General features: G+C 34.0%; 3 protein-coding genes across 6 annotated transcripts; 2 read left to right on the top strand and 1 right to left on the bottom strand.

Moving 5' to 3' along the window:
• Positions 1–30,636: 30,636 nt before the first annotated feature.
• On the top strand, positions 30,637–33,281 carry LOC134714297 (cytochrome P450 26A1-like). Its single transcript, XM_063575533.1, has 4 exons — positions 30,637–30,856; positions 31,076–31,570; positions 32,034–32,453; positions 32,826–33,281. Exons 1-4 carry the CDS (start codon positions 30,689–30,691, stop codon positions 33,162–33,164), a joined length of 1,422 nt encoding a protein of 473 aa, XP_063431603.1. The 5' UTR covers positions 30,637–30,688; the 3' UTR covers positions 33,165–33,281.
• A 6,514-nt stretch (positions 33,282–39,795) lies between these two features.
• Positions 39,796–55,583, top strand: LOC134716269 (SH3 domain-binding protein 2-like). Of its 2 annotated transcripts, XM_063579152.1 has the most exons (14): positions 39,796–39,960; positions 42,606–42,659; positions 42,698–42,722; positions 43,535–43,660; positions 43,975–44,077; positions 44,982–45,102; positions 45,735–45,799; positions 47,063–47,295; positions 47,482–47,550; positions 47,893–47,984; positions 48,613–48,674; positions 51,481–51,544; positions 52,621–52,674; positions 54,089–55,583. In XM_063579152.1, exons 2-14 carry the CDS (start codon positions 42,636–42,638, stop codon positions 54,233–54,235), a joined length of 1,185 nt encoding a protein of 394 aa, XP_063435222.1. In that variant the 5' UTR covers positions 39,796–39,960; positions 42,606–42,635; the 3' UTR covers positions 54,236–55,583. The 2 variants fall into 2 exon arrangements, with proteins under 2 accessions (XP_063435222.1, XP_063435221.1); XM_063579151.1 differs by lacking the exon at positions 42,698–42,722 and having other exon boundaries at positions 39,798–39,960; positions 42,606–42,684.
• Positions 55,584–61,260: 5,677 nt separating this feature from the next.
• On the bottom strand, positions 61,261–73,213 carry LOC134716268 (polyadenylate-binding protein-interacting protein 2-like). 3 transcript variants are annotated; one of them, XM_063579147.1, is made up of 4 exons: positions 73,191–73,213; positions 65,948–66,122; positions 65,187–65,285; positions 61,261–64,684 (listed from the first exon to the last, which is right to left on the bottom strand). In XM_063579147.1, exons 1-4 carry the CDS (start codon positions 73,196–73,198, stop codon positions 64,625–64,627), a joined length of 342 nt encoding a protein of 113 aa, XP_063435217.1. In that variant the 5' UTR covers positions 73,199–73,213; the 3' UTR covers positions 61,261–64,624. The 3 variants fall into 3 exon arrangements, with proteins under 3 accessions (XP_063435217.1, XP_063435218.1, XP_063435219.1); XM_063579148.1 differs by lacking the exon at positions 73,191–73,213 and adding an exon at positions 67,294–67,431; XM_063579149.1 differs by lacking the exon at positions 73,191–73,213 and adding an exon at positions 67,294–67,415 and having other exon boundaries at positions 65,948–66,092.
• Positions 73,214–136,568: the final 63,355 nt, after the last annotated feature.

Raw genomic sequence — 136,568 nt, 5'->3', positions numbered from 1 at the left:
AGTGCTATAGTACCGACCATGGTTCCAGAATACCGTCAACAAAGGACCTAGTGCTATAGTACCGACCATGGTTCCAGAATACCGTCAACCCAGTGCCTAGTGCTGTAGTACCGACCATGGTTCCAGAATACCGTCAACCCAGGACCTAGTGCTATAGTACCGACCATGGTTCCAGAATACCGTCAACCCAGTACCTAGTGTTATAGTACCGACCATGGTTCCAGAATACCGTCAACACAGGACCTAGTGCTATAGTACCGACCATGGTTCCAGAATACCATCAACCCAGGACCTAGTGCTATAGTACCGACCATGGTTCCAGAATACCGTCAACCTAGGACCTAGTGCTACAGTACCGACCATGGTTCCAGAATACCACCAACCCAGGACCTAGTGCTATAGTACCGACCATGGTTCCAGAATACCGTCAACCTAGGACCTAGTGCTATAGTACAGACCATGGTTCCAGAATACCGTCAACCCAGGACCTAGTGCTATAGTACCGACCATGGTTCCAGAATATCGTCAACCCAGTACCTAGTGCTATTGTACCGACCATGGTTCCAGAATACCATCAACCCAGGACCTAGTGCTATAGTACCGACCATGGTTCCAGAATACCGTCAACCCAGGACCTAGTGCTATAGTACCGACCATGGTTCCAGAATACCATCAACCCGGGACCTAGTGCTATAGTACCGACCATGGTTCCAGAATACCGTCAACCCAGGACCTAGTGCTATAGTACCGACCACGGTTCAAGAATACCGTCAACCCAGGACCTAGTGCTATAGTACCGACCATGGTTCCAGAATACCATCAACCCAGGACCTAGTGCTATAGTACCGACCATGGTTCCAGAATACCGTCAACCCAGGACCTAGTGCTATAGTACCGACCATGAGTCCAGAATACCACCAACCCAGGACCTAGTGCTATAGTACCGACCATGGTTCCAGAATACCGTCAACCTAGGACCTAGTGCTATAGTACCGACCATGGTTCCAGAATACCGTCAACCCAGTACCTAGTGCTATAGTACCGACCATGGTTCTAGAATACCATCAACCCAGGACCTAGTGCTATAGTACCGACCATGGTTCCAGAATACCGTCAACCCAGGACCTAGTGCTATAGTACCGACCATGGTTCCAGAATACCATCAACCCAGGACCTAGTGCTATAGTACCGACCATGGTTCCAGAATACCGTCAACCCAGGACCTAGTGCTATAGCACCGACCATGGTTCCAGAATACCATCAACCCAGGACCTAGTGCTATAGTACCGACCATGGTTCCAGAATACCGTCAACAAAGGACCTAGTGCTATGGGTGCTATAAACAGTTTCGTATAAAAAAACTAGGTGTTATTCCCTGACTAAAAATAACCATGGAGGGAAACCCCTGTTTATTAACTCAATTGGTACAAAAGTATCATGTTTTTTGTGTTTGATTGTAAAAAATAGTTAATTAGCTTTTACTTAAAACAGGTTGAATGATTGAAATATTTTTAAAAATTAAATTAACTTTACATGTTTTGAGGGGAGACAACTTTGTAAACATCCTGTTTTTTTGGCAGTGAAAATTGAAAACTTATTTGCAGCCACTGTAGCTCTTTTCGGAGCAGGAAACCGTACCCTGAAACAAGATTTTTTTGAAAGGCCAGGTAAAAACCTACAAATTTCATACAGTTTTGATTATGAAAAATGTGCATGGATCATGTCTTCATGTCTGTGCACATGACCTGGTTTCAAGTTTTTTCTGTCAAAATTAGAGCTTTTTTCCCCCATGTTCATTGGATGGAATGTTTTTAATATATTAAAAGTACACATTTTTTTTATTTCATTATAAACTAGAGAACATTCTGATTCCAGTGATATCAAGTTTTATACAAGTATCTTTATTAATCAGTCCACCACTAAGGGTCACTTATGCATGGTCCCTAAAAATGTGACGTCATAGAAAAAAACTGTTGATTGCACCCTATAGTACCGACCATGGTTCCAGAATACCACCAACCCAGGACCAAGTGCTATAGTACCGACCATGGTTCCAGAATACCGTCAACAAAGGACCTAGTGCTATAGTACCGACCATGGTTCCAGAATACCGTCAACCCAGGACCTAGTGCTATAGTACCAACCATGGTTCCAGAATACCATCAACCCAGTACCTAGTGCTATAGTACCGACCATGGTTCACGAATACCATCAACCCAGTACCTAGTGCTATAGTACCGACCATGGTTCCAGAATACCGTCAACCCAGTACCTAGTGCTGTAGTACCGACCATGGTTCCAGATACCGTCAACCCAGGACCTAGTGCTATAGTACCGACCATGGTTCCAGAATACCGTCAACCCAGTACCTAGTGCTATAGTACCGACCATGGTTCCAGAATACCGTCAACACAGGACCTAGTGCTATAGTACCGACCATGGTTCCAGAATACCGTCAACCAAGGACCTAGTGCTATAGTACCGACCATGGTTCCAGAATACCGTCAACCCAGGACCTAGTGCTATAGTACCGACCATGGTTCCAGAATACCACCAACCCAGTACCTAGTGCTATAGTACCGACCATGGTTCCAGAATACCGTCAACCCAGGACCTAGTGCTATAGTACCGACCATGGTTCCAGAATAACGTCAACCCAGGACCTAGTGCTATAGTACCGACCATGGTTCCAGAATACCATCAACCCAGGACCTAGTGCTATAGTAACGACCATGGTTCCAGAATACCGTCAACCCAGGACCTAGTGCTATAGTACCGACCATGGTTCAAGAATACCGTCAACCCAGGACCTAGTGCTATAGTACCGACCATGGTTCCAGAATACCATCAACCCAGTACCTAGTGCTATAGTACCGACCATGGTTCCAGAATACCGTCAACCCAGTACCTAGTGCTGTAGTACCGACCATGGTTCCAGAATACCGTCAACCCAGGACCTAGTGCTATAGTTCCGACCATGGTTCCAGAATACCGTCAACCCAGTACCTAGTGTTATAGTACCGACCATGGTTCCAGAATACCGTCAACAAAGGACCTAGTGCTATAGTACCGACCATGGTTCCAGAATACCATCAACCCAGTACCTAGTGCTATAGTACCGACCATGGTTCCAGAATACCGTCAACCCAGGACCTAGTGCTATAGTACCGACCATGGTTCCAGAATACCACCAACCCAGTACCTAGTGCTATAGTACCGACCATGGTTCCAGAATACCGTCAACCCAGGACCTAGTGCTATAGTACCGACCATGGTTCCAGAATACCGTCAACCCAGGACCTAGTGCTATAGTACCGACCATGGTTCCAGAATACCGTCAACCCAGGACCTAGTGCTATAGTACCGACCATGGTTCCAGAATACCATCAACCCAGGACCTAGTGCTATAGTAACGACCATGGTTCCAGAATACCGTCAACCCAGGACCTAGTGCTATAGTACCGACCACGGTTCAAGAATACCGTCAACCCAGGACCTAGTGCTATAGTACCGACCATGGTTCCAGAATACCATCAACCCAGTACCTAGTGCTATAGTACCGACCATGGTTCCAGAATACCATCAACCCAGTACCTAGTGCTGTAGTACCGACCATGGTTCCAGAATACCGTCAACCCAGGACCTAGTGCTATAATACCGACCATGGTACCAGAATACCGTCAACCCAGTACCTAGTGCTATAGTACCGACCATGGTTCCAGAATACCGTCAACCCAGGACCTAGTGCTATAGTACCGACCATGGTTCCAGAATACCATCAACCCAGGACCTAGTGCTAAAGTACCGACCATGGTTCCAGAATACCGTCAACCCAGGACCTAGTGCTATAGTACCGACCATGGTTCCAGAATACCACCAACCCAGTACCTAGTGCTATAGTACCGACCATGGTTCCAGAATACCGTCAACCAAGGACCTAGTGCTATAGTACCGACCATGGTTCCAGAATACCGTCAACCCAGTACCTAGTGCTATAGTACCGACCATGGTTCCAGAATACCGTCAACCCAGGACCTAGTGCTATAGTACCGACCATGGTTCCAGAATACCACCAACCCAGGACATAGTGCTATAGTACCGACCATGGTTCCAGAATACCGTCAACCCAGGACCTAGTGCTATAGTACCGACCATGGTTCCAGAATACCGTCAACCCAGGACCTAGTGCTATAGTACCGACCATGGTTCCAGAATACCGTCAACCCAGGACCTAGTGCTATAGTACCGACCATGGTTCCAGAATACCGTTAACCCAGGACATAGTGCTATAGTACCGACCATGGTTCCAGAATACCGTCAACCCAGGACCTAGTGCTATAGTACCGACCATGGTTCCAGAATACCGTCAACCCAGGACCTAGTGCTATAGTACCGACCATGGTTCAAGAATACCGTCAACCCAGGACCTAGTGCTATAGTACCGACCATGGTTCCAGAATACCGTCAACCCGAGACCTAGTGCTATAGTACCGACCATGGTTCCAGAATACCATCAACCCAGTACCTAGTGCTATAGTACCGACCATGGTTCCAGAATACCATCAACCCAGTACCTAGTGCTATAGTACCGACCATGGTTCCAGAATACCGTCAACCCAGGACCTTGTGCTATGGTAGCAATACACAGTTAGGAGTTTAGTTTCGCATTATGGCCCCTGTGGATTTTTCAAATAGGAAAGTTATTGTGTAATAAAATTCATTTTTAGACAGATGAGTGCTAATTTAGCCTTCAAAGGTGGTTTATAAGAGCATCAAGATTATTTTTTACATGTTTTATGGGCTGTTTTCTGTTTGACAGTCCGTATTTTCATAGCTAGACCGGCCATCGGTCCAGAAATTAATGTACTGTTTACAAACACTCTTTTTCTACACGAAGTTTTTGACGCAATTTTACAAAAAAATGAGATGAAAGACACATGATTTTCATTGGATTTGCTGAATGATATATGTACACAGTTTCAGAAAAGGTATTACTTCAAGCAAATGAAATTCTACTTTTAGTCAAATTTTGGGGAAATATGTGACATCTTTCCCCCCCTTTTTGCAATATTTTATAACAAATAAATGCAGATTGTTGCCATGGTTACACCAAAAAGAAATTATATTTTACCATTTTATATACTGGAAATAAAATCTATGGAAGATTCTGATTACATACATATGCCCATATATGACACAAACAGTAAGCTTGATATTGCAAGAAAGCAATGAAAAGGGAATGGTAAAATTCATAAGGGCAAATTTTTGTATTTTTTCCTAACTGTTTATTGCTACCTTATGGCATACTTACCAAGCTCAGAATTGTATAATTTAAGACTTTCCATGCAATAAATCTATTGATATTTAGATTCAAAATCAACTTCTGAGTAAATTAAGTGTTTAACAATGACATTATGAGTCAATTTTATTGTTTACAGTCCTTAGCAACCAAAATTAGACATTTTGACACTAGGCTTATATTTGTACTCTATCGGCTTAACGCTTGCTTCTGATGGATTGGGCTGCATGTAGTAGCCCAAGTATTGAACGCGTCGGTTTTTTTCTTGCGAATATATCATATTATTGTTTTTATCAAGATTTCATGTTACATTTTGGCATATATTAGATGTATAGTTAAATCAGATGTAAGAAATTGATTCCCTTTCACCAAGTTTTTTAATCAAGTCTTTGGTATGCAATAAGCATAAAGATTAACATTTGTATGCTTAAAATTGCTCAATTTTGTACAATGGTGCATCATCAGAGATCTTATTATGATATTCAACATTAAAAAACTGACAAAAGAGGTACAGTTTTTAAGATTTGGCTAAAACTTGAGGTAGAGACAAGATTTTACACTTTGACTTGGCACCTTTCTTAAAATCAGTTTTTGTCGCGTTTCAGTGTCAACTGCTAACCTTCATAAAATATTCATTACTCAACCAATTTAAAAAAATAAAAAGCCATTTTACTCGTTTTAGCTAGCAGAACTCAGAAAATAAGTTAAAAGGGAGAATTTGAAAAAAATATTTACTATTAAGGTAGCAATACACAGTTAGGAGTTTAGTTTCGCATTATGGCCCCTGTGGATTTTTCAAATAGGAAAGTTATTGTGTAATAAAATTCATTTTTAGACAGATGAGTGCTAATTTAGCCTTCAAAGGTGGTTTATAAGAGCATCAAGATTATTTTTTACATGTTTTATGGGCTGTTTTCTGTTTGACAGTCCGTATTTTCATAGCTAGACCGGCCATCGGTCCAGAAATTAATGTACTGTTTACAAACACTCTTTTTCTACACGAAGTTTTTGACGCAATTTTACAAAAAAATGAGATGAAAGACACATGATTTTCATTGGATTTGCTGAATGATATATGTACACAGTTTCAGAAAAGGTATTACTTCAAGCAAATGAAATTCTACTTTTAGTCAAATTTTGGGGAAATATGTGACATCTTTCCCCCCCTTTTTGCAATATTTTATAACAAATAAATGCAGATTGTTGCCATGGTTACACCAAAAAGAAATTATATTTTACCATTTTATATACTGGAAATAAAATCTATGGAAGATTCTGATTACATACATATGCCCATATATGACACAAACAGTAAGCTTGATATTGCAAGAAAGCAATGAAAAGGGAATGGTAAAATTCATAAGGGCAAATTTTTGTATTTTTTCCTAACTGTTTATTGCTACCTTATGGCATACTTACCAAGCTCAGAATTGTATAATTTAAGACTTTCCATGCAATAAATCTATTGATATTTAGATTCAAAATCAACTTCTGAGTAAATTAAGTGTTTAACAATGACATTATGAGTCAATTTTATTGTTTACAGTCCTTAGCAACCAAAATTAGACATTTTGACACTAGGCTTATATTTGTACTCTATCGGCTTAACGCTTGCTTCTGATGGATTGGGCTGCATGTAGTAGCCCAAGTATTGAACGCGTCGGTTTTTTTCTTGCGAATATATCATATTATTGTTTTTATCAAGATTTCATGTTACATTTTGGCATATATTAGATGTATAGTTAAATCAGATGTAAGAAATTGATTCCCTTTCACCAAGTTTTTTAATCAAGTCTTTGGTATGCAATAAGCATAAAGATTAACATTTGTATGCTTAAAATTGCTCAATTTTGTACAATGGTGCATCATCAGAGATCTTATTATGATATTCAACATTAAAAAACTGACAAAAGAGGTACAGTTTTTAAGATTTGGCTAAAACTTGAGGTAGAGACAAGATTTTACACTTTGACTTGGCACCTTTCTTAAAATCAGTTTTTGTCGCGTTTCAGTGTCAACTGCTAACCTTCATAAAATATTCATTACTCAACCAATTTAAAAAAATAAAAAGCCATTTTACTCGTTTTAGCTAGCAGAACTCAGAAAATAAGTTAAAAGGGAGAATTTGAAAAAAATATTTACTATTAAGGTAGCAATACACAGTTAGGAGTTTAGTTTCGCATTATGGCCCCTGTGGATTTTTCAAATAGGAAAGTTATTGTGTAATAAAATTCATTTTTAGACAGATGAGTGCTAATTTAGCCTTCAAAGGTGGTTTATAAGAGCATCAAGATTATTTTTTACATGTTTTATGGGCTGTTTTCTGTTTGACAGTCCGTATTTTCATAGCTAGACCGGCCATCGGTCCAGAAATTAATGTACTGTTTACAAACACTCTTTTTCTACACGAAGTTTTTGACGCAATTTTACAAAAAAATGAGATGAAAGACACATGATTTTCATTGGATTTGCTGAATGATATATGTACACAGTTTCAGAAAAGGTATTACTTCAAGCAAATGAAATTCTACTTTTAGTCAAATTTTGGGGAAATATGTGACATCTTTCCCCCCCTTTTTGCAATATTTTATAACAAATAAATGCAGATTGTTGCCATGGTTACACCAAAAAGAAATTATATTTTACCATTTTATATACTGGAAATAAAATCTATGGAAGATTCTGATTACATACATATGCCCATATATGACACAAACAGTAAGCTTGATATTGCAAGAAAGCAATGAAAAGGGAATGGTAAAATTCATAAGGGCAAATTTTTGTATTTTTTCCTAACTGTTTATTGCTACCTTATGGCATACTTACCAAGCTCAGAATTGTATAATTTAAGACTTTCCATGCAATAAATCTATTGATATTTAGATTCAAAATCAACTTCTGAGTAAATTAAGTGTTTAACAATGACATTATGAGTCAATTTTATTGTTTACAGTCCTTAGCAACCAAAATTAGACATTTTGACACTAGGCTTATATTTGTACTCTATCGGCTTAACGCTTGCTTCTGATGGATTGGGCTGCATGTAGTAGCCCAAGTATTGAACGCGTCGGTTTTTTTCTTGCGAATATATCATATTATTGTTTTTATCAAGATTTCATGTTACATTTTGGCATATATTAGATGTATAGTTAAATCAGATGTAAGAAATTGATTCCCTTTCACCAAGTTTTTTAATCAAGTCTTTGGTATGCAATAAGCATAAAGATTAACATTTGTATGCTTAAAATTGCTCAATTTTGTACAATGGTGCATCATCAGAGATCTTATTATGATATTCAACATTAAAAAACTGACAAAAGAGGTACAGTTTTTAAGATTTGGCTAAAACTTGAGGTAGAGACAAGATTTTACACTTTGACTTGGCACCTTTCTTAAAATCAGTTTTTGTCGCGTTTCAGTGTCAACTGCTAACCTTCATAAAATATTCATTACTCAACCAATTTAAAAAAATAAAAAGCCATTTTACTCGTTTTAGCTAGCAGAACTCAGAAAATAAGTTAAAAGGGAGAATTTGAAAAAAATATTTACTATTAAGGTAGCAATACACAGTTAGGAGTTTAGTTTCGCATTATGGCCCCTGTGGATTTTTCAAATAGGAAAGTTATTGTGTAATAAAATTCATTTTTAGACAGATGAGTGCTAATTTAGCCTTCAAAGGTGGTTTATAAGAGCATCAAGATTATTTTTTACATGTTTTATGGGCTGTTTTCTGTTTGACAGTCCGTATTTTCATAGCTAGACCGGCCATCGGTCCAGAAATTAATGTACTGTTTACAAACACTCTTTTTCTACACGAAGTTTTTGACGCAATTTTACAAAAAAATGAGATGAAAGACACATGATTTTCATTGGATTTGCTGAATGATATATGTACACAGTTTCAGAAAAGGTATTACTTCAAGCAAATGAAATTCTACTTTTAGTCAAATTTTGGGGAAATATGTGACATCTTTCCCCCCCTTTTTGCAATATTTTATAACAAATAAATGCAGATTGTTGCCATGGTTACACCAAAAAGAAATTATATTTTACCATTTTATATACTGGAAATAAAATCTATGGAAGATTCTGATTACATACATATGCCCATATATGACACAAACAGTAAGCTTGATATTGCAAGAAAGCAATGAAAAGGGAATGGTAAAATTCATAAGGGCAAATTTTTGTATTTTTTCCTAACTGTTTATTGCTACCTTATGGCATACTTACCAAGCTCAGAATTGTATAATTTAAGACTTTCCATGCAATAAATCTATTGATATTTAGATTCAAAATCAACTTCTGAGTAAATTAAGTGTTTAACAATGACATTATGAGTCAATTTTATTGTTTACAGTCCTTAGCAACCAAAATTAGACATTTTGACACTAGGCTTATATTTGTACTCTATCGGCTTAACGCTTGCTTCTGATGGATTGGGCTGCATGTAGTAGCCCAAGTATTGAACGCGTCGGTTTTTTTCTTGCGAATATATCATATTATTGTTTTTATCAAGATTTCATGTTACATTTTGGCATATATTAGATGTATAGTTAAATCAGATGTAAGAAATTGATTCCCTTTCACCAAGTTTTTTAATCAAGTCTTTGGTATGCAATAAGCATAAAGATTAACATTTGTATGCTTAAAATTGCTCAATTTTGTACAATGGTGCATCATCAGAGATCTTATTATGATATTCAACATTAAAAAACTGACAAAAGAGGTACAGTTTTTAAGATTTGGCTAAAACTTGAGGTAGAGACAAGATTTTACACTTTGACTTGGCACCTTTCTTAAAATCAGTTTTTGTCGCGTTTCAGTGTCAACTGCTAACCTTCATAAAATATTCATTACTCAACCAATTTAAAAAAATAAAAAGCCATTTTACTCGTTTTAGCTAGCAGAACTCAGAAAATAAGTTAAAAGGGAGAATTTGAAAAAAATATTTACTATTAAGGTAGCAATACACAGTTAGGAGTTTAGTTTCGCATTATGGCCCCTGTGGATTTTTCAAATAGGAAAGTTATTGTGTAATAAAATTCATTTTTAGACAGATGAGTGCTAATTTAGCCTTCAAAGGTGGTTTATAAGAGCATCAAGATTATTTTTTACATGTTTTATGGGCTGTTTTCTGTTTGACAGTCCGTATTTTCATAGCTAGACCGGCCATCGGTCCAGAAATTAATGTACTGTTTACAAACACTCTTTTTCTACACGAAGTTTTTGACGCAATTTTACAAAAAAATGAGATGAAAGACACATGATTTTCATTGGATTTGCTGAATGATATATGTACACAGTTTCAGAAAAGGTATTACTTCAAGCAAATGAAATTCTACTTTTAGTCAAATTTTGGGGAAATATGTGACATCTTTCCCCCCCTTTTTGCAATATTTTATAACAAATAAATGCAGATTGTTGCCATGGTTACACCAAAAAGAAATTATATTTTACCATTTTATATACTGGAAATAAAATCTATGGAAGATTCTGATTACATACATATGCCCATATATGACACAAACAGTAAGCTTGATATTGCAAGAAAGCAATGAAAAGGGAATGGTAAAATTCATAAGGGCAAATTTTTGTATTTTTTCCTAACTGTTTATTGCTACCTTATGGCATACTTACCAAGCTCAGAATTGTATAATTTAAGACTTTCCATGCAATAAATCTATTGATATTTAGATTCAAAATCAACTTCTGAGTAAATTAAGTGTTTAACAATGACATTATGAGTCAATTTTATTGTTTACAGTCCTTAGCAACCAAAATTAGACATTTTGACACTAGGCTTATATTTGTACTCTATCGGCTTAACGCTTGCTTCTGATGGATTGGGCTGCATGTAGTAGCCCAAGTATTGAACGCGTCGGTTTTTTTCTTGCGAATATATCATATTATTGTTTTTATCAAGATTTCATGTTACATTTTGGCATATATTAGATGTATAGTTAAATCAGATGTAAGAAATTGATTCCCTTTCACCAAGTTTTTTAATCAAGTCTTTGGTATGCAATAAGCATAAAGATTAACATTTGTATGCTTAAAATTGCTCAATTTTGTACAATGGTGCATCATCAGAGATCTTATTATGATATTCAACATTAAAAAACTGACAAAAGAGGTACAGTTTTTAAGATTTGGCTAAAACTTGAGGTAGAGACAAGATTTTACACTTTGACTTGGCACCTTTCTTAAAATCAGTTTTTGTCGCGTTTCAGTGTCAACTGCTAACCTTCATAAAATATTCATTACTCAACCAATTTAAAAAAATAAAAAGCCATTTTACTCGTTTTAGCTAGCAGAACTCAGAAAATAAGTTAAAAGGGAGAATTTGAAAAAAATATTTACTATTAAGGTAGCAATACACAGTTAGGAGTTTAGTTTCGCATTATGGCCCCTGTGGATTTTTCAAATAGGAAAGTTATTGTGTAATAAAATTCATTTTTAGACAGATGAGTGCTAATTTAGCCTTCAAAGGTGGTTTATAAGAGCATCAAGATTATTTTTTACATGTTTTATGGGCTGTTTTCTGTTTGACAGTCCGTATTTTCATAGCTAGACCGGCCATCGGTCCAGAAATTAATGTACTGTTTACAAACACTCTTTTTCTACACGAAGTTTTTGACGCAATTTTACAAAAAAATGAGATGAAAGACACATGATTTTCATTGGATTTGCTGAATGATATATGTACACAGTTTCAGAAAAGGTATTACTTCAAGCAAATGAAATTCTACTTTTAGTCAAATTTTGGGGAAATATGTGACATCTTTCCCCCCCTTTTTGCAATATTTTATAACAAATAAATGCAGATTGTTGCCATGGTTACACCAAAAAGAAATTATATTTTACCATTTTATATACTGGAAATAAAATCTATGGAAGATTCTGATTACATACATATGCCCATATATGACACAAACAGTAAGCTTGATATTGCAAGAAAGCAATGAAAAGGGAATGGTAAAATTCATAAGGGCAAATTTTTGTATTTTTTCCTAACTGTTTATTGCTACCTTATGGCATACTTACCAAGCTCAGAATTGTATAATTTAAGACTTTCCATGCAATAAATCTATTGATATTTAGATTCAAAATCAACTTCTGAGTAAATTAAGTGTTTAACAATGACATTATGAGTCAATTTTATTGTTTACAGTCCTTAGCAACCAAAATTAGACATTTTGACACTAGGCTTATATTTGTACTCTATCGGCTTAACGCTTGCTTCTGATGGATTGGGCTGCATGTAGTAGCCCAAGTATTGAACGCGTCGGTTTTTTTCTTGCGAATATATCATATTATTGTTTTTATCAAGATTTCATGTTACATTTTGGCATATATTAGATGTATAGTTAAATCAGATGTAAGAAATTGATTCCCTTTCACCAAGTTTTTTAATCAAGTCTTTGGTATGCAATAAGCATAAAGATTAACATTTGTATGCTTAAAATTGCTCAATTTTGTACAATGGTGCATCATCAGAGATCTTATTATGATATTCAACATTAAAAAACTGACAAAAGAGGTACAGTTTTTAAGATTTGGCTAAAACTTGAGGTAGAGACAAGATTTTACACTTTGACTTGGCACCTTTCTTAAAATCAGTTTTTGTCGCGTTTCAGTGTCAACTGCTAACCTTCATAAAATATTCATTACTCAACCAATTTAAAAAAATAAAAAGCCATTTTACTCGTTTTAGCTAGCAGAACTCAGAAAATAAGTTAAAAGGGAGAATTTGAAAAAAATATTTACTATTAAGGTAGCAATACACAGTTAGGAGTTCAGTTTCGCATTATGGCCCCTGTGGATTTTTCAAATAGGAAAGTTATTGTGTAATAAAATTCATTTTTAGACAGATGAGTGCTAATTTAGCCTTCAAAGGTGGTTTATAAGAGCATCAAGATTATTTTTTACATGTTTTATGGGCTGTTTTCTGTTTGACAGTCCGTATTTTCATAGCTAGACCGGCCATCGGTCCAGAAATTAATGTACTGTTTACAAACACTCTTTTTCTACACGAAGTTTTTGACGCAATTTTACAAAAAAATGAGATGAAAGACACATGATTTTCATTGGATTTGCTGAATGATATATGTACACAGTTTCAGAAAAGGTATTACTTCAAGCAAATGAAATTCTACTTTTAGTCAAATTTTGGGGAAATATGTGACATCTTTCCCCCCCTTTTTGCAATATTTTATAACAAATAAATGCAGATTGTTGCCATGGTTACACCAAAAAGAAATTATATTTTACCATTTTATATACTGGAAATAAAATCTATGGAAGATTCTGATTACATACATATGCCCATATATGACACAAACAGTAAGCTTGATATTGCAAGAAAGCAATGAAAAGGGAATGGTAAAATTCATAAGGGCAAATTTTTGTATTTTTTCCTAACTGTTTATTGCTACCTATAGTACCGACCATGGTTCCAGAATACCGTCAACAAAGGACCTAGTGCTATAGTACCGACCATGGTTCCAGAATACCATCAACCCAGGACCTAGTGCTATAGTACCGACCATGGTTCCAGAATACCGTCAACCCAGGACCTAGTGCTATAAGTACCGACCATGGTTCCAGAATACCGTCAACCCAGTACCTAGTGCTATAGTACCGACCATGGTTCCAGAATACCATCAACCCAGTACCTAGTGCTATAGTACCGACCATGGTTCCAGAATACAACCAACCCAGGACCTAGTGCTATAGTACCGACCATGGTTCCAGAATACCGTCAACCCAGGACCTAGTGCTATAGTACCGACCATGGTTCCAGAATACCGTCAACCCAGGACCTAGTGATATAGTACCGACCATGGTTCCAGAATACCGTCAACCCAGGACCTAGTTCTATAGTACCGACCATGGTTCCAGAATACCATCAACCCAGGACCTAGTGCTATAGTACCGACCATGGTTCCAGAATACCGTCAACCCAGGACCTAGTGCTATAGTACCGACCATGGTTCCAGAATACCGTCAACCCAGGACCTAGTGCTATAGTACCGACCATGGTTCCAGAATACCTTCAACCCAGGACCTAGTGCTATAGTACCGACCATGGTTCCAGAATACCGTCAACCCGGGACCTAGTGCTATAGTACCGACCATGGTTCCAGAATACCATCAACCCAGTACCTAGTGCTATAGTACCGACCATGGTTCCAGAATACCATCAACCCAGTACCTAGTGCTATAGTACCGACCATGGTTCCAGAATACCGTCAACCCAGGACGTAGTGCTATAGTACCGACCATGGTTCCAGAATACCGTCAACCCAGGACCTAGTGCTATAGTACCGACCATGGTTCCAGAATACCATCAACCCAGGACCTAGTGCTATAGTACCGACCATGGTTCCAGAATACCGTCAACCCAGGACCTAGTGCTATAAGTACCGACCATGGTTCCAGAATACCGTCAACCCAGTACCTAGTGCTATAGTACCGACCATGGTTCCAGAATACCACCAACCCAGGACCTAGTGCTATAGTACCGACCATGGTTCCAGAATACCGTCAACCCAGGACCTAGTGCTATAGTACCGACCATGGTTCCAGAATACCGTCAACCCAGGACCTAGTGCTATAGTACCGACCATGGTTCCAGAATACCGTCAACCCAGGACCTAGTGCTATAGTACCGACCATGGTTCCAGAATACCTTCAACCCAGGACCTAGTGCTATAGTACCGACCATGGTTCCAGAATACCGTCAACCCGGGACCTAGTGCTATAGTACAGACCATGGTTCCAGAATACCATCAACCCAGTACCTAGTGCTATAGTACCGACCATGGTACCAGAATACCATCAACCCAGTACCTAGTGCTATAGTACCGACCATGGTTCCAGAATACCGTCAACCCAGGACCTAGTGCTATAAGTACCGACCATGGTTCCAGAATACCGTCAACCCAGTACCTAGTGCTATAGTACCGACCATGGTTCCAGAATACCATCAACCCAGTACCTAGTGCTATAGTACCGACCATGGTTCTAGAATACCGTCAACCCAGGACCTAGTGCTATAGTACCGACCATGGTTCTAGAATACCGTCAACCCAGGACCTAGTGCTATAGTACCGACCATGGTTCCAGAATACCGTTAACCCAGGACCTAGTGCTATAGTACCGACCATGGTTCCAGAATACCACCAACCCAGTACCTAGTGCTGTAGTACCGACCATGGTTCCAGAATACCATCAACCCAGTACCTAGTGCTATAGTACCGACCATGGTTCCAGAATACCGTCAACCCAGTACCTAGTGCTATAGTACCGACCATGGTTCCAGAGTACCGTCAACCTAGGACCTAGTGCTATAGTACCGACCATGGTTCCAGAATACCGTCAACCCAGTACCTAGTGCTATAGTACCGACCATGGTTCCAGAATACCGTCAACCCAGGACCTAGTGCTATAGTACCGACCATGGTTCCAGAATACCATCAACCCAGGACCTAGTGCTATAGTACCGACCATGGTTCCAGAATACCGTCAACCCAGTACCTAGTGTTATAGTACCGACCATGGTTCTAGAATACCGTCAACCCAGGACCTAGTGCTATAGTACCGACCATGGTTCCAGAATACCGTTAACCCAGGACCTAGAGCTATAGTACCGACCATGGTTCCAGAATACCGTCAACCCAGGACCTAGTGCTATAGTACCGACCATGGTTCAAGAATACCGTCAACCCAAGACCTAGTGCTATAGTACCGACCATGGTTCCAGAATACCGTCAACCCAGTACCTAGTGCTATAGTACCGACCATGGTTCCAGAATACCGTCAACCTAGGACCTAGTGCTATAGTACCGACCATGGTTCTAGAATACCGTCAACCCAGGACCTAGTGCTATAGTACCGACCATGGTTCCAGAATACCGTTAACCCAGGACCTAGAGCTATAGTACCGACCATGGTTCCAGAATACCGTCAACCCAGGACCTAGTGCTATAGTACCGACCATGGTTCAAAAATACCGTCAACCCAGTACCTAGTGCTATAGTACCGACCTAGAGAATACCGTCAACCCAGGACCTAGTGCTATAAGTACCGACCATGGTTCCAGAATACCGTCAACCCAGTACCTAGTGCTATAGTACCGACCATGGTTCCAGAATACCATCAACCCAGTACCTAGTGCTATAGTACCGACCATGGTTCTAGAATACCGTCAACCCAGGACCTAGTGCTATAGTACCGACCATGGTTCTAGAATACCGTCAACCCAGGACCTAGTGCTATAGTACCGACCATGGTTCCAGAATACCGTTAACCCAGGACCTAATGCTATAGTACCGACCATGGTTCCAGAATACCACCAACCCAGTACCTAGTGCTGTAGTACCGACCATGGTTCCAGAATACCATCAACCCAGTACCTAGTGCTATAGTACCGACCATGGTTCCAGAATACCGTCAACCCAGTACCTAGTGCTATAGTACCGACCATGGTTCCAGAATACCGTCAACCCAGGACCTAGTGCTATAAGTACCGACCATGGTTCCAGAATACCGTCAACCCAGTACCTAGTGCTATAGTACCGACCATGGTTCCAGAATACCATCAACCCAGTACCTAGTGCTATAGTACCGACCATGGTTCTAGAATACCGTCAACCCAGGACCTAGTGCTATAGTACCGACCATGGTTCTAGAATACCGTCAACCCAGGACCTAGTGCTATAGTACCGACCATGGTTCCAGAATACCGTCAACCCAGTACCTAGTGTTATAGTACCGACCATGGTTCCAGAATACCGTCAACCCAGTACCTAGTGCTATAGTACCGACCATGGTTCTAGAATACCGTCAACCCAGGACCTAGTGCTATAGTACCGACCATGGTTCCAGAATACCGTTAACCCAGGACCTAGAGCTATAGTACCGACCATGGTTCCAGAATACCGTCAACCCAGGACCTAGTGCTATAGTACCGACCATGGTTCAAGAATACCGTCAACCCAGGACCTAGTGCTATAGTACCGACCATGGTTCCAGAATACCACCAACCCAGTACCTAGTGCTGTAGTACCGACCATGGTTTCAGAATACCGTCAACCCAGGACCTAGTGCTATAGTACCGACCATGGTTCCAGAATACCATCAACCCAGGACCTAGTGCTATAGTACCGACCATGGTTCCAGAATACCGTCAACCCAGGACCTAGTGCTATAAGTACCGACCATGGTTCCAGAATACCGTCAACCCAGTACCTAGTGCTATAGTACCGACCATGGTTCCAGAATACCATCAACCCAGTACCTAGTGCTATAGTACCGACCATGGTTCCAGAATACAACCAACCCAGGACCTAGTGCTATAGTACCGACCATGGTTCCAGAATACCGTCAACCCAGGACCTAGTGCTATAGTACCGACCATGGTTCCAGAATACCGTCAACCCAGGACCTAGTGATATAGTACCGACCATGGTTCCAGAATACCGTCAACCCAGGACCTAGTGCTATAGTACCGACCATGGTTCCAGAATACCATCAACAAAGGACCTAGTGCTATAGTACCGACCATGGTTCCAGAATACCGTCAACCCAGGACCTAGTGCTATAGTACCGACCATGGTTCCAGAATACCGTCAACCCAGGACCTAGTGCTATAGTACCGACCATGGTTCCAGAATACCTTCAACCCAGGACCTAGTGCTATAGTACCGACCATGGTTCCAGAATACCGTCAACCCGGGACCTAGTGCTATAGTACCGACCATGGTTCCAGAATACCATCAACCCAGTACCTAGTGCTATAGTACCGACCATGGTTCCAGAATACCATCAACCCAGTACCTAGTGCTATAGTACCGACCATGGTTCCAGAATACCGTCAACCCAGGACGTAGTGCTATAGTACCGACCATGGTTCCAGAATACCGTCAACCCAGGACCTAGTGCTATAGTACCGACCATGGTTCAAGAATACCATCAACCCAGGACCTAGTGCTATAGTACCGACCATGGTTCCAGAATACCGTCAACCCAGGACCTAGTGCTATAAGTACCGACCATGGTTCCAGAATACCGTCAACCCAGTACCTAGTGCTATAGTACCGACCATGGTTCCAGAATACCACCAACCCAGGACCTAGTGCTATAGTACCGACCATGGTTCCAGAATACCGTCAACCCAGGACCTAGTGCTATAGTACCGACCATGGTTCCAGAATACCGTCAACCCAGGACCTAGTGCTATAGTACCGACCATGGTTCCAGAATACCGTCAACCCAGGACCTAGTGCTATAGTACCGACCATGGTTCAAGAATACCTTCAACCCAGGACCTAGTGCTATAGTACCGACCATGGTTCCAGAATACCACCAACCCAGTACCTAGTGCTGCAGTACCGACCATGGTTCCAGAATACCATCAACCCAGTACCTAGTGCTATAGTACCGACCATGGTTCCACAATACCGTCAACCCAGTACCTAGTGCTATAGTACCGACCATGGTTCCAGAATACCGTCAACCTAGGACCTAGTGCTATAGTACCGACCATGGTTCTAGAATACCGTCAACCCAGGACCTAGTGCTATAGTACCGACCATGGTTCCAGAATACCGTTAACCCAGGACCTAGAGCTATAGTACCGACCATGGTTCCAGAATACCGTCAACCCAGTACCTAGTGCTATAGTACCGACCATGGTTCCAGAATACCATCAACCCAGTACCTAGTGCTATAGTACCGACCATGGTTCCAGAATACCGTCAACCCAGGACCTAGTGCTATAGTACCGACCATGGTTCCAGAATACCGTCAACCCAGGACCTAGTGCTATAGTACCGACCATGGTTCCAGAATACCATCAACCCAGGACCTAGTGCTATAGTACCGACCATGGTTCCAGAATACCGTCAACCCAGGACCTAGTGCTATAAGTACCGACCATGGTTCCAGAATACCGTCAACCCAGTACCTAGTGCTATAGTACCGACCATGGTTCCAGAATACCATCAACCCAGTACCTAGTGCTATAGTACCGACCATGGTTCCAGAATACAACCAACCCAGGACCTAGTGCTATAGTACCGACCATGGTTCCAGAATACCGTCAACCCAGGACCTAGTGCTATAGTACCGACCATGGTTCCAGAATACCGTCAACCCAGGACCTAGTGATATAGTACCGACCATGGTTCCAGAATACCGTCAACCCAGGACCTAGTGCTATAGTACCGACCATGGTTCCAGAATACCATCAACCCAGGACCTAGTGCTATAGTACCGACCATGGTTCCAGAATACCGTCAACCCAGGACCTAGTGCTATAGTACCGACCATGGTTCCAGAATACCGTCAACCCAGGACCTAGTGCTATAGTACCGACCATGGTTCCAGAATACCTTCAACCCAGGACCTAGTGCTATAGTACCGACCATGGTTCCAGAATACCGTCAACCCGGGACCTAGTGCTATAGTACCGACCATGGTTCCAGAATACCATCAACCCAGTACCTAGTGCTATAGTACCGACCATGGTTCCAGAATACCATCAACCCAGTACCTAGTGCTATAGTACCGACCATGGTTCCAGAATACCGTCAACCCAGGACGTAGTGCTATAGTACCGACCATGGTTCCAGAATACCGTCAACCCAGGACCTAGTGCTATAGTACCGACCATGGTTCAAGAATACCATCAACCCAGGACCTAGTGCTATAGTACCGACCATGGTTCCAGAATACCGTCAACCCAGGACCTAGTGCTATAAGTACCGACCATGGTTCCAGAATACCGTCAACCCAGTACCTAGTGCTATAGTACCGACCATGGTTCCAGAATACCACCAACCCAGGACCTAGTGCTATAGTACCGACCATGGTTCCAGAATACCGTCAACCCAGGACCTAGTGCTATAGTACCGACCATGGTTCCAGAATACCGTCAACCCAGGACCTAGTGCTATAGTACCGACCATGGTTCCAGAATACCTTCAACCCAGGACCTAGTGCTATAGTACCGACCATGGTTCCAGAATACCGTCAACCCGGGACCTAGTGCTATAGTACAGACCATGGTTCCAGAATACCATCAACCCAGTACCTAGTGCTATAGTACCGACCATGGTTCCAGAATACCATCAACCCAGTACCTAGTGCTATAGTACCGACCATGGTTCCAGAATACCGTCAACCCAGGACCTAGTGCTATAAGTACCGACCATGGTTCCAGAATACCGTCAACCCAGTACCTAGTGCTATAGTACCGACCATGGTTCCAGAATACCGTCAACCTAGGACCTAGTGCTATAGTACCGACCATGGTTCTAGAATACCGTCAACCTAGTACCTAGTGCTATAGTACCGACCATGGTTCCAGAATACCGTCAACCCAGTACCTAGTGCTATAGTGCCGACCATGGTTCCAGAATACCGTCAACCTAGGACCTAGTGCTATAGTACCGACCATGGTTCTAGAATACCGTCAACCCAGGACCTAGTGCTATAGTACCGACCATGGTTCCAGAATACCGTTAACCCAGGACCTAGAGCTATAGTACCGACCATGGTTCCAGAATACCGTCAACCCAGGACCTAGTGCTATAGTACCGACCATGGTTCCAGAATACCATCAACCCAGTACCTAGTGCTATAGTACCGACCATGGTTCCAGAATACCGTCAACCCAGGACCTAGTGCTATAGTACCGACCATGGTTCCAGAATACCACCAACCCAGGACCTAGTGCTATAGTACCGACCATGGTTCCAGAATACCGTCAACCCAGGACCTAGTGCTATAGTACCGACCATGGTTCCAGAATACCGTCAACCCAGGACCTAGTGCTATAGTACCGACCATGGTTCCAGAATACCGTCAACCCAGGACCTAGTGCTATAGTACCGACCATGGTTCCAGAATACCTTCAACCCAGGACCTAGTGCTATAGTACCGACCATGGTTCCAGAATACCGTCAACCCGGGACCTAGTGCTATAGTACAGACCATGGTTCCAGAATACCATCAACCCAGTACCTAGTGCTATAGTACCGACCATGGTTCCAGAATACCATCAACCCAGTACCTAGTGCTATAGTACCGACCATGGTTCCAGAATACCGTCAACCCAGGACCTAGTGCTATAAGTACCGACCATGGTTCCAGAATACCGTCAACCCAGTACCTAGTGCTATAGTACCGACCATGGTTCCAGAATACCGTCAACCTAGGACCTAGTGCTATAGTACCGACCATGGTTCTAGAATACCGTCAACCCAGTACCTAGTGCTATAGTACCGACCATGGTTCCAGAATACCGTCAACCCAGTACCTAGTGCTATAGTACCGACCATGGTTCCAGAATACCGTCAACCTAGGACCTAGTGCTATAGTACCGACCATGGTTCTAAAATACCGTCAACCCAGGACCTAGTGCTATAGTACCGACCATGGTTCCAGAATACCGTTAACCCAGGACCTAGAGCTATAGTACCGACCATGGTTCCAGAATACCGTCAACCCAGGACCTAGTGCTATAGTACCGACCATGGTTCCAGAATACCATCAACCCAGTACCTAGTGCTATAGTACCGACCATGGTTCCAGAATACCGTCAACCCAGGACCTAGTGCTATAGTACCGACCATGGTTCCAGAATACCACCAACCCAGGACCTAGTGCTATAGTACCGACCATGGTTCCAGAATACCGTCAACCCAGGACCTAGTGCTATAGTACCGACCATGGTTCCAGAATACCGTCAACCCAGGACCTAGTGCTATAGTACCGACCATGGTTCCAGAATACCTTCAACCCAGGACCTAGTGCTATAGTACCGACCATGGTTCCAGAATACCGTTAACCCAGGACCTAGAGCTATAGTACCGACCATGGTTCCAGAATACCGTCAACTCAGGACCTAGTGCTATAGTACCGACCATGGTTCCAGAATACCTTCAACCCAGGACCTAGTATTATAGTACCGACCATGGTTCCAGAATACCGTTAACCCAGGACCTAGAGCTATAGTACCGACCATGGTTCCAGAATACCTTCAACCCAGGACCTAGTGCTATAGTACCGACCATGGTTCCAGAATACCGTTAACCCAGGACCTAGAGCTATAGTACCGACCATGGTTCCAGAATACCGTCAACCCAGGACCTAGTGCTATAGTACCGACCATGGTTCCAGAATACCGTCAACCCAGGACCTAGTGCTATAGTACCGACCATGGTTCCAGAATACCGTCAACCCAGGACCTAGTGCTATAGTACCGACCATGGTTCCAGAATACCTTCAACCCAGGACCTAGTGCTATAGTACCGACCATGGTTCCAGAATACCGTTAACCCAGGACCTAGAGCTATAGTACCGACCATGGTTCCAGAATACCGTCAACCCAGGACCTAGTGCTATAGTACCGACCATGGTTCAAGAATACCGTCAACCCAGGACCTAGTGCTATAGTACCGACCATGGTTCCAGAATACCTTCAACCCAGGACCTAGTGCTATAGTACCGACCATGGTTCCAGAATACCGTTAACCCAGGACCTAGAGCTATAGTACCGACCATGGTTCCAGAATACCGTCAACCCAGGACCTAGTGCTATAGTACCGACCATGGTTCAAGAATACCGTCAACCCAGGACCTAGTGCTATAGTACCGACCATGGTTCCAGAATACCACCAACCCAGTACCTAGTGCTGTAGTACCGACCATGGTTCCAGAATACCATCAACCCAGTACCTAGTGCTATAGTACCGACCATGGTTCCAGAATACCGTCAACCCAGTACCTAGTGCTATAGTACCGACCATGGTTCCAGAATACCGTCAACCTAGGACCTAGTGCTATAGTACCGACCATGGTTCTAGAATACCGTCAACCCAGGACCTAGTGCTATAGTACCGACCATGGTTCCAGAATACTGTTAACCCAGGACCTAGAGCTATAGTACCGACCATGGTTCCAGAATACCGTCAACCCAGGACCTAGTGCTATAGTACCGACCATGGTTCAAGAATACCGTCAACCCAGGACCTAGTGCTATAGTACCGACCATGGTTCCAGAATACCACCAACCCAGTACCTAGTGCTGTAGTACCGACCATGGTTCCAGAATACCATCAACCCAGTACCTAGTGCTATAGTACCGACCATGTTTCCAGAATACCGTCAACCCAGTACCTAGTGCTATAGTACCGACCATGGTTCCAGAATACCGTCAACTTAGGACCTAGTGCTATAGTACCGACCATGGTTCCAGAATACCATCAACCCAGGACCTAGTGCTATAGTACCGACCATGGTTCCAGAATACCGTCAACCCAGGACCTAGTGCTATAGTACCGACCATGGTTCCAGAATACCGAGACAAGTGCCTATATTAAGGGATATAGTTAAAACAAAAATCTGAGACAAGTGCCTGTGAATTTTCCACAGAAAAAAACCGCTAATCGCCAATTTGTAGTGACCATAATTATGTTCTTTAAATAATTGGAACCCAAACATTGCCGAATAGTTAAACATTGAAAAATTTTGAGTCAATAAGGGAGCAACCATTTAACTTTTTAAAAAAAGGGGGGTATATTTTTTTGTCCGCGTCAGCATTTTTTTCGCGTACATTTAATATTTGTTTTTCGACGCTTTTAATTTGTTCAATATTATCACTAAAAGGTGTAGGAATTTTTTTGATTCAGAACATCATTTTTTCGCCATTTGCTTCACCACAATATTTGTTTTCATGAAATTGGGGATCAGAATATTTTTATCGTTTTTAAAATTGCCCTCACCCCACCCCTTTTTTGAAGTTAAAGGGTCGTACCCTAGCGTGATTTCTGAGATACAGATAATGAAAGCAAAATTTGTGAATAATGACGATGCTTTTGCTCGACAATATTGAACAGTCTGATCCTGTTTTTTTTGTCTATACCTTTAAATACAATTTTAAAACTTTTATTTTATTGGTCTTTGGAAGGGTAAAATGGTAAGAAGGGGGATTTCTGGTTACATATTGCATGTTTTCACCGAATGAAACATGTGAGTCTACTTGTAAGAAAAAGTTGTTATCGTCAGCTGATGGAAAAATGTGTTTTCTAAGTAGAACTTTATAATACTACTAACCTATTTTCCTATAAAGTACAGACATTCGAAACAAACCTCAGTAATATAATTTTTAAAAACATTATGTCAATCAAATAAGTCCCTGGATTTAAATGCACATTAACCTAGTTAACACAGACAACACAAACTCGTTTGTTGTTAATGGTGTCGGATATATTAGTATTTATTATAATCAATTTTACACATTTAAACTTCTAATGAATTTGTTTCAGTATTAATATTTCGATAAATGTAGAGGTATTGGGGTTGGGTTTACTTTGACGATGGAATTTATGAAAAGGAAAATATCAATAGGAACTTATCTGGTGATATGGGGTAACAGTCAATACCAAACATATATTACTAATACTGGTAAAGCATTGTTACTAGAACGGGCAATTGTCAGTTATCAAACAAAAAACCAGAGGCCAAAGAAAGCCTTTGAATTTTCGGATATGATATAAGGCGAGTCCAGCCAAACCATTAAACCAAAAAGTTACTATTTTCTTCACCTATTTCTCCATTCAAAATTTATACAATTGTTTTTCAGTTCAATTCTAACAACTCTGCAATATACCAATATATAATACAAATTTGAGTATGTGTATGCATAGCATATATAGTGTCAATATAAGTGGTCCTCAGCATAAATGTGTCTGTAAGAATAATAATTCTCTGCGAAAGATGTTTGTCAATGGAGCCACCGAACAAGAGATAAAGGATACAACATATACAGTTATGTCTGCCTCATATCCTGACTTACATCTTGAAATTGACAACGAGGGTCGGTTGAATATAAAACTTTACGACAACAGATGTGATTTCCGCTTCCCAATTGTGAACTTTCCATTTCTATGTAGCAAAAAGGAAAATCGCAAAAATACTGAACTCTGAGGAAAATTCAAAACGGAAAGTCCCTAATCAAATGGCAAAATCAAATGATAAAACACATCAAACGAATGGACAACAACTGTCATATTCCTGACTTAGTACAGTCATTTTCAAATGTAGAAAATGGTGGGTTGAACCTGGTTTTATAGCGCTAAACCTCTCGCTTGTATGACAGTCGCATCAAATTCCGATATTTTTACAATGATGCGTGAACAAATTAAAACAGACATAATCGGAAAATTGTAAAAATATAATAACAGCAGTCATCACTGTGTTACAATCTCAAAACAAACAAACATTTACAAAAAAGCACAAAAAGCATGTTTCAAATTAAAAAACACATTCATTGTTTGGCGTTAGAAAATGTAAACGTCACATAGGTCGGAAGAAGTTTTTTCGTTCAATGTATATTCAAAACAATTCCAGCAGCGCCTGCATACGGAGTATATATCTCCCAATTGATACGATATTCCCGGGGAAGCTATTAATTCAAGAATTCTAAATGGGAAAGTTGAAATCATTCCATCGTAATTTTTACGGACGCCACCACGAGCTGGTTGACAATTATGTAATAACCGTTTCATAGATGATATCGGATATGTTCCTTACGTCGTAACAAATATACCCTTCCCTTTTCACGAATGTGTCCTACTGAATTAGACTATTTACCGGATTTGTAATAACATAAGCAATACGACGGGTGCCAGGAGCAGAATCTGCTAACCCTTCCGGAGCACCTGAGATTACTCCCGGTTTTTTGTGGGGTTCGTGTTGCTTAGTCTTTAGTTTTCTATTTTATGTCTTGTGTACTAGTATTTGTCTGTATGTCTTTCTATTTGTTAGCCATGGCGTAGTAAGTTTATTTTGAATCTGTGAGTTTGACTATCCCTCTTGTATCTTTCTCCCTTCTTTTAGTTAGATACATACAAGCTGTTTTGCTTTTGGAATAAAGAATATATGCTTCAGTCTTTCAAGGCAAAAATTGAAAGACCCCCTTTTAAATGGTTGGATCCGCCCCGGAGTCCCCTCAAGTTATAGAAGGACATCATGATGGTGTTCATAAAACGATTGAAGAGTGACTTCAACGTTACCACTCAAATGCTTCATTGTAAGCTCTGTAATTGCATCTCAATTGGGAGGGATATATAAGCGCTGCTGGAATAAGACTACGTAAAAGGGGAATGTCGCTATAGAAAAACTGTAATCATTTTTTTTAACGTAAAGTTTAGATCTCAAGCAATCATCATTGTCAGCATCTAGATGTAAGTTAAGATATGAGTCACATTTAACGTTGGTATCCTTTATTCAAAGTGCGATTGGGTAAATGCGTTCAAACGTAGTCACCTCGTTTTGATTGATTTAGTGTAAGGACAGAAAGAGAAAGAGGTTAGTCTGGTATAATATTCTTAAGATAAATGCATACATTGATCACATTTATATTGCAGTTACAACTGCATGTCTCAAGGTTTATCGATCAGATACTAGTAAGAGTTCGCCGACTGAAAATATCACTCTTTTAAACTGTGACAAAAAACTGCTGATTCTAAAGAATCATATAATACCATCGATACACTATTTAAAAAAAACTTGAAATGGAAACCTTACATGTTTAACCCCGCCGTATTTTTGCGCCTGTCCCAAGTCAGGAGCCTCTGACCTTTGTTAGTCTTGTATTATTTCAATTGTAGTTTCTTGTGTACAATTTCGAAATAAGTATGGCGTTCATTATCACTGAACTAGTATATATTTGTTGAGGGGCCAGCTGAAGGACGCCTCCGGGTGCGGGAATTTCTCGTTACATTGAAGACCTGTTGGTGACCTTCTGCTGTTGTTTTTGCTATGGTCGGGTTGTTGTCTCTTTGACACATTCCCCATTTTTATTCTCAATTTTATCTTTCTTGAAAATGTAAATATTATCAAAGCATATTAAACTTGGACTGATGTCATTAGGGGCATTCAAGCACGCTTCTGTAGTGGGTTGACTAAGTGATTGTTACGACCGTCTGTTCCTCTATCGTATCTGTCTGTGATTGTTACGGTCGTCTGTTCCTTTATCATATCCGTCTATGATTGTTACGGCCGTCAGTTCCTCTATCATATCCGTCTGTGATTGTTACGGCCGTCTGTTCCTCTATCATAGCCGTCTGTGATTGTTACGACCGTCTGTTCCTCTATCATATCCGTCTGTGATTGTTACGACCGTCTGTTCCTCTATCATATCCGTCTGTGATTGTTACGGCCGTCTGTTCCTCTATCATATCCGTCTGTGATTGTTACGGCCGTCTGTTCATCTATCATATCCGTCTGTGATTGTTACGGCCGTCTGTTCCTCTATCATATCCGTCTGTGATTGTTACGGCCGTCTGTTCCTCTATCATATCCGTCTGTGATTGTTACGGTCGTCTGTTCCTCTATCCTATCCGTCTCACTTGGAAATCGCAACTGCTATTGAACGTCATGATGAGATTATTTTTTAACGTTCACACAAATTTTTCACCTAAATGATATCTGGAGGAGTCTCTTATGAACATTTATAGAAATTTTCTCATTTAATACCGTAATAAATATATAATTCAATTGTGTTTTTCTGAATATTTAAGAGGTTTTTATGAGCTAAATAGTTTCTTACAAAACACCTATTCGTTTACTTACTGAGTTTTGATTTTAATTAATTATGCAATAACAGTAACTGTATAACCGGAGCAGATTGGTTGGTCATAGAAATTCCTATCGCCTTACAATTATTGTCTTCAGTGGATGTAAATGTTAGGTTGAAAGCCAACTTAATCAATTATAACATCTAAGCTGCAGTATTGATAATATCTGGCGGATTACCGTTTTCTTAAGAAAAAAGATACAAGGTTACACCACATATATTTCAACCTTATATAGACGTACGACGTTTATATATATTAATTGAATTATGAAGGCTTATTGATACTATAGACGGCATTAAAAAGTCAACAAAAAGTATGTAATGATGTCGAGGCCACTACATGAGGTCAATAGTAGTCAGAGAAGGAAAAAATATAGCAAAATTGCTTGGATCATGAAAACGTATAAACATTATATGCCATCGAGCATCCTTGTTAGTAACTTTCGGTAACAGATAGTCGATAGGTTCACGTTTGATCAATTGGGTTACAAATTTACAACAGTTATGGAAGTTTCATTTAGTTAGCCATCTCCTAATCAATGGGGACAGCAATCAATACATTGAGTTAACAAGAGCAGGGCTATTTATTTTGTATAAATTTAACTAAAATTGATATAACCTAAAAAAAAATTTAACGAAAATGATTAGTATCTGAAGGCAAACGATCAAGTAAATAAGTTGAACTGTTCAGCCAATCATATCGTCATAGGTGTGACGTACACCATTGCGTGTTTAGTGGCGATTAAATCATTGACCGAATGGTCAATAGCGTCATTTAGTTCGTCTGTAATTTTTCTTGTTTAAAAAAGAGTCAGTTGTTATGCATGCTTAAGTTTTTCAAATATTATACATTCTGATTTAATAAATTGAATGATTTTACTAAAAGTAAGGTTGAAAATTTGTTCTATAATATAAACCAACTTTCTAAATGATTATTGTATTAAAGGTCTCCAAAATTTGAAATATAGTTGTAATAAGAAGGATAAATTAAAAAAGAGGTATAACAGATATCGGTTTGCAAATTGCAGAAAGTCTAATGTTTAAAAAGTCCTAAATTTTAGTTTCTTGTGTATAATTCGGAGTTTAGTATGACGTACTAGTATACATATTTTTAGGGACCAGCTGAATGACACCTACGGGTGCGGGAATTCTCGCTACATTGAAGACCCATTGTTGGCCTTCGGCTGTTGTCTGATCTATGGTCGGTTTGTTGTTGCTTTGACAAATTCACCATTTCCTATCTCAATCTTAATGTTATCTTTCATAATGGTGGATTTAAAAAAAAATGATATCACGTGGTATAGACAGAAATCTATCATTCTATCATTTTATGTTCTCTTTTCAGACAAACAAAATATATACCCCAGCTCCACAATGACAATAGTTTTTCAGTAAAATACCTTTCACTCGTATTAGAATAATTGAATGTCTCAATAAAGGTAAACAGTTGAGCATCTGTATATAAAAAAAAGAATAACAATGACCGCATAATTTTAAGTCAAAGATTAATTAGTAATATTTAGCTATATGCATAATAAACGGAGAACGTGTCCCATGGGACACAGAACACCCCTTCCCTTTTGTATGAATATACCATTATAAGGGGACATAACTCAAGGATAATAAAAGTGACGCTACCCAAATTCGTACTTGATCCGAGTTTTGTGGTAATAAAGTATTGCGTATAAGTTTCATAACACTTGGTTGAGTCAAAAGTAAAGAAGAGAAGGGAAACGAAAATTGAGCAATTTATCATTTGTAAAGGGGCCTGACTCTTGAACGGTAAATCAACAGAATTCACACATTATCTGTGTTTTGTGTGGGTAATAAGCATTTTGCATTAGTTTCGTAAGATTTGGTTGAGGCAAACTTAAGTTAAAGAACAGAAACCTTATGTACATCATACATTACTGACCCAAGGTTCATTTATTTGTCAAGTCTGGTGGTTTGGATGGCACCATAACAAAATTGTTTTTTTTTTCAATGAACAGGATTTATTTTCAATTAAGTTGATGCTCAGCCTATTTGACAGTTACGATACCAGCAGGACATAAATTGTGAGAATAATTTGATCCGTCCTTGAATCTACATTGACGTTAGTATTTTTCACTAAATATGCTGTTTTTATAAAGATCAAGCGAAAAGGACAGTAAACTGCACAGAGTTCACCAAATCAATACAAACGCATGTTCTGGCCTTGAATCTGATTTGACTCTTATTGTTTTGACTACAAATTCCCGTCTCATCATTCTTATATTTTTTCTCTTCCTAAACCCTAGCAAAAAGGACAGTAACCCGAGATGTTGTCAATAAAATCAAGATTTAAATGTACAAACAGTAAACTATTCACCTTATACAGGTTTACGTTTGTATAATGTACTACAGTTGAAACTATGGTCATTGATCGGAGATGAGAAATTATCTATATTACCGATTTTTTTTCCATTCATAGTTTATCACCAAGGTCATCGTGCCGGTGCACGTACAGTTCTTTGGGTCAGTAAAGTTCACTAAGCCAGTTCTTTGGGTTAATGAGATTCAGTAAACGTAAACTATTGTATTTTATTTGACTAATGCGAAGGTGAATGACACATGTTGACGGATTGACGTATTTTCTGCTGGTCGGTCGTTACTATATAAAGTGAAACTTTGCAGCACGATGTATCAATATTATTACATACCGTTGAACGCATTACTGAGAATTTTCTGTTGGGATATTTTAATAACATTAAGACGAAATGCTAGACTTAATTTCAATTATCATCATCGTGGTATTACTTATAGTAGACTACTACAAGAAGGATAAGAAAACAGAGCACACATGGCAATGTCTAGAAAACAACATACCACCCGGAGAAAATGGTTTACCCGTCATTGGAGAAACTTTTCAATTTCTTCTTAAAAAGGTAAGCATTATTTTCATTTTATTTTTTAATATTGAAAAATGAAATTAATGTCGTGATTGAACATTTTTATAATAAAGGATTAACATTATTTTATCTGATATTTTCATACTCATAAAAAGACAAAAATAAATTCTTTTATATTGTAAAAAGAACACAGATATGCCTGATTGTCTAAAAAAATCAAGAAAGAAAATTTAGTTTTATTCCTATATTTTCCAGGGACAGTTCTTTAAAGAAAAGGCAGCAATATATGGCCAGATTTATAGAACACATTTGTTTGGAAAACCAACAGTTCGTGTAACTGGAAAAGAAAATGTGAGGAAAATTCTGTATGGAGAAAATAAAATTGTAAGATCGTCATACCCAACCTCTGTCAAAAAACTAGTAGGCTGCAATGGTCTGACCTTTTCCTCTGGTCTGGTACACGATAACAGGAAGAAACATCTGATGCAGTTTCTAAGGACAGACTTTGTTAACCAACATGTATCAGGATTGTCTGAATTTGTTAGGGGAAGACTTCAACACTGGTGCAACCATTCATCAATTAATTTATTTGTGGAAACTAAAACTTTGATTACCGAAATAGCAGCTAAATTTCTCATCAGTTCTGATATTGACAAGTCTATGACGGAGAGATTGGTTCCGTTATATGAAGACTTTACAAGCAATTTGTTTACTATTCCTATCAACATTCCTGGGTTCGGTTTTCATAAGGTAAGTTTGTTATGTTATAAATTTTGTTATGATGTTTATTTTTACTTATTGTGGTAGTTTTTGTGATTATTTGTACTTTATAATAATGTACTTATCCATTTAAAATATGTAAACAACACTTTAAAACTTCGTCCGAAGCACTCTCTTAAATTTACTTTCACTGGGACACCTTAAATCCAAAGAATATACACAAAGATGTAAAATACTATATGGTCAATGGCACATAAAAAGAATAGTAAATGTGTATGTCAAGAAATCTGAAAAAGGAAAATAAAGTGTAATCTTATGAAGGAATGTTTTTTTTCATTAAACAAACACATTACAAAAGGAAATAGACAAAACTGCATTGCCTAAAGAAGTTTGAATAGACATTTTCTAAATCATATGATTTGGCATATTATAAGTTAGTATGAAGATGTTTTAAAACAATTCATGTAATCAATTATAAATTTCTATATTTCAGGCTCTCAAATCAAAGGAAAAACTAAAAGTCTTATTCAAGGAAGCATTACTGTCAAATAAAGATCGTTCTTTGGGAAGATTTCCTGCCGTACTTGAAGCTTATGGGGCATCCTTAGACAAGGACACTTTCGATGAAGATGCTTTTCTCGATGGCGTACTAGAACTTTTGTGGAATGCTAGCGAAACAACGAGCAGTAGTGTCTTCTGTTTGGTATATCTGCTCACCAAACACCCGGATGTTGTCAGTAAAATCAAAGCAGAGTTAATTGAGAACGAAATTACAAGTGGTTCCACAGAATCACTCAATCACAAGCAGCTACAATCTTTAAAATATGTGGACACAGTTGTGAAAGAACTACTGAGAGTGTTGCCTCCAATAGGAGGAGCATACAGAGAAGTTATAGAGGAATTTTCTGTTGGAGTGAGTATTCAAAATTATTTCTATCAGATGAACAGTTGTTTATTTGCTATTTTTTTGTTCACGAAAACTGTTCCATTTAAAATCTTTGCTTTGGCTTAAATTCTTCGAAAAAAAAGTTTAATATCTTGCACCCTCGTTAAGATTAAGACATCAAAAATGCATGATATAAACTTGGCAACCAAGATACAATATATTATTAAAGCTTATGAATTCTATAATTCTATCAAAAAGGGAATCTATAGTGGAATTCTATCTAAATGTCAGTCCAATTGAATTATATTAATCTAGTCAATTATTTTGACCACATTCTAAACATCATATTTGCAACCGTACTTAACAACTCTTACATTGTATTCATAATTTGTATTGTAGGGATACACTATTCCAAAAGATTGGACTGTTATTTGTGGAATCAGAGAGACCCAAGAAAATGACAATTCTTCGGACGATCCACTTTGCTTTAATCCAGAACGATGGAATGAAAAGAACAGTTCCAACATACCATTCTACACATTTGGTGGTGGAAAACGATTATGTCCAGGACAAGCGTTTGCAAAACAAGTGTTAAAACTATTTATTGTAGAACTAGTCAGAAGTGTAGAATGGACAATATCTAATGAAGATTGTGAACTTATATATTTTCCTACTCCTCAACCTAAACATATCATGAATGCAAGTTTTCATAGACTGAGAACATTCGACCAGTTATAAAACATTGAAAACGTACTTCTAATTGTGTCATACATAAAACAGCTGTGCCATTATTGAATAATCCCGGTCAAACTTTTATACTTTTTGCATTTTTTTTTATGTTGTTATTTATTTCTATATACAATAAATATTGTTTTATAACGTTTGTTTAATTTTGTTGAAGTGTGTAAAAATGCTTGTAGTTTTACTCTAAGACGACAGATGTAAAATGTTGATCAAGGAAAACAAATGATAAATCATGACTTAAATATATATTATAAATAATCCAGGAAATAGATATATACTTTCTATTGTTTTTTACGTAAGCTGTTTGCATGTCTCGTATCGATCAGTTGTGTTTAGCCAAGTGCAACTAATTTTACCGATGTTTCTTCTGTTGTTATGTTGTTAAACCACTGTCCGATCTTAGGAGTTGGTTGAGTGCTTACTAACATGCTAAACTTCTGAAAAGAAAATCCGGTGCACAAAACCTTATATTTAAAGTTATATTTTGTGTGTCATTCAGCCCATATGATAACTGACACTGAAATATAAATACACATAGACAGTGATATATGAGGGTCGTTAAACATTTATATGATAAAAAAAAATATAGACGTATTTGGTATACATGCACTTAAACATTTTTTATCACAATTTGAAAAAAAAACATTTTCAAACGAATTGCAGTGGTTGGTATTTTATCTTGAAGTATTTCCTGGTTTTTATCAATCAATGAATACAAGGTGCAAATCCTGATAGTTCATTTACACAGTTACGCGGGTATCACTATTGAAGAAACAAGGATGATGGGGGGATGCATTTGTTAATTTATTAATAATTTGAATGAATGTTTTAACACAATTTCTTTAGAAGATGACATTTCAATAACTATAAGTATAATATAGATTATTTTAAGTCTACATTATTGTGTGAAAGTTGTAAGCGAAGTAAGTACAAAGTGTTGCTCAAGGGTACATGTGTTGCTCTCGGATATGAGTTTTGATTTAGGATTTGATCATGGCTCTAGGGGATACATATAAATGCTCTAGGATAAGTGTGTTGTTAATGGATATGCATGTTCCTCTAGGGACTGCCTGTTTTCCCAGGGTATGTGTGTTGCAGTAGGGTACATGAGTTGCTCTAATGAAAATATGTTGCTCATTGATATGCGTTTCGCTCTGCTCGAAGTATGCATGTTATTTATAGAGATGCGTGTTTCTAAGAATACGAGTGTTGCTCTAATGAATACGTGTTGTTCATGGCTTTGTGAGTTGATATAAGGAATGCAAATTGCTTCATGGTATGCGAGTTGCTCATGAATATGTGTGTTGCTCTAGGGAACTACATTCATTGTGGATATTTTGCAATGGCATCTTACAGGCTTAAATAAAATTGAGAATGGAAATGGGGAATGTGTCAAAGAGACAACAACCCGACCAAATAAAAAAACAACAGCAGAAGGTCACCAACAGGTCTTCAATGTAGCGAGAAATTCCCGCACCCGGAGGCGTCCTTCAGCTGGCCCCTAAAAAAATATATACTAGTTCAGTGATAATGAACGCCATACTAATTTCCAAATTGTACACAAGAAACTAAAATTTAAATAATACAAGACTAACAAAGGCCAGACCCTCCTGACTTGGGACAGGCGCAAAAATGCGGCGGGGTTAAACATGTTTGTGAGATCTCAACCCCCCTATACCTCTAACCAATGTAGAAAAGTAAAAGCATAACAATACGCACATTAAAATTCTGTTCAAGAGAAGTCCGAGTCTGATGTCAGAAGATGTAACCAAAGAAAATAAACAAAATGACAATAATACATAAATAACAACAGACTACTAGCAGTTAACTGACATGCCAGCTCCAGACTTCAATTAAACTGACTGAAAGATTATGATTTCATCATATGAACATCAGGCACAATCCTTCCCGTTAGGGGTTTAGTATCATACGATCATAACATATATGAGAAGAACATAACCCGTGTCATGCCAACAACTGTTTTTAGAATAAATGTGTTTAGTTCCGACGCAAAGACCTTATCAGTGACTCAATATTAACGCCAAAATATGCAATCTTTAATGACTTGACAACAGTATCGCAATTATATCCCTTCTTAATAAGTCTAGTCAAAGGTTTTGTAAGTTTATGAGGTGAATACTGACACCTTTGTGCTTTATAAAGAATATTTCCATAAAAAATTGGATGTGAAATACCTGAACGTATAAGAAGCCTGCATGTTGAGCTTTATTTACGAATGATATCTTTATACCGATGATAAAATTTAGTAAATGTTTTGACTAGTTTGTGATATCGAAAACCCTGGTGTAATAATTTTTCAATAATACATAAATTTCTCTCGTTAAAATCTAAAACATTGTTACATACACGAGCGAATCGTACAAGTTGAGATATATAAACACCGTAAGATGGTGACAAGGGAACGTCACCATCTAAAAACGGATAATTAACGATAGGAAATGAAAAATCATCCCTTTTATCATAAATTTTAGTATTCAGCTTTCCGTTAGTGATATAGATATCAAGATCGAGGAAAGGGCAGTGGTCATTGTTAGTATTAGCTTTATTTAAAGTAAGTTCACCAGGATAAATTTCATTAATATACATACTGAAGTCGTCATTATTGAGAGCCAAAATATCATCCAAATATGTATGATGTACAAATTGACAGCCACTGAAGCTATTTGTGCTTGATGTAGAGAGAAGTAAAATGCAACCACCACTTTTTTCTTGGAGAGTTCGCATCAATTAGCTTAAGTTTTTAATATCAGGTTTTCATTGTGTTGAATTTGGTCTTGGTTTCGTATATATTGTCAACTAGAATGGTAGTTTTTTCTTTCTTTAAGTATAGCTATTTTAGACTTAGATTGAGTTTGCACACTCACAAACGAATTGATTAATGGTTGTACTGTTCGAGTTTTCGATGGGGTTTCGAGCGGTCGGGTGTTTGGTGAAACAGAAAACAAAAATATATCTTAATCCAGGATTGAAAAATACACCACTTTTGTTTAATTTTTCGTTTCATGCATGTTGTTTCCTTTGGACTAACAAGATTATATAAATATGGGTGGACACAGATTGTGTCCATGGTTATATCAATGAACTAAGATATTGTCAAGGGGAAACTCATATTGAATGTTTTGACGAGCTGCGCATGAATAAAAACCGATAACAAATTATTGTTAAAACGTTAGCTTATATGTACATACCCCTCATCATGCTTTCAAATTACTTTGGAAAATAAGCCGAAAATATCAACCAGATATAGCAAAGTTTGTTGCATGTATGATTGGTTTGTTCAAAGATCGGTATCATTGTAATGAAATTTGATGCGACTGTCATACACGTGAGATGTTTAGCTAACTTTAAAAAGCAAGTACACTCCACCATTTTCTACACAAAAAAATGTCTGTCCAAAGTTAGAAATATGACAGTTAATATCCATTCGTTTGATGTGTTTGAGCTTTTGATTTTGCCATTTGATTAAGGACTTTCTTTTTGAATTTCCTTAGAGTTCAGTATTTTTGTGATCACTCTTTAATATACTAAAGTTTTTTTATTCGGTTCACATGTAACAGTACAGGCACACTCTATTGGAACTTTTTATCAATGAAATATTTATAAGTACATAAATTTAAACCAGAGAGCATGCAGATAAGATGTATAAGCAGCATATATTACAATATATAAGCAGCATATATTACAATAATTACATTATCATCAAACGGGAGGTTTAGTAAGCCAGTACACCAGTTTCAACCCATCATTTTTTTTCTCTAAAAATGTCCTGTACTAAGTCAGGATTATGACAGTTATCAAATATTTCGTTTCTATATATGTTAGCAGTGTTTTTTTTTTTACTTCAGTGTTCCTTTTCAATCGTTTGTTTTCCTCTTAAAGTTGATGTGTTTCCCTCTGGTTTTAGTTTGTAACCCAAATTTGTTGTCTCTAAATTGATCTATGACATCTGAACACCGGTATACTACTGTTGCTTTTTATAGATACAGTAAAGGCATATTGAAATACATTCAAAGCACTACTTATAGTTCTCAAATGTACCAGACTTATAATTCAATACGACAGACACGCGTTTCGTCTACATAAGACTCCTCAGTGACGCTCAGTTCAAAATAATTGGAAAGCCAAACAAAGTTAAAGAGTATTTATGACCGAAATTCCCCCCCCCCCCCAAATAAAAATAAAAAATAAAAAAATGTGCCAAATGCGGCTAGGGTAATGTTTGACTTTGATAACAAAATCCTGAGTATTTCGAATAATTCATACTTTTGCAAACAGTAAATTTATAAAAATGACCATATAATTGATATTCATGTTAACACCGAAGTGCTGACTACTGAGCTGGCGATAACCTCGGGAAAGAAACCAGTGGTGTAAATAGTTATCAAACTAAAAATACACATCTTAACATGCTAAAACTGTAGTAAGATAATATTATACAAATCCTTGTAAAAATAGGCAAGACTGATTAGGAGAACTAAAATATTAAATAAAACATCTACATTTAAAGGCATAATGCAAAATTAAGGATAGCAATTTAAATGTAAAGTTATAACCAGAACATGATTTATGCAGATCAACGAAATTGGGATTCATACAGGACCGAGAAAGGCTTTTGAATTGAGAAAAAAAAACAGTTTCAATCTTGAAATGGTCCGGAAGGCTATTCCACAGACTAGCAGCTGTAAAAATAAAACTTATCTTACTAAACTGTGTCTATATTTTATGGGAAATATCCAGTATATTACTACATCTGAAAGAACATATACAATCTTTTACATTTGAATTAGCAAATTATTGCTAATTTGTTAACTTTATCAAAAGTTTCAAATGCCATCGATCATGTTCTATTTAAAAGTAGTGAAAGGGGGGAAAAGAGGGACGAAAGATACCAGAGGGATGGTCAAACTCATAGATTAAAAAGAAACTGACAACGCCATGGCTAAAAATAAAAAGACGAACAGACAAATAATAGTACAGGAGACTCAACATAGAAAACTAAAGACTAAGCAACACGAACCTCACAAAAAACTGGGGGTGATCTCATGTGCTCAGGAAGGGTAAGCAGATTCTGAAGACATCTCCGCCTTTTTAACAACTGCTAGTAAAAAAATTATGGTCTCCACACACTAACCTTTTTTAAGGTCCTTGTTCCACTTTTCTTACAAATTTTCTAAATTGTTTGAATTTTTCTCAGTACAGAAATGCCAGGCAAGTGGGCAGACATTGAAATTGCACAAAATAAATGTATGGATGTTGATATTTGTATTACAACTGGTGATTGACAATAACCAAGCAATCATTGAATTTGACAAAGTGAACTCTCTATACTACATGGCATGGGAAAACTTGGCACAAATGAAGTTGAAACATAAATTTAGAATAGCAAAAGACAACGTAGTTTTCCCGTGTCTTGGGGAAAGAGGTTCATATCCTCCATTCACAATCACAAATTCGTGAACTTAATGTGGTATCAAACACCTTGACTAAAATTAATTTAGCTCGTTAAATTTTCATAATTTTTTTTCAAAATATTTTCTTTGGCCCTTTGACAAAAATATAAAAATTTCAAAAAACTTGAACCACACACTTTCACGGCAAAATTTCATTGGATATATAGCTGTTTGACCAATACTAAATTTGATCATTGCGAAGATTAATTTTTCCTTAACAATACAACCTGATTAAAACGCTAATTTTACAGAGTTATCTCCCTGTAGTGTAAGGTAGCATCTTAACAAAAGAATATATGGGATTCGCATTACTTTGATATCAAACAAATAACAAAAAATAAATAAATAGTAAAACAGAAAACTAGACTTAAATTCAAAAGGGGGACGAACGATACCAAAGGGACAGTCAAAGGTTATCATACAGTCTTTATACTAAACGAATCTTTAACAAAAGTTGGCAAAATAAGTTCAAAGATCTACCATTACTAACCAATTTCCTAAAACATAGTAGTATAGTGAAAACAACCAATGACAAAGATCTTGACTTAGGAGATAAGTTTAAAGGTATCTACGGGAGAGGGGCAAAAAAGGGGGGATAAGCTTGTGTTTGAGCACTTAATGACACTTTCGTGTTATGTTCAAATGAATGTGATTGGAATGGCCAAAGATAAGAGGACACCAAATAATAATCTGGCAAGATAAAGCTCTCTTTTCGAATATACAGATAATTTAGACTAGAAAAAGAGCCCTGTACAAGTAATGTTTAACATTTTGTAAAAAATATCGTTGCATTGATTGTTCGCAGATACTTAAAAAATATATAAAACTTGAGACACGATATAAATATTTTGACCTCTCTAAATACGACGAGTTTAATACAATATATATCTCCCTGGAAGATCATCTCCGTTCTTACAAACCAGAACCTGTATCATCTCGAGATTTAAACCAAAACGTGTACGTTTCTTTTGTGTGTTTAATGTGAATGAGTCATCCCCTACCCCCTTGTATCCTAAGCGGACAGCAATATTTTTTTTTATCATTTATACATTTGTACTTGTTGCACATCAATGGGACTAACTTGAAACTGAAATTTAAAAGTTTTAAAGTAAAGGTATATATACCTCTACCCGATATGGTATGTGACGTAATCTAATAATGTCACCTGTCCTGTTGACATTTTACGTATTTTATATATTTAAATAGTTCTGTTGAATAGATCTATATAAATAGTTTTAATCAGGAAGTGGATTTAATATAATGTACACTACCGAAAATTAACCCAACGCCGACGGTTCCTGAATCTAGTCAGTTTTGTAGTAAGTATCATGACTATCTGTTGCTAACATTTCTCTTTCATATACATCACTATATACTTCCCTAGACATTTCACAGATAATATCTCGGCGATTGTAAATTGTCAGGTCCAGACATATGATAGCTTCCTTGTTTGGATTTATTACCCTCCAAAATATGATACCTTCCTTGATTCAATATTGATATTAGTTATCAATAATCATTGTCGAGAACTATTATTTTAAATCGGTACATGAAATAAACCTCGGTATCTTGTAAGTCTGTATAGTTCAAACAATGACTAATAAGCATACACGATTACTGTGTTTATCGATATTGGGCATTTTAAGAGACACCGTAACAACTCTTCACGAGAGTTCAGAAAGGAATCTGTTATTACACAAAATATTTCGTCTGATATGTACTTTCTACCTTTTGAGAATGTAAACCTCTAGCAATTAAGGCGCTTTTTGTTCTGACACTACCATATTTTCTGTCCATATACTTTGGATTTATCGTAATCCAAAGATTGTACTCCGTACATTTAAATTGGTAAGTTACAGATTTGTGACTTTTACTTTGTTTGTACGCTATGGATAATCTTTCATCAACCGAGAGCATTGACCAGATTTTAGTTGTAGTATAAAACAAAATAACAAAAATACCGAACTCCAAGAAAATTCAAAACGGAAATTCCTTGATTTAATGACAAAATCAAAGGTTCAAACACATTCCTTTATTTGTCTTTCAAAATTATTAACCATTACCGTTGAGTCTATTTTTGATAATATTCTTTTGGTGTGGCTAGGTATCAATGCATCCCTCCAATGTGTTGTTGTGATGTGGCCATTATTTGTATTCTTGTCTTTCATGTTTGCTTATATGCACTTTGTCCATATGCCATTTTGTCATTCTCTGTTGACACAATTGTTGTTTTTTTTTTATTAAGATTATAACACAACATTGACTGCTGTATCCCTACTTTTTACGTATTATGTTTGTTTGTTTTGTTACGCATTGTTGTCAATTTATAATTAATCAGCTACATTTAAAACAAAGTTTAATCCATAATTTTCTACATAACGAAATCCATGAATTAAGTTAGGAATAGGCTCCGTATTTTTCCATTCATTTGATGTAATTGAGCTTTTGATTTTGCCATTTGATAATGATTTTCAGATTTGAATTTTCCTTAGAGCTCGGTATTTTTGTGATTTTATTTTTTTCTGTGACAATCGGATATAAGTCAATTACATTGATTAAAATGTTTGAGCAAATCAAACCAGACAATTACTAGGTAAAAAACACAAGTTTTGGTAAAGCAGTCAATATTGTGTTATAGCCTTATTCACTATCAAACAAATAATTGTTTCAATAAAGAGAAACAAAATGGCACGTAGACATTTTATAGACAAATCGTATAAGCAGAAATGAAAAGACAAGAAACTAATTACCATAGCAGAATAGCACAATGGTGGGATGTATAAATACCGAGTCATATCAAAAATATACTTTCAGAAAATAACTAAACGGTAAAACGGTAAAGGTTAAAAATATACCAAGACAAATAAAAAGAACACTACTCCGTTCTAAACAACGTCAAATCATAGAATCTGTTAGCTTCCACTCAATGATTTAAACGTATATTTTTTTATGATTATATTACACCCATTGTTTTTGAAAGAGATTGGATGTTTTGTCTAGGCTTTTGGTTTATATGCTTTTAAAGTTAGTATTTTGGATCCTAAATGCTCTTCAACTTTGTACTTGTTTGGCTTTATGAATATTTTGATATGAACGTCACTGATGAGTCTTATATAGACCAAACGCGCGTCTGGCGTACTCAATTATAATCCTGGTACATTTGATAACTATATGGTTTGAGTTTCCAAACTTTTGATTGAAGAGAAAAAGTTCCGGATATTGGTCAAATGTTTCAGAGAATATATATTTTTCCCCAATAGAATTTATCATAAAAATACCACTATTGGTTCTGAAGGACTTTTTCCCAAATACATGTTGTCAGTAATACCTCGAGTAACCTGCTATGTAATTGACATATGTCGAAAAGATATCCAAATGGTGGTGAATTAAGGATGTTTTCTTCTGATATTTTAGCCCCATTGAAATCTCGTTCCAGAATGATTTCCAAAACATGTGATAAAAGTGGAAAATATTAATGAAATTAAAAAGTCGTTTCATCAAGCGTAAAGCTGTGAAAAATTGTGCACTTACAATGGGTAGTTTCTAGTTATTTTTTTTTATAACCAACCCGTGTCATCTGCAAAATCTTGAGAAAATGGCTAACGGTAAAAAGAAACGATTTTACCAAAATTATGTACATTGCATATTATAATTTTCTTTTCAAAATGCTTAGATATGTAATTTGTCAATGCATTATAACAAAGAAGTTGAAAAAAGTTCCTTCATGTTTAAAAATTGATAAAAAAAAATGAAGGAGGAAATTATTTAAAATGCGGTACTTTCAAAATAACCGGAGCATAAAACGAAGAGTACCATCATACGTTTTTTTTCTACATCAGTTAATTTCTTACGGTCATTTAAACCTACAAATCAGGTTAAGTAAAAAAAATATTCTAGAAAAGTTTGGCTCCTCAGAGGTGAACAAGTTACATCCTTTTATGTGAGCCTTTTTTCCCAATTATAGATACAATTCAGCAAAAATAAATGATGGAATATGGAAGAGGAGGAAGAAGATAGAATACCAGAGCCACGTTTTACTATAGGTATGAAATTAGAGTGACAGAGCCTCGTTTTACTATAGGTATGAAATTAGAGTGACCGAACCTCGTTTTACAATAGATATAGAATGTTCCTCAATCTGATACGCGTTATTCATTGTTCGATATTACATGGTAAATATGATAAATATAGGCATTTCTTCATATTTATGATTTCAAAGATGTCAATGATAACCTCTTTCCATAGAAAGTCCAATGCAAAATATTTACAAAAATTGAAGTATTTAAAGGGAAAACAATTCAAGAGCATTGTAAACATAGATATATAAAAGCACCAATAAAATACCTCTGTTCAAGTCATAAAACGATTGAGAAAAAACAAATCCGGGTAAAAAAAAACACAAGGAAGAAACACATCAACTATAAAGGGAAAGCAAAAGAGCCACAGGAACACTGAAGTGCAAAAAAACCCAAACAAAAACGCCAACATACATAGAACAGAACTATTTGATAACAACTGCCAAATACAGAGTTTAATACAACAGTAATTCTTCTGTTACATTCTTTTGAACGATAATTGCATTCCTTTCCATTGCATGTCTATGTTTGTTCAACTGATCATTTTGAGCAATTGTCCGAACGACTACACATTTAATTAATAACGCATAATACATCACACTTTTCCCTGCAATAAGAGCTGAGCCTACAGAATATATTGTATGAATAACAAGTTATTAAAACGCTGCTTGCATAACGTATAAAGCAACATTACTTAAAGAACCGTTTATTAAAGACCGCATGGGACATATTTGTAATACTTCTGTATTAAACATTAGCTGTGCTCTTTGCATGTCTCGCGTGCACGCATTAACAACCGATTTTTTTTTACCTAAAGGTGCACAAGATATATCAACTCTTAACACTACCAATCATCATGGGTTTCTACGTTATGAGGGAGGTTTAGAAAAATTCGTCAGAAGGACTGTTATTTTCAAACCATTTTTCAGAGAAGCAGTGAAATGCAAGTACAAGATTTTTTACTAAGTCTTTTTCCAGGTTTTCATTTGGGTAGAATTGTTTTTAAGCTTTTTTATACTTTGCTTTTCATCTGTTGCTTCAACTATATTTGTGAAATTTAAAGAAATCTTGCATTTACTAACGAAGAAATGATAAACAAAAAGAGAAGACAGAGATAATTATCTCAAGTACAATGTATAAAACAAATATATTCATTTTCGTTGATTTTGTACTACACACCTTGTTGCACAACAGAGTAGATCTAAGAGAATTTGAAAATCATCAAAGGCTGTAAATATTCCCGTTATTTGTTTTCAGGGAGACAGCGTTTTGTTGTTTTATGTGAAGGATGCATGTATTTATACAAAGATGAATATGCCACATCACCTCTTAAAGCCTTCTCTTTAGCCGACTTTACAAGGTACTATTTATACGAATTTTTAAACAATTTGTAATTAAGAATAGATGGATGTATCATTTAGTCCCCCCCTTCACAAACATTTAAAGCAAAATCGATTTGCAGTTATCCTACCTACATGTGTTGATATAAAAGATTAGATAAACTCATCATAGATACCAGGATTAAATTTTGTATTTATTAACACCAGACGGGCGTTTTTTCTCTATCAAAGACTCATCAGTGACGCTCGAATCCAACAAAATTTAAGAGACCAAATAAAGTACGAGGTTGAAAAGCATTGAGGACACAAATTCCTAAAAGTTTGTCAAATACAGTTAAGGTTATCTTTTCCTAAAGTAGAAAAGCCGAAGTATTTAAAAAATTCAAACGTTTTGTAAACAGTTGATTTATAAATATGACCATATAAATGATAATTCATGTCAGCATGTCGGCTTAGAAGTGCTGACTTCCAGGCTGGTGATACCCTCGGATATTAGAACTCCACCAGCAGTGGCGTCGACCCAGTGGTTGTAATTAAACTCATCATAGATACCAAGATTAAATTTTGTCTTAACGCCAGACTCGCGTTTTCTCTATTAATGACTCATCAGTGACGCCCGAATCCAAAAAAAGTTAAAAAGGCCAAATAAAGTACGAGGTTGAAGAGCATTGATGACCAACATTCCTAAACGTTTTGCCAAATATAGCTAAGGTTATCTATTCCTGAGGAAGAAAAGCCTTAGTATTTCGAAAATTCAAAAGTTTTGTAAACAGTTAATTTATAAATATGACCATATCAATGATAATTCATGTCAGCATGTTAAATAGATAGAACAAGATGGAATCAATCAATGCAGTGGAAGAGGGAAATCGCAATATGAATAAATACAAATTTAAAAATGTTTTAAATGTGTTTGATTAAAAGGATCCAAAGATTTCAAGACAACGACAGAAGAACAAGAATGAAGTTTCAACTCGTACCATTGAACGAGGACTCACCTCAGAAGTTCTTAACATTTTGCTCCTCGACTGATGAAGAAAGAAAGGTATGCTAATGGTCTTTCTCATTCGTGTAAATGTGGTTTACAGGGCATGCGTTTGTGATGTGTGTCGATCGGATAAGTGAATTTCTTTTCAACTGATATTTACAGTTTGTTCTTGCTAATACATCATTATCACAGGTTTGGGAAGAGCTTAACGCTACAGATCCGACCCAATACAAAATAAAAGCCCACGAAACGACACACTCAGTTACACTGAAAACTAGTGAAATCAAATTTTAAATAGTTAAATAACTCACATACTTATTGTATAACAGTAGGTATAATGCCGATTCAAATACTGTAAACCAACTTCTTTTCGCGGATACTTTATTTTGCGTTTAGCACTTTCTAGTCGATATCGCGAAAAGATTTTCTTATTTACTTTAAATTTTGTCGGTTGAATAAGGAGAGATCCAAATTTTCGCAAAGATTCATATTTACGTTACTTTTCTACTCGCGTAGGTCGCGATAATAAATCGCTCGCGAAATTTAGTTGGTTTATGGCAGATAAAAGAAAAATGTATGAATATTGCTGCTATTGACTTGAACATCTTGTTTTAAGTGGAGTGTTAATAAGTCATATAATGTTCGGCATCAAACAATGAATATACAGCATACACATGATCTTTTTGAAGGTTTGGTTCCAAAAGATAAGAAAGGAAATGGACGAAGCAGTACACGGATCTTCTCATTTACAAAGGTAATTTAACATGGCAATTATCTAAAAGGTAAATTAAAAATGGCAATTCTCTCAATGGTAAATTAACTTTATACAAAATGAATCATGCTTCCATCTTTCCTGCTGAAGGTGAATTAAATAGTTCCTTTCTTATAAGAGGACCCGATTTACTGATGCATTAAATTATAATTTGCAAAATAGCTTTGATATAGTACACCAATGACTTAGGGTAGTATTACATCTTATCAACTCAATGCTTGAACTGTATCTATTACTTCTGGTTTTAGTAGATGTGTCAAGAGTTTCGTCATAATGTACAAGTAAATTATAGTCCGTCACTATTTCTGATCATTTCTATCTTTCATCGCTGGGTATCTTACTTAAGATTATTATTAAGTAATGGAATCAGATATTTTATGATTTTACCAATAAGAAACTACCCAATAATACAAATGATAATGCTGTGTAGAACTATACGTCTCTGTTGGGTACTTCATACTAAAAAAGAAAACACAATCCATATAGTTAGACATAAAAGAAGAAAAATGTACCAGAACTTAATAGAAAATATAGTGCTCATGAACAGTTTTTACAAGTATGGACCTTACATTCAAACATATTGTAATAAAATTTTCGACACAACACAGGTTTCTGGACGCTGGACAGTCCTTAGATTCAGGATACCAGATAACATCAAGAATGGAATTTTCATGAAATCAAACAAAAGTTTAATTTTGAACCCTGTGGTACCAATCTGATGACGGGACACACGATTTGAAATCTAACTACACGGTTAGATTCAGCATATCTTAGTACCACGTATTTTCAATGTTTGTTGAAATAAAATATACGTTCATTTTTTCCGATGTGGACAACTTTAAAAAGTGGCTCAAAAGCGTCTATCTTGATACCTAGCTGTGGGAAGATGTGGTATGAGTGCCAATGCGTCAACTCTCCATCCAAGTGGCAATTAGTAAAAGAAAAACAGTATAGGTCAAAGTACGGTTTTCAATACGGAGCCTTGAGGGTCCCAAAACTGACTAGTGTAAAACCATTCAAACTAGAAAATCATATTCAGATTCAGCACATCAAAGAATCACAAGAATTGTCATTTTGTTAAAATCAAAAAAACTATAACGTTTTGGCCCTGTTAACCTTAATGTGTACCAATTTCAAAATCGGGCCAAGAATCAAATATCTAAATACTTTGTAAGATTTGACATATTAAACCATATGGATCTTCATATTGACCAATTTCATTAAAGATTTTTTTTTTATTTCTAGTGATTTTGACCAAGACGAATATGTTTCTTTAGAGACACCAGTACAGGTACAACCAGCTCATACGTACCGGGAACCAGACAAAAAGCTGGTGAAAAAGTCGAAAAATAATGAAAAGAAGAAAAAGGAAAAAGATAATAAACCAAATGAAAAGGACAATAAACCAAATGAAAAAGACAAAAATGAAAACACAGCTACAGCAGGCAGGCGTCTTCCTCCATCGCCTCCGGAAGACGGTAACACATTTAATATTGTCAATGAGAATAAAGCAAACTACTATTGTGACACACTCATACTGTACGTTGCCTATTTTGATTTTAATTAATGAAATTCGTGTAATTATTGTATAATCTGTCAGCCCTCGTAAGGAGTTTAATAATGCGAAGATAAAAATATAACTGTATGCAATCTTTTTTTTACAGACGACGAGGACGACTTAAGTGACTATGATACGATAGCAGAAGATGCTTTTGTCAGTCGAGCTTTGCCAGGTTTGTCTAACAATATTGGACACGAAAAAGCAAAATTATTGCCAATTTTTGTCTCACGCTTATGAAATTTTTAATTTTTTAACAGGGAAGCATTTTTATTTACATCATAAAAAACTTAATTACTTTTTTAAAACCCCTATGCTCTGATGTCTTAGGTTTGTTATTTCTGTGTCATTTGAAAGAAATCGTCTTAACTTTGAAATTTTTACTTTTAAGGGTTAAATGGATATCACCCAAACAAACATGTGTATTTATCTTTTATTCTGTATATATTCAAGTTCAGAAGAAAAGATCTGTACCATAATATACATTCAATAATGAATCATTTAATAATGTTTGCAGCTGTTCCACCCAGTGTACCAAAAGAAAGAACACCTCGTCTTATTGAACCAATCAAACCAAAGGTGCCACAGAAACCACAGTCAAATATTAAGGTACCCTAAAAACAATCAATACATTATACAAAAATGACTTATAACTTAATAAGTGGTGATCATTTCCGCATACTTTATTTTCAAGTAGCAACTATATATTCATATGAATTAAAACAAGAGTGGAAAGTAAACTTCTGATTTTATTAGAAGACTGCAAATGGCACTTTGATGATAGTTAATTTAACACTTTCTTCTATGAAAATTATATCAACTCTTTTGCGTTTCAAGAGAACTGCATTTGTTTGCACCTGTCCTAAATCAACTAACATGATTAACACCGCTACATTTTGTATGTATGTACCTGTTCCAAGTCAGGTGCCTGTATTTCAGTGGTTGTCGTTTGTTCTTGTGTTACGTATTTGTTTTTGTTCATTTTTTTGTAAATAGATCAGGCCGTTAGTTTTTCTCGTGTGAATTGTTTACATTTGTCATTTTGGAACCTTTTATAGCTGACTAAGTGGTATGGGAAATCATACCAAATCTTCTTTTTTATATTTGTCCTATTACGGTTTACTTTTACAAATTGTGACTAATAGGGAGAGTTAACTCATTGGCACTCATACAACATCTTCTTATATCTAATTCATCGAAAAACTAAACTACTCTATGATGTTATGTTTGTTTGCAGAAATTAAGATATTCCAGATCTGAGTTTGAATTCAATAGCAGTGACAGAACTCAAGTTGAAGGGTATGTATTCATAACTTTGACCAAGCTTTACGGTCAGAAGTAATCAACTAATGTTAATATTCATTTTTTAATAATAAGATTTTTTGACGTACCAAAATTAATTTATTGTCAGTTTCTGAACTAGTTATGAAAAGAATGCATTTTTGTTTATTGTTTCATATTATTCTCAAATCACTTAAAGAGAAAACAAAGTAAAACTAGAGGCTCTAAAGAGCCTGTGTCGCTCACCTTGGTATGTGTGAATTAAAAAAAGGAAGCAGACAGTTCATGACAAAATTGTGTTTAGGTGATTGTGATGTGTTTGTACATCTTACTTTACTGAACATTCTTGGTGCTTACAATTATCTCTATCTATAATGAACTTGTCCGTGTAGTTTCAGTGGAAAATGTTAGTAAAAATTTTGTTTTTTTATAAAAATTGTTAAAAATTGATTATAAAGGACAATAACTTCTTAGGGGGTCAGTTGACCATTTTGGTCATTTGACTTTTTTTTTAGTCTTAAATTGCTGTACATTATTGCTGTTTACAGTTTATCTCTATCTATAATAATATTCAAGATAAAAACCGAAAACAGCAAAATTTACTTCATATTACCAATTTAGGGGCAGCAACCTAACAACGAGTTGTCCGATTCATCTACAAATTTCAGGGCAAATAGATCTTCACCAGATAAACAATTTTACCCTTGTGAGATTTGCTCTAAATGCTTTGGTTTTTGAGTTATAAGCAAAAAACTGCATTTTACCCTTATGTTCTATTTTTAGCCGTAGCGGCCATCTTGGTTGGTTTGCCCGGTCATAAAACACAATTTTTAAACAAGATAGCCTAAAAATAATTTTGGCTATGTTTGGTAAAATTTGGCCGAGTAGTTTCAGAGAAGAAGATTTTTGTAAAAGTTAACTAAGATTTACGAAAAATGGTTAAAAATTGACTATAAAGGGCAATAACTCCTAAAGGGGTCAACTGACCATTTTGATCCTGTTGATTTATTTGCAAATCTTACTTTGCTGAACATTTTTGCTGTTTACAGTTTATCTCTATCCATAATTATATCCAAGATAATATCCAAAAACAGCAAAATTTCCTTAAAATTACCAATTCAGGGGCAGCAACCCACCAACGGATTGTCCCATTCATCTTAAAATTTCAGGGCAGATAGATCTTGACCAGATAAACAATTTTACACCCTGTCAGATTTGCTCTAAATGCTTTGGTTTTTGAGTAATAACCAAAAACTGCATTTAACCTCAATGTTCTATTTTTAGCCGTGGCGGCCATCTTGGTTGGTTGGCCGTGTAAAAAAACACAAGTTTTAAACAAGATACATCAATGATGATTGTGACCAAGTTTGAATTAATTTGGCCTGGTAGTTTCAGAGGAGAAGATTTTTGTAAAAGATCATGGAGAATTACGAAAAATGGTTCAAAATTGACTAATAAGGGTAATAACTCCTAAAGTGGTCAACTGACCATTTTGGTCATGTTGACTTATTTGTAAATCTTACTTTGCTGAACATTATTGCTGTTTACAGTTTATCTCCATCTATAATAAAATTCAAGATAATAACCAAAAACAGTAAAATTTCCTTAAAATTACCAATTTAGGGGCAGCAACCCAACAATGGGTTGTCTGATTCATCTAAAAATTTCAGGGCAGATAGATCTTGACCTGATAAACAATTTTACCCCTTGTCAGATTTGCTCTAAATGCTTTGGTTTTAGAGTTATAAGCCAAAAACTGCATTTTACCCCTATGTTCTATTTTTAGCCATGGCGGCCATTTTGGTTGGTTGGCCGGGTCAAAAAACAATTTAGTAAAATCAATGATGATTGTGGCCAAGTTTGGTTTAATTTGGCCCAGTAGTTTCAGAGAAGAAGGTTTTTGTAAAAGTAAACGACGACAGACGACGGACGACGGACGCCGGACGCCGGACGCCAAGTGATGAGAAAAGCTCACTTGGCCTTTTAGCTAAAAAAAAAAACGGACAGAAATCATAATGAAAAACAAATGGAAAGGAAAAAAGACACGAGTCAATAAATCAGCACACCGAAAAATGGCAATGGATCAATACGAACTTCTGTGAAAACTTGAATGACATCAGGAGGTCTGCAAGGATATTGACTCCCTGTTTCACTATTTGCACCCTTTGACTTTGTAAGCTGTACAGCTAAGTGACCAAAATATATTTAGCGTCAAAACTATTTTTCAATATGTAAATGCATAAATTGATGTAAACGATCACTAATTTTCGATAAACCTAGCATTACCCTAAGCATAACCATATCGTATGGTGGAAAAGTAGGAAATTATCTTTTTGCTTTTACATTTGTATGTTTTGCTCCATTCTTTCTATCAAGTTTCCTTACAAACAGTGGAATAACTAGAACTTAATATTCAAATTAGTTTTACCGTTAAAATACAAAAATGGGGTATATAACCCTGACTCTAGACAGGCGCAATAATGCGAAGGGGTTAAGCATGTTTTGTGAGATCCCAACCCTCTCCTATACCTCTAGCGAATTTAGAATAAATAAACACACATCAATACACACATTTTAAGAAGAGTCCAAGTTCGATGTCAGATCAGATAACAAAAGAAAATAAGCAAAATTATTATTGATCAACATAAATGAACTAGGGACAACCAGCAGTGACTGACATGCCAGATCCAGAACGATTATGTCTTCATAATATGAATATCAAGCACAATCTTTCCTGTTAGGGATTTAGTATCATACCATCATGAAATATATATGAGAGGAACATAGCCCGTATCATATCAATATCATATATTTATTTTTGTAGAATATTGGATGAAATGTCAGTTGGAACTTTTCTTGTTCGGAAATCACGACAAGACAATCAAGAGGTAATATCAACACTTATTTTTCATTCGAGCCTTTTTGAAGATGAATCGTGCGCCTGACGTACAAAAAAAATAACTCTTGTATCTATGATGAATTATTGTATAATAAGTATTGTTTTAAATTTAATATATACGGTTTTGAAATGAATAAGATATTATTAACCCTAACCTTGAGCTAACTAATTCCAATGATAACTAATTGAACAATTAAGTTTTATGATTCCTAGACAAACTTGCCAGGTCTGCAGAGAGTGAAAAAAACATGAGACCTTTTAAATCTAAATTGGACAAAAGTAATAATCCTGCTCTAGAAGTGAAGGCAATATCGCTATCAACTTTCTATATATTTTTGTTCATATGACAGACACACACATATGTATAGTAAAAATTCCTATGGTTTTGCTTCATGTATTTAAAAAAAAGTATCTAAAGACCAAGAACAGATTCAGTCTAATGTATTATACCCCGCTTTAAAAAAAAAGGGGGGTATACTGTTTTACCTCTGTCTGTCCATCCATCCATCCGTCAGTACGTCAGTCCGTCAGTCTTTTGTCCCATGAATATATTTCGTCGCATTTTTCTCAGGAACTGCAGTTCAAAGATTTTTGAAATTTGGTTTCAGGGTTTATATAAGTCAGCCTTACTGTGTGATTTGTTTTCAGATACATCACTCGTCAATTTCATGTGAACCGAACACTTGTATGATTTTACACATGAAAGCCAAGTTGGGAATTTTGTCACATTTTTCTCAGGAACTGCAGTACAAGGATTTCTGAAATTTGGTTTCAGGGTTTATAAAAGTCAGCTATACCGTGTGATGCGTTTTCAGATGATTCATCACTCAACAACTTCCTGTTTACCGAACACTTTTATGATTTAACACATGATAGCCAAGTTGCAATTTTTTGTCACATGTTCCTCAGGAACTACAATACAAGGATTTTCTGCATCACTCAACAACTTTCTGTTTACCGAACATTTGCATATTTGTATACCATTAATATTATCCACTTGCGGTGGGGTATCATCAGTGAGCAGTAGCTCGCTCATACTTTCACTTGTTACATCTATTTTTGAAGGTGCTGTCTGTAAAAACAGATGATGGAATAAAAGAATACAAAATATACAATAAGGTAACATATTTTATATTATTTTGAAATAATGACTACATATTGTATTTGGAAATCCTATACGTAGGATACATAATTCAGCGTACATGACATAGTTTTCGAAATAATTCTTGTCTGAACCAGTATACATTAAACATCAAACGTAACCTCAGGATGGATATAATGAATAACATCCCATTCTCCTTAAATCAACTTCCATAAGGGTTGTTGCGATTCTAGCACATAAATAAAAGGCTTAAAATTTGAAATAAAATCGTGTTATTATTCAATCAAGTATGCATTACTTATACTTGGTGAATGGTAGTCTCACGGTATAACGGACCAAATGCTTTTTTTTATAAAAAACCTTTTCAAGTGTTATTACAGCTTTTTAAGAGCTTAATTATCATGATTATTGATTTGAAGTCTTATCCATTTTATTTTTTTCTCTGATCTATCTGATTGTTTGATTGATTCATGTTTAAACGCCACTTTTAGGCGCCACCTTTGGGCTTATTCGTGGCGGCCAGTCTTTATTGGTGGAGGAAGTCGGAGTGCCGAAGAAAACAGTTAACTGACCTTCCACGGGGAAACTGACAATCCTAGGCAATTGATAAAGGCAACAGTAGTATACCGTTGTTCGAAACTCATAAATCGATAGAAAAAAACCAAATCCGCGTTACAAACTAAAACTGAGGGAAACGCATTAAATATCAGCGGAGAACAACGACAAAACATTAAAATGTAACACACACAGAAACGAACTGTGCAGTAGACAATATCCGATTAGAATAACAAATATAACACCAAAACTAAATAAAAGAATTTGGGATAGAAAAGTGTTATAGTAATGTGCATTCACACACAAGTATAAGAGGAAACACAACGTTAAAATGTAACACACATAGAAATAAACTATAATTTAACAATAGCCATATTCCTGACTCGGTACAGGACATTTTTTAAAGAAATAAATGGTGGGTTGAATCTAGTTTTGTGAGATGCAAAACATTCCGCTTAAATGGCAAAAAGGAAACTCAACTGTACTATTATGGTTGCATTTGCATTTGCATTAAGATTGAAGTTGAGTGCACCTGCAAGAGCGGGATTCGAACTCACAACATCATTGTTGACTGAATAACCCTGACAGATGTGGAAATCCAAGTTTCAAATTTTAGTACCTCCCCCCCCCCCCCCCCACCACCACCACCCACCTGAATCGGCAGTAGATATAGATATATCTATCGGCAGAATCCTTATTTCTAATTGTATATGTTATATGATTAATCGAGATCTTAAGTCACATCCAATGTGCATATTCATATTAAGGATGCCATCTATATGAGCATTCTTCACCAACACCTCATTGTTATGATTAGAGTCTTAATTTGTTACAAATTCATTAACACTATGATTATCAACTATGTTATTTTTTTAGAACCGTGGACTTAGCATTGACAACAAAGAACAGTGGTTCAGTACTACAGAGGAATTACTTGACCATTATTCACAACAAGATATTCCTAACAGGGTTATGACTTTGTCGAGAGCATATAGTACAACAGAAGACAACAATCATTTATAATAATTGTAGTTATCTATATGTATTCTGTATTTTTATCTACCATATTTTTATAGATATATTTTTAGTTATCAAACACACCAGACTTTCATTACTTGCGTCATTATTTATCTCGAACAAAAAGTTTTGTATGCAAAAAAGGAAACTCAACGTTTATGGTTATATTTTGATTTTCGACTATTATGTGCATTTATCAGTTTTTGTTAATACGTTTTGTTTATTGTATAGTTTTATTTGTATTGTTGATTTGTGTATTTATCTATCCTGAATGTTTTTTTCTTCATTTATTTGTATTGTAGTCCTGTCATTTTAGTGTTATATTTCACATTGCCATGAAAGCGAGAAACCAGTTCAACCCACCATTTTTTTCTTAACATGTCCTGTTCAAAGTCAGGAAAATGACAATTGTCCACTTATAGTTCGTTTTTTTGTGTGTTGCATTGTCTTTTGTTTTTTTGTTGCACTTTAGTACTTCTGTTGTTTCGTTGTTTTCCTTTTTTTACTTGATGTGTTTCCCTCAGTTTTGCTTTGTAATTCGGATATGTTTTCTCTTAAATTTTTTATGACTTTCGAACAGCGATTTACTACTGTTGGCCTTATTTGTCAATATATTTTTTTTAACATTGAATGTAGTAATATAAGAATTAACCCAATCATCATTATGTAGAAGATCAATTACCTTCCAATTCTGTACTTTTAGAATCAATGCTAAATTTTTGGAGGACATTTAAAAAATCAGATAAATAAGTTTCTATCACAAATGTTTAAAATAGTTCCTAAAATTCCATAACATGTTGATAAATTAATTACGAATACCAGTATTTGAGGACCAAAAAATACATTATGCAGCATATCAGACGTTCTGGCCTATTACAAATCTGTTGATGTGATTGTAAAGTATATTAAAGATTAAAAAATACATATCTCTTCCGTAATGAGGTTTGAAAGAAGAGAACTTTTGATTTAGTCAATGTGTGCTACACATATAGACCAGCGTGATTGTTTTGTTAGATTTGTGTTTCATCGATATACAAACTTCCTTCACAATTATTAATGTTAGTCAACCAATGTTCTTCACTGGACATACATATTTATATTGCAAACAAGTACTCACTGGAATTCATTTTGTTATAGTATCATATTTGTTAAGGCATGAACAATATCAAAACAAACAGTACTTTAAAATGGTCCAAAAATTACATTTGTTAAGTTTTTGATGGAACGAATAGGGCTTTATAATATACTTCCATTCTTACCCAAGTGCATGTGTTCAAAAATGATTTAAATGTAGATGTTTAAACGCGTCTTTAATGACAAATATACCATTGTTAGTAATAAACATTATATAATATGATTAAGACAAAAAAATTGGTAAATATGTTCCTTGCCAAGTAATGTGATAAATTACAGTAAAACGGTGGGAATTAATTAATTTAAACATATTTATTTATAGTGGATTGGGAAACAAGTTTTGCAACTTATATTAATCCCTTTCCACTTTGCGGGTGCGAGTGCTGCCTTGTAGCGGCATTATCCTACTCTTTTTCGAAATCTACAAGGGTGTCTTTAACGTGCAAGAGATGTGGCTCTCTCTTAAAACGGTGGGAAGGACTGTATGGTGTACTTTTAGTCCTCAGGCGTGTATTAAAATAGCTGTGGTTACCTTTCTTGATAAATTAATAGATTGGTTTCTATTTTTTCATTTAGTTTGTGACTTCTAACATTAAAATATAGTTTATAAACACATGTTCGTTCCTTTCTGCATCTTAAGAAGAGGGACGAAAGATACCAAAGGGACGAGCATCACTGAAGAGACATGTATTGTCGAAATGCGCATCTGGTGCAAGAAAATTGGTACCGTTAATTTTATTAATACATCTTTCTGTATTTATTTTCATTTCCTATTTCATGATGTTATTCAACTAAACGATAAGATAATACTAATAAAAAGAGATGCGCATTTAAACGATAAGATAATACTAATAAAAAGAGATGCGCATTAATGGTGAGTCCATTCAAATTAATATTTTTTTCTCAAAGCAACATTTTCCTTTTTACTGCATAGGTGTTATTGTAATTATACGACAATTTGACCAAGCGTTATCAGTTGTTGTTAAATGGTAAAAGTAAATTAAAAAAGAAGCTCTGAAAAAGTCAGTCCATGATCAAATGAAAAAAAATCGAAATTTCACAACACATCAAACGAATGGACAAAAGTGAAATAATAAAGCTACATAACTACGAGGAAAATTCTATCCGAAAATTCCTAATCCAATGTATAAATAAAAAGCTCAAACACATCAAACGAATGAATAATAACTGTCATATTCCTGAATTGGAAAAGGCATTTTCTTATTTAAAAAACGAAGGATTACACCTTGTTTCATGGCTAGTTAAACCTCTCACTCTTCTGACAGTCGCATAAAATTTCAACAATAACAACTGTCATATTCCTGTAGCAATATACACTATGGCAGCTTCATATGGGAACATTAATGTAAATAAACTCATCATAGATATCAGGACTAAATTTAGTACATACGCCAGACGAGCGTTTCGTCTTCAAAAGACTTATCAGTGACGCTCGAATCCAAAAAAGTTAAAAAGGTTAAATAGAGTACGAAGTTGAAGAGCATTGAGGACCAGAATTCCTACATGTTTTGCCAAATACAGCTAAGGTAATATATGCCTGAGGTAGACAAGCCTTAGTATTTAAAAAAATTCAGAAATTTGTAAACAGTAAATTTATAAATATAACAAAGTTATCTCAAACATCATTCCAAGTTTTTATCCAAACAATTATTAACGATAAAGAAAACATCAAACATAAACAAAAAATAATGAAAAGTAAGATTATATACTCTGTTTCGGGTACAAAACGGATTTTCCTTCTTGTAAATTATAACAGGACATTCGAAATTTGCCATATTGTATGTAATTGTGATCGACTAGCTAAAAACATAAGTACTCAGTCAAATTTTGATTTTATGAATCAGATATCTTCGAGTATTAAAGTGAAAATAAATTCATGGGAATTGTTCCTTTCTTTCTAGAAAACTGTTTAACTTGTGTCTATATGCTTAAAACTGCAGGAGCATTTTTTGATCGACTTATAAATATACTATTTGAAACTTGCAATACAATGAAAGTCCCAACTATGTATTGGCTTCCGAAGCTACACAAAACTCCTTACAAATATAGATTTATTTCGTCTTCAAGCCATTGTTCAACTACTAAATTGTCTATTCTTCTTTCCAGCACACTTGGTACAATTAAAAACCTTATAATAAATTGTTCAAATAAGGCCTTCGAAAATAGTGGAATCAATTACTTTTGGAGTGTCAAGAACTCGTTGGAAGGACTTGATAAATTGCATGCTAATATTGGTGATTTTGAATCTGTTGAAAGTTTTGATTTTTCTACCCTGTATACCACATTGCCTCACATTCTCATAAAGAAAAAATTCACACACCTAATTAAATGGGCATTCAAAAAATCAGAATGTGAATATATATGTTCAAACTCTTTTAGATCATTTTTTAGTAGCAATAAACAAAAAACTATGTCAATTGGACATGATTTGATACTATATATGCCCTTGAATTTTTACTAAATAACATTTTTGTTCGCTTTGGGGATTCCGTATATCGTCAGATTATCGGAATTCCAATGGGGACTAACTGTGCACCACTTATTGCGGACCTCTTTTTGTATTGTTATGAGTTACAATTTATGACAAAAATAAGCAAAGACCCATCAAAACAACATCTGATAAACAAATTTAATAATACTTTTAGATATTTGGATGATATTTTGGCTCTCAATAATGACGACTTCAGTATGTATATTAATGAAATGTATCCTGCTGAACTTACTTTAAATAAAGCTCATACTAACAACGACAACTGCCCTTTCCTCGATCTTGATATCTATATCACTAACGGAAAGCTGAATATTAAAATTTATGATAAAAGGGATGATTTTTCATTTCCTATCGTTAATTATCCGTTTTAGATGGTGACGTTCCCTTGTCACCATCTTACGGTGTTTATATATCTCAACTTGTACGATTCGCTCGTGTATGTAACAATGTTTTAGATTTAAACGAGAGAAATTTATGTATTACTGAAAAATTATTACACCAGGGTTTTCGATATCACAAACTAGTCAAAACATTTACTAAATTTTATCATCGGTATAAAGACATCATTCGTAAATATAGCTCAACATGCAGACTTCTTATACGTTCAGGTATTTCACATCCATTTTTTTATGAAAATATTCTTTATAAAGCACAAAGGTGTCAGTATTCACCTCAGAAACTTACAAAACCTTTGAATAGACTTATTAAGAAGGGATATAATTACGATACTGTTGTCAAGTCATTAAAGATTGCATATTTTGGTGTTAATATTGAGTCACTGATAAGGTCTTTGCGTCGGAACTAAACACATTTATTCTAAAAACAGTTGTTGGCATGACACGGGTTATGCTCTTCTCATATATGTTATGATGGTATGATACTAAACCCCTAACGGGAAGGACTGTGCCTGATGTTCATATGATGAAATCATAATCTTTCAGTCAGTTTAATTGAAGTCTGGAGCTGGCATGTCAGTTAACTGCTAGTAGTCTGTTGTTATTTATGTATTATTGCCATTTTGTTTATTTTCTTTGGTTACATCTTCTGACATCAGACTCGGACTTCTCTTGAACTGAATTTTAATGTGCGTATTGTTATGCGTTTACTTTTCTACATTGGTTAGAGGTATAGGGGGAGGGTTGAGATCTCACAAACATGCTTAACCCCGCCGCATTTTTGCGCCTGTCCCAAGTCAGGAGCCTCTGGCCTTTGTTATTCTTGTATTATTTTAATTTTAGTTTCTTGTGTACAATTTGGAAATTAGTATGGCGTTCATTATCACTGAACTAGTATATATTTGTTTAGGGGCCAGCTGAAGGACGCCTCCGGGTGCGGGAATTTCTCGCTACATTGAAGACCTGTTGGTGACCTTCTGCTGTTGTTTTTTTCATTTGGTCGGGTTGTTGTCTCTTTGAAACATTCCCCATTTCCATTCTCAATTTTATTGCGTATGTATACTATGACCTGATGCATTTGTTTTAAACCTGATGCCTTTTGTTAGCTATTATTCATGTGTTTCTTTGTCTAATATGTTCTGCTGTTGTCTGCTCTATGGTCGGGTTGTTGTCTCTTTGACACATTTCCCCATTTCCATTCTCAATTTTATCTCCTATATATTTATATTGTAGTCCTGTAATATTATGTTGTCATTTTAATGTCATATTTAACATTGCCATTAAAGTGCGAGGTTTGGCATGCCACAAAACCAGGTTCAACCCACCATTTTTTTCTTTAAAAATGTCCTGTGCCAAGTCAGGAATATGGCTATTGTTATATTATAGTTCGTTTCTGTGTGTTATATTCTAATGTTGTGTTTCCGTTAGGTCGTTTGTTTTCTATTATATTTGAGTGTGAATTCACATTACTTTAGACGTGTCACGGTACTTTTCTATCCCAAATTGATGTATTTGGTTTTTATGTTATATTTGTTATTCTCATCGGGTTTTGTCTAATGCTTGGTCCGTTTCTGTGTGTGTTACATTTTAATGTTGTGTCCTTGTTCTCCCCCTATATCTAATACGATTCCCTCAGTTTTAGTTTGTTACCTCGATTTAGTTTTTGTCCATAGATTTACGAGTTTTGAACATTGGTATACTACTGTTGCCTTAATGTATACAGCATAGAATCATGCCTATTGAATTAACACTACAACTATAATTCTGTTCTCGTAATTTTTATAAATCTTTCGCTTTAAGATAGTCAGCTTAGAGCATTTCTTAAGGTAAATCCATTAAAGTGCTTTGGATGCATGCAATTAATACACTGATGTTTCCATTTTTTTATGTCAGTAAATGGTATCTGTAACCCAGCTGTTTGTAAAAGGTTCAGTGTAAATCATGTTGCAGTGTTTTTGCCTTATAGCATGTTTTGAAAGGAACAAAATTCTGGTGTAGTTCATCATAGGTCAATGTCTTGTTAATGAGGCTTTCGTATATACTGTTTAAAATAGACTTATAGGGTGTACATATGTAGTATTAAATACAGATGTCACTTTGCATAATTTGTCTCCAATGTTGTTGGTTTATTTTGGCATAAAACCATATACATTTAGAGTTTTTACCATCTTAAATACATCAAATTTGGGTGTGAAGGCCAATGAAACTTTTATTCATTCGAGACCATATAAACTTAGAGCAGTAGTTATCAATGTTCAAATCACATTGCTGCATACATATCGGAAACCTCTAAATCATTTCTACGTTTTTTTTCTTATATCTATGGACTACATTTACTACAGCTTACTGGTTTTTGTCTTAGTATGGATTGACATGCACGTGATTTGATAAGGATATCTGAACATTCTATGTTTCTATTAAAGAAACACAAACACTCTCTGTATTTTACCAGTATACACTAATGTGACAAAGAAGTTGAACTGTGAGATATTGAATTTTCCCTTATGGTACCCATGTTATAAGCATTTGGTAAACACAAGTGAGTGATACAACAAAGGTGTAAACATATTACAAGGGATAGAATGCTTACATGAAGGTTAGTGCAAATTTCAGTATTTTCTGATTTGCATTCCAAAGGGTGACAGTTTTATGCATGTCCATTTATGTTACAGTACATAAAAGTATTCAGATAACTGGAAATTGATGTGTGATTAATGGAAAAAAAATTATCACAAAATGATTCATACATTTTTTTTAAATTTTAGGTCCTGAAAAAAAGTTTGATGAATATTTCATAAATGACAATTTTGCCGTAGAATACACAAGTCTTTGTTTAGCTAGAAATTGATAAGAAGAATTGGTAAATACTGCTTTTCCATTTGACAAACAACTTAAACATCAACGATTTGTATTTCTTGCGAGTTTTCCTTGAACATTAATATAACAACCAAAACAAGATGATACCTAAAGAATAAACAAACAACAATGACTCATTTTTAACAAGTTTAATAACAGGTACAAATGTATATTAAAGCACATATCAACAAACATAAAGATTGTTGTCAATTGTAAACATATAATAAATGCATCAACATTCATTGCACTAAATCAAGTTTTGGCTATCCTTGATTATTATGGCTATGAATGATTTTCAAGTCTCAGATTATCTCCCCTTTTAAAATAGATTGTTCAATGTATTTAAATTTTCCTCTTCAAAATTAGCACTTTAATGGTATTATTTTGAAGGACAGTATTTGTGAGTACTTCCAGTTACACTGTAATTACTGCTTAAAAACAATCCTTTTTAACTAATTTAAACATTAAGGGTCTTTCAAATCTTGCACAATAATTTGACCACAAAAAGTAAACATTTTGACAAACCTTATCATTTCTTATACAGTCATGACAGTGGAATACAAATAACATGAGCCCAATAGATTCTAAGGACATGTGCTAGACCCTTTATCATAAATTTCAAATAAATTATTGTTCAACTAGCATATATTTTAATAATTTAGATAAATTTAAGAATAAATCAATGGCATTATGCTTTGTCCAAAAGTGAGTTAAAAATATCAAAGGGGGATAATCTGAGCTTTAATCATGATTAATGATAAATGATTTGTTCCAGAGGTCATACATTTATAATGTACAGACCTCATAATTACATCAAAATAAAACTGGCCTTTTGGCTGCTTATACATAGTGCATAAAATAATCTACTATCCAATTAAATTCTTTCCTCTCAATAGCTTGAAGAAAATGAAATAACTATTTTTCAATACATTATATGCAAGAAGAGTAAAAAACATCTAACAGAACTATGTTCTAAATATTGATAATTTAATCAAAATTATTAACATAATTCTTATTTTAATTTTAGCTAGAAGGTACTGATCTGGACATAAATTCCAGCAACAATCCATATATCTTTGTTTTTTAGTTGACCCATTTTATCATGTGTATAGCAAAAAATATTATTTTTAACAAAACCTAGGTTAAAACAGGTAGTCTACCAAAAGAACATTATTAACAAATTTCATTAAGTTATCTACAATAAGAATGAATAAAAGCCTGAATATATTTCAATACAAGTATATAGTCCTAACATAGATTTTATGAGAAAACTTGAGAGGTGCAAATTTCATCTCTGAAAAAAAGTCTTAGATGTGTTTCAAACAATTTTAAGTGAACATTCTCGCTGGAATAACATTCATCCTATTTTCATCAGTGTAGCAAACTAAATATTTTAAAAGAGACATTTTGCTTTGTTTCTACCCAAAGCTTTTTTTCATTTCGGAACCTTTTACAAAACTTATCTTTGCCTAATCTTTTTAAATTTGCACCTGCCAATGTTACCTCTTAAAGTTAAAAAGGAAAAGGAAAACTGCTTTTTTTTTCATTAATAAATTATCATTTTTTAAAGTATTTTACAAAATCTTTTTTTTTTTTTATAAGTTTCCTTCTTTATAAAACCTAACCCCTCTAAACATGGTATAAGTGTATTTAATCAAATACAGTCCTACAAAATGGGACAAATTTTAGATAATATAGGCAGAAACCTACCATATACAAGTGTCGAATGTAAACCTGTTTAGAGAGGTTTTAAATACAAATTTAACCTTTAAAAATACACACATAAAAAATACAATGATCCCAAAAAGTTATGTAACAAGCAGATTTTGAAGTTGAGTCAAACATTATTCAGAATATATACTGTTTGGAAAATGTAATTTTAAAAACAAGAGAAACCTTTGTTTTATAAGAAAATTAAATAACAAAAGTAGTTGCTTCCACCTGTCATATTAATAGGAACTCAAATGTCCTCCAAAGTCAGACTGTCCAAAAATGTATATTCTTCAAGAAAAATTGGGGTTTTCCCACTGTGTGTACTACTTTTGGAACCATTGTATCCTTTCCCAAGCTTATGCTGGATATCCAGATATTTAAGTTATAGTTATTTTTCTTAATTTACTATTTATAATTATCTTTTAAAGATATCGTCACATTTGAGATCAGTATATTAATATGCAATGTACATATCTCATTAAAGACAATATATACATATACATAAATAAAAACTTTATTCAAGTATCAACTTTAAATTCTTTTTAATTTTAATTTAATCTGGATGTCCAACATATCATTCTAACAAAACATATCTACATTCAAGTAAATCTGTATGTGCAGAATACATATAAAATTTATATAAAGACAAGCTATCGTTATTTTTATATATTATTTCAATATTTTTTATCATTTTTTTCAACACCTGCCATTGGTATGTTGGTTCAAGTAAACAAAAACATGAAGGAAGCTTTAAACAAAAATAATGAAAACAATATTACAGTACAGTTAGATGAAAAAATGCTGTCACTGAAATTATTCTTTAAGTAGGGGAACTTTTACATGTGTAATTGAATTGGTAAATTTTAAATATTTCAAGTATTACCAAATAATTTTATGTAAAACTATATTTAACCACAAATAGAACAATTTTCAAAATATTAACTATCAACATTAGACTGATGATGTAAAATCCAGTATTTCTATCAAATAAAATGAGTCGAATATATTTAATCTTATAACAGTTTTATTTACTTGGTGCATTAGCATCAATATTTTAAGATACAAATTGGTACAAAATTTTATCAAACAATGGTGTTTTTGTCTCTTTTAAAAGCTTCAAGAAATCACCTAATAAGTTTTACTCTAACTGTACTGTTAATTGAGGTTGTGGAAATAGTATTTATCTATACAATAAATAAACACATCAGAACGATTGGAAGACAAACATCATACATTTTTACTTAATGATGTGCGTATGTAGTTTTGTGCATTTTCAGCAATTAAAATGAGTGCATAAAACATTTTTAACCAAAGATTAAGTCTTGATCAATTGTATAACCATTCGTTAAATTCTAGAATTAATGCATTAAATGTTCCATATTTACTCTTTCAATAATTCAGTTTTATTCTTTTACAATTTTTGCATGATTATGTTATTGACAAGATTACATCTTTTAAATAATTTAAATGTTACAAATTATTAGCACTCATTTTAATTTTCTAGCAGACTTCCATGGTAAAATGAAAATGACATGTATCATGTATGTATGCTTAGCATACTCTGTGACAATGCAATGCACCTTTAGACTCTCACACTTAACATGCAATCATTTTCATACTCATACAATATCAACAAAATAGTATAAAATATAATGGAAAATAAACAAATGATGATGAATTTGGTGAGTGAATACTGACCACAAAGGAATGGCAGGAGTATTTTATAATGTTATTTGAAAGACAATCTGGCTTAGCACTTTAGTATCGGACTAGTCACTAATCATGCTACACACCAAACTTTGGAACAAATACAGGTGCTTCTGGATTTAGTTTACTATTTGAGATCTGAAATATAAAATGAAATATAAAATACTGGATGCCATGTGTACAATGTACAAATTTATCAGAGAAAATAACATGTTAAATTGTAAAATTAATATTTGTATACAGTATCAACGATAATACTTATTGTAGATTGAATTGTTATCAGTAATTTTTTTACTTAAGATTTTTTTTCTAAGAAAATGGCTTGAGGCCCTGAACTGTTCTGTTAATTGCTTTCATTTGTTAAACTAACTATTTGTGTAATTGATTGTTAATTGGTGTGCTATTTTGTGGCAGTAAGTTTCTATTGGAGGATACAAGAGTGCCTGGAAAGTACAATTGACCTTCAGCAGGAAAATAAGTATTTATTTTAGAAGGATGCAACATACAAATACATGTACATGTATTCTAAATACATTTTAGCCACATTTAATTCATTTGTGGGAATATCAACAATACGATGCCTTCACAGACCCTATATATGTACTATAGCTAGATACCATGTATATTAATATAAACTAACCTGTGGAGAATTAAAATATTGCCATTGGGCTTCCTCTTCTGCTAACATTTCATCAAAACAGGCTTCTAAAAATAACTCTTCCCAAAATTCTTCTTCTACCTGAAATAAGTTATGTTAATTATTAGTACACATGTAATTTAGATATGTAAATTATTTTAAATTTGCATGTAGTCTATTAATTCTTTTCTTAAAACTGGTTGAAATATTTTTACTCTATAGAATGGAATACAAAGTAAAAACAGGTTATAAGAAGTTGTAGGCTTAACAACAAAATTTCAAGGCGACTTTATCCAAGTTTGAAAAAAATGTACACTTTTAAATGTATAACATTATAACAGAAGTGGAGAAAGCTTCTTAATTAAACAAGAACTTTCAAATTTCATGTTCATCTAGAAATCAATGTATGTATCTAATGAGAAATGTCTACATTTTTCGTAAACTTATGAAGATTCATTATACAGTAACTATACCCTACAACGTCCTTTCTGAGTTTGAGTCATTTGGTTCCTAGTTGTCTCATTGGTAATCATTGGCAATCGCACCACATTTTCTTTTTTTTATATTGTAGTACAAAAATGTAGTTTCACTTGAATACTTCAAAATTTATACCTGAAATATTTCAGGATTTATCTTGTACATTGAAGACCTGTTGGTGACCTTCTGCTGTTGTTTTTTTCTTTGGCCGGGTTGATGTCTCTATGACACATTCCCCATTTCCATTCTCAATTTTATCAATCATCAATAATGTACATTTTTTTTACCTGTCTATCAAATTCTTCTAATTCTTCAGCCATCCATAAATAATCCGTAAAATCTACATCACTTGGTAGCGGCACTGGACGATCGTCAATGGTAAACCATATCTGTTCTTGTAATTTCAAAGGACGTCTCATATTTCTTCTTATTCTATATAAATATTCTGTGTTAGTATATAATCTGAAAAAGTATAATTTTCATCAGATTACAAGTTTTTTTTATGTCTGGGCCTTTGGTTGATCTATAGAAATGGGATTTTCTAATTGTTGAAGGCTGTATTGTTGCTTAAAACTGCTCTCATCCACTTTTTAAAATTTGGTAGCCCTACTTTTTTTATTGGCAGATTATACCACCTCCTTATTTTTAAACTTTATAGGAGTCTCTTAGTCCTAATTATTATGACGTCTTGGAAGGCTATTTTGATGTAAGGGGTCAAAGAAAGAAAAAGAAAATAGCCTTTCAAGATGTCATAATTATTTGTACTAGGGTTCTCTATAGCAAGGATTTTTTTTATAGAAGCCTTCTTATTGCGTACAAATCATTGCTTCAAGTTTTTTTTAATTTATTTGCTCTATGAGAGTCGTTTGTTTTGTTTTAAATTTGCAACAGAATTTGCAAAACAAGTACCACTGCTCTGAGTAATCTGGTAATTTACCTGCAATTCTCAACCACACAGAAATGTGCAAACTTTTAAAGAAAAGAGAAAAAACAAACATTGTAGACAAATTTGCTCTAAACAACAGGCGGTGCTTCAAAATTCCACCTACATGTAGCAAATCCGATCAATACAAACAGTCATTCTTTGTAAGAACCATACCCGAAAAGAATAGACTACCAGACAATCTCGTGTGTGCTAAGACAATTGAGAGCTTTAAAACTTTGGTTGCTCTCACAACGTTGGGACTAATTTTCCAGCGCCTCTCTCCCGTTGCCACTTATGCCATATACTGGCCCTGTAACGTATTTATTCAGATTCAGAAGTTTTATCCACTGGTTTTATCTGTGTTCAAAAGTGGCAAAATAATCAACTTATTGATGGCCGCTATTGCTAGAAGTAAATAATGTGCGATTAGATAAAGTTCAATGTGTCATTTTAATTTAAACATATTTATTTATAGTGGATTGGGAAACAAGTTTTGCAACTTATAATAATCCCTTTCCACTTTGCGGTCATTTGCCTTTTCAATAAGAAAATTCAAAACAAAGAACGAAATGTATTTGTTATCTCCCCTTTCACTTTGTCTGTTTTGCAGTGTTTACAAACATTTGACAAAATATAAGAAATACATAAATGTCACGGAACCAAACTGTTTTTCGGATGGCTTGTAATGTGACAATGAAGTGTAACTACCTGTGACACAAACGCTGTTCTGTGTTAAAGGGTTATTGTTGTGTAATTTCTGTAAAAAGTCGGGTTTCACTAATCAGACTATTGTTTATGACAGACTGTGTAAATCGTTTTTTATTCCACAAGTAAATATGTCCCCTCAGTTTACTCGAATTTGCAAAATTACCACAATAGACTTATTTTGTTTATATTTCATCGTTATGAATGTCAATTTATAACTATTTCTGAGCTATCATTTGTTAATTTCATTAAGATTTTAAATCACTTGTCGTCCGCGGCCTCGGCGTATGAATTTGTTGTAAACAATGTTTGTAAACAAAAAGGAAAGACAGTTCAAGGTGTAATACCGCGTAATACCACAAAAACATACAACGTCACATCCGCTTTCCGTTTACGTAAGGTTGGGAAATAACTTAAAAATATTGACACCCACACAATTATTATTAACCACACTACATTTGCCTGACAATTGCCTAATAAATTAAGATTTATCTGTTCCTAATTAGTTGAGTGTTGTGTTCAATTATTTTTTTGTAAATAATCTATTCTTTTTACACTTATGTGTTATATAAAAAAAAGAAGATGTGGTATGATTGCCAATGAGACAACTATCCACAAAAGCCCAAATTACACAAATTATGTCTATATATAATCATATAGCCCCACTATACTAAATCCTTTCTTATTTTCTTATTTTAACTTATTTTATTATGATATAGCTCTTTAAATACTGACCCATACCTGAGACTAGTAGTCTCAGCCCATACTGACAATATTACAATAAACTAGGATCTTATAGTAGTACATGTATATGTTTAGACAGAGGGTCCTTATTTTTTAATGGCTTAGAAAAAAGAAAAAGGGGTTCATATCCGTCGTGGTACTCAAGTAAGGGGGCAGAGCACAGATACTTGTCTCAGGAAAAAATATTCCGATTTACCGTAATACCATATCAGAGACATATATACACATATATAGTGTTATATTATTAAAGGTATACAGGATTTTTTGCCTGTGTGACAAAGGACACTCTTTTTTGCTCTAAAAAGAACAACACGGTATTTTTTTGTTTTCGTTCAATTTTTATCGTTTCGCATCATTTCTTGTAATATATGAAGAGGGGGGGGGGGGTAGGACCTCTATCGGGACTTCGGGATCGGGTGTTTTTAATTTTTTAAGCTCGGGATTTCGGGATTGACCCTTTCGGGATCCGGGAATTCTTTTTTTCGAATTTCGGGACCTCGGGATTTCGTGTTTTTAAGTGCCGGGATTTCGGAATTTCTTGTTTTTACTGAAGCCCGGGAATTCGGGATCAGGACCCCTCCTACCCTCCCTCTATGAACATATATAACTATGAATATAAATATATTAGAAACAACTTGTATTTGCTATTTACTATCACTTCCAAGTTTACTATCCACAGTGGTTAGAAATATCACTAGACTTCTTCTTTTTTCAGACAAAATATACTAATATCAGTTTCGGCAATTGCCGTAATTCAAAATCAAAATTTGGCAAAACTGCCTCAAAGTACGATTAAACTAATACACATTTTTATCCGGTATGGTAAAATCTTTATTTTTACAATAGTCAATAATTGACTTTTCTTCATGTCACGTGACAGATAAAATCTTTATCAAATATTTATTATACAAATTGAATTATGATAGTATAGCCTTTGTATATGACGGAGGTCAATGCTAGGATCATTATATCCAATATACCGACAATGATCCGAGCAATGATCCATATACATCATCGACTATAGTTCGTAACTTTATGTCATAGATAAGATAAGATATTTTATTGGTTTAAAATCCAAAATTACAGGATTGATACCAAGACAATACACATTGGTTATAAATATAAGAGAATTATCTCATTGATTAGTACCAGAGACATATATACAAATGTCTCTGTTAGTACCACATTTTTTATTTATACCTTGAACTAAAGAAATGCCAGAGTTGTCTTTCTTCTAACAGATAATATTGGTTAACATTGCTTTCGTTATACCTATTTAAATGTTAGTATAGATTACCACAGTATACATTACGAACAAGTTATGATCACAATCTTGTCACCGTCTGTCACATGCTAATAATCATCGTTTTGACAAATTCTTATCAATACCGTCACATGTCTTTTTGGATTTTTTTCTCTCTTTTTTTCAACTACAAATTTTTACTAAAACATAAACCGCTATCCGTCCAAGGGTGGCAATCGTTCAATGTTTTAAGATTCAAGTGGTTAATTAAAATCGACTTGATCTAGTTTTGGTCCAGAAAATGATGAGAGAAAAACGATGGATCAGACATATACCCCCTCATCCTAGTCGCACAAGACGCTCACCCCTCAGTGTAGCATCGTCGTCGAGGTCAGTTGAAAAGTAATATATCCCCTCACCCTAGTCGCACAAGACGCTTACCCCTCAGTGTAGTATCGTCGTCGACGTCAGTTGAAAAGTAATAATCAATGATCCCCGTGATCTATTGTTCTCCGCGAACCCTTGTCAATGAGACGACTATCCATCAGATTTAACATGACTGAGTGAATTATAAGCCACCAAACAGCCTTCAACAATGAGAAAAAACCACTATCGTAAAGTCGCGGCTATAATAAGCCGCATCATGAAAAATGTGAAACATTTAAAAAAAGAAAACTATATATATATATATATATATATAAACGAGTCTAAATTTGAAAACTACGTTAAAACCTATCATTGCGTTGGATAAAATCCGCAATTTTTATACATGTGCATGGAAAACAAATTTCGTTGTATAGAAGGGTATAAAAACAGCACAAACAACATTTTCCAAAAGACTAATAAAGTGAAAAAGTATATTTAAACAAAACGCATTTGACTAACAGGTCGAACAACTGATGTTCTTTAACCCTGCTGACTGCCATTGGCGATTGCCAAATAAAATTGATTACAAGATATATATATATATGGACGGCTGCAGTGCAGGCGATTTGGTGTCACGATATCACAGTAGCATGGGTTCGAATCCCGGCGAGGGAAGAACCAAAAATTTGCGAAAGCAAATTTACAGATCTAACATTGTTGGGTTGATGTTTAGACGAGTTGTATATATATATATATAGTTGTATATATGTATATATATATTTATATTGTTTAAATATACTTTTTCACTCTTTTGGTGTTTTGGAAAATGTTGTTTGTGCTGTTTTTAGACCCTTCTACAACGAAATTTGTTTGACATGCACACGTATAAAAACTGCGGTTTTTATCCAACGCAGTCATAGGTTTGAACGTAGTTTTCAATTTAGACTCGTTTATATATATAGATTCTTACATTGATACCAGTGGATTATCGGATTTATCCAATCGAGATAGTTAAATTATCAATTTTAAAGTCCGAGCCGCCTCGGCGAGGACTTTAAAATTTAAAATTTAACTATCGAGATTGGATAAATCCGATAATCCACGAGTAACTATGTAAGAATCTGTTTCTCTAATGATTAAAAAGACATTTTCTTTTTTTGCTAACCGAAAAATCCCTTCGAGTGCCTTTCATATTGCACGAAGTTGTCAATTTCATTTACACCTGTTATCAAATTTTGATTCATCCAGCTAGCTAAAAAGGTCATGACCCTTTAAATCATCCAATGATCTTTTGAGATCACCAGCAACCACAAGTTGATTAAATTTTTTTATACAATGGGTTCGCAAAGGGATAAATTTCCATAGAATTAGAGAAATAAATATATATACGAGTCTAAATTGAAAACTACGTTCAAACCTATGATTGCGTTGGTATATGATATATATATATAACGGCAAAATTAATAAACAAAAGGAAAGATTTGCCGTGAAAACTGCCGGTTCCAAGTCCGAATAAAGGAGTAGGGAAGTAATTTTTCTTTTAATGAGCACAATTGTAAGTTTTATTTTTGGCGCAAATGATACCATGTATTTTCAAAACATGTGGCGCAAACGTAGCATTGGAGAACAAAAGTTGTGGCGCAAAAGGGCGCATTTTTTGCCCAAACGGATCTCTCCCACACACACATCATAGCAAAATATACATATAAAAAAAATGTCAAAAGTATTCAACAATTGAAACGAGAAAACAGACGATCTGAGTATGGTGTAAAACATTCAACGAAAATACAATCTGATGAAAAAAAACCAAAAAGAAAATAAAAGATAACCACTCAGTTACAGGATCCTAACTTAAATATCATGTAACTAAAACTAAAATATCAATCCTTACACATCCACTATCCAATATTTACTATCGTGTAAAGGCGTCATCAATGATAAGAGACAAACATAGTATTGCGCGAATTTCCCTTTTAATCGCGAAATAACGTTGAAATAATAAATGAAAATTACAATTTATAAACTTTAAAAGCAAAAGATGAAATATAACTGAAATACTAGTATTCAAACACCAACATGACCAAAAAGGGACCTAAAAATAGCGGAATCCATCTTAAGTCAACTTTGTCTGAAGGGGTTGGGCCTTTAATTTCTTTTTAACTTCTAGATTTATATACGGACAGTTTAGAACAGTATGTTCTGAATCATGCCCGTTCAATATAAATATATCATTTCAACCTTTCTGAGACATTTCCAGGTGATGGTAAAATTCTGCACGTGTTAAATTTAATTATTTTTTCTCTCTCTTGCTCAATCACGTAGTACAGGACGAATTAAAAGAATAGATTTCAAATATGTTATTATCAGAAAATAGCACAGTCAGCCCACCTAAGAAACCTGAACTTTATTTTATGTTTTGTCATGGAGCCTGCGATAAAGGTCCCATAAATACTATGTTTGACAATTAGCAGTTATTAAACGAATCTTAAATGTTTTTAATTTCTTTACGATTAAGTGTAATGTAAGGCGATCTCTAAATGGCTCTTGCCTTTTCTAACACGAATACCTTTCTAGGGTTTTACGTTTCATCTTAACATAAGCAATCGATATCTGAAACGTTTTCCCATAAATCTTACCGCAATTATTAAAGCAAATTGTATATTTTATGGGTGATATCAACATAAAAGTTTAATGTGGGATTTTTATTTCATTTCATAGGAAACAAATTATGAATACGATGCAGGGTTAAAAGAATCACTTAAAGTATGATAATATCTTGGTAATTCAACAGGCGCCGAATTCATAATTTTGAATTTATAGAGATGAAATGATCATTTTAAGATTTTATCTTCCAAACATTAATCTAATATGTTGTATTATTTATAATTGCCTGCGATAGGTCAAAGCTTGGGTAAACACTTGTATGGATCGTTAATTTTTCTTTTTAATTTCTGTCACTGATATCTAGCTTTATTGGTATCGGTTTTCATCTATGATATTCGAGGACGAAAGACGTTTATAGAATTTGCAATATTGTATTGGGTAATTACTGAAGAGCAAAAAATGGCAAAAGTGTTGTGAACGATGACCTTGCGAAATTATTTAATTTCTATGTACATAGATATATTGCTTAAAATTGTTAATATCGGTACGAATTTGCATTTTATTCGAAGGAAATTATAAGATCTTTATTTCCAATGCTATTCAAAATGTATGACATTAATCTTCTGGTATTTTTCCTATAGAAATCTAAATTCCCGACCACCAAGTCATTTGCTTTACTTAGATGACATCAATTTACTAAATAAAAAAAAAGATCAACACAAGCATATACTACCCTTAGCTTGGCATGTATTTCTTGAATAATCTTCAAGTTTACACTTCAGATAATATATATATATATATAACAAACTATAACACAAATTCCCATAAGTTTTGGCCATTACAATTATATATATAAGATGTAAAGATTTTTCCCAAAATATAAATTAAAGTAAACATACTTGCGAATCACTTCACAAAAAAACTTTGCTGAAAAAATACGTACACAATCATTTGCTACAGTGTGGTTGGTGCTCTGGGAAACTGATAGTCAACCAGCAGTGGCATCTACCCTGTATAATGAGTGACATAAATTTGTTTTGTCACCTAATACTCTAATATGAAGAACACTTAACAAGGATGTTTTTCTGACAACCACGTTCACTCTGAGTTTTTGTCAATGTACTATAGTATTTCTATGTGTATCAATCTGATGAGTTATGCCTTTTTTCAACTGATTTTTATAGTTCGTCCTTGTGTACATGTTGTACTGGTATACCACTGTCCCAGGTTAGGGGAGGGTTGGGAGCCCGCTACCATGTTTAACAAAGTCTCATTCTGTATGTATATACCTGTCCCAAGTCAGGAGCTTGTAATTCAGTGGTTGTCGTTTTAGTTTCAGTGACGGATCCAGCCATTTTAAAAGGGGGGTTCCAAACCCAGGACAAAAGGGGTTCCAACTATATGTCCCCATTCAAATGCTTTAATCGGTCAAAAAAAAGCCCCCCCCCCCCACCCCCCTTGGATCCGCCAATGCGTATGTGTTACATATTTGTTTTTCGTTCATTTTTTGTACATAAATTAGGCCGTCAGTTTTCTCGTTTGAATTAGCTTACTATGCTGTATGAGCTTTGCTCATTGTTGAAGGTTGTACGGTGACCTATAGTTGTTTATTTCTGTGTCATTTGGTACATGTGGAGAGTTAGCAGCTGGGTTCATCAGTACTGATCAGTTGTAATGACCGTGTCTATCTTTTATTTAGATGACTTGAAATTTCAATTTTAGTTTATCTTTTTTTTAATTGAAACACCGTTTGATATAGATTATGACTTAAATTGACTAGTCTTCAATTGACGATTAAATTTTTCGCAAGGTATTTTAATCTTGGATTACTCCAGTTTGCTTATATACGGTTAAAAGACTAAATTCGTATTGAAAAAAAAAAAAAATGTGCAAACGTTTTTACCAAAAGAGGAGTTCTTGTGTTGTGTCGAGAGCTTATATTTAACTGCAATCGTATTGTATAATATTTATCAAGTCTTTTGAATTCGAAAATCTAATCAACATTTCCTATTGAGTAAGTACGTGAGCAGAAACTTTGATTCCAGGGATGTCGAACAATTATTTAATGTTGTTATTCAGTAGAATATCGCGTGTCGTTTAATATTGCTGCCCGGTTTGAAATGTACGCCAAGCACAGCGACCTATATAAGAGTTCATGAAAGCATGAAAAAAACTAACGATTTTCTTATCCCAGGAGTAGATTACCTTAGCCGTATTTGGCACAACGTTTTGGAATTTTGGGTCCTCAATGCTCTAACTTTGTACTTTTTTTGGCTTTTCAACTGTTTTGATATGAGCGTCACTGATCAGTCTCATGCAGACGAAACGCACGTCTGGCGTATTAAATTATAATCCTGGTACCTTTGATAACTTTTTTACACTACTGGGTCGATACCACTGCTGGTGGACGTTTCGTTCCCGAGGGTATCACCAGCCCAGTAGTCAGCACTTCGGCGTTGACAAGAATATCAATTATATGGTCGTTTTTATAAATTTCCTGTTTACAAAACTTTGAATTTTTGGAAAAAAACTAAGGATTTTCTTATCCCAGGAGTTGATTACCGTAGCCATATTTGGCACAACATTTTGGAATTTTGGGCCCTCAATGCTCTTTGACTTTTTACTTTTTGGCTTTTCACCTGTTTTTATATGAGCGTCACTGATGAGTCTTATGTAGGCGAAACGCGCGTCTGGCGTATTAAATCAGAATCCTGGTACATTTGATAACTATTTCATATTAGATTTGAAACTTAAAGCTTTCACTCAGTTCTTATATACGATTATATGAAAATAAAACGGAAACAATATGATACTGTAAAAAGGCTCGCAGTTTCTTGTTGAGAGTAATTAACCTGCTGATATAGAAAGTATGCCATCATACATTCTGAAAAAATGGAGACTGAACTTGCAGCAGATTCCATATAAAAACGAACAGTGCAAGTAGACTTATTGTAGTAAATGTCTTATTGATAATACTGAGATCGCCATTTTTTGAGGATTTCGATCTCGCATTAAATATGATTTATTTGAAAAGAGATAAACATTTGATAATTGTCATTAAAGAATATGAAATTACCTTCTAGAAAATTGGGAGCACCCCTGTCGACAGACATTTATTTTATCATTTTATGTCTGGAAAAACTCCCACCTTCTCTAAATTACGCTAGTCTTCTGAAATTAGGAATAAATCTCCATCTTTTTCATGCTGTTCTACCAAGATAGTGTCAATTTAGTTTATCTTAAATAATTTTGGGCAGAAATGAAGTTATAAAATTATAATTTATAAACGATATTAACACAAAAAAGTTATTTGTTAAACAGCTTGATAGTTTATGTTCGCTGTAACATGTGGAATCTGGTTTAACATATGATTATTAACTACTTTTCGACTCCATCTTCACGTACAAGTTTACGAGATATGCTCCTGTAATGCACGAATGGCCACAATCAATTGAACAAGACATACGCCTAAGAAATCCAATCGTTTGACTATCACCAAATTTGACTTGTCACATGCCTTTCTGATGACGTAGTAAGCAATATGACAGACGCAACTAATGTAACAGGAACTGTTAAACATTTTCGAACGCATCTGATCATGCCTTAATATATCAATCTGTGTATTATTTTATGATTGTTGCTTGTCACTTAATTGTCAATTCTATAAGATGTACAAGGTACGTCGATGGAATGGACAATTATACCTTTTTACATTACTATCTTCATGTAGATGTGATACATTAATAGGAAGCTAGCTGTCGAATTCATGTTCACCGATTTTAGCCAAATTATAATGTTCCACTTAAAACATACTAAAACGTATATCCAAATAAAAAATGTCTTAAATAAACAATTTGATAGACAATCGGCTGTTGTCTGCTCTGTGGTCGGGTTGTTGTCGCTTTGACACATTCACCATTTCCTTTCTCAATTTTAGTTTATGATGATCAAACTAATTAACCATCGAGGTGACATCGCGAAGACCACAATAAACATCAAAATAGATATCAATAGATAGAGAACTCGTGCAATTAGATTTTCTAGGTTTGTTTGATTTTATATCAAATGTTAAAACAATATGTTAAAACTCGTTTTTACCTAGTATAAGTAAGAGTTTTTGTAGATCGAATCAGTCAATCAAATGGTGTACCTTTGTTTGACTTTCAATGTTTACATTCTTTTCACTTTTACTAGCAGAACACGCCTAACTCATGCGTAACCCATATCTAGCTAAAAGAGTCAATAAAAGTTCACATAAATACAGATTTGATGAGGTCGAAATCATTCCCTTGCAAATGAATAATAAATTAGCGATGTTTCTTTGTATAGTATAACAAAACTGAACCAAAATGACTGCTGAAAGCGAATTTCTATTTCACTATTTCATTTTCATTAATGATTAAACAAAGACGAAATCATATTTTATTTCTTTCAAACTCGTGGCTAGTGCTCCTTTAAACTGTTCACTTTTTACAAATGATTTGTTTAACAACAGCAAAATGCAATGTGCATATTCTGGTGGAAGATTTTACGGATGGTTTTCTTTCTGCACCATAACTTCACTGTATTAATTCATCTAAAAAGACATTACAACTTCGTATTCCAATTGCACACCTTCAGGAAATTTTTATACGTCCTCAGAGAAGGAAAAAAGTAAAACTAAAATGAAATAATAAGATTATCTAAGGACAAAAAATATTATTTATTATTTTTTTTTTACGCATTTAAAGAAACACCAATGACAAAAAGTTTTGTATGACAGATGGATATGATTGATTAAGTAGCTAGATATGATGGCAGTAAATATTTATCGTCTTTTGCAGGTGCGTGGCATTTCTTATATTACAGGGTGATGCATTTACTATAAACAAGATTCCAGGTCTGAAACACATAAATTTTGATTTGTGTATCTAGGGGGTAAAATTGTAAGTTACTTAAAATATTTCAGACCTGACAATTTCTATATATTAATGGTAAGACCTGAGCAAAGGGTTTCGACAATTATTAAAAATTCGACAGTATATGGTAGTCTAACGAAAAATGTAATAATGGATTGAAACCAAATTGTAAACAATTTACCATTTGTTCAATAATTCATATTTATACACTTAGAAAATATATAAGAGGAAAATGTTTTTTTTTAGGTGGAGCTTGGGTAAGTTTTATTCGTGAAGTGGCATTGTAAATTTAATATTCTTGTCATTATTATATTTAAATTGCATGAAATATTTAAAAAAAACTTTATGCAAATGGTGTATCCATACACGACAAAAAATTATCCGTACGCGCAAGCAAAAAAAACACAAAAAGCAAACGAATAGTGCTTGTATTGCCATTCTTCATCACAAAGTCACAACGAGGCCTTCAACACGGAGCAGAAAAAAGAAAAAAAAAGAAGAAAACTCACCTGACAACTAACACCGGTTTGAGTGTAATTATTTAAAAACAACTCGAATACACTTTATAAGATGTAAAACCACCAAAATCAGACCTGGTCAAAACAACATATCCTGTGAAGTATTGCATATTTAAAACAAAATAGTACCCATGCATAGTCGGAAATACTAAAACATATCATGCATGTGTTGCTTTCACTAGATCAGAAGAATAAATTATAAAAAATACAAAGTCACAATAACTACTAGTCTATAAGAGATGTGAGCTTTGAGTTTGACATTTTCATCTTATTTTCGACGATTTACAGTTGTGGTAACTTATTCGGCAATGCTTGTTTTATTCTCACGCAGGCAAGAGTTTCTTCCGATGTTTGAGAGATATAGAGGAAACATGCAAAGGGGATAGAATAGTAAAATATAATATATGTATGCATTGTCCTCGTATTATTTGTGTCGTTTGTCATTATTGTAAAGTTTTGTTTTATACAGTCCATCTAAAAGCTAACCATAGATTATGCTGCTTGTAAACTCGTTCGTCAACCTTTGGCAGAACTAAACAAAACAAAAAACAGCTAGATAAAATAGAACCCCACTTAATATCGCGGATGAATTAAATAAAAATTTATATCTATTTCATCAATCACTAAAAGTAATATTGTATCAATATTAAATATATTAATAGATATAAGTTATACCGATAGCGTAATCAGATGTGTTCATTAAAGATAATATTTTATAGACGTAAAAAAAAACCCGGTATTTTCCAGATGACAATGGATACGTTTCCCTGAACTTGTAAAATGTCTGGAAATAAGTAACCTCACTAGCGGTTGTTTTTGTTTCTATTGTCCTTTACGTTCGCTATAGGTTTTGTGTTGAGTTTTCAGATTGGTTGTTCCTGTAAGATTAATTCACAGCCTGGAAATTTACTGACTCCGGCGATTTAGCGGAGGACATATATGCTATCTTCTTTTTTATAGCCTGCCTAATTTCATTTTCTTTTTCTTCATCGAAGTTTATCCCACACCTCATGTATTCTCATTATTGAATAGCTCATATCGAAGATCGTTACAGATCTTCATCCAGAAATACTGATACAATAATCAGATGAAGATTATGTTTTATTGAAGAAAAAAACCTGGATTTTCCAGATGACAATCATCTTTTTTGTTTTATATAATTGCTAACAGGCTGATAGTTTCATGGTTGATTAAATCTATTCTTTCTAAATACACATATATTTGAGATCACTATCTATGTTATTACTTTTGGCGCGGTTAAGTGAGAGTTGCTGATCTTTTACATTTTATAAATTTTAATATTGTGGAGATATGATCGGACCATTGGCACTTATAGTTTTTATTAAAAAGGTATGCACTTGTGCAGAAAAGTCATTTGTATAAGATGTTACATCATAGTAATTTATGTACTGCAACATGACCATAGTGTAGGAAAACTTTGGATGGATGATATTTGTATAAGTGGAAAACTGTTACAATTCTTACTTAAAAAATACATCTCTCCATAAAGATCCCAGATTGAACTTCACAAAGTAGATATAAAGAGTATAGTAAGTGTTATTACCAGTCCCTCTGACTGAAGCGTAAATTAAATTACGACACAGCAGCAATTAGCTTAAATACACGTGCTTTATCAAATACAAATTGTAATTCATCTTACTTATATTAATTGTTGCTAATAGATACGGGTACTTTATTTGAAGGACATGCATTTAATTTACTGCTTATTTTGCTCATTATGACATTAGAGACTACTTAGTTGTTTTTACATAAAAGGAACAGTACTTTAGATTATATTTTTGTTGTATTTGTGTACACTATAAGTATGCCTGTCATAGTAATGTATGGCACTATTCAGTTTTTATACTTCTTTGTAAACTGTCCACTTTTATTGTACTTTTGGATTGCTCTGTAGTATTTTGTTATGATATTAGTTTCTCCTTTTTTTCTGTTTTCATGTTTCCCTACGTGCAAACATTATATGCGTAGCTTTCTGTAATGTTTTTGTTTTTGTATATCTGCTGGATGATCTAGTAGAACATATTAATATGTTGGTCCAAAGAAAGATTGACGAATATAGCCGAAGTATACCGATGCCATGACTTCAAGTTCTAGCACTGATACCAGAAGTCTCTAAGTAACTTTTGTATTCTTTCGTTGGTTTCAAAAGAAACAGAATCAGTCAAAAAGCTGCATTTAGCATTGTCAAACCCTTACATACACTTCATCAGCGCGTCTGAGTTCACCCCCGTTTTTTGGTAGGTTTCGTGTTGCTCAGTCTTTAGTTTTTTATTTTGTGTTTTTGTATTGTAAACTATTGTTTGTCATATGGTCGTGTTTCTGTTGTCTTGGCGTTGTCAGTTTATTATCGACATTTGAGTTTGAATATTTACCGCCCTGAAGTACGTTCATTGTTAATTTTACGATACTGTCAAATGTATGCACGATTTGTGTTTTGTCTTCAATAAAGAGGTATACGATGTATTTGCATTTCATTCAATAAAATGCATACGATGTAATGGTGCCAAAAATAAGTTTAAATGGTGCATTCAGGTTGTTAAGATCTAACAAAACATGTTTAATCCTGCCGCGGCTGTCCTAAGACAGGAAAATTTGGCCTATATTAAAGTCTTATATATTTTTTAAAAATGTTAGTTCATTCGTATGTTTCTGAGTTTAGTGTGCATGGCGTTTGTTTTCAGTGCACTATTACATGCACACATTTTTGTTATGGGACCAGCCTCCTGATGCAGCTATTTTCTCCCTGTGTTAAAGACCAATTAGATGTTTTCTGCTCTTTGGTCGGAATTTCTCTTCTGACACTTTTCTCACTTTCTTTCTCAATTTTATTCGTCCAAAATTAATGCAATGCGTACGACGTAGTTAAATATTGTACAATACAATGTATACGGTATAGTTGTGTCTGTTAAGATATAATGTTTTATTGTATCTCATTCCCTAGTATGATTACGATGTGTTTTATAATCATTAAATACAATGTGTACGGTTTAATTTTGTCTTGTAAGTATTCAAATAAAGGCAACAGTAGTATACCGCTGCTCAAAAGTCATAAATCGATTGAGATAAAACAAATCCTGGTTACAAACTAAAACCGATGTAAACACATCACCTATAAGAGGAAAACAACGAAACAACAGAAAAACTAAAGTGCAACACCAAAAACAAACGACAATGTTTCACTCACTGAAACGAACTATAAGATAGCAACTGTTATTTTCTTGACTTGTTACAGGGCATTTCAAGAAAAAAATGGTGGGTCAAACCTAGTTTTATGGCTAGACAAACCTCGCGCGCGCTTCAATGAGAGTTTTTAATATAATTATAAAATGACAACATTACATGACAGGACTACAGTACGAATAAATGCAAGAACATTCAGGACAGAGAAATACAAAAATAAATAATACAATAATACATTTTGCCATGCTAATAGTTATCAAAGGTACCACCAGCATGATTGAGCATAATACAAACAGAAAAAATGAATTCATTAAATCCTTATTTTTTTTATATCGATTTTTTTAACAATATTTCGAAATACAAAACATTGCGGTCAACAGCCAGAAAATGAAGTATTGGTATTCTCTTAAAAAAGACAAGCATGCAGTAGTAGGAAAATTCTAAATGAAAAGTCCATAAGCAAATGGAAATAAATCAAAAGTTCAAACACACCAAACTTATGGATATAACAGCTGTCATATTACTGACTTGGTACAGACATTTTCTGAGGTATAAAATGTTGTAGATTACGTCAGCTTTGGTATGCGTTCAAGCCAAAGTCGGACAGTATTTTCCGCACGATTATCTTACGTATTTATATAAAAGAAAAAGAAAAATTTAGCTGAGATCATGAAACTATTGTGCCAACTTCATTTTATAGAATAATGCAATTTACATCAATCTCGTAGTCGTATAAAACTCTATGGTTTCAAGTATAACAGATGGTATTGACACTTGAAGTAATGTATTATTCTTTAGTATTTATAACGTTATATCTATCAAATTTTAACTTTATGTAATACCCGTTATCTTAACTTTTAAAGATATATATTAAAATGTTTTTCTCCTACAATCTAGGCATTGTCGCTATCAGCAACTAATTCTAACTTACTGTGAGTTAATGTTTCTTTAAACTAGTTAACTCGCTAATTTTTCAAAGAAGTCAGATTGATACCAATCAGTTTATGAATGTATAAAAGAACATAAAACCATATTTAAATAAATTTTAAAGTAATACGAGATGATTAATGTGCATAAAACTGGCGCCGAATATACCCTAAACATAATTGGTCAGAGCGGTACGTCTCTTCCCTCTCCTCTGTGTTTCAAATTTTGAACATTATTTGAGGTCATTAAAACTTAGCTATAGACTCATCAAATACTCTCTTTACGTTCTAACTGTTGGCTGATGCTGATGATAAGCGCCTCTTAAGAGGCATGAAAGATTAATTACACGTTTGTTTACTGACTAGGAATATACACAATCATTAAACAATTAAGTATAGAGATACGTGTTAATGATTTCGCACATCAATAGAATGCTGATCATACCTATTACTTAACATTCTGGCGGGCTAACTTAGAGGAGATCACGTGATTTATCTAATTTTTAAAAAACATACATACTAATTAGTCAACATCATTAAGCCCACGCTTTCTGTCATTAATCGGCTTAATTAGCTTTTCCGAGGGATGAAAGACATGTTATTCAATATAAATCTGGCGCTGACTTTGGAAATTTAAAAGACTTTATGTCCTAAACGCATTTCGATGCTATCAATATAATTTCATTATAAACGTGTAATGGAAGCAATGAATGAAATTAATTCTCTTTAGAAGCCAAAACTATGACTAGTATATTTACTCAAGAAAGAGGGTAGGACCATGCCGCTCTGGAATGTTTTCAACAAAATTCGTTTTCAAAACGTCTTGAACTTTTTACTGGACTTCCCAGCACAATAGATGCACATGAGTATTATGATGGTCGGATGATATAAACCGTGAATGCATAGAATTGCCCAAAACTGTAACTTTAATAGATATGGCAAATTGTTTTTATTTAATATTAATTAAGAAGGACTTTCTTAAGCGAAACATAATTCTATTGTCAACAAAGCTGTGCATTGTATTTCAGATGTACTTATGCCTATTTATTTTGGTTAAATATTACTTTCGAGGTAATTGTAAGTACCATGACAGTAAAACTTCCATGTTAGTACCCAGTGAGGATATCACTTGGCGAAAACGGAGTGATTTTATGAGGGTGGTCTGTAAAAAAAAATTGAATATGAAGCAAATATTCTTATCTACAAAATGTTCTTAATTTCAGTTTGACTGAAATGCGTGAAATATAAACAATTTCAATTGGAATTAACGCGAATTAACACGAAATCAATAATATAAATAGAGCTCTTTTAAAAATGATTGTTCCAACTTATAATTACTAGTACACCTTTACATTGTGTTATAAAAAAGAATGTATGGATGGCATCACGTTGTTTAGCTTATATCTGTTTTCATTCTGGTTTGTAAAAGGGAATTATAAGTAAGTAAAATAGATATCATGAATTGATATTGTCTTAAGTAGAGGAAATAATAGTTTACCATTGTTCAAATTTATAATTACATCCCGCAAACACAACTCAAGGAACTCCCTACCCAAAAATACAAAGCAAAAAAACAACGAAAAAACACACAAAAGAACACACAAATAAACCCCACATCAACGAAACAAACAAACAAAAACAAAGACAATGAACGAAAAAAAAAACCCAAAAGAAACAAAGGAACACTAAAAGGATCGTGAACGAGTAGATCATCATAATAAGCGTCACCTGGCTTTTAAAATGGAATTCAGTTTAATACAACTATAAAAACAACGATAATTACCACAATTAAGATGTTATATGAAAATAAGAATTCATTGTTCATCTGATAGAATCACCTCAAACTGTTAACCTTCTTATTTATATTTTCACTGTAGTAGTGCTTCAACAAAATTGGTACCTAGGCTTTGTGTGTTGGCTTTGAAAAATAAAACTAGAGTTATCTTTCTTTACTTTTAATTTAACATTTGATATACTTCCAATACTTTGAAGGGAACAACACAAATGCAAAACTTAATAGTAATGCTTATTTGTCATTTAATTTAGGTAATCAGATATATAATTCGGAATAACACCAAGCCGAGGAGGGTGGACATGTCATTATTGTTTCTGAAATCACAAGATTGGTTATAAAATAATGAAGAGTGTCTACCACCAGAATTATTGTAATACTACAGGTACTACTGGTCTGATACTTCTATATTACAGTATGATGATTTTACATAGGGTTGATCTGGTATTGGTTGTTTTAAAAAGTTGAGGATAACCTTGGATCGCTCTTATCACGCCATCGTTCGAAAACAACAAACATACAACATAACCAAAGGGCACCCAGCGGACTGTTTCGTGTGTTTTTATTCTTTGGTTTAAGAGCTAATCAATTGTAAAGCTAATTGCCTATATTACAATTTCAAATTTCTTTGACACTCAAAGATGTGAACAACAAAACCATCCCACCTTATAGTGTTCGTGCAGAATAGTTACAATCTCTTTTGTGGTCACCTACACCAGAATGTCCATAACATGTATTTTGTGAAGTATCCAATAAACATTTCCTACCAAGGATGTGAATAATTTCACGTCATTTTCGGTATATTGACATTGGTGTTATTACCACCACGGCATCTTACATGTACACTAACACACATCACGTCATTCTGTTATTGTGCTATGGTAAATTTTATATTCTTGTCTTTCCTTTTTACTAATGTGCTTTGTCTATATGTCTTCTTGTGTTTCTTTGTAACATTTTTTTGTTTGTTTTAATAGTGATAAAGATAATTACAAAATGTTTATTGCTGTACACTAATTTTTGACTTTTTTACCTATTGTGTTTGTTTGTTTTGTTTGCACATCGTTGTCAATATAATGGAATTTGATGCGACTGTCATACAAATGAGAGGTTAAGCTATCTATAAAACCCGGTTTGATATACCATTTTCTACATATGGAAATGTCTGTATCAAGTCAGGAATATGAAATTTGTTATCCATTCGTTTGATGTGTTTGAGCTTTTGATTTTTGTCATTTGATAACGGACTTTCCGTTTTGAATTTTCCTCGGAGTTCAAAAATAACAGATTAATTTGCTTTGCGATATTTATCTAAAATATAGTTAATTGTTTCAATATTGTGTATATTGCTACGATTAATATGAAGGACAAATGTGTATTTTACGAATCATTTGATATGTCATCAAGCTATTAATTACGTGTATATCTAAATTCGCTACTTCGTGTTTGTCAAAGGATGTCATCAAGAAACACCTGTTTTTAATAACACGCAACAAAGATAGCATAGAACTCTACATTTATATGAGTCAAAAATACTTTGTTTCATAATGGGCATTAAAACAGCGTTAACATTTTGATAAAGACATTTCAAACTTTTTTGTTCAGTTCCAATCAATTGACTTTTGAACTATAATAAATTAAAACGCTTTTATTTTAATTACTAGATTCGTTAAAGTTTTTGATCTTTAATGTTCGACCATTTTTCAACATAAATCGTTTTGATAAAGAGCAACGTAGTGCGCGGAATTTGAACATAAAAGACTTTCGTAATTTTAAAAAGTTTTTCCTTGAAATTATAAAGAAAATAAGAAAATTACATCTGAATATTGAAAGAAATTATTACTGTAAACATGTTTTTGAAGATAAAAAACAGACCGCCCCTAATAATTTGAAAATGTTCGGCACAGCAGAACTTTTATGCACACGCGCCATAGCATAATTCGCAGACGACTTATTATATTGAAGAATGAATATCTCGTTAAAAAGTAGTCAGGCAAAATAGAGATGTATTAGCGGAATTGGTGCTTTCAATTAACTTGTGTCTTGCAACAGTCCATCCATTTTACACGGTTTTGATAAGAAACTTATTTGAGGTAATAATTTCCCCCGCTAAATAGTGAATCTGTTTTCTTGATGTTGGTAACCTGTAACAAAGTTCTTTCCTGTTTTACATTATAATTACCATAAGCATAAAACAAGGATGCAATTAAGCCAAACCTTACCTCATTATCAGAGACATATGTGCTTTTATATGTGCCAAGTTATAATGAAGATGATTCTTTGAAAAATATTTATGGTTTTTCTCCGTTGCATTTACACAATTACAAATTAGTAGTTATATATACATTTAACAAGCAATCATAAGAAAATTGGAATTTTGATGGATCTGTTGATAATTGTATTCTCTTTTGTTTATTGATGTGCTTTACATAAGTAATTAACCACGTTTATTTATGCTTTTATCATACTGTTCAAGCATAATACAACCGATTGCTTTTAAAGTAGTTCCAATAAAAATGTTGTCTTTTGAACATACTTTTACTGTATTCATATTAGTAATTTTCATCCATCTAACTTCACTCTATTGTTCTTTTTGGTTCAAATAGCTCATCAGCTGCTTCGGTTCTTATACATCGATGGATTTCAAATATTTGGATTTGAGCATTCCTAATGGAAGGTAAATCCAATAGTGGAAGGTATATCCAGAAAAAAGTAAAATAAAAAAAATACTGAACTTAGAGGAAAATCAATTCGGAAAGTCCATAATCACATGGCAAAATCAAATAACAAAACGCATCAAAAACGAATGGACAAGAACTGTTATATTCCTGACTTGGTGCAGGCATTTTCAAATGTAGAAAATGGTGGATTAAACCTGGTTCTATAGCGCTAACCTTCTCAATTTAATGACAGTCTCATCAAATTCCGTTATATTTACAGAAATTGAAAGCGCATTGGACGCATAGAATTGATAAAAGTGTGGTTTTCATTGTTTTTCCATATATTTTATATTGTACGTTAAATGTTGTTTTTTCAAAATGCATTTTGTGGAAGCCTTTTATATAGTGTGGTAAATCAATTCAAAATAGATTTTCTAGGCAATTTTACCCATTCATCTTTTAAAATTTTTTTTTTAAGTAAGTGACATTGGTGGGACTTGTTTCTAGCAAACGGCTTACGCCGTTAGCCGTCGGCAAACCGGCATGACACTTGTTTGTAAAAATATTTTGCACTGCGCATGCCGCATGCCCGGCTTACGCCGCTCGAGCCGGTTTGATTTGACCGGCTAAGCGGCGAAAAACATGGCCGACTGTTGTTAGAACCGAATTTGTGCATTTAAAACTATAATAAATCATCGCGAAGTAGCCAAAATGCGATAAAACGGCATAAAACCTAACTAAACAAACTAACATGTGTATTTTTATACTGTACCAGAATTGCCGAGGTTTCAGGGAAGATAAATATTTGTTCATAATTGAGATTACTTTAATAAAATATTTCGTTTTTCGTAACTCATTGTAGTCACCCTTTATAAATAAATTATTTATTGTTATTATTATTATCATATTTATCCTGTTGTTAATTGTTAATAATTTATCAACGTATATCAATGCTTTCTCGCTCTTGAGAACGTTTTTGTTAAAAGAAGAACGAAAGATACCAAAGGGACAGTCAAACCCATAAATCTAAAACAAACTGACAACGCCATGGTTAATATGAAACAGACAAACAGAAAAACAATAGTAAACATGACACAACATCGAAAACTAAAGAAAAAACAAAACGAACCCCACCAAAAACTAGGGTTAAGTTGCGAACGTTTAATAAAAATATCACAATTCAGTCTGTGAGAGATATAGTTGCAATTTTCCTTCTTCATCGTCCTCAAACAGCTGGAATAGGCCATTACCTATTATAGCTGGTAGTAATTGTCCTTGAGCAGCCATGTTAGATTTGCCGGTATATAAGCCGTTCCACTTGTTTCTCGCACAAATAGGCGTACGCCGTTCACATGACCGGCGCATGACCGGCTTAATAGAAACAAGTGCACCCATACATCCTCAATTTACTTGTCGCCGGTTAAAGTTAATCATTACACGAGTTTACATGAAACATTAGCTAATATACCTTTATATTGATTGTTTCATTTTATTTTAACCTTTGCATAACCTTTATATTAGTTCACAGAAGTGGCGTTTCTGGTATTTAGTTCTCCAATGAGTGTACCTGTATAGCAACTTTAAATTATATAAACATAGTTCAAAATTTGTGCAACTTTCTTGTTTTTTTTTATAAACATGAAAAACTGGCTGCAAGCATGAGTCTAGCCAACATGTATGACTATTTGTGTATGTGTGTGGTTTTTGTTTGTATTTCAAATGGAACACAACATAGGATCAACCATTTCGACGCATGGAAAATCAAACCATGAAAATTGTCACCCATAAAATATGCAATGGTTCCAATCGAAAGATTCTTATAAAACTATGAAGTACTCTCAGATCAATAACTGGTTAAATCCTTTCACATTCTGAATATGCTGATCGCATGAACCTGTAAAAAATGAAAACATAACTTTATAATTTCCATGCGTGCGAAGCGCTTTTTTCGATTAACTTTCTTAAGGAACGCTCACACCAGAAATTTGAAAGTCAATGATGTATAAGAACCGAAACAGTTGAAGTACTATATGGGCAAAAAGAACTTGAAATAATATATAGTTAAACCCATCACACGTTAACTTTGTCTGAAGGAGCTGTTTCTTAGTTTCTTAATAATGTTTGAATTTATGAATCTAGTGGTTGCCGATTGTTGCTATCTGTCATATCTGTTTTTCGTTTATTGTATACATAATGTCGCTTGTTTTCGTTTTTGAATTGTTATCTAATTGGGTCTTTTTGTAGCAATTAAACAAAATGGAATTTCTTCATCGTATTGAATCCGTAATTGTTCATAACGTTACCCTTTTGTAATTCAAACAATAAAACTGATGGTATAAATTGTTAGTTGCTTTACGTGCGGGTAAACATATTTTATGCATGTTCAGGACGACCACTGAACGTACGTTCTCTGTCTGTTTTGTTAAATAAAGCATTTTAACGTGTATTGCATGGGTTTCATTTTTATGTTGTTCATCAACAACAATTTTAAATTGTTTACTTTAAATTACATTAATCTAATTTCTATTTCCTTATACAGTTTTCAAGTTGATTATATTAAACGTTACAGACATCCAGTCAAAGTAAAGTAATCCCCTGTACAGTAGAAAAACAATTTTTTGTTATAAATGTAAATTCATAATTCATCTTCATAATCATCTTATGACAAATGATAAATAATTCATATTAAGTTCAAAAGTGCAGACTTGAAAGTCATTTTTCACCTTTAACTTAAGGAAACAAACAAATTAGTTTTGCATTTAATTTAAAGCCATTAACAGCCTCCGGTATTTACGTATGAAAAGAGAAGAAAAGTGATAGTTCATAAAGTTTTAAACTTCTTTGGCATTTTACTTCTTCTCTAGCGAACCATGAACTAGGTTTGTTATCCGGTTCGTTGATCATAATGGGAACTGTGATCAAATATATTGATGGGGACGTTTATATACTGTCACCAAAAATGTGTGATGTCATTTTCTGATACCATCTACTCTCAAGCTTGTGTTCAAACACCTTCAAACGATAAAATCACACATTAGAAAATGTCAAATTTACTTGATTTCCTAAATAAAGATTAAACTTATAGATATGTTTGTATCAAAGAGGAAAAAAAGTTATTTCATCTCAACTAAAGACTCACATGAAAGATACTTGAAATTTAAAACCAATTATACCAATAAAATTAAAATATATTTTTTGACAAAATGATATGAGGAGAGTTTAAATGTTTTTTGGCGAGTCTTTTGAATATTTAAATTAAAATGGCTTAAGTTAATCATTCCATGATTTATGATAAAATCATAAATAATATGTTCAAGCAGACATCACAAACACAATAATGAAGGGATGAACTATTTCAGCAATTAAGTTTATCTTGATGATGTTTAGCATCATGAGTGTTGATACTAACACTAGAGTGTGTGAAAAATAATAATTATTAAATAAGTTTATGAGTGCAAAAAATAAAGGAAAAACAAACGTAAAAAAGGAAATGTTTGATATATGCCAATGAAACAGCAACCCGATGACTTTTTTTTTGAAAAAAAGGTACAGACATTGAGAGTTCAACACATTGCCTTCAACAATAAACAAGTGCATGTACACTTATAACATTAACGGTACCAATTTTTCTGCACCAGATGCTCATTTTGACAATACAAGTCTCTTCAGCGATGCTCGTGGCCAAAATATCTAAAATCCAAACTTATATAAAAGACGAAGAGCTAAAATCCAAAAGGTCCCGAATTTGTACCAAAAATATTGAATAAAGTTAATAGAGACCATTAAATATAAGTCAATTTAAATTCCATAATTGTTTAATCCTATAATATATGACATTATGGCATAATGCAACAACTAGAGTCTATAAAAAAATAAGATGTGGTATGATTGCCAACGAGCCAACTCTCCACAAGAGACAAACTGACATAGAAATTAACAACTATATGTCACTGTACGGCCTTCAACAATGAGCAAAGCCTATGACGAGGCCATGACTGTTGCGGTGTTAAATTAGGTGTGAGCATTCAATTCTTTCCTTTTTATAATTAAAAAAGAATTAAAATATGAATAAGTGTTATCTAGATCAAAAACAAGTACTTCAATTTAGAAAGTCTTCTCAATTGCATACAAGTGAGGCAATCGAACAAAAAAAAACATGTAAATAACATCCTTATACATACTTTTAATATGGAGACATAATATAGATTCGAAATGAATAATAATTAAAACTATGAATTTCTAAAAGTCTAGTTTGCCAATAATTTATTGGTCTAATTTAAAAGATAAAGATATATACATAAGGTAGATCGAAAGATACATTCAGGGTTGAGTTCAATATCGCTACGTAGATTTTGACTATTGAACGAGTAGCCACAGACTAGTTGTTACATAGATATCGATAGCAGCTACGTAGCCGCTACGTAGCTGCTACGATATTGGACCCAACCCTGATAAATCGAATGATCCTGAAATAGATCGATAAGAAGATCGGCAGTTAGATCGGTAGGTAGATCGAATCTGTCTGGCGTACTAAATTATAATCCTGGTAACTTTGATAGCTACTTAAAGAAATATAATGTATAATCTCGAACAAGGACAAGAGTCACTTTTAAAAAAACATGACCTTGAAAAAAGAAAAGCCATAAAAAAAGTCCTTGAAAAAAATTCATTTCAAAGGTGTAAACGATTAGGAAACACATCTTCTCATAAAAGTACATCGTAGACTCTAACTATTTTAGTCCATGTGTTAAGCGTTTCCCAAGGTATTGGATTGTGACCTGACTCCAACTATTTTAGTCCATGTGTTAAGTGTTTCCCAAGGTTTTGGATTGTGATCTGACTCTAACTAGTTTAGTCCATGTGTTTAGTGTTTCCCAAGGTTTTGGATTGTGACCTGACTCTAACTATTTTAGTCCATGTGTTTGGTGTTTCCCAAGGTTTTGGATTGTGACCTGACTCTAACTATTTTAGTCCATGTGTTTAGTGTTTCCCAAGGTTTTGGATTGTGACCTGACTCTAACTATTTTAGTCCATGTGTTTAGTGTTTCCCAAGGTTTTGGATTGTGACATGACTCCAACTATTTTAGTCCATGTGTTTAGTGTTTCCCAAGGTTTTGGATTGTGACCTGACTCCAACTATTTTAGTCCATGTGTTAAGTGTTTCCCAAGGTTTTGGATTGTGACCTGACTCCAACTATTTTAGTACATGTGTTTAGTGTTTTCCAAGGTTTTGGATTGTGACCTGGATTTGTTTTAATTTAATGACTATTGAACAGCGGAATACTACTGATGCCTTTATTAAGTCATTTTGTTATACTATTTCCTGATCATGACGGACAACTTGCTGTCGGAGGAATTTTTTTTTGTTTTTGGGATACCAGTTAGACAGAATCTAATCTTGAGCAAATCTGTTAGCCAAAAATGTGAACTTGAGTGAACTACTATTGATGCTATTTGGTCTTTTTTCTATTTTAGCTGTGTTTTCTGGTGTTGTTTTGAGAGTATGATGTATTTTTACATATACATGACCATGATGTTGATTGGTCTCCTTTGGAGTTTTATTGTGTATTGCCTCATACTGGTATCAACTAGAACCCTATCGTAGAAATGGTAGTTTTGAATTTTCAATAAATAAGGTATTGTAGTATGAAAATTAGTTCTTGAATCTAGCATCTCAAATTTTTGAGATTTCTATTTACTTTTATAGGTTTGTCATTTTCTTGTACGTCAAGTAAAAAGTTTTGAAGTTTTTCAGACAGGGACGCCTTCTTTGTGCAAATTTATATATAGAGAGAACATTAAGACGGCTTTTATTATTCCAATAAAAGTATAAGGTACTATTTCATTCACTTGCAAAAAGTAAAATCACAAAACTACTGAACTCCGAGGAAAATTCAATCAAGTTGCTTTTCAATTCGTTGTTCTTTTCATAAAATCTAGGCAATTTACGCATTAATTTTTGAAACGAAAGTGTCTCTGTCTTCTTTTCGAAAAATAAAGTTTTGTGTACTGTTGTTTGTCTTTTGAATTTTTTCCCAAGTCGTTTTCATTTAGTTTTGATTACTGAGATTGGACATTCCTCTGGTAACTTTCGTCCCTTATTCTTCGGTCATCGTATCTATGGATAATTGAAAATATTTGCGACTTGGTTCTTAATTTTATTAAGTTTATCTTGCTCAAAGATGTGTAACATTTCTTCAAGTTTTCCAAACTTCTACAAACTATTCATCGATTTGGACTATTTCAATTTTTTGTTAGCTGCCTCCTGGTTTGTCACAAGTGTCGGGAAAATTTTAAATCAGTCCAAAACACACTTGTTAAGAGGAGGTTTATTCACCTTTACTCTATTAATCTTTTGTAAATACTGCTGTTCTAGTTGTACAACGCTGTGATGCTTGAAAAACAGAATACGTTACATTTTGCAGTAGCTATTATAATCTATTTGTTGAAAAATGTGATTTCTACGGTCTTCATCGCGATATTTGTTTTTACTCAGAAACTTAAAGATGGTCTTGGTTCGATTGGTTAAGAAATAAGTACTGGTTTATCTCTGTAAAGACCACCGTCATTTTTTCTAATAGGATGTGTGTAAAAAACCTTAACATATGCATATCAGTTGCTTTTGGATATTTTATAGATTTTCAAGATGATAAATTAAGCAGGCTTTCACCTTCATACATGTATATCTTGAACCTTTACTCTGTAGATCTTCTTTCACCATTTGATTAATTATCATAGGTTCTTTAATAAACACATTTCCATCATGAGCAATCAAAACTAATTTCACGCTTTAGAAAATAACTGTTGTATTCATGTATATATAGCCAGTAATTTATGAATATTTAAAATTTACTAAATATACTTCTTCAAGTTTCAATTCACTTAAAACTTTTTAATGTGCTTTAACTCATTTATATTGCCCTTATAAAATGAAATGAGCGTCGGCAATTTGCCCAAGGAAGAAAGGGACAATAAGATCATTAGTATATCAGACCACGATCGAAAACAATTTAACATCAATTTATTAGCAAGAAAAATTGATGGTCAATGGACCGGAGAACCCTAAAACCCTGTTATTTTCTTTTTTGATAACCTGTAATTTCTTTTCCTTTTATCACCTGCTAAATTATCGACCAACCATTTAAAGTTAGAAAATCTGTTTAAGAATAATGACTCATAATTCAAAATTTATAAAGAAAATTTGAAACACCGATAAGAAATTAAACATAGGGGTAAAAAGTCAATTAGTTTTATGGCTAACAAATTTAAAGTGAACCAAAATCGTCGCTCTCCCATAATTCACTTGCCAAATACACCATTACAAATGTATCAGAAAGAGAAAAATACAATTTTCTTTAGATAATTACAATCATTTACAAATTTAAATATGCAATGAACAAATTAAAGGTATTGAAAAGTAGTCTTTCAAAAGATGAAAAACTAAATTTAAACGAAATTAATTATGCTCTCTGCACTATGATAAATATTTTATTGATCGTGAATCAATATAAATTGAGGTTAAAATAGATAATTTTAGGTTAATTTAATTTTGAACTCCGATGTTATGCACGAAAAACACTAATTAATTCAGCAAAACATAGATTGGTACGTTTATCTCAGGAATGTTTTAAAGGATGGTAAAGTATAATTTTTCAAAATTGAATCGAGGATATAATTGTGACGTTTTACCAGTTACTGATATAAATCAAAGTTCTCCATAGTAAGTTCTCTGACTTATATAAACTTGGGTTCGACACATAAGTGTCAACTCGTTTTCTTAGATTCAATTTATATTAAGAAAAAATAAACATCGTTTGATGTACGTTTCATAACTTTTTAATATGATTAAATTACAAACATCATCCTATATCGGTAACAAATCAAACTTTGCTATATACGAATTTTAATTTTTCAATAAAATAAACATAACTTTTATATCAAATATATGTTAGAAAATTCATGTTATTAAGCCCAATATGTGCATAAACGCTGAAAATAAACTCATCATATAAACCAGGACTAAATTTAGTATATACGCCAGACGCGCGTTTCGTCTACAAAAGACTCATCAGTGACGCTCGAATCCAAAAAGTTAAAAAGGCCAAATAAAGTACGAAGATGAAGAGCATTGTGAACTAAAATTCCTAAAAGTTTTGCCAAATACAGCTAAGGTGATCTATGGCAAAAATTCAAAAATTTGTAAACAGTAAATTTATAAATTAACCATATCAATGACAATGACAATGAACATGCTCCTACTATATCAAATTAAACGATTATGACTACTAGCTAAACATCGTACCACATCTTCTTAATCTATGTAATATCCACCCCATTAAACTTTGGAGGATAGTTGTCTCATTGGCAATCATACCACATTTCCTTGTTTTTTCATTTTTATACAAATGCATTTTGTAGCATGGATTTTATTTCAAATTATAAAAGAATATTTAAAAAAAAAAATTATACACCAACCATTTCTTTAACCACAGCTAGAACTAAAAGAGTAAAACAAAAGTAATATATAAATGGACTTTGTGATCCGTTATCTTAAGTGACACTTAGATTGAAAACATGATGAACAATATTTGATTGGAACAATATTTGATTGGATCAATTGTATTCATTTATAAGAAATTGTGTAGATTTTTTCATACATTTTTTCATCGTCAGAAAATTAGCTGGAAACGACAAAGAAACAAACCAACCAAAAAGGGACCTTAACAAGACAGCCAATCACTATGCTTGAGTAAAACAGATACTATCCAAGCGAAGACTATTTTAACCATGAGTGGTTGTTAAAATACATGAACATATGGACTTGATCTCAAAAATACTGAACTTAGAAGAAAATCAATTCGGAAAGTCCATAACCACATGGCAAAATCAAATAACAAAACGCATCAATAAAGGCAACAGTAGTATACCGCTGTTCAAAACTCATAAATTCATGGAAAAAAAACAAAATCGGGGCAACAAACTAAAACCGAGGGAAACGCATTAAATATAAGAAGAGAACAACGACACAAGACTGATATATAACACACACAGATGCGGACTAAGCATCAGACAAAATCCTACGAGAATAACAAATATAACATCAAAACAAAATACATGAATTTGGGATAGACAAGTACCGTGACACGTCTTAACGCAATGTGAAATTACACTAAAAAATAAGAGAAAATAAACGACGCAACGTTAAAATGTAACACACACAGAAACGAACAATAATATAACAATAGCCATATTCCGGACTTGGTACAGGACATTTTTAAAGGAAAAAATGGTAGGTTGATCCTGGTTTTGTGGCATGCCAAACCTCGCACTTTAATCACAACGAATGGACAAGAACTGCCATATTCCTAACTTGGTACAGGCGTTTTCATATGAGGAAAATGGCAGATTAAACCTGGTTCTATAGCGCGAACCCTCTCACTTTAATGACAGTCTCATCAAATTCCGTTATACTTACATTGATGCGTTAAATAAACAGACATAATAAATAAAATAGTCAAAATATGGGTACATCAGTCATCATAAAGATCGACAAGAGGCAAAACCATCAGTATTCATAAATGTATGATATAATACAAGAATAAGTTGAGGATCAATTTGTTTACATCGATCGTAACTAATCTACAGACTTTATAAACTCTATTATCCTATCCAGCTTTAGAGAAGGGTTATATACGGTACAGTCAAATTTCCAAATCAAACATTTGTACTTGTAAAAAAGTTTAAGTTAAAGTAATTCATGGTAGAAAAAAACCTACGATTAAACAAACTGTTATTTATACATACTTACTTTTACTAATTGAAATCGTCATTACCGATGCGGATTTGTTGGGAAACATTAACTAGAGGCTCTCAAGAGCCTGTATCGCTCACCTGATTCTACTTTGGTTTTTGAAATCATATAAAAAAATAAAAAAATTTGGCTAAAAGTGACAACACAACCTCATAAGGAAAGGAACATTCAGGCTATGTTTAATTTCATTCAAAAGTCCCCCACTGGCAGCCATCTTGGATGACGGATCGGCTACAAAGTAACAACACTTAGTCAGCACCTCATAAGGAACATTTATGCCCTGTTTGGTTTCATTCCATTCAGTGGTTCTCTAAAAGAAGTCATTTGTATGCATTTCCCATAGGGTCCTATGTTAAACTAGGTCCCCCGCTGGTGGCCATCTTGAACAATGGATCGGCTACAAAGTAACAACACTTGGTCAGCACCTCATAAGGAACATTCATAACATGTTTGGTTTCATTACATTCAGTGGTTCTCTAAAAGAAGTCATGTGTATGCATATCCCATAGGGTCCTATGTTAAACTAAGTCCCCCGCTTGCGGCCATCTTGGATAATGGATCAGCTACAAAGTAGCAACACTTGGTCAGCACCTCATAATGAACATTTATGCCCTGTTTGGTTTCATTCCATTCAGTGGTTCTCTAAAAGAAGTCATTTGTATGCATTTCCCATAGGGTCCTATGGAAAACTAAGTCCCCTGCTGGCGGCCATCTTGGATAATGGATCGGCTACAAAGTAACAACACTTGGTCAGCAGCATATTATGAACATTCATGCCATGTTTGATGTCATTTCATTCAGTGGTTCTCTAAAGGAAGTCATTTGTATGCATTTCCCATAGGGTCCTATGTTAAACTAAGTCCCCCGCTGGCGGCCATCTTGGATGATGGATCGGCTACAAAGTAACAACACTTGTTCAGCACCTCATAAGGAACATTCATGCCATGTTTGGTTTTATTCCATTCAGTGGTTCTCTAAAAGAAGTCATTTGTATGCATTTCCCTTAGGGTCCTATGTTAAAGTAAGTCCCCCGCTGTCGGCCATCTTGGATAATGGATCGGCTACAAAGTCACAACACTTGGTCAGCACCACATAAGGAACATTCATGCCATGTTTGATTTCATTCCATTCAGTGGTTCTCTAAAAGAAGTCATTTGTATGCATTTCCCATAGGGTCCTATGTTAAACTAAGTCCCCCGCTGGCGGCCATCTTGGATGATGGATCGGCTACAAAGTAACAACACTTGGTCAGCACCTCATAAGGAACATTCATGCCATGTTTGGTTTCAATCTATTCAGTGGTTCTCTAGAAGAAGTTCAAAATGTAAAAAGTTAACGACGACGACGGACGACGACGGACGACGGACGCCAAGTGGTGAGAAAAGCTCACTTGGCCCTTCGGGGCGAGGTAAGCTAAAAATAAACATAAGAAGGGGCTACAAAAATCATTGTCCTTAAAAAGAAAAAAAATGTCATATATTGTGATTCAGAATAATACAGGAAAAAATCAGCTATAAAGAAAAGTTCATTGTTGCTTAAAAGAAATACAGCTTAAATCATTTCATCAAATTCCAGTAAGTGTACATCTATAGCATATTCATCTTTTTATTCCAGAATAAGGATTGAACTGATTTGCAAAAATAACAAAAAGAGCATCAAAGGACCTTTTTATAAAATAATAAAAACTTTTGTTGATAGATTGTGTGGAAGTGTAGTGGTGTAAAGTGTCAAAAAGTCATAAGTGTCAACCAAATTCGAAAGACCATCAAAACACCTAATTTATCTTAAACATCCAAAGAGTTTTGTGCACTCCAAAAATAATAAAAAAAGATTTATTGCAAAGTTAATCAAATGTTCTTTGATTTTAGTAGAGAAACTAGTTAGTAGGGTGTCCCGTAGAAGGAAACTTCATTGAGGCTGAAATAAAACGTGATTTGAAGGATTTATTTGTTTAATAGAGGTATCCAATAAATAGAAGTGACCTTCAAATGTTCTAACGAGTATCTAAGCTAAATCGTGCATGCAGTGTCATCATTGACTCTCTTTTGAATGTAGAAGAATTGACGGTGGGTTTAACGTGGTTTTATGGCTAGCCAAACCTTCCGCTTATATGACATTGCTAAAAAATATGTTGCTTTAATGACAACTTACGTTACAGGAATAAAACTAAAATACACACAAGAGCACACGTATAGACAGACGCATACACAAAAAAGACAAAAGTAGAGAAAACATGCAAACCACAGAACAACAAAGAATATCTTCCACCAACGACAGCAACCCAAGGATATCGCAAACAGTGACGCACTTACGTGAGAAACATGCAATCTTGAATTTTATACAATTATGTTCACAGTACCAGTCCAAACAATTTGAGTGTTCTTTAATACGAGACTGTGAAACATCGAAGTTGATATATGGTGTATAATTAGAAATTCAGAACCTAATGGGTTTCTATAATGTAGGATGAATGTAACTGTATGACAGTATTTACAGACAAACTCAAAGATTCGTGTAACCCTTACGATTGAAGATTTGTGTAACCCTTACGATTGAAGATTCGTGTAACCCTTACGATTGAAGATTCGTGTAACCCTTACGATTGAAGATTCGTGTAACCCTTACGATTGAAGATTCGTGTAACCCTTACGATTGAAGATTCGTGTAACCCTTACGATTGAAGATTCGTGTAACCCTTACGATTGAAGATTCGTGTAACCCTTACGATTGAAGATTCGTGTAACCCTTACGATTGAAGATTCGTGTAACCCTTACGATTAAAGAGTTTAAAAACAGCTCATCGAAGTTTCATGGTCACCACTGGCATAGACATACGAATATTGTGTCAATGGAATGTGTTGGTTTATATCTGAGCAAAAATTGGCTATATCATAGGTCCTATCTGATTTGATCAGCTCTTCAGAGTTCGTATAATGATTTGCATTTTCTAATAATTTGGCATCAAGCACCACTGAATAGACATTAATTGTCTTCGAAGTGCTCATCTGTTTGCATTAGTGTTTAATACCTCCATGAGAATAAAAAGTAAATATTGCTATGCACAATGAAAATAACATTTTTATAAAATTCATGAAAGTAAAAGGATTACCAATCCAATGTTAAATTGTCAATGGTATTTTTAACCAATGTGACAGTTTCATTTTGATATGGATTGGATTTATCAATGATTGTACATTTATTTAGAGAATGAGGAACCTTTGTGGCACCGTCAAAGTCCACAATTCCTCTAAAGTCCACAACACCGCTAAAGTCCACAACAATTTTCCGCTAAAGTCCACAACGCCGCTAAAGTCCACAAACTTTCCGCTAAAGTCCACAAAATGACCTCCGCTAAAGTCCACAAGGAAACGCCGTTAAAATCCACAATAACAAGTTCCGCTAAAGTCCACAAAAAAGCACCGTTAAAGTCCAAACATTTTTTTTTATTATCAAAAGATCAATTCGCTGGTTTTTTACTCCTAATTGTATATATATCTAATAAAAAGCATGAACCCTTGTTTTTACAAAGTATTTCTTACGAAAGGAACATAGGGACATAGTAAACATAAAATTTGTGGTGAAATAATTTTTAGAACTCGAAATTTCTACTTTTCTCAAACGCAAAATTTCGACTTTTCTCAAACTCAAAATTTCGACTTTATTTCAAACTCAAAAAATGACATTATGACGTACACGTGAGTGATTTTGATAATAAAGCAGACATGCAAGATTTTTCATATATCGTTTTATTTAGTTTAAAAAATAATTTCAATATAAGCAAAAGGTAAATTACCAAAAATACTATTTTCAAAGTAAGCCACGCTCATCACGATCTTGAAGACCTCACCACGACCGTGATACGATCTTACTGCGATCTACATGATTGTACTACGATCATCATTTTATTCACAGATCGTAGTGCGATTGTGGCCTAGTGGGACTGGGGTATAATATTAATCAAGCTCATACCGCGACCTCACCACGTTCTGATTTTTTTTAGATCGAGATGAGCGTTGTGCAATTGTGGTCTAGTGGGACTGGGGCTTTGAGTTGGGGTCACACATTCACGCTTTTTACTGCCGTCAGAGTTTGACAGGATCATTCCCGATCAAAATTTGTCAAAAGTCTGATCAAGATCCTGTGAATCGTGAATGGAAATTCAAACTTTAATTAAAATTTGTAAAACAAATAATTTAATCACAACAGTCAGATATTGTTCAGGAAGCTTCGATATTCAACCGTTCCAAGCGAATGTATCCCTATAATCCTGTTCTCAATCCGCTTCTAATCTAATTTGTATCTTTTACCTGGTGAAACTCGATCGAGTATGTCACGACTGCGTACCGATTCTTCCGAATTAAATCCGTCAGAGATCAGACAGTGACTAGACAGTGAACCGACGCTGACGGAAGTTATCTGTTGGAAACTGTCGGCCTACTCGAGATGATCATGTACTGTCGGAAAGTAATCCTTTCACGGTCCGCTCTATCGCATTGCTTTTAAACGGCTTTGTCTGGTTTCAGTCGTATTGTATTTTGTAATTGTCGGGACTCTGGCATGGGTATCATTGACGAATTTCATATTAATAACGGGACTGCTCCCGAACGGTTTAGGCAAAAACGTTTCGCAATCGACAAGATCTGGATGGAATCTGGACTCAATCGGCAGAAAAACAGCAACGAAAAATTTCTCCAGATCATTCCCGTTCAACAGGACACCGTAAAGAATACACAGAACATTGTTAGGATTTTGATCCGATACAGCAGAATCTGTCACGACACAAGCACGATTATAATCCGACCAGACAAAATCGGCTGAGTTTCCCGAATGTAACAGGACGCACCTAACTATCGGGGTGCTTCGCCGAACTATTCGGACCCTTCACGACCCGTAGGAATCTGTTCCGAACGTATACGACTTTGTTCAGATAATGATAGCACATTAGAGATAATTGAGGATAGTAATCCGACTTTTTCACTTTTCGTGTCGTATATATCGCTGTTTGGTCTCAAACGGGAGCAATAATCGGCAATGTGTGAACCACGCATAAGGGACATAGTAAGGCCATTAGTTTAAGGCCCCACATAAGGGACATAATAAGGCCGTTTCATTGGCAATACTACCACATCTTCTTTTAAAATATATTAGAAATAAAATTAGCAGTGAACTTCTTTTTTCAAAGTCGAAATTTTGGCATTTTAAATCTGTATATTTCGACTTTAACTCGAAATTTTAACTATTCAAATCTCGAAATTTTGACTTTAACTTGAAACTTTGACATTCTTTAATCTTGAAATTTATTCAAACTAAAAATTTCTGTCAACATGCATGTTCATTCCGAATGAAACTCTTCAATATAAAATGAGTATCCTTATTATATTTTTAGAACCAAACGAAATTCTGAAAATAAATTGCCAAAATGTGTGGATCCTCAGTTGCTTAAATAATTTGCGTCCATGTCTTCTCCTCCTAAAATTGTAATACTGGCTGTGTTTGATTACTAACAGCCTAAGTTTGAATAGTGAGGAAACGACGAAATTATCAGTTTTAAAAATTTTGTTTTTGTTTTAAAAATGTCGATATGTTGAGAGTTTGAAGTAAGGTCGAAATTTTGAGTTTGAGAAAAGTCGAAATTTTGCGTTTGCGAAAAGTCGAAAGTTCGAGTTTAAAAAAAATCAAAATTTTGAATTTTTACTTGGTCGGAATTCAAAAATTTGAAAAGGTAAAAAATTCGAGATTAAGTCGAAGTTTTAAAATTTGGAATGTCAAAGTTTCGACTTTGAAATATATTTCATTACAAATTTTGTGTTTATTATATCTCTAATACGCTTTCGTAAAAAATACTTTGAAAAAACAAGGGTTCATGCTTTTTATTAGATATATATACTATTGGGAGTAAAAAAACAGCGAATTGAACTTTTGATAATAAAAAAAAATGTTTGGACTTTAACGGTGCTTTTTTGTGGACTTTAGCGGAACTTGTTATTGTGGATTTTAACGGCGTTTTCTTGTGGACTTTAGCGGAGGTCATTTTGTGGACTTTAGCGGAAAGTTTGTGGACTTTAGCGGCGTTGTGGACTTTAGCGGAAAATTGTTGTGGACTTTAGCGGTGTTGTGGACTTTAGAGGAATTGTGGACTTTAACGGTGCCACAAACCTTATAAGAAGACCCAGACAATTCAGATTCATTCGAGTTAAAAAAAATAAAAGAATTTGAGGTATTGTTCATTTAAGTCAAAACTAACAAAGTTAAGTTTCCAAAAGCTGAAAAATCATGATTTATATGTTTAAATATATCAGTCTTTTTGTGGGCTGTTCATACATGTTTGAATTAATTTTCAATTGAATAAAGTATAGGTTTACAAAAAGAATCCATCTGATTTTGAGATAATTTTTTGTGGTTTGTTGACAATTATTTGAAATTGTTATGCAGGTATAAAACACAATGTTTATGTAAATTCAAAGTTGTTAAACTTAAATAATTAATAAAAATGTAAATTTTTTAAAACTAATTGTAAAATAAAACGCTGAGAACATTTTTGTTTAATTTGTTTCAAATGACTATTCCCGTAACATTTCTTTTTCCAAAAAAATGTATTTTCTAAAAGAGACCCATAAGGTAAAAATAGAATCGGTTTAGTTAATGTTAATTCATGCTTATACACTTTTCATGGTATATTATTGGATTTTCTTCGATCAATTCAAACACTCCATGTATTTATGATAAATGTAAATAAAAGGTTTTTTCCTAAGCAAGTGCAATTTTTAGTTTACGAATTATACAAAGAAAACAATACAAAGTAAACAGACTAAACAGATTTTGAAGACATAATCTTTTAATCAGTTTCATTGAGGTCTGGAGCTGGCATGTCAGTTTTTTTAATTTATGTATCATTATTATTTTGCTTAGTTTCTTTTGTTACCTATTCTGACATCGGATCGGACTTATTTTAAACTGAGTTGTATTGCGCGTATTACTGTGTGTTTGTTTTTCTACTTTGGCTGGAGGTATAAGGGGCGGATTGAGATTTCACAAAATATGTTAGCCCCGCCGCATGTTTGCGCTTGTCCCAAGTCAGGAGCCTCTGGCCTTCGATAATCTTTTATGCTTTTTTAACGTTAAGTCATTTATATATTTCGGAGTTTAATATGACGTCCATTATCACTGAACTAGTATGCATAAATTTTTCTTAAGGGACCAGGTAAATTTTCTAGCTGTGTTGAATACCCATTGGCGGCCTCCGGTTGTGTTTTGCCTTTTGGTCGGTTTGTTGACTTTTTGACATTATTTTTCTCCGACAAAACATACCTTAGAAGAGAAAATTTTGTCTGTTCTGTTTTTTGACTTTTTCTAAATAGTTTGTGCAAGCGTGCTCTGTGTATTTTGCTTCAATAGCTTGCGAATAATTATAATTCATCGGGAATATAATGATTATACTGGGTCACATTTATACATCGTCATCGTTTGTTGTGGGTTTTCGATATCAAATACTTTGGCCATTCTAAAATCATTTGAAATAATGGAATGAATTGTGCTTATCTTTTGTTCTTATTATTTGTCCAAGAATTAGTATTTTAGCATATACTTTTCGCCCTTTCTATTGATAATAAAGTTCTTAATTTTCAAATATGTTGCTTCTAGCATCACTTAAAATATATAAATTGATGAAAAGCGCATATGTTGTAGTAAAACAAGTACCATTAAAAGTATAAAAGAACATTCTTTATAAAAAATACAATGTAATTCACAACACGAGACATATTGAGAAGTCGCGTGAAGTAAAGAATTGTATTACTATTATTCTTTTCGGTTTTTGTCTCATTCGGGTTGATGTCTCGATGGCGTTTACTTTGCACATTTTTTTTTGTAAAAAAAATCGATTTCGACGGAAAAAGTAGTATAGTCTAAAGAAGTAAAAAAAAATGTAGATATGCATTGTATTGAAAAAAAATGTATATGCTTCGAGTCGCAACATGTATAAAAGAAATGTGTACTGGTTAATTAACCATATTTCTCTATGGCTTCAGTGGGTACTCATATAAGTAATTCAAAATGACACTTTTATACGATAAAACAGTCTCTGCTTTTTTTTGTAAAAGTAATTACATAATAACTGAGGTACTTAGATTAAAAAAATAAGTACTTTGTCCTCGTCTCTATTGTTAAATAAAAACAAGTGCAGCTGAGCCAATAGTATTTTTAAAAAAAAAGATTCACATAAACTTACAGTTTAATACTACATAAAATTGAGGATGAAAATGGGGATTATTTTCAATTTATGGGAGACAGCATCCCAACAAAAAAGCATATAACAGCCGTTGGTGAACTATTTATCAACGAAAGTACCACCCGGCCAGTCGGTCTTGCATAGTTCAAATGATGCATTTTCATCGTGTATTTAAATACCACCACTAGGACTACAATTCCTTTTATGATAATTGGTCTAGAACAAGTTTTTTTCTGTTCTATTTAATTTGAACCAATACAGATCACCGTTTAGCTTTGAAGAAAGAACACATCGTATATTTATTTTAAAAAATCCAGACGACAAAAGACAAAAACAACAACCTAATGCCACTTTATAAGATAACATAAGCAAACTCGACATACATATCAGAATTTAAACAGTGTTCGCTAGACGTGCGTTTCGTTTACCAAAAAAATATCAGTGCCACTATAAAAAAATTAAGATTGTCAATGAGATGTCTCATGGTCAATATTTCTGCGTCTTCTTACTTTTTCTATGAGTACCGGACAACTTGTAAAAATCAGTTGGAACATGTTTATTCTCATAAAAAGATGAGGAAATAAAAAAAAAAGTTAATTAAATATCTGGTAGAGAGTGTCCATTCAAACATCAATCTTAATACACAGTAACCTTGACTTTTGGTACAGCAGATCTCTTCCAATTTGAGATACCGAAAAAAAATTCCAATGTAGTACCTTAGGTACAAATCATTTCAATGAGTGATTGCACAAGGGACTTTCCGTGGAATTCGGTATTTTTTCCCACTTTTTGATGCATGGACAATGAAGCCATAATTCTTAATGGTTTTTTCACTAATAGATTTAATTGTTCCATTATCGAATTTTTAGAATCAATGCATTTTTTACACTTCCTAATAATTACATTTGTGTTAAATAGTTTGTAATTAAACATAACTTTTGATGTTAATGTTGTTTTTTTCAATGGCACAGAACCAGATGTCACGAGTAGTAATTAGTTATACTAAGGTCAGAAATAAACGTTTAAATCATAAAGAAATCTCTTACAATTCAAAGACTTGGGTAGAACATTCTCTTTAAGAAATCAATTAAGCGAAAATATACATTATATTACAAATTAATTATTTTTAGACTCGAACATATATTAATAAGCCCGTAGCTTAAGTTATAAGTCAAAGGGGAAATATATGGTGCAGCTGTTTCGTGCTTTCTCTAATTTGTCTGAGGAGTTATGAAACAATTATCAAAATAATATTCCATAATTCTGAAGTTAAAATAATATCAAACAACTAGACACGCAAAAGGATCATAAATATTGGAGTGTAGTGGAACAGTAATTCTTGGTTTCCTTGCGTTTGATGTATGGGACGAATTGGTCACATTGCCAAACCCATAAAGATGAAGGTATTATCTAATTTGAACAAGACCATTTGCTTCACGAAATTACTTCACTTTGAGCAATTTTCTCTACTAAAGATTTAATGTTTATTTAATTACCCTCTTAGAAACACATTATGTAGAAAATACATTTGCATTACGAGTCGACCTCTTTCATATAGATCATAGAGATATATGCTCATGATTCTTTTAAGAGCTTTCTTTGCCGATTTTTTGGCCATTACATTTACTCAGGATTGCATATAAAGCATATCTGTAGTAGTAAAAGTAATTTTTGTGATAAAGTGTTGCTTTTTATTTTAAAACTTCAGTAGAAATAACTGAGAAATTACAACTTTTAAATGGGTTGGTGAAATTTGTCTGTTTATAATTTGTTTCTCTGTGTATGATGAGTTATTTATACTGTTATGCCTAATAACCATATTGTAAATATTTATTGTTGCATTAACACGAACCATTAAGTAAGCAATTGTTGTTGCTATGTATCATTTTGTTAAACTGTGATTTATAACGTATAATGTCATGAGGTTTTCGCATAGTTTTAAATCAATTATAAATTAGACGAGACTGAGAGAATTATCTCCCTTTTGTCTTGATTATATATGTAAATAAATATGTATACGAGTCTAAATTGAAAACTACGTTCAAACCTATGATAAAAACCGCAATATTTATACGTGTGCATGTAAATAAATTTTGTTGTAGAAGGGTCTAAAAACAGCACAAACAACATTTTTCAAAAGACCCAAAAAGTAACCAACAAGAAAGAAATAGAAAATAAGTTCACAAAATAACCGCATTTCAAGGATAATTTAAAACGGTAAGACGACTTTAACAACATGATGTGAGAAAGGGTATTCATGGGAGACAAATGTTGAAATGAAGCTCGATCAGTATATATGCAAGAGTTTACACGCTTGTGAGTTGTGTGAGCTTGAGACAATGGTGTACATGGTGGTATTATTTTTCTTTGTTTATTTAGTGTGGCAAACTAGTCCATGAATTTATTCCTAATTCAGTTTGACCACCTGTTCAAGCGAATACCGAAAAAGGGATACATCGAAAGGCGACGTATTTGAATAAGAATATGCATTGATTCACAATGACAATTTTGTTTATTTCTATGCAGTTACATCAATACTTAAAATACTATAGTGATGAAAAGGACTTAATCAGAAGAAAACTTTTTTTTATCAAATCATGAAAAACGAAAGAAAAGACATGAATTAAAATCGATTTTCACAAAACAAAATCAGACGAAAAACTAAGCAAAATCAAAATCTAATAGAAAATACAATACTTATAATTTGATAGGGAAGATGGGGCGTTTCTTCTACATAAGACTTGTCAACCGCAAATACAGTTGGAAAGAAAATGCATCACGAGGTTGAAGAGCAAGGCTAGGTTTGCATTCAGGTAGGAAAAATAATGGCAACAGGAGTATAACGCTGTTGAAAAGTCATAATTCTATTGAGCAATAACAAATCCGGGTTACACACTAAAACCAAGGGAAACACATCAACTATAAGAGGAAATCAACGCTACAACAGAACATTGGAGTGCAACAAAAAGCAAACAACAATGCAAATACATAGAAACGAACTATTAGATAACAACTACCATATTCCTGAATTGGTACATGACATCGTGCTTTATGACGATGTAGTTATCAACGGTACCAGGATTATAATTTAGTACGCCAAACGCGCGTTTTGTCTACGTACAACTCATTAGTGACGCTCATATCAAAATATAAAACCTACCGCTAAAATCACAACATAACATAATGGGAAGACAAAACAAATAAATGTAAGAACACACAAAACAGAGACATACTTAAATGAATAATATAATAGTACATTTCGACATGTTAACCACAAACTTACAACGTAGTATTCGAAAAATATCATTTGTTTAGCAGTCAATTGACAGGTAATTATATTTCATGTCAGCACTTGCATAAGAACTAACTACTAGGCTAGTGAATACTCAGATACGAACCGTTCACTAGCAGTGGCATAAAAAAAATGATGCAAAAAATACCAATGAAACCGGGTTATATATAATTTGATTCGTCAGATGCACGTTTCGTCTATAACAAACTTATCAGTGGCAATCCAATCAAACTATTTCGAAAGACTAAATCAATCACAAATTTAAACGGCAAACGATACCGATACAAAGCACTTGCAAATAACCAGTTTCGCCTGATTATATAAAACATTTAAGTGTTTTGGGAAATTTAAACTTTTATCAACAATAAATTATTATATATAATTATTTTGCTGTTTATAGTATTTATCTAAACGAGTATATATAAAAGAACATGTGGTATGATTGCCAATGAGACAACTATCCACAAAAGACCAAAATGGTCACTGTACGGCCTTCAACAATGAACAAAGCCCATACCGCATAGTCAGCTTTGAAAGGCTTCGATAAGACAATGTAAAACAATTCAAACGAGAAAACTAACGGCCTTATTTATGTAAAAAACAATTATGCCTATTAATAAGACTAAGCTATAGAATGTGAACTCTGTAGTTTTCTCTTTGCTGATGAGATATATTTCAGTTTAAAATGTCATACCTATCAAGGTCTTTGATCTTATATTGTTAAACCTGATCGTTGGAGAAATCTTCTATGTATGAATATATATACAGTTAATGACTTTTAGTTATCTTAGAAAACTATGTAATGAGGGTAAACTCATATTTTGTGCACACAAATTATGATCTGTACTGTTACATCGTTCACACTCCCTTCGGCTATATATGGTTACTATGTGTAGTGTAAATGTTGTATGCATATAGTTGTTTTCTCCTTGGTAAATAAAGATTATTACAATATTTGTTTGTAAGAAAAGATCAATTAGAAGTTCATAATTATACTTTTTTACAATAAAATTATGTAGGATGTTGCGAGAAGATACACTATTGCTATCTCTTTTTACCTTTGTTCGTCCACTGATCGATTGTAAAAGGTATTGGGATGAGGAGTGAACAAAATAGGTTGATCCCGCTATGTGTTTGTCTCACACAAGAACCTCGTCAAAGATTGCCTTTGTCATATAAAAAGTAAAATTACAAAAAAACTGACCTACGAAGAAAATTCAAAACGGGAAGTCCCTAATTAAATGGCAAAATGAAAGGTTAAAACACATCAAACGAATGGTTAACAACTGTCATACTCCTGACTTGGTACAGGCATTTTCAAATTTAGAAATGGTGTTTTGAACCTGGTTTTAAAGCTCTAAACCTCTCACTTTTATGACAGTCACATCAAATTCTGGTAGTTTTACAACATATCATATTATTTTTGCTATCTTGAGAAGTTTGAAGTGATGGATAATTTTGAAAGTTTCGCTAATTGTATAGACACGGGTAAACTTGGAATTAGATAACTTGTATATTTTCCTTGTTATTTTAAGACTTAACATTACTCTTCGTGGTTTTTTTTTCTTCATTTTTATTGTTGACTTTCTGTTTAAGTTGACGTTTTACAATAATGATAATATCGTTATGATAATATCATATTTTTTCGCCTTTAGAAGTAGCAAATTCTGTTTGTGTTTTTTGGATTTTCAATCGAAATGCATGAACAAAATGATTTAATTTAGCGGTGTAAATAGTGTCATTTACACACAAAATTGATACTTTGTGGGTTTTATGAATTTTGGATTCTTTCTGTGTGTCAACTTGCTACAACCTGAACTGTAAAATGAAGTATAACACGTTAAAACTAAGACCTAACGATTTGACATTATACTTCGACCTCGAATCTGGACCTTTATGTTAGTTAGATACTGTTACGTTAGTCATCGTGTGAACTATACATCTCAATTTTCTCGTAATGTTAAGGAAATACATAAAACAAATTGAGCTTTATGTTTTTTCAATGGCAACTTAATCTTTAATTATTTTCAAATTTGATGTAAATTGTTGAAATTAAGAAGTTACACGGCAGATAATAACAAACAACTAATATAAGAATAATTTAGCATCTAAAATTTCACATAGACGGCGAATAACTTCAATATGGCGCCATTGGCTTTTATTTAAACTTGTAACTTTTCATTCAAATAACACACCCAAATAAAGTTAATACTAGCAGTGATAATTTAATGTCATTTGTTCCAAATTAAACGATTTCCCTAATCAATTATTGGGGATATTGTGACGTGTTAATGTTGAAATGATTGAATTTGTTACTGTAAGGTGAACGCGTTTCAAACATAATGAAGAAGACATCCTATAATTTGGGACAATTATGGATATTTAGTATCAAGTAATTATTAGATGATAAGGATAATAAAAATGACTTAGCTCACCCTCCTGTCAAATAAAGTAGTTTGTTGTCGAGTTAACGAAAATCAAATACTGGGAAATTTCAAACTTACTGCATAGCAATATTTAGCATTTTTCACATGTTTAGGATTTCTTAATCTGTGTTTTGACTTGCTGTATTTTTCATGGTTTTGTTATCCTTTTTTTCACGCTGATGGGTTTTGATTTCAACTTTACCTTGTCTATATTTATTTATATATCAAGAACAGTTATAAATAATTCAAATACGCAAAAATCTAATCAAAGATACCACACTTATCATTTTGTATCCGCGTTGCATCTACACTTATCATTAGCGCGCGAATGAAACAATTGAAATGCAAAACCAAACACGAAGTTGTAGAGCTTTAAAAAGTAAAATCAAAACAGAAAATAACGAAATTGTGCCAAATACTGTCTAGATAAGTTATAAATTGTGGTAAAAACGTTTATCGTTTCGAAAAAATTTGTCTGCAGTAAATTTACAGAACATGCAAATATCAATGATGTTTCATAAGAATACATAAAGTGCTTACTAATGGGTTGGTGATACCATGGGACACGAACCGTTAAAGTGCTAACTAATGGGTTGGTGATACCATGGGACACGAACCGTTAAAGTGCTAACTAATGGGTTGGTTCCATGGGACACGAAGCGTTAAAGTGCTAACTAATGGGTTGGTGATACCATGGGACACGAACCGTTAAAGTGCTAACTAATGGGTTGGTGATACCATGGGACACGAACCGTTAAAGTGCTAACTAATGGGTTGGTGATACCATGGGACACGAACCGTTAAAGTGCTAACTAATGGGTTGGTGATACCATGGGACACGAAGCGTTAAAGTGCTAACTAATGGGTTGGTGATACCATGGGACACGAACCGTTAAAGTGCTAACTAATGGGTTGGTGATACCATGGGACACGAAGCTACATAAAGTGCTAACTAATGGGTTGGTGATACCATGGGACACGAAGCTACATAAAGTGCTAACTAATGGGTTGGTGATACCATGGGACACGAAGCTACATATAGTGCTAACTAATGGGTTGGTGATACCATGGGACACGAAGCTACATAAAGTGCTAACTAATGGGTTGGTGATACCATGGGATACGAAGCTACATAAAGTGCTAACTAATGGGTTGGTGATACCATGGGACACGAAGCTACATAAAGTGCTAACTAATGGGTTGGTGATACCATGGGACACGAAGCTACATATAGTGCTAACTAATGGGTTGGTGATACCATGGGACACGAAGCGTTAAAGTGCTAACTAATGGGTTGGTGATACCATGGGACACGAACCGTTAAAGTGCTAACTAATGGGTTGGTGATACCATGGGACACGAACTGTTAAAGTGCTAACTAATGGGTTGGTGATACCATGGGACACGAACCGTTAAAGTGCTAACTAATGGGTTGGTGATACCATGGGACACGAACCGTTAAAGTGCTAACTAATGGGTTGGTGATACCATGGGACACGAACCGTTAAAGTGCTAACTAATGGGTTGGTGATACCATGGGACACGAAGCTACATAAAGTGCTAACTAATGGGTTGGTGATACCATGGGACACGAAGCTACATAAAGTGCTAACTAATGGGTTGGTGATACCATGGGACACGAAGCTACATAAAGTGCTAACTAATGGGTTGGTGATACCATGGGACACGAAGCGTTAAAGTGCTAACTAATGGGTTGGTGATACCATGGGACACGAACCGTTAAAGTGCTAACTAATGGGTTGGTGATACCATGGGACACGAACCGTTAAAGTGCTAACTAATGGGTTGGTGATACCATGGGACACGAACCGTTAAAGTGCTAACTAATGGGTTGGTGATACCATGGGACACGAAGCGTTAAAGTGCTAACTAATGGGTTGGTGATACCATGGGACACGAAGCGTTCACTAGAAGTGGCATCGATCCAGTAAAATGTGCTAAACTAAATAAACCATACCGAATAGTATTAAATTGTCTAATCCATCAATACCATCTTTTAACTGTTTCGAGATTATCATGGATCACGGATTAATGGATAATTTCTAGATAGGTACAGGCGATACAGATTGCAATGAGCAAGACATAGGAATTTAAAAAAATCTTTATATCGGTTAGGTTCGGCAACCAATTGTTGGCAATGCAAACAAAAATTTTAACGTAAAAAGGGATCAGAAAAAGTATAAGCTAAACAAGAATAAAGTTGAAGAGCATTTAGGACCCAAAATTCCAAAAAGTTCTGACAAATGTCGTCTAAGGTAATCTATTCTTGAACCTGGTTGTTTGAATAGCCAAAACATTCAGCTATAAGATACGATTTCTGAAAACATACATATGGTATAATGTTTTCAGGTAAACTGGTGAAAAAAAAATCAAAAACATATAAGTAAAAATAAAAGACAAGAGTACGAGAATTATCATAGAAAAATAACACCATTACAGGATGTATAATTACCGCGGCTACGTCAAATTGATAAAAAACAGACTAAACAGTAATTGTAATATTCACAATAACAAATAAAAGACTAGTATAACATGTTATAAAGATGATTAACAGTAGCTTCACAATAAATAATATTTAGTACATGCTGTAGAAATAAACCTGATCTGAAAACCCCCCAAAAAATCACAATGTTGTGCGTCCACTCGCTTTCAAGGTTAACCGCCCGCAAAAACGGTTAAAGCCGAATATTTGAAAGCCAATGATGTATACAAGAAACGAAAGAGTAAAGGAAGTATATGAACAAAAAGGACCTAAAAGTAGTAGCCAAATACATGTTAGACATTTTGACTGACCCCCTAATATCTTTCGCCGCTCTTTTGTCAGGCCTGATTGAGCTGTAACCTTAATTTCTTGATACTTGTTTTAATAAGTAGACAATTTAAGAAAGGTTAGTTATTGAATGTGTAAGTACTGTACGGAATTATAACGCGTTAACGAAATTCCAGAAAAAATATTTAAAAGTAATCAAACTACCATTACAACAAAAATCGCATAGCAAACAGTTACTATGAACAATTTTTTCTTTCAAATATGACACAACTCGCATGAGGACTTTTATGCCAGAGTATGGTGAAAATATACAATAAAATTACCATTACAGTAATGAATGTTCGACAAATAAAAAGGAAACGTCACTGGGAGAAAACAGTGACCTAATTTTACGTAATAAGTCATGTTGATGCATTACAATGCAGTAGGCTCTTATGGTAATGTTTGGTTAGATATTATATAGTTATCAAAGGTACCAGGATTATAATTTAGTACGCTAGACGCGTTTTTGTCTAAATAAGACTCATCAGTGACGCTTTTGTCAAAATATTTATAAAACCAAACAAGTACAAAGTTGAAGAGCATTGAGGATCCAAAATTCCAAAAAGGTTGTGCCAAAGACGGATTTGGTTTTTCTATGTATGGGGTAAGAAAATCATTAGTTTTTGAAAAATTCAAAGTTTTGTAAACAGGATATATAGGTTGCTCCAATTTGGTAATAGTAATCATAGATTTTTTTTAATTGAGCTCGATTCTTTTCTATCTTAATTGAGCTCGATTCTTTTCTATTTTAATTGAGCTCGATTCTTTTCTATTTTAATTGAGCTTGATTTTTTTCTATGTTGATTGAGCTCGATTCTTTTCTATTTTAATTGAGCTCGATTCTTTTCTATTTAAACTCAGCTCGATTCTTTTCTATTTTAACTCAGCTCGATTCTTTTCTATTTTAATTGAGCTCGATTCTTTTCTATTTTAATTGAACTCGATTTTTTTCTATTTTGATTGAGCTCGATTCTTTTCTATTTTAATTGAGCTAGATTCTTTTCTATTTTAATTGAGCTCGATTCTTTTCTATTTTAACTCAGCTCGATTCTTTTCTATTTTAATCGAGCTCAATTCTTTTCTAATTTGATTGAGCTCGATTCGATGCATTATTCATAGGCAGATCCAGGGGGCCCTGGGGGCCCCGGCCCCCCTCTTTTCGTGGGAAAAATTTTGTTGATTATATAGGGAATCACTGAAGCATGACTGGAGAGGGCCCCCTCTTTGGTCAGTCAGCGGCCCCCCCCACCCCTTAGGAAAAGTTCTGGATCCGCCACTGTTAAATATTGAGTGTTTGTCAAGTATGTTGCATAACAACATCTCGGTTATGAAAACAATTGTCTGATAAAATGAAATTGTTGAATCGTTCAACTCAATAAGGTAACAAAAAGTGAAATAAAAAGAATACACTATCCTTAAACTCGTATATATTGAAGACGTCGTGTGTCATTTAACGCAAAACAAAAACAAAATAACATTATTTATATGAGCAAGTGTAGAATTAACGTACAAACAAGAAAAATAACAAAAATACCGAACTCCGAGGAAATTCAAAACAAAAAGTCCCAAAAAAAAAAGGCAAAATTAAAAGCTGCAACAATTTAAACGAGTGGATAACAAGAATGTGTCCACAGTACACGGTTGCCCCACTCGAACTATCATTTTTTATGTTTAGTGGACCGTGAAATTGGAACAAATTTTCTAATTTAGCATTTAAATAAAATAATCATAACATAGGGAACATGTATGCTAAGTTTCAAGTCGATTGGACTTCAACTCCATCAAAAACTACCTGTGACCAAAAACTTTAACCTGAAATTTGCATTCTCATTTTCTATGTTTAGTGAATCCTGAAATTGGGGTCAAAACTCTAATTTGGTTTAAATTAGAAAGATCATATCATAGGGCACATATGTACTTAGTTTCAAGTTGATTGAACTTCAACTTCATCAAAAACTACCTTGACCGAAAACTTTAACCTAAAGCGGGAAAGACGGACGAACGGACGGACGCATACCAGAAAACATAATGCCCTTCTTCTATCTTAGGTTGGGTATAATAATTGTCATATTCCTGACTTGGTATAAACTAAAAACACAAAAATACTGAACTCCGAGGAAAATTCAAAAAGGAAAATCCAAAGTCAAAAGGCAAAATCAAAAGTCCAAACACATCAAACGAATGGATAACAACTGTCATATTCCTGACTTGGTATAGGCATTTTCTGATGTAGCATTTGCTCCCCTGTGTACGGTTCCCTGGAGAAGAAAATTCAGGACAAGTAACCACATCATTCCATGTTCAAATAGAAAGAAAGCTCATAGAGATCGCGATATTTTGTTTAAAGATTTGAAGTCTTCTAGCATAATTAGAGTATAACTATAACTGTTTTTTTAACCTTTTTTTTGGCACTTGAAATTAGCTTTGGAATACGACTATGCAATATAAACGATCAATTTGATTCAAATGTATCAATATATGTGTTTCTTTAAAGTGTCTGATCGGCGAGAATCACGTTCAAAAATCTTTCTTTATTTTTTGGTTAATTGTTTTAAAAATATATTTGATTGTTAGTTTTAAATGTTTCGGCTTTGATAGTTCCTTATGCAATATATTTAAAAAAATGTTGTTTTCATTTTTTTTTATATGTTTACTATCTATTTACGGTAAATTTAAATAAGAGTTTAAAAATATCACTCGAACAGTTAAATAAAACGGAAATGACTGTTCTTCTTTTGTTAAACTACAAGAAAGTAACAAAATAGAAAATAGAAAAGTACCCTTCTTGTTAACAACCCAAGTCATTAGCATTTGTCACATTTATAATCACATTTTAATCACTATTTTAGCCATATTTTGAAAAAGAAATAGTAGTAAAAAGACAGATGGTAACCGCAATGTAACTTATACTTTGGAGTCAGTCATTTTAAGGTTACATTTTCAACCTTCGAGTCATTTATACGATGCTCTTTTTTATTCGACAAGAAAAGAAGTTAACCTTTTCTATGAAAACAAACAAATAGTTTATGGACTAATTACATACTTTGTCAAATGAGAGCCGCACTTGGAGTCTTAAAGGGTTCATTTGTAAGGGATACAATCGTGATTTGTAGCAAGTAATTTAAATTTCTATTAAGAGAACAATACTGCGAGTCCACCTCTGTCATTTGCGAAAATAAACTATTAACTGCGGCGCTGCGGGAATAATTCCGCAGATAATGCCTATTAAGCGTTTAACTGGATGATTGGCTTTTTAATGAGCATATAACATTGATCAGCTTATCACAATATTTTATGAACGCTGCCTGTCGTAGAAGAACCGATTGATCAAGTTAATTTGACTACTGAGTGTAAAATATTGGTTTGCATGATGTAAATGATTTTAAATACTTGTCAATCAGCTAGAAAGCAGTTAAGTTTACGTCATTTGGTATGTTTTCCAAACAGATGATAATTGATTGAAAGTAGAGAAAAATGATATAAAGCACGCCAATAAGAACATTTAGTGACCAATTTTAAATTGCTTAGAACTGCTTGGTGGTGAAAAAATAAAATTTGACTGATTATTCTATCAGTTTGGTGTAAGGAAACATATAATATTGGTTAAAATATAACACATCTCTAAATTGCATAAAGTGTTCTTGTAATAAGATTGTAATGCCAAATTCCTCTTTTGTTATGAACATATTTTCTCTTTTGTCCATATTTGAGTTTCTATTCTCAGTTTTAATATAAAACAATTAAGCAAACTCAATTCTATTTATTGTGTATGTTAATTATATCACTCACGGAACTGATGTTATATTGTCATGTCTAACCAGGCTATTTAAAATTTTCTCAAGATCTTTCCCTCATATCTTAAGGAGGAAAAAACAAAAAAATAAAATATTAAATATATCAAAATCATAGACACTAAGTCAGTTCTGTATGTTTTAACATATAGATATATACACTATGATGAAATCATAATCTTGCAGTTAGTTTAATTGAAGTCTGGAGCTGGCATGTCAATTAACTGCTAGTAGTCTGTTGTTAGTTATGTATTATTGTCATTTTGTTTATTTCTGACATCAGACTCGGACTTCTCTTGAACCGAATTTTAATGTGCGTATTGTTATGCGTTTACTTTTCTACATTGGTTAGAGGTAAAGGGGGAGGGTTGAGATCTCACAAACATGTTTAACCCCGCCGCATTTTTGTGCCTGTCTTAAGTCAGGAGACTCTGGCCTTTGTTAGTCTTGTATTTTTTTTGTGTACAATTTGGAAATTAGTATGGCGTTCATTATCACTGAACTAGTATATATTTGTTTAGGGGCCAGCTGAAGGACGCCTCCGGGTGCGAGAATTTCTCGCTACATTGAAGACCTGTTGGTGACCTTCTGTTGTTGTTTTTTTTTATTTGGTCGGGTTGTTGTCTCTTTGACACATTCCCCATTCCCCATTTCCATTCTCAACTTTACTATATAACATACTTACCAACTTAAAATAATGTGTAAATAAAATGATGTATCAACTGCATTGTGAATAAATAAATAAATATAACACTTTCTTTTTTCAAACGAAGAACCACTTCCAAGAATGTGGTATCAACGAAGATAAGGTAAGTATATAAACAAGGAATCATTTTTTTCATTTATGTATTCTTTTCTTTTCTTTTCTTTTCTTTTCTTTTCTTTTTATTGTTTCCAGTACATACTGACTGTTTGACTTTGGTATTATTAGTTACACAGTGTGCAATTGTCGTATTACTGATTAAAAGTTAAATTTGTTAAAAAACATAAAACTAATTATGTGTCCTTTAAAAGACAATTTTTTAAAGAAAACACAAATATTTAATGATTTTAATATAAATTTATATCAAATCTATCAAAATTGAAAAAAGTCTGGTTAATCGGTTAGCGTTTTTGGTATTCGGTATTTGGTCGTTCGAACGGTTAACCGTTGACAACACTACTAAATTAATATATTTGTTTTTCTCTACAGAAGTAAGAAATTTTAATAAATTGTATGTAACTACAGTTCAAATCGTCAAATTACAATTCTTTATTTTAGCCTATATTTTAGCGGGAAGTTTTTGACTACAAAAAAGTGGTGAAAATACAAATCTATCAGGCTTCGGTCTAGAAGGAAAATCTTTACGTTCGGATTTATATATCGTACCAAATCGTCATGCATATACAGAAATAAATGATTGTGTTTCGTGTCATTTTCTTGACAGAGGGTTGCTACTTGTAATGAAATTATTGAAACGAGTTTTCTAAAGATGAACAACAAGTCATCGCTAAGAAGATTTCTGGCAGCCATCATGATTTTATTGACCGTTTTTTTAATTTTCGTGTCATGAATGTTTACGTTTTCGTAGCTACAACTCTGTTCCCCATTTCTTCATTTTTTACCAAATGATGGTTATCACTGTACTTGAAATTTACTTGCAAATATTGATATGACGGGTACCAAAAGAGAATCAGGATCTGCTTACATTCTTTGAGCGTCTGAGATTACCTGGTCTTCACGAAGTTCATGTTGCTCTGTGTTTAGTTTTACGTGATTTGCTTAGTAGCTTATCTTTCCATGGTGTATAATTTCAGCCCCTTGATATCATCTTCAGTCTGATATTGATTCTTTAATAATCATCTTTTATTCACTTAATATGTTTGTGGCGATTTGTTTTCTCTTTGTCACAATTTACCTCACCATATGTGTATGTTACCAAGTATTTTTGTCGGTGATATCCAATTGAGAAATTGACAAACCCCCTCCATATTCATGCGGTGTTTTGGTGTTGCTGTCTTTAAAAGGAGGGTTTATAACGAGAAAATGTATATCATTTCTTCTGTTTCAATGCTTTAAACCAACACATTGTTCGCCACCAAAAGTTAATCAGTAAAAGAATGTTTTGTTATATAAGTCTTTTTCTATAAAAAAAAAAAAAAAAAAACAATTAGAAAAAACAGCGTCAGTTGTAATAAGTGTCTAAAGAATTAAATTTATATCTTTCAGATGATGCCTTATTCAAATATGATATATGTGTACCTTCATTAACACACTATTTTATTCGTCAGTAATCAGATTTCAATAATATAGGAATAAAAAGCTCTCGGCGGGACATGCGTTTCATTTTAGCTTCTTTTGCACATGAAACAGTTTTGTGACCTCAAATGAACATGACATAGGTAATACCTGCATTCATTTTTTATGTCTTTTAAAGAAGATTGTATTTTTTCAAAACACACAATTAAAATTAAACACCTGGAATGAATAAAACACGAGCTCATTTCATATTCTCAGAATATTCTAATTAAATTTCATTAAACAATGTCAATGGGACATCCATAAGTATAAACATTATTCTGCCATGGAAACCATTAAACTTTGGACTAATGGATACATTAAGAGATTGCAGTTTAAAGTATCAAAATTATGATACGTTAACTGCTGGAGTTTCAAGTAAAATCGTTTTGTCGCGTCTTGCTTCTGAGTCGTTCAGCATTTAGTTTTATCAGAGTTGTAACAGCAGGTGGACCACAATCTATCATTTTGTGAATGCGCATGACACGACACAGACGTGCTTCCTGTAAATGCGCAGTAGGGTTCTACAGTCGTAAAATGTGATCATAAATTGTTACGGTGTGTAGGTTCATTGTCAATGATTTATTGCGATAAAATGAAAATTTGTCAGCAATTTGGCTTCTGTGTTTAGTTGAAAACTATATTTTCCTGCTGTGGATAGCTTTATATTATTTTCTTTGAAGCTGAATTATATTGAGGATGGAGTGAATTTATCTCCCATTCAATGACATTAACATTAATGATGTTATATTTGATATATACTTATTTAAGCAAACTGAATACACATTAAAGATAGGGGTTATTAGTTTGTTATAAATTTGGAATATGGATCGTAATGGAGGGATTATAACCAATAACATGACAGTGGGGTACTTTCAATAACTTCATCTATGTATTCTATTAAAACTCATATGTTATTGATTTCATTAGTGTTCTACTACGAAATAGAAATAAATTCAGATAAAATGTTAATATATCATTCTTCACGTTTGAGTTTTAAAAAACACAAATGTTTAAATAACATTATATAAAAAAAGGTAAAATCACAAAAATACAACTCCGAGGAAAATTCAAAACGTAAAGTTCCTAAACAGATGGCACAATCAAAGAATTAAACACTTCAAACGAATGGACAACAACTGTCATATTTCTGACTTATAACAGGTATTTTCAAATGTAGAAAATGGTTGATTGAACCTAGTTTTATAGCGGTAAACCTCTCACTTTTATGACAGTAGCATCAGTTTCCGTTATTTTAACAACGATGCGTGAACAAAAATTACCTCGAAAACGATTATAATGTGTTCATTAACAAAAAATTTCCTTTAATGCCAAAAACATTTTATAAACTGAACGAAATTTGCATACTATGACAAACATTTGATCCTGCTGTGTTTCATAACAAAAGAATGACCAACGAAGGGAGGGATAAATCCTACTTTGTTGTAAAAATCAATCGGATTCAAACAAAAACAATTTATTGAAACTAACATTATTGATATGCTTGTTTCATGAAAGACAACATATTGTTACGATCGACGATTTTTTCTTCAAGAAAACAATCGGCATTCACATGGGAACCAACTGCGCCATTTTCTTGTCGACTTGTTCCTTTATCCATTTATTGCTGTATTTTTATCGAGATCATTTTAGTAAAAATGAAATGATGTTAGCAGTATAATTTAACTTTACATTCACTTATATACTATTAGATGATGTTCACCCACTAAATAATTCAAAATTTGATGACAATGTTGAACCTTTCAACCAAATCGAACTTGAGATAAAGGATACAGCAGATATAGTTAAGTTTGCCTTAAGTTGACTCACATCTAGAAATTAGCAATAAAGGTCGGTTGAAAAAAACATTACCACACAATAGTTGATTTCAGCTACCCAATTGTGAACTTGTCATTTCTTTGTACATGTAGCTACATTGTATCAGCGCCTGCATACGAAGTATATATCTCCCAACTGATACGATATTCCAGGATTTGTATTTCCTATCATTATTTTCTTGATACAGGGTTGCTGCTTACAAAGCAGCTATTAAACCGAAAGTTCCAAGTGGTGACATTCAAATCCTCCCTTTGTAAACTTTTCGGACGCCATCACTCGTTGGTTGCCGGATATGGAATATATACGTTTCACAGAGGAAAGCAGATATTTTCCAAATGCCGTCATTACAATCCTGTTCCCTTTCCCCCAATGTAACCTTCCGATCTAAAATTTTTAATCTGGTTTTTACTCACACGAGCAACACGACGGGTCTCACATTAGGTGCAGGAATTGTTAATTTTGCAATACAACTGTTGATACATTTGTTCATACATTCGTGTGACACAAAGTTCGTAATTAGATTATGCTGTTTTTGTGTGTTGACCTAACTTAGTTTTCGGTATTCGATGGTGTTGTTAGTTTGTTTTATATTTATGAGTTCGACTGTCCCTTTGGTATCTTTCGTCCCACTTTTACATTATTAATTTATGTTTAGTTTAAACATATTTATTTATAGTGGATTGGGAAACAAGTTTTACAACTTATATTAATCCCTTTCCACTTTGCGGGTGCGAGTGCTGCCTTTTAGCTTACTCTTTTTCGAAATCTACAAGGGTGTCTTTAACGTGCAAGATATATTGCTCTCTCTCAACACGGGTCAGCCATTTATCGTCCCCTTCCGACGGACTATCATCGTTTCCTCAAGACCTTACTCGCAAATGGTGTCAAGGGAGAGCCGAAAATTGAGTTCCTGAAATTTTCATCCCGAACGGGAATCGAACAAGGAACCTTTGTGTTAGTATTCCGATGCACTAACCACTACACCACGGCTTTCTTTATTTATGTATTTCGCTGTCCCGACTGTTCTTGTATTTATTTGTACTGTTTTCCTGTCATGATATGTTTTTAATCTAGTGGTATATTTAACATAGCCATAAACCGCGAGGTTTTTCTACCCACCATTTTTCTTAACATGTCCTGTACCAAGTCAGAAATATGGAAGTTGTTATCTTATACTTCGTTTCTCTGCATGTTGCATTGTCGTTTGTTTTTTTGTTGCACTTCATTGTTTCGTTGATTTCCTCTTATAGTTGGTGTATTTTCATTGGTTTTAGTTTGTAACCCGGATTTGTTTTATGACTTTGGAACAGCGGTATACTATTTTTGCCTATTTTATTTTTACTGCTGGTGATTCCTTATTATTGTCACATTAACTTGTTACGTATGTTTAGGTTGTCAATATAACTGTCATACAAATGGAAGATTGAGTAATTTAGATTTAAACCCGGTTTAACCCATCATTTTTTTCGGAATGCCTGTACCAAGTCAGGAATATGACAGTTTTATTCATGGATTCCATTGGTTGAATAAATTTGTTTTAGTTAGTTCTTATAGACTTCTACTGTTCGAGTTTACCTTGGAGTAATTCATTTTTGCAATGCCCGTTTTTCTTAAATATACTCATCTGTTTATATGTATAGATAACGTTTTATACCACAGACACATATTATCAGAAGTAATGGACTTCTGAAATTATACAAAAGACAAGGCCTTCTATACTTCTGAATCTTTTCCCAAGATCGCTCATCATTTTTTTCCTATGCTAATGCACACAAGATTTCTTCATATTCATTAAAGTCCTTGGTTTACTTACCACTGAATTAGTGTAATCTCGATTGATTTATTCTTGGAATTTAGGTATGTATTTAAATGTTCCTCTTATAAACATAAAAAAAAAGTTTATTCTTTATACTCTATAAATTAAATTCTGAAATTATTTGGTTTATTAAAGACTTCAGATACAATAATAATATGTTTAAAAATAGACTTCAAATTGAAATGCCATTAACACCATCATAAGGCAGTTATAGAAGACTCAATTTCCGCTTTAAACAAATAACTTAGCACTGGTTTGTTTCAAATTCTTTTTATCTCTTATTCATAACACTTCTGTTGTATAAATGGTACTAATTTTGAAGGTTCGCACATCATAAGAATTTTATTGGTATCACTTTACCTATAATTTACTAACATTTTCATTGAAGGGGTGTCAACAAATTGTTAAACTGATAGGCTTACATGTGAGCAACCATCCATATTATTGAGTAGCTTTGAAGAATACTGGAATATCATAGCTGTTGCCTCGGGGACTGACTTCGTGTCTATAGTCCTCAACTCACACACTGCTATCTTCAACCATCTCCGTTACTGTTAGATTAAATGCTCGTACCTTTTAACACCTAACATGATGAATACATCCAAAATCAAAATCTTTAAAAAGGCAAACTCTTTTGTTGGTTGAATTACTCCAGGCTATTCCAACCTATTCCGATTATGAAGACCTTTAATAGAAAAGGTTGATGGAATACATTATTCATTTCTGTCTTAGTTGAAAGCAATAGTCTAACACTGTTCCAAATTAAGCTTTGTGATCCATTTATATATATATATTTATACAGAATGCACAAAATTGAAAAACTACGATCGTTTGTACCAGAATCTTTGCAATTAGTCAATTTGTTAAATAGATGCTAAGTACTGGAAATGTCACTGCAATGACATATTATAACAAAAATTGAAACTATAAGAACACATTTCTATGTAACTCATTTATCCAAAACTTAAGATCAGTATGCTAACATTTGCTTATACAACGTGTTATAAAATAAGGAAGAGGTAAAGCAGCTGGGCAAATGACTATACATAGGTTTTAGGTACTATTTTGGATATTTGGTTTTACTTTGTAACAACGTTAATAAAATAACCTATAACTTTATAAAATATACATTGTATACACGAAACATAAATGAAAGTGGTTGGTTTTCTGTTAATTACAATGTAATACTGTTGAGAAAATGAAGCTCTAATCATTACGTATAACTTCTGAAAATAATCCTCCTTATAAAAAAAAATAGACTAACATTGATGATGGAGATGTTCATTGCAATGTATATATTTAATATCATATATAATATATAAACGATTTGTGTGCGTGTATTTCATATACCCTCCCAACCATTTTTGAAGGAGAAATATAATCTAGACATAAAGAAAATAATTTCTTTCATCAGTTTGGTTTGTGTATTTTAACAACTATATAACGTCTGATTCCATTTACCTCTTGGCTACTTTTAAGATGTGTTTTTGAATGATTAATTTATTATTTATATTAAAATTTTTGATCGCTATCATCGTCTTTAACCCTTTGAGATAGGGTGATAATAATAAAACGCTGTGCAATAAAAGTCTAAGCAAGTTACTATCGTTTCGCTTTTTTATCCTTTGATCTGTGCGAAACAGTACGAAATCAACACCATAATGTAATGGAAATATATTATGATAAACACCTCGAGTATCAAATGTCTAATAAAAATTAGGAAAATGGCGCGACCCCTTAACCGTAGTGGAAAATTTCATGAAGGATGTTATACTGTTATTATATTTGTAATAGCTTTTGTAGAACTATTAAATTCCAACTTTGATTTAGACAGTAGATATGTAACTAAAGTAATTAAATTTTAAGCCTGATAAAATTTCTCTTTATTAATGCGCCGTCAGATTGAAGCTAGGAAGTTTTGTATGTTGATATTTGAAGCTATATTCAATGAATGAAGTGGCACAAGGAAACTTATGATTTATGGTTAAAGATGCCTACCTCATTCACACATACATGTAAAACTTTATTAACAAAAAGTTATATTCATCATTCAAAACTTAGCCTAGATACAGTACTGTAATAGTTAGCTGTATAGAAAACGACTTATTTGCTTTCTGAAAGTGTTGAGGTCTAGTGGGGCGCTTCAACTCCCTATTTTCTTTTAGTTCTTATAGTATGCTGTAACATTGCTGTGTCAGGTTGGGGTAGAATTGAGTGCCATATTCTTTATGTGTCTGTTCCAAGTCATAAGCTATTAGTTCAGTGTTTGCCGTCGGTTTATGTTTGTCATATTTGGTTATCGTAAATTGTTCTGTCATAAACTATGCCCATACCGCATAGTCAGCTATAAAAGGCCCCGACGAGAAACGAGAAAACTAACGGTCTAGTTTTTTAATATAACAAACGATCATGGGGGGAAAAACCGCACAAAATTACAGATTGATTGTTTTTAGATGTACAAGCATCGTGTTGGTCCAGAGACCTTTTACCCGTTATCTGTATGTACCATATCATATCATATTAGGACTTTTGACTATTTCATTCAGTCATCGTGCAGGTTATCTGCATTTTTTCGACTGATTTTGCATTAAAGCAAAATTTAGTGTAAATATAATTCTTTTCGTAGTTGAAATAAAATAAAAATTTCTGGTTGACACATATCTATATTAAAATCAATGAGCAAAGCGGAATGCAGATAAAAAAAATATTGTGCTTTAGTTTTAAAAACAAATTCTAACTACAAACAATGGATTTTATTATTGAATATAAAGTAGCAATAACTAAGTATGTTTGGTTTCGATCTAGTTCATGCAAAAAATACATTATTTATTAAACATTATTACAAATTAATTAAGGTCTGCATGAAGTGTTTGAAAACAAAAGATTTATGAATTATTTACAATATCATTGACATGCCGTTATCAATTTCATGGCCCTGTGATTTTCCATAATTGGAGTGAGATGAAGTGATCAACAGTGCTATGCTTCTTTAAGCTAATTTCTAATATTGTCACAAGCAGGAAGTTAATTAATACAATCATTCATATTATAGAACATGTTGATATTCATACTGAACATTAACCCTCATTGGATAATCAGTTTGTATTAACAAACAAACTAAAGAGAAGAGAAAAAGTGTGAATTACATATCGCTGAAATCTTTGATTGCATTGACCATCTTTAAAAAATATAAATATAAATCATTACGCATAACAGTTCTGTGATTTTTTTTCTTTCTTGTGTTTCAATTATCTAAAAACAGTTCTTCCGGTTTATAATGGTAGAAATATAACATACATTAAATAAACCTGCTAATGGGAAGAAAGAAGATACTGACAAAAATGATGTTAAACTATCTTATGGCACAGTGACATCCTAAATAGGCAATAAAAGTTCATGGAATGTATTATGGAATCAATGAAACTATTATTGTTTAGTCTAAGATTTTGGCCACACATAGTTCGCACATATCGTAGATGTAACCCTGCATATATTTAATTAAGTACTTGTGGCTCAATACCTTTGCTGTCTGACTGTGTACTCCTCGACTCGGGTTTTTATAAAGGTCTATCCATTAAAGAGCTTTCTCTGTTATATATAATCATCAATGATTTCACTTTTCATCTTCCTTTTACAATAAGCATGAAGTTTGTCGTGAAAAAAATATATTTCACGGAGATTTCAATAGTTGATCAATTTTTACTGTAATAAATATGAAAGATGACATGAATTATGAACTATATTGGGAAATACAACACACCACATCAAACACAAGACAATAACAATCAAAACCAAGGAGTAAACAAAAACTCACAAAAACAAAGGACATCTACATCAACAGTTACAAATAATAAATAAGAAACAACACGAACTCCACTAAAAACCGGGCGTGAAATCACGTGCTCCGGAAGGGTAAGCATTTCCGGCACCGTATACGGCACCCATCGTGTTATTTCTTTGTTCAGTTCGGAAATGATTGAACGTTATAGGACTGAGGGAGAATATACGATATGATTTGTTACACACTTTTGTCATAATGGCTAATCAGCTCATGATCGCGAACGTAAAATTTCTTGAGTGATGACATTAGTTTCATTGATTCATAGCCCTGTCTTAGCAACTTTTGAGAAAGCAGTAGTCCTCGTTAAACAAAATCCACGTACTTTGAGCTAGCTCTAGAGTAACGTATCAACCGAGACACATGTACTCCATATGCTGGTGCCGCTGGGATGTTGTTACACAAAAATGGAAAGTTGACTATAGGAAAATTAAAATCATCGCGTTTGTCATAAATTTTGGTATTCAACCTACCATCAGCAGTCATTCAAGAAAAAGGTCTAAATATGAAACAGATTTATCTGTGTCGGTAGTATCTTTCATTTCAAGTTCACTTGGATATATTAAATGTAAGTGATCACTGAGTTTATTATTATTAAGAGACAGTACATCATCAATATATCGAAAGGTGAAATTAAAAAGAAACAAATATCCAGGTTTTTTAAAATTTATAGCAATATGGACATATTGATTGATTCTTGCTTGAGTTCATTGGAAAATATTTCAATAAGTTTACTGAATGGTAGAAAAATAAAATATTACTACAAAAGTCTAGCTCTATCATGTACATATAGGCTGACCAAAATAAAGGAAGTACATTTTGAATGCCACTGAAATAAATGCAGTATCAACGACATTCAGGGAAGAAAACTTACCCTTGAACAGACCAAACTAAAAATCAAAAGAAAAAGAAAATTATAGCAAAGGTTCTTTATCAAAGAGAAGGTGTGATACTTACCTTAAACCTTACTCAACCCTTGGTATTTGAACATTCTGACAGCAGTGCCCAATGTGATTTCTACCCGAATTTCTACCCGAATTTCTACCCGAATTCACATCGGTTATTAGACAACCGTGCCGTTCAAATTTTTAGTAAGTCAAATATATTCTTCTATAAAATAGTAGCTTAAGTGCTAGGAAGTGGTTTGAGCGCTAAAAACATGTCTAAAACACTCTTCAATGATACCAGGATTCTGATTTTGTACGCCAAACGCGTATATAAGGCTGCATTATTTTGCGTTTTGATTGATTTATGCTTGATGATGTCGAGTCTTTATGTAGCTTACATCAACCTTATGTGGACTAATGAAGGACGCCTCCGGGTGCGGGAATTTCTCGCTACATTGAAGACCTGTTGGTGACCTTCTGCTGTTGTTTTTTTATTTGGTCGGGTTGTTGTCTCTTTGACACATTCCCCATTTCCATTCTCAATTTTATGGTGGTTAGGTGTATTATAAGCTATCATACTAAATTTCATTATTTTCATATTAACCACGAAATATAATCACTTCCGGGATCCATGGATATTAATATAGTACCATGAATGGATGAGTTCAATTATTTCAGATAAAGCAATAGGCTAGTCAATTGCAATGAAATGCTACATGATATAAAGTAATGACTTTGAACTAGCTGTTAGTAACTGCGAGTACTGTCAGCTCTGTACTAGGGGTCTTAATGTCTTGAGGATGTATATGTAACCTACCACGTCCATTTTGTGTTTATGTTAGATGTATTTATGCTTTATATCGATCTGATGAATTGGGCCCTTTTCAACTGATGTTTATACATTTCTAGTTTGTTCATGTTGTGTACTGTTGCACCACTGTTTTAGGTTAGGGGAGGGTCGCAAATGGGCGCACATGATATTAAGATACATTTTCAGTGAACGTTGTCCTCATATAATATGTATTAACAATAAGATTGCGTCCCTTCTTGATTTATATTTTCAGGTTGGATTCGGGGAGATATGCGTGGAAGAATGAGTTTCCAAGAGAGAATTACAATGAATAACATTTTTTTAATAAGTATAACGTGGGAAATGGTGGTTTACACAACACATTCAATATTACATCAAGAAAAGTACTTTAATAAAAAATGAAAATAAAACATTTCATGTGATTGCGATGACTTATAGGAGAAACATTTTATTTTTTATGTCACATTAATCTGCAATTGAATTGGTCATTAATCGTAAATAAACATTGGACACACAGGGTGCGCATCTATTTCTATACCCGTTTAATGTGTTTGTAGTAAGAAAAGGTGACTAAACTTTTATAAAATATAAACTAACAACTTTTTTATTACTATAAACATGTTTTATGGACATTCCTTGATTTATGGTTAAAGTTTACAAATAATGACAAATTAGTTATTACACGGAAGCATTCAAGAAGATTATAGCTTTTGCAGAGTACGTGTAAACCAAACTCGAAGAACATTTTTCGAAGTTCTTATTATAGTAAACTATAAACCATGCGCTCGAAAGGAAAATCAGCACGTTTTCTTTATTTCGGGCATAGGTATTTCTTTTTTATTCTCAAGTTGACAGCGTTTAACACAAAGTCGCCATAATGAGTTGATTGGCCATTACGACAAAAGTGTGTCAGAAAAATCATATCTGATATTCGTCCTCAATCATAACCTTCCATCATTACCGACCTGAACAAAGAAATAACACGACGGGTGCCGTATACGGTGCAGGAAATGCTCTGCAAAAAGTCCGATAATAAGTACCACCTTGATTTGGGATCGTCATGTTTGCCACAGATCCTGGTCACAAACAAAAACTGAGAAACACATCAAATATAAGAGGAATAAAACGGAACAACTTAAAGGTTATGAAATATCGGTTTCACAAATTTTGTGGCACGGATTTACCCGAAGAAAATGCATGTCAGGAAATCAGTTCAAAAGTGAACGTGAAAAGAGAGTACCTTACCACGGATTTTTTTTAAATATAATAAAAAGCTGCTTAAATTTGCATCTTTTCAATAACTTGGTTTATAGAACAACGTTTACACACCGCGTTGAGTATTCATTTGTTTTGTTAGAGAAAATGCAACAGTAGTATACCGCTGTTCAATAATCATAACTAGATTAAGCGAAAATAAATTCGGATTACAAACTAAAAACTGAGGGAAAGACATCAATCATAAAAAGAACATAAATAACTATTATCTAGCACAAACATTAAACATTTAAAAAATGTAAACGCATACAAATATACCCCTTACAGTTAAACTACAATGATAATGAATAAACGCAACACTCTGATTTAAACAAAAAAAAATCTGAAACTGACATTATCAAGATGCTTGATTTCTTGATTGACAACATAATCGTTACGTTCGGAGAACGGGTTTTTCAACAGACTGTCGGCATTCCAATGGGAAATTGTGCCCCTTTTTGCCGACTTATAAAGATCAGGTTCTTTCACTAAATATTGCAAAATTTGGTGACTATGTTTAACGCATCTATCCAATCGAACTAGAGATCAGGATACAACAGATACAGTTGAGTCGGCCTCATATCTTGACTTACATCTAGAAATTAACAATGAGGGTCGGTTGTAAACAAAACTTTACGACAAGAGAGATGATTTCAGCTTCCCAATTGTGAACTTTTCATTTCTAAGAAGCAACATTCCAGCAGCACCTGCATACGGTGTATATATCTCCAAATTGATACGATATTCCCGTGCTTGCATTTCCTATCACGATTTTCTTGATAGAGGGTTGCTGCTCACAAGGAATCTATTAAACCAAGAGTTCCAAATAGTAAAGTTGAAATCATCACTTCGTCAATTTTACGCACACCATCACAAGTTGGTTGACCGTTGTGGAATAACCGTTTCACAAATGATATCGGATATGTTCCGTTCGTCGTAACTATAATCCCTTTCTCTGCATGAATGTGACCTACCAAATTAGACTATTTACCGGATTTGTTATCATAAAAGCAACACGACGGGTGCAAAGTGTAGAGCAGGATCTGCTTGTCCTTTTGGTGTATCTGAGATCACCCCTTAATTTTGGTGGGGTTCGTGTTGTTTATTCTTTAGTTTTCTATGTTGTGTCATGTGAACTATTGTTTGTCTGTTCGTCATTTTTATCCATGGCGTTGTTGATTTATTATTCATTTATGAGTTTGACTGTCCCTTTGGTATCTTTCGTCCCTCTTTTACATATATAAATTAACCCTTTATACTCGTAAATCTCGTGGGATTTGGTCTGATGCTTAGTCCATTTCTGTGTGTGTTACATTTTAATGGTGTGTCGTTGTTCTCCTCTTATATTTAATGCGTTTCCCTCAGTTTTAGTTTGTTAACACGATTTTTTTTTTGTCCATGGGTTTTTGAGTTTAGAACAGCGGTATACTACTGTTGTATGTATTTAATCAAAAAGTACAAATTGGACCACCTATTCCTGGATGAACTTTGTTTAAATTTTTAGTTGTTTATAATGTATTGTTCTATGTTTAAATCGTATACATTATTTATGTTGCTAAAGAAATGAGATTAGTTCAAGGACTTTATGTGTTCCCAATCAATAAACATAGACATATATGGTTAGATGACATCTTTTTACACTAGAATCCCCACAAACAAATCTGAGGACTACGCCTTTGTTTGAAGGATTTGCGTGAGTTTTTGTATTATAAATTTACTCTTGTTCATATGACTCGGACTATAAACGAGTTTAAGTTTTTAAACAGAAAGTAGAATTTTTTTCGGAAACATAGCATTAAAATCAAATTTAGATACGAAATAGGAAATTAGCTAAAACTTTCGTAAAAAGATGTGTTTATTTTATTCATACAACATGAACACGTGTAACTGTCATCGTGTCGGTAAAGATTTTCTCAAATTATATGTTACAAAAAAGAAGTTTCACAATAACTGTTTCACAAACACTAAGGATAAAAAAAAACACCAAGGTAAAGTATGCATAAAAACGCTTAAACAAACGTTCTATCTGCATATATACATTTAGCTGAATTGGGAATGCAATATTTACTTTCAAGACTTGTATAAAAAATTCTTAAAATAACAGTAAGAATAATTCAGATCTTTGCACTCAATAGTTTATGATGTTTAAATAATTCAACTTAAATGTGCTTATCCGGTGAGAAATCAGTGGAGGCATGAACAAAGAAACAAAAGCGAGACTTATCAATTACTAGTATCAAATGTTCAATTAGTATTAGCTAAATAGAGGCAACAGTAGTATACCGCTGTTCGAAATTCATAAATATATTGCGAAAAAAGCAAATCCGGGTTACATACTTAAACTGAGGGAAACACATCAAATATAAGAAGAGAACTACGACACAACAGACACACAACATTAAAATGTAACACACACAGAAACGAACTATGATATAACAATGACCATTTTCCTGATTCGGTACAGGACATTTTGGTAAAAAAAAAACGGTGGGTTGAACCTGGTTTTGTGGCATGCCAAACCCCCCGCTTTTATGGCAAAGTTAAATATAACATTAAAATAACAAAATTACATTACATGATAGGACTAAAATACAAATAAATGGGAGAACATATAGGACAGAGAAAACACACGAATAATAGCTAACAAAATGTGACAGGGTTAGAATTTAATACGCCAGACGCTCGATTCGTCCAAACAAGACTAACTAGTGACGCTCCGATGAAAAAAGTTCGAAAGCCAAAACAAGTAAAAAGTTTAGGAGCATTGTGGACCAAAAGTTTCAAAAAGTTCTGCCCAATACGGCTACGGTTTTCTGTCTGGAATAAGAACATCCTTACTATTTAGAATACTTCATACTTTGCAAACAGTATTTTTTTATATAAAAATGCCTATATATGAATAAGGCCGTTCGTTTTCTCGTTTGAATTGTTTTACATTGTCATCGGGGGCCTTTTATAGCTGACTATGCGGTATGGGCTTTGCTTATTGTTGAAGGCCGTACGGTGATTTATAGCTGTTAATTTATGTGTCATTTTTGGTCTCTTGTGGAGAGTTGTCTCATTGGCAATCATACCAAATCTTCTTATATATATATATATATATAACGTAAGGGTACCCAAATTGCACCGAGTATCCAAATTGCACCTAATTAGAAAAAATAGCAATGGTATTCTTACAAGATTTCCTAGAGACTAAACAATTTGTATTTTTATGATTTGATACTATGCACGTCTTTCAACATAGGTAAACATATTTAGATTTACACAAAACGTTCACAGTATTTATCAACAGATGGACTGTTTACTGAAAAAGCAAAATGTACGAAAACGTCACCATGCGACGTCATCAAAACGTCATCTTTTTAAAATTAGCAAATACAATATGTTATGAGTATACATTTCGAAAAATATGAAAAGTGAGCATGGACTAATATCCAATTGTTCAAAATATTTGAAGAAATTAAACAAAAGCTCGGTTATTAGACTTTTGACGATGTGAATTTAAGCATGGATGCAATTTGGGTACTCCTCATTACAGAATTATGGAAGGTTTGGAGGTTGATTCAAACCCATTTTTTTATGACTCAATATGGATTAAAAAATAAATTGGTGTACCTATACAATAAAGAAGGATAGGGCTTCAAAATAAACACAGTTTGGATATTTTTTTCTTGATCATAAAAAAACGTAGGTGAAAAAACTGTCAAAATAGGTGCAATTTGGGTACCGTCACGTTATATATAATTTAAAAGTAAAAAACAAAAAAAAATCACATCATAATCGAACATTGTTTCTGTTAGCGCTTTCGTCGCATCTCCAGCGGTTCATCAGACAGAATTGTTATCGTTAATAGTAACGACTTGTGACGTTCCGTTATAGTAACGACTTGTGACGTTACGTTATAGTATATATATAGCCCAGGTGGTCGTTTGGTCTAGCGGGACGGCTGCACTGCAGTGCAGGCGATTTGGTGTCACGATATCACAGTAGCATGGGTTCGAATCCCGGCGAGGGAAGAACCAAAAATTTGCGAAAGCAAATTTACAGATCTAACATTGTTGGGTTGATGTTTAGACGAGTTGTATATGTATATAATAGATATAATTGATAAAACCGGTGACTAACTATACAGGATAAAAAAAATTCACAGCTGCGTTTGCAAAATCGACAAACTCACAAAGTGACGTCACATTTAAGTTTCTGAAAATTTCCAAAAAAAAAACCGGATTGAATTAGGAAAGAATTCAAGATTATGTTTGTAATGCTGATATAACATTTATTAATAACAATGAAAATAACAATAATTATTAATATCAAATGGTGCTAGTAATTAGATAATTCTAGCTTCAATGTAAGTAACAATACTCTATTTAGAAACCAAACACATGGGAAATATATATTCTTCATATTTGAACATACCGCTATGAATTTGCTGCATGAAAAAAGGATAACTAACAATGAGAAAGTGTTCGATATCTCTTTTGTGGTCAGGTTTTCTATTCTTCAAAATTCTAGATATTAATCACGATATGGAGCTGAACTGTATCCGTAGTATCCTTATTGTAAACTTCAATTAGATATATGCTTTTAGCATGGTCTGAAACTAATGTCTTCCCTAAGAGAACAGCATCTTCAGAGCGGAACTTGGATTGGATTAAGCATAATGCAATCCATATAGCAATACGTTTTCATCTGAGAACAAACTACGCCTCTTTCGGGAAGATATATTTTGTTTGTTTACTGATACTTGTTCCCACATACAATCGCCATGTTTCTTCTCACAAGAGACAAAACTTAGGAGTTTTACCAGTATATAAACTGTTTGAAAGCGGACATATTCCTCAAAGTAAAGGGAGGGGTGTTGCAGGAAAGCGGAAATATTACTGAACGTAAAGGGAGGGGTGTTGCAGAATTTATTATAAGTTTAAACTCTTTGAAGTTCAATGCAAATAAATGTTGAGAACATGCCAAACATTTATATGTTTCGACCTTTGCAAATCATAGTAGTGAATATGAACTTTCCATTTCAGGATACGATTTTTTTACGTCACTTCTTTATTACCGTGGGACAGATTAAGTCGTAAAAGGAGTTTCTCTTTGCTGTTCAGTTGTATGCTTCCGAATGTCTAATGTGTTTTGCTTCCCAAACTTTTGATAATGAGCGTATCTGATGGATATCATTAATATTCCAAAACCTACAGAATATGAGAGACATTGTTACGATAATTCTTTATGAATTTATTTTATTGCAAGAAATAATTCTATAAAATGTGAAAATAGATTAGAATGTTTGAAAACGTTTATTTTACCACGTAGCTTGATAATGCTATTTCATTTCAAAGCAATATGTTTTGTAAGCCTGTATTAAATATATTGTGTTGTGAAGAACTAAAATGTACATACAAAATTTATTTAGTACTGTTATTGTCACTTTATCAAAATGAAATACAAACTAAAGGCAATACGTATGAAAACGGACAATTCGTTCATATGTGAATTTCTGCAGACCAACGTGAACATGTTACCAAATTGGGATTTTCAAATATTTTAATCTCGGCAACAATGAAAACATTGTATAAAACATTGCATAGAAAACATCCTGAAACAATGTTTTCCCAAAATTTCAATCTTTTAATTATTGAAATGACATTAGCCTTTAAATCATTGACCATAAATTAGTAGTATTCTTCCTAGTCCCATTAGTAAACAAACTTTTGCAACTACATGTATATCTATGGTTTATTGATCGAAAGATGTTGAGCTTGCAATCAAACAGTTGACGTCCGGACGCCGGCACAACATTCTTCATAGAACAAGTCGATTACGACTTCCTTGCAACTAGAAAAAAAAACGAAGACGGTATATTCTATTTTTTTTAAATTAGTATAAGATCGAAAGATTATCCTGAAAACACAAACAACAAGAATGTGTCCAAAGTACACGGATGCCCCACTCACACTATCATTTTCCATGTTAAATGGACCATGAAATTGGATAAAAAATATAATTAGGACTTAAAATTAGAAAGATCATATCATAAGGAACATGTGTACTAAGTTTCAAGTTGATTGGACTACAACTTCATCAAAAACTACCTTGACCAAAAAGTTTAACCTGAAGCGGGAAAGACGGACGAACAGACGGACGAACGAACGGACGGACGGACGGACGGACGAACGGACGGACGGACGGACGGACGGACGGACGGACGGACGGACGGACGGACTAACGGACGCACAGACCAGAAAACATAATGCCCCTCTACTATCGTAGGTGGGGCATAAAAATAAACTTTCGAGTTATCAATATTAATTACAGTATTGCTTTCGTCAAATACAAAGTCACAAAAAAGTGTTACAGGTAATGACGTTATTTATCATCTTAATTGCGTGTTATAGTATTTGTCTTAATATATTTTAAATCTTTTCTGTTTATAAAAAAAAAAGATGTTGTATGATTGCCAATTGTGTTAATTTTTTGGTAATTTATACTTTTGCCGTGGCTCGGTATTAAAACATCCCGCCATTTTGTCTTTGTGGTATGGTTATTGTTTTTATTCTTGTCTGTTATTATTTTGTTGAACTACTTGTTTGTTTTATAGTGATTACAATTGTCACACAATGTTGACTGCTGTATCCCAAATTTGACAATTTTACCTATTATAGTCTTTTTGTTTTTGTTTTACTCCCATATGGTTGTCAATAAAACGACTGTCAAACAAGTGATTGGTTTAGCAAGCAATTAAACCAGGTTTAATTTACCATTTTCTACATAAGGGAATTTATGTACTAAGTCGGCAGATGTTTTTCATTCGTTTGATGTGTTTGAGTTTTTGATTTTGCCATTTGATATAGGACTTTCCGTATTGTTTTTTCCTTTGGAGTTCGTTATTTTTGCTATTATACTTTTCACTACAGCACATACACTGTTACTATTGTTATTCATTCAATTATACATCTTCACCCCTTTTAAATCGTCACACCACTTTTATGGTGGTACCAACGCTAATTGGTTGACCAATATGACGTGTTTGTGTCCCAAATCCCGAAGTACTGGCTTTGCCGACTTGAAAACAGTCGTCTGGATTTTAAATTAACCGATCGTGTCCTATTTTCTATCCTGATATTTGAATTGGTTCTAGATTTATATGGCGAGTTGTACAGGTATATTTAGCACAAAGAATTACAATGTATCGCTCCAGTTGGAGTTCAAGCGGTTTCCTC

This window comes from Mytilus trossulus, chromosome 4 (assembly GCF_036588685.1).
Source record: "Mytilus trossulus isolate FHL-02 chromosome 4, PNRI_Mtr1.1.1.hap1, whole genome shotgun sequence".
NCBI classification, from domain to species: domain Eukaryota; kingdom Metazoa; phylum Mollusca; class Bivalvia; order Mytilida; family Mytilidae; genus Mytilus; species Mytilus trossulus.
The sequence above is the reverse complement of the archived record's forward strand: the minus strand, read 5'-3'. Positions and strand labels throughout refer to the sequence as shown.

Bases quoted from the DNA above. Each gene is read 5' to 3' on its own strand.
- LOC134716268 (XM_063579147.1), bottom strand. The intron at 65,286-65,947 runs GTAAAAAAAATG...AACTTATTTCAG, and splicing joins TAGAAGAATTTGATAGACAG to GTAGAAGAAGAATTTTGGGA. The intron at 64,685-65,186 runs GTTAGTTTATAT...TTTATATTTCAG, and splicing joins AATATTTTAATTCTCCACAG to ATCTCAAATAGTAAACTAAA.
- LOC134716269 (XM_063579152.1), top strand. From the start codon at position 42,636: ATGGAAGAGGAGGAAGAAGATAGA. The intron at 42,660-42,697 runs ATACCAGAGCCA...TATGAAATTAGA, and splicing joins AAGAGGAGGAAGAAGATAGA to GTGACAGAGCCTCGTTTTAC. The intron at 47,551-47,892 runs GTTTGTCTAACA...TAATGTTTGCAG, and splicing joins TGTCAGTCGAGCTTTGCCAG to CTGTTCCACCCAGTGTACCA.
- LOC134714297 (XM_063575533.1), top strand. From the start codon at position 30,689: ATGCTAGACTTAATTTCAATTATCATCATCGTGGTATTACTTATAGTA. The intron at 30,857-31,075 runs GTAAGCATTATT...TATATTTTCCAG, and splicing joins TTCAATTTCTTCTTAAAAAG to GGACAGTTCTTTAAAGAAAA. The intron at 31,571-32,033 runs GTAAGTTTGTTA...TCTATATTTCAG, and splicing joins CTGGGTTCGGTTTTCATAAG to GCTCTCAAATCAAAGGAAAA.